The sequence below is a fragment of the Haliotis cracherodii genome, unplaced genomic scaffold (assembly GCF_022045235.1).
Source record: "Haliotis cracherodii isolate W230 unplaced genomic scaffold, xgHalCrac1.p SCAF_5, whole genome shotgun sequence".
NCBI classification, from domain to species: domain Eukaryota; kingdom Metazoa; phylum Mollusca; class Gastropoda; order Lepetellida; family Haliotidae; genus Haliotis; species Haliotis cracherodii.
In genome coordinates this window covers 62424171-62568349 of record NW_027266308.1, presented here as the reverse complement: position 1 = coordinate 62568349, position 144179 = coordinate 62424171, and the positions used below count along the sequence as shown (strand labels likewise).

The 144179-nt window shown below is 40.2% G+C and overlaps 5 protein-coding genes and 1 pseudogene across 7 annotated transcripts; 2 read left to right on the top strand and 4 right to left on the bottom strand.

Annotated features, from left to right (window-relative positions):
- Window positions 1-14214: 14214 nt before the first annotated feature.
- On the bottom strand, window positions 14215-25190 carry LOC139443986 (protein-cysteine N-palmitoyltransferase HHAT-like). The gene is made up of 11 exons (XM_071224886.1): window positions 25114-25190; window positions 24207-24386; window positions 23320-23384; window positions 23100-23210; window positions 22501-22695; window positions 21795-22055; window positions 20326-20648; window positions 19744-19779; window positions 18950-19151; window positions 17048-17192; window positions 14215-14595 (listed from the first exon to the last, which is right to left on the bottom strand). The coding sequence occupies exons 2-11, from the start codon at window positions 24370-24372 to the stop codon at window positions 14486-14488; spliced, it is 1614 nt and encodes a 537-aa protein (XP_071080987.1). The 5' UTR covers window positions 24373-24386; window positions 25114-25190; the 3' UTR covers window positions 14215-14485.
- A 3365-nt stretch (window positions 25191-28555) lies between these two features.
- LOC139442595 (syntaxin-5-like) lies at window positions 28556-40559 on the bottom strand. The gene is made up of 11 exons (XM_071223447.1): window positions 40436-40559; window positions 38355-38628; window positions 37338-37408; window positions 35987-36042; window positions 35531-35643; window positions 35161-35235; window positions 34017-34073; window positions 33484-33571; window positions 32733-32842; window positions 31773-31894; window positions 28556-31292 (listed from the first exon to the last, which is right to left on the bottom strand). Exons 2-11 carry the CDS (start codon window positions 38562-38564, stop codon window positions 31133-31135), a joined length of 1062 nt encoding a protein of 353 aa, XP_071079548.1. The 5' UTR covers window positions 38565-38628; window positions 40436-40559; the 3' UTR covers window positions 28556-31132.
- A 2635-nt stretch (window positions 40560-43194) lies between these two features.
- Window positions 43195-90720, top strand: LOC139441932 (methionine synthase-like). 2 transcript variants are annotated; one of them, XM_071222677.1, is made up of 34 exons: window positions 43195-43310; window positions 43778-43977; window positions 46775-46864; window positions 47388-47457; window positions 51375-51467; window positions 53018-53124; window positions 53426-53485; window positions 53927-54021; window positions 56185-56285; window positions 56766-56827; window positions 57824-57891; window positions 59023-59102; window positions 59878-59990; window positions 61740-61880; window positions 63403-63588; window positions 64299-64478; window positions 65873-65989; window positions 73540-73680; window positions 75060-75149; window positions 75588-75686; window positions 76236-76397; window positions 77044-77147; window positions 78229-78296; window positions 79249-79369; window positions 81004-81085; window positions 81304-81402; window positions 82370-82445; window positions 82807-82962; window positions 83391-83572; window positions 84546-84682; window positions 85810-85876; window positions 86889-86990; window positions 88145-88345; window positions 89645-90720. In XM_071222677.1, the coding sequence occupies exons 1-34, from the start codon at window positions 43283-43285 to the stop codon at window positions 89729-89731; spliced, it is 3765 nt and encodes a 1254-aa protein (XP_071078778.1). In that variant the 5' UTR covers window positions 43195-43282; the 3' UTR covers window positions 89732-90720. The 2 variants fall into 2 exon arrangements, with proteins under 2 accessions (XP_071078778.1, XP_071078779.1); XM_071222678.1 differs by lacking the exons at window positions 43195-43310; window positions 43778-43977; window positions 46775-46864; ... (3 more) ...; window positions 53426-53485; window positions 53927-54021 and adding an exon at window positions 56053-56069.
- Window positions 90721-91940: 1220 nt separating this feature from the next.
- LOC139443814 (tigger transposable element derived 5-like) lies at window positions 91941-92935 on the bottom strand (annotated as a pseudogene).
- A 5226-nt stretch (window positions 92936-98161) lies between these two features.
- LOC139442896 (U4/U6.U5 tri-snRNP-associated protein 1-like) lies at window positions 98162-120060 on the bottom strand. 2 transcript variants are annotated; one of them, XM_071223803.1, is made up of 21 exons: window positions 119756-120060; window positions 118430-118487; window positions 116395-116453; window positions 116053-116200; window positions 115443-115548; window positions 113878-113955; window positions 113253-113349; window positions 112588-112730; window positions 110657-110735; window positions 109409-109482; window positions 109204-109263; window positions 107773-107894; window positions 106540-106781; window positions 105636-105766; window positions 104814-104975; window positions 103848-103955; window positions 103243-103324; window positions 102636-102729; window positions 101411-101639; window positions 100346-100464; window positions 98162-99273 (listed from the first exon to the last, which is right to left on the bottom strand). In XM_071223803.1, the coding sequence occupies exons 1-21, from the start codon at window positions 119934-119936 to the stop codon at window positions 99246-99248; spliced, it is 2400 nt and encodes a 799-aa protein (XP_071079904.1). In that variant the 5' UTR covers window positions 119937-120060; the 3' UTR covers window positions 98162-99245. The 2 variants fall into 2 exon arrangements, with proteins under 2 accessions (XP_071079904.1, XP_071079905.1); XM_071223804.1 differs by having other exon boundaries at window positions 105636-105763.
- Window positions 120061-120173: 113 nt separating this feature from the next.
- Window positions 120174-132217, top strand: LOC139442445 (ankyrin repeat and SOCS box protein 3-like). The gene is made up of 8 exons (XM_071223255.1): window positions 120174-120205; window positions 123696-123806; window positions 124468-124566; window positions 125077-125229; window positions 126051-126308; window positions 127155-127335; window positions 127929-128680; window positions 131158-132217. Exons 2-8 carry the CDS (start codon window positions 123710-123712, stop codon window positions 131361-131363), a joined length of 1746 nt encoding a protein of 581 aa, XP_071079356.1. The 5' UTR covers window positions 120174-120205; window positions 123696-123709; the 3' UTR covers window positions 131364-132217.
- The last annotated feature ends 11962 nt before the right edge of the window (window positions 132218-144179 follow it).

The following is a 144179-nucleotide window of genomic DNA, read 5'->3' as shown; positions in this document are numbered from 1 at the left end:
TTGGCAAGATAATTCATGCCGAAACTTTAATGAGTGAAAACTGCATAATTTTGACCAAGATTTTTTTTCCTTTTTCGCAATCACCTAGTATCAGCACTATTTAATAGTGATTCATAAACACAGCTCATGATATAGTCGGAATCGTACAATCGACACTGCTTTTAGCCGCCGCTTTTAGCAATAGGTTTCAGGTTTCCTATTGAACGCTCAGGAATATTTACATAAAATGGTTTGCATTGCTGACGTGTGAAGAAAGTTAATTTCCAATGTGACGTACCGGGGCACGTGTTATTTTAGGTCTTCCTTTTCGTATGGCTCGATGACTATCATCAATGTGTACAGCTTGCCGTGGGTTCATAGGAGAAAGCTTTCTCTCTGGCCAAGGTGGGCACTTCGTCACAAGAGAGGCGGGTGCTCTCACCAGTCGGCGAGCAACGACGGCTTTCGGTACACTGCCAGACAATATGTGTCTCGTTCTTCCTGCTCCAGATCGCCTCCGTGGTCTAATGGTAGAGCGTCCGCCCGGAGAGCGGAAGTTCCGGGGTTCGATCCCCGACCGCGTCATACCAAAAGACGTTACTAGATAGTACTTGTTGTTACCCTGTCTGGCGCTCGGCATTAAGGGGCTAAAACAAGGACTGGTCGGCTTGGAGTCAGTATGCTGTGTCTGAGTGGGGTATTCATGTTAAACTGCGGCATGGTATCTCAGTGTGCTAGCACTATAAATCGGCATCAGTCCGGACTAGTACAAGCAGCCACACAAACACACACACACGTCGCTATATAAGTGCAATAATCTTGGACGCGACGTTTAACCCCATTTCACCTCACCTCACCTTCCTGGACCTGGGTCGGTTGATACTGTTGTCTCGAGATACCAGTGCCGAACGGCGCTGCCATCGGTTGCAGACATTGCACAGGAGACTTTGTCGCTGACGTAGAGGGCGACAACACTCAAGGCACGGGTACTCTACAGTTCTGCGTTTTAGTGATGTATTCGGGCTTTCTTGTTGTTGTTGTTGCATTAAGAGGTCGCCATCTACCTTAGCAAATACGTCTGACCTGTCCCTCTTTGGGACTCATGTGTGTGAGCTAGTAGGGTACATAAAGTATTGAAATTTTAGTATTGATAAAATTTCTGTTTGCATTGATAAGATTTCTATTTTCGTACATTGATATGATTATATATTTCTGTCTTTGGCTTTTTATATACGTCGTTCGAGTAGCTGTCCATCTCTCAGAAATAGAGTAACTTTGGCCTTCGCTGTTGCATGTCTTGGCTTCAGAAGATCTACGACAGACAGCGGATCTAACTGCAGTTCTTGTTTTAACCGAGCCCGGGCTGGGGCATGGTCCTGACATTCCAGTAACACGTGAGCAATGGATTCAAGTTGATTGCAAGATCGGCATACCTTGTCATAGTGCGTTATGTAATCGAGTCTGGGGCGTGAGATGGCAAGTTCATCTTTCCTTTCATTTGAGTATGAGTTTGGCTTTTGTTGGATCTTGGGTTGAATTTTGTATAGCCATCTGCCGATCTTACTTGCGCCCCACTGGGCTTGCCATCTTTGGGCTATAGAGGCTTTGAGTTTGCTTTTTATCTCTAGGCCGCTTTGTCTAGAGCTAGCTTCACCAGTGTGTCTGCTTTTTCATTTCCATGAATACCTATGTGAGAGGAGATCCAACACAGCTCTTTTTATCAGCGGGATACTAAAAGTGGATTGCAGAATATTATAACGAAACGTGGATACCTAGGCAGATGTCAATTGTCCACAAACGTAGAGTTTTGCCCCATTAAATCAAAATGCATCGCCACCAATGTAATAAACTGAAATTTTGACTACATACCGAGAGTCCTCGTAGAAAAGCGAGTGTCTTGACTGTGTGTTTTCTTTGATGAGAAGGTTTCTCTTCGACCTTAGCGTGTAGGGTTGTGATGTCCTGCGCAGGAAATGACAGTGTTTTGACTACTATTCTTTCATTAATTAACGTGTTGGGCATCCCTAATTAACCTTTACTATTTCATGTTAAACCAACACAGAATGTTATCTGGAAGTGGATATTCGCGAATGTCAAAGGGCTGACACGATACGTGTTAATAACAGTCAAAACACTTCTTAAGTGACTAAACATACTTTGCCTCTATAGAATAGTATTATATCTACCTACATGCCACTTTAGTGTCTCATAATGCGGTAGATAAAGAAAAAACGGTGCTCAATGTGAAGTCCTTTTCCCGCTACATTCTTTATCAGAAGTGATTGGTCTGTGTTCGGTCCGACTTGGACTGGGCTGTCAAAATCAACTTAAGACTCACAGATGTATCTTGAAATGTGTTTACATCTACAGACTAGTATTATATCTACCTATAGACCACTTTATTATGTCACAGTATATCGAATTTAAAGAAAACTGGCTCGTTAAAGTGAAGCACTTTTACTGTATTTTCTCAAGGAAATCTCTGTCACACGTTTGCCCCGACTTGGCCCAGGCTCTCAAAATCAACTTAAGCCTAACAGATATATCTTCAAATGTGTTTCCATCTATAGACTAGAATCATATCTACCCAAATACCACTTTATAGTGTCACAGTACATCGCATTTAAATAAAATACGATGCTCAAAGTGAAGCCCTTTTCCTTCTACATTCTCAACATAGCCTGTATTAGAAGTGTTTGGTTTGTTGGGTCGGGCTTCCCGGGCTGTCACAATCAACGTTAACCTCACAGATGTATTATCAAATATGTTTACATCTATGGACTAGTGTTATATCTACCTATATACCACTTTATAATGCCATAGTACAACGCATTTAAAGAAAACTGGCTCGTTAAAGTGAAGCACTTTTACTGTATTTTCTCAAGAAAATCTCTGTCACAAGTGTTTGCCGCGACTTAGCCCAGGCTATCAAAATCAACTTAAACCTCACAGATATATCTTCAAATGGATTCACATCCATAGACTGTTGTTGTTGTTGTTGTTGCATTAAGTGTTCAAGAGGTCGCCTTCTGCCTTAGCAATTTCGGCTGACCTGTCCCTCTTTTGGACTCCTGTGTGTGAGTAGGGTACACATATCTATTGTGAGTTTGGTATTCACATAATTTCGGTTTTTTGTATTGATATGATTTCTATTTTCGTATATTGACATAATTTCATTTTTATCTTTGGCTGCTCTGTTTATATATGTCGTTCGAGAAGCTGTTCATCTCTCAGAAACAGAGTTAGTTTGGCATTCTTGGCTTTAGGAGATCTACGACAGATAGCGGATCTAACTGCAATTCTTGTTTTAACCGAGCCGGGCTGGGGCGTGGTCTTGACATTCCAGTAACAAGTGAGCAATGGATTCAAGTTGATTGCAAGATCGGCATACCTTCTCATAGTGCGTTATGTAATCGAGTCTGAGGCGTGAGATGGCAAGTTCATCTTTCCTTTCCTTTGAGTATGAGTTTGGCTTTTGTTGGATCTTGGGTTGAATTTTGTATAGCCATCTGCCGATCTTACATGCGTCTCACTGGGCTTGCCATCTTTGGGCTATAGAGACCTTGAGTTTGCTTTTTATCTCTAGTTTACTGATGGGAATAGGCTGTATCTCCGCTTCATCTGGAGCTAGCTTCGCCAGTGTGTCTGCTTGTTCATTTCCATGAATACCTATTTGAGAGGGAACCCAACACAGCTCAACCTGTCCTATAGTTTTGTATATTCGGTATAGAATATTATTGACTGCATTAGGCCTGGAGTTTGTGTTCCTGCCGCTGATGGCTTGAAGTGCACTTAGCGAGTCTGATAGGACGACTGCCTTTGCTTCCGGAAGTTCCGGTATGAGTTTGAGTGCATGATGAATTGCCTCCAATTCAGCAATGAACACTGACTGACCATCAGACAGGCGAACCGAATGTGCTTGGTGTTTGGGGCTGTGGATATGGATCCCGGAACTGGCACTGTTGTTGATAGGATTCTTGAATCCATCAGTATATATATGGGCCCAACTGTCCCAGGTAGTTTGTATTTTAGTGATAGCTACTGATCGTAGTAGGGTTGGGTTTTCTTTTTCAGTGACAAGTCGTTGAAAACACCGGTGACAGAGGTTTTCTTGAGATAATACAGTGGTTTGTGATTGCTCATTAATGTCATCATGTGTGCATTTTGCAATAATATGTAGGTATGCTCGTCGGAAATGGGGTAATTAGCCAATATAACTTTGGCCCGTCTTGGCCCGGACAGACCTTTGGGCAATCCCATGATGAACTCCCTCCAGTGACCATCAGGCAGGCGAACCGAATGTGGTTGTGTTTTCGAGATATGGATATGGATCCCGTAACCAGCAGTGTTCTGTTCACTGAATTGTTTTCACGCACGGATGCATGGACATTAAATGATAAATTACTATTTATATGTTTTCTTTACCACTGAACTGGGCCCAGTCACCCCAGTTAGTTTGAATGTTAGTGATAGCTACTGATCGTAGTACGGTTGGGTTTTCTTGTTTAGTGACTTCTGATGTTAAAGCAGTGACACCTTTGGGAGTTTTTAAAGTCCTCGGAGGGTGTAACCCTTTGTATAGTGACTTTGTGGTGGCTGAATGCCATCATAATTGTGACTTCGGATGCGTTCACGGAGTAATATCACAGATGGCTTTAGTGAGGGATTTTTCCGAGCTTAGGCTCCATCTCGGGTGTTTTTGTTTGCCATAGCTTTCTCACCAAAGGATTTGTCCCCAGAACGATAATATTGCCCGCTCTCTTCTTAGTTTCAATAAAAAAACTTGTCATCGACAGACAGTATGATAATGCTGGTGATGGTACGCAATTAAGCCATCATTAAAAAGAAACAAATATACTACTTTTAAAAACTGTGGTTGGAATAAACGTACTTTCAGGATGTGGTCTTTCATATTCTCTCAGGGAAAACACCTTTCACTAAACACATTGTGTGCACTTTTATAACAGAGAGTGAGACTCACGCATGTCGGAAACCATCAAGATATGTGGCAGATTGTAGTGTGACCCACGGTCACTATTGTTCTCTGTACACAAGTAGTGAGTGACCTTTCAGGTAATCAATACATGTAGGTCATATCGCACATTTCATACGTTAATCAACGGGTACACTTTATGGCAGTGTTTCCATTACTTAACACGGGCTCAAGTCGTCCGAGGCGCTGCAATTAACCGTGAAAAGAACTATGCATTATATTTAGGCACGCAAATAGCTTTGATCTTGGGTTCGAATCCTGGTTCGCACTGAGTTATTATAACCCTGAAAGGGCGCACCTTCCCGAGGCAAGGGAGTTAACTGACGATAAAAGTCCAGTTTTCACCCTTGCCAAACTAGGCTGGATTTATGGCTTGACTAACGAGTCTGTGCATATGTAGCAGGGCGTGGAGTCATCCCACAGATGACATCCTTACCAGCCAGCTTGCTGACGGGGTTAACCTCTATGGTCAAGTGGACAAGGCGTCCGACCTCGGATCAGAAGGTCCGTGGTTCGAATCCCAACACGGGACTCGGAAATTTAATGGCCGCTTCATTGGCGCCCAACGTCCGGCTGAGCACGTTCGTATTAAATTTGAGCAAGATAAGCCTCAGTACCCTACAATGCGGCCCGGACGTGCCTTCTGTTGACGGGGGAGTATGTAGCAGGGCGTGGAGTCATCCCACAGATGACATCCTTTCCTTGTCAGCTTGCTGACGGGGTTAACCGACCTCGGATCAGGAGGTCCGTTGTTCGAATCCCATCACGGACTCGGAAATTGTATGGCCGCTACACATAGTCCAATCAAAATCGCGTAACGAAATCGACATCCGGTTCGTAAACTGCTGTGCAGATTTCGGTCGATTTGCAAAGCATGTGTACCGACAACTTATATTTTCAAAATCTTGTCATGTATATAATCAAGATACTCATGTGATTTGATGCACTTCGCGAAGTAAGCCACGCTTTATAACAATATTGATCTTGATTATCGATCACATTGTCTTCCCTGGGCGCTGCAATTTTGCAAGTGATACGAGAGGTGGAATCTGATTGGTCAATAGGAGGGGACAAATAAAGGCCATAAACTTGTAATAGCCACTGGTGGTTTTGAATTTAGAAATATGTTGGAGATAAAGTCGGGGTATATTCGTGAACCCTGCTCACTTTTTGTCTTGTTTTTATACGTTGGACACCACTGTAGCTTGTTGGCTTCACCTTAGTGGTAACCAGAAGCACTTTGTGCGTTCCTCCCACATCAAGCTAACAAGCTAATATATAACTCAAACACCATTCTCACTCAATACCCATCTCACTCATACATTCACTATACAACAACCGGTGTCATCTGTGGAGGCCACAATGATTCGCGAGTCTTGGCTTCGTTGCTTCCAACAAAGTTTTTGTCGTGCCTGAGAAACGTGTATAAATACATTAAAAGCAATGACACATTGATTTTCAATTAATATCGGTTTATCTCGAATATCAAAACTGCAGCTTCCTCTTGCACCTAATTAACCCAAAGAAACTGAACCCAAATTAACCTCGTGAAAACGGCACCAAATAAACCCAGCAAAAATGGCATGAAATCAAAATAGCAGAAACTGTACCTTATAAAACCACTACAGATAACTCCTTTACACCCGGGTATACAATTACCATATTAGACGTAATAAGCGCCCCACTCTAATAAGCGCACACAGCGATATTTGCTAATATATTGGCTAGTGAACAATCTCAATTAGCACCCCTTCCGATTGATCAATGTACACAAGACTTATGTGTCGTGTATAATACGCACATACTTTTCAATTGTATCATTTCGGGCTGTCGGCGTAAACCACGAAATTTACGATCTTTCAATTCTGTTTTTTTCTCACTAAAATTTAACAAATAAGAGCCCCCTTTTTCTAATTTTGAGAGCGCTCATATACGGTATACATCAATGGCCATACGAAAAGGATCTAATGTATATCTTACCATTCATCATATTTTCAGGAACCAGTATGCTTTGTCCAGACTGATTATTTTCAAACCTGGAACATTTCTGAGTGCTCGAATAATGCTGACTGCCGCTTTTAACAACATTCACTCACAAATAAGAAATAGCATCTGATTGAATAAATTCATTTATTCAGAAAGAAACTAAACAAGCAATCGCATAGACATCACGACTGTCTGGCTCAACAGTCAATAAAGCACAACATATCCTTCACTATACATCTCTACACCCAGGGAGATGGTGCTACCTAAATCCCATGATGTAAGCCATCAAGACCCAATGCTAGTATCTCACAATATATTATTGTGAGATCTTACACATACACACAAATTTCAAGTATTCCTATTGTCAAATTATAATGTATAATAAATATAATTTATTAATAAATTACTTTCTAAAATCAACAAAATTAGTGATTTGTTTATTTGGAATGGCAATATGATATCTCATGATTGTATAATTACCTATACTCTATACTAATGTTTTTCAGACTGATGTTCAGATCTTCAACTTGAAAACAATTGAGTTTCATCAATGAAACAACAAAACACAACAGACTTAATGACATACATTTCACTTGATAATGATAATATCAATAATAATGATGAATTATTTAAGTTGCATAATATCAAAGAAATGATCAATCTCATTAAAATCAGATCTTAGTTCTTTGTTTAGCAGTAACAAGAACTAAGGTCTGGTTTTAATGAGATTGAGAAATGATTTAATTAAAGTAAAACAATCCCAATGGAGAGAAACAGCACCATAACACATGTTACACTACAGATAAGGATAGTGAACATATATCGCATGTAGAGATAATGTCATAAGAGATAAGAGTTCATAAGCAAATCAGAAATGACAAAAACAACACAAACACGACAAGCCTTCCAAACATCTTGTATTGAGGCCAAATTAGGGTGAGGGCAAGGGCAAGAAGAGGTCAATACCAAAGAGTAGGGGGAAGAGAAGAAAGAAAACAAGAGTGTCATGACACTGTAGCTCACCTGGATATGCAGTCAACAGCCACATAATAAAGGTTGCTGTCAGCGTTGCTAATCAAACATTTTCTGCATAAATATTGAGGACCAGAGTATTGTCAAATAAAACAGCAGTAACTAAATTTTGCCAATGTTACTAAATTTGCAAGAATGAACAAAATATTGATAAACATTTTTGCAATACACAACAGTTAATGTACTTTACACAACATAGCAACTCTAAGACCTAACTTCAGTGGAGAATCATGTTTCTAATGCAATGCAATTTTGCTTATCTAATTGTTGCACAAAATACAGTGTTTGTATGTTGAGCCCCACTACCGACTAGTTACATACCAAATTTCATTACATTTGGACCACAAATGACTGAGTAATGGCCATAAATGGCTGACATGGCGACCATATTGGAAATCAGATTTACACATACTACAATAATGACAATAATGCCACAAGACAGTTTTGGACTTATAGACTCGGACGTTATGTAGCACAGGCTGAATTCATCTGGGCTAACATGGAAGCATTATGTTAAAGGAATAAATAATAAATTGAATTTAATCACAGACCTTTTTTTGCATATTACAGTTCTTCTGATAAAACATAAGCTAATGACAAAAGACATTCTAAGCATTGTAACTAATCTGACAGAAGCTCTATCATACTGCTTGTGACTGACGAATAAACATCTTGTTTCAAGGTAATGCAATATTTGTGAATTACCAAACACTTTTGTAATAAAACAACAATTTTACAAAGACAATATTGAATGAGACAGTACTTCCATGCAGTGAAAACACCCCTTGGAATGCCAATATGTGTCATAAAACAGTGCAATAGTGCGTAAGAAGTAGACATAAAACAACAATAAAACAAGGAAATAGTTCACAAAAGTGCGGTCAACAAATAAAACAATCAAGTCTGCACTGACACATCTTCCTGAGGCAAGTGTTTTAACTGACTGTAAAAGTCCAGTTTCCACCCTTGCTGAACTAGGCTGGTATTTCTGGGCTCGATCGTAGTGCCACCAGTGGCTATTACGAGTTAAGTACCTTCTATGTTCTTCATACTGACCAATCAGATTCCATCTCTCATATCGCTTGCATTTGCTTAAAAAAAATGGCGGCACCCAGTCAAGACAATCTGTTGATAATCAAGGTCTAAATTGTAATAAAACGGGTCTAACCCCGCGAAGTGCATCAAATCACGTAAGCACCTAGATTAAAAGAATAAAAGAATATCTGTTGACACCCAGTTGGCGGTACTAAAGCTTTGCAAATCCTGCAGTCGACCTAAATCTGCACGTTGAAATCCATTTTCATTACGAACCAGACGTCTAGTTTTGTTATGCGATTTTTATTGGACTATCCATAGATTCGTTCGTCCAGCCAAAATGTAACTCCATAATTGCAGCCTAGTTCGGCAAGGGTGGAAACTGGACTTTTATAGCCAGTTAACTCCCTTGCCTCAGGAAGTTGTCACTGACATAATACACCTGTGGTTTTATCAACATCCAATGATTCAGTGAATAAAACTGGGCATTTGAGACTCTGGAACATCACAATCTCTATACACAAAGATCTAAAGACATCCAATTACAGGTCACGTCAGAACAGCCTTTTGCAAACTTGACCAATGAAATGACTAACAGGAAGTCAACATTAGCCAATCAGAAATCAGTTTTCTCTAACTTTACGCACTAGTTTCAAACTGGAGACTTCTATTTATGATTACACTTTGAAAAATATTGATTCCAAATTTGAAAACTGTACAAAAGAAAATTATGAAAGTCTAATAGATGGTGGAGATTGTATGGCAGGCTATGGAAAGTCTCTTCCATTTTGAATGTTTATCCCATTGAAGCGAGAGATAGATGATGATTTTTCTGGTACCTGTCGTTCACAATGCCTCTTGTCAACCTTTGGAGGTTGCATGATCAGAAAGCAGCTTCAGACTTTCACTATTGTGATCTCTTAAGCGATGCTCCGATTAGTCAACTGAAAGGTCGTTCTAACACGACCCGTAATGGGATGCTCTCAGGTCATTGTGTAGGGGTAGCAAGCTCAAAGAAAAATATTTTAATGAAATTGCGTAGATCTGATTCTAAATTATTAAACACTCCAATCATACATGTCATAAAAACAGATATGTTTGATATAGGAATAAATGCTGATTGGTTGGTCAAAATTACATTTTTAAAATCATATCAAAGTTACAGGTAATTATAGATGATACTATTATATGCCGGAAGGTAGTAAGATCAATAGATAACAATAAATAACCAAATTTACTGCATATCTCAAATATGGTTGTTGTTTCGACTGGATATATGAGAGCAAATTATAAAGACTACCGTTGAAACCAAAATAGTCCAATGTGAGATTAACAAACCCATAGAAGTCATTGCTTCATAGAAAAGGAATAAACATGTATACAATCAATACAACATAAGTTATGTTATTGTGCACATCAAACAGTCACATGTCGTGCACATCAAATAGTGCATGTCAATTGTGCAGTGATACATGCAGAAGACAAACCATGTTGGAAATTGTATCAGAATTCTGTAAGACACCATGGCCTGATAGTTTCAGATGTTGGAAAAGTGACGAAGACACCAGGCTGCAAGGATGGATGGGGAACAAGATGCACACCATCACATTAGCTCACATTAATACAGTGAATATTTCAAATGTTTCAATCTTCAAAATCAGCAATTGTCTTCAAGCAACTAGTACAATTTTGGCCTCAGTACCACTGTCAGAATAACAATCAGAGAACATTCATCTTTGTTTCAAAAGGAAGAGTTCAGAGTCAACCTCACTATTTATAATATCAGCTACAATAATAAATCAGATCTGTTGTCATGTCTGTTTCTTCCTCACAAAGAAAACATATACGTATATAAAAAAACAGGCATAAAAATACCACAGCAGTGATAAACATGGAGCCGCTATAGAATACATTTGGCACTATTTCATTCAAGGATCCAGGGGCTAAGGACAAAGCGAGGGTAACTTTCCCTAATTCAAATTCTAAGGATCAAAGAGGAAATCGTAAATATGTATTCCTATACTACCTTGAGATCTAGTTTTTATAATATGTGGTGAACAGTCTCTATAATCGCACCAGAAAGTCAATACTATATGCTCAACAACTAATTAACTACATACACTGAGTACTTATTTCATTCATTTTCTTCTAACTTGCTGGGATAATGATTCAAGATCTGGGAAGATGACTTTACACATTAAAACGATAAAATAATCATTTGTTTACGGCATACTGATTTCACACATTTCCTAAAATTAGTAAGAAATACAGTTTTTTCCTTATTATCCACACTCAAGTTTGTCTTATACACTGCGAACTGAGAAAGAAACTTAGCTATGGCAAATGTACATCAACAATGACAGACTGTGAAGTGAGTATTACTGTCACATTACAATAGTGTCAAGTACCGTATTAGACGTAATATGCGCCCCGCTTTAATAAGCGCCCATGGCGATATTTGCTAATATAATGGCACAATGAACAATCCCAATTAGCACCCCTTGCGATTGATCAATGTACAAAAGACTTATTTATTCGTGTATAATATGCACTCATGTGTTATATGCACCCTTAATTATGGGCAATTAAAATCTTGAAAAATATATCTGTCTTACATAAACATTTCAGGCTGTCAGCATGAACCACAAAATTTATGACCTTTCAACTCTGTTTTTTTTCACCAAAATAATATTCTAATAAGAGTCCCCTATTTCTAATTTTGAGAGCGCCTGGGCACTTATTATGTCGAATATGGTATGTCAACAATCATAACTGGAAAAGTAAATATATGTGAGCTGTGATATGTATAGGGCACAAACACTAACACTACATATGTAGATCACTTTTGGCAGGACCCAAAGTCGGAAGCAAAACAAATGAATACTTTTTTGGGGTAAAGCAGAAATATATATTTGTCATGATTTGGCAAGGGCAAATAAATGAAAACTTTATATATATGTAGATCTCTTTTGGCAAGACCAGTGGGAAGCAAAATAACTTGGGGTAAAACATATATTACAAGTCAGTATCAAATGCTCGTATGGTAAAATATTCCACATATCATTGTGTAACTCTGGTTTGTTACGGAGGTGAGCGTTAGAATGAGTATTTGGGTGTGTGAGTGAGTTTTAGAATGAGTGTTTGTGTGAGTGAGTGAGTTAAAATGAGTATTTGGGTGAGTGAGTGTTAGAATGAGTATTTGGGTGAGTGAGTGAGTGTTAGAATGAGTGTTTGGATGAGTGAGTGAGTGAGTGAGTGAGTGTTTCGGTAAGTGAGTGTTTCGGTGAGTGAGTGTTAGAATGAGTATTTGGGTGAGTGAGTGTTAGAATGAGTGTTTTGGTGAGTGAGTGAGTGAGTGTTTCGGTAAGTGAGTGTTTCGGGGAATGAGTGTTAGAATGAGTATTTGGGTGAGTGAGTGGGTGTTAGAATGTGTATTTGGGTGAGTGATAGAATGAGTTTTAGAATGAGTGTTTGGGTGAGTGAGTGAGTGAGTGATAGAATGAGTGTTTGGATGAGTGAGTGAGTGTTAGAATGATCATTTGGGTGAGTGAGTGAGTGTTAAAATGAGTGTTTGGGTGAGTGTGTGAGTGAGTGTTAGAATGAGTATTTGAGTGAGTGAGTGAGTGATAGAATGAGTTTTAGAATGAGTGTTTGGATGAGGGAGGGAGTGTTAGAATGAGTGTTTGGATGAATGATTGAGTGTCAGAATGAGTGTTTGGATGAATGAGTGTTAGAATGAGTGTTGGAGAGAGTATTTGAGTGAGTGAGTAAGTAAGTAAATAATCAAATCTACACCAGAAAATCCAGGGATTGACATGAGCATCGATCCACACAATTAGGATACAATGACATGTAATCAGACAAGTCCAACAAGCACAGGATGCTTGTCCCATGATAGAATTGAAATACAGCGAGTAACAGCTGGACTGCTTCCAGCTTTATAACCCCATTCACAGCTTAATCCTGTACAATGAAACTAAAGCTGTTCCAGGATAGGCAAGTCTCGTATATCAACAAACAAATGCAATCATTATATACATATTTCTAAGTCCAAGTTGTGTGAATACACTATGAGAATATATTACTGGTATATCTGCCCCTCATATTTTGTTTGTTGTTTAACGTCTAATGTAATAATTCTAAAAATCAAATAATTTGGTGTACAAGTTGATGTGGCGTCCCTGTATATATATATATACTACTCAAAAGAAGTTAAGGACTACCTGATTCCTTCCTATTACTATACTTAATCTGGCATGGCATGAGAGAGCAGTACATGTACCGCTACATAACCCTCAGATCATGCTTGGAGAACAACGTTGGCAAGAAATCAGGTCATAATGCTGTTGGCATAAATATTTTGATTGCATAATATACCCTTCAAAATAAAGTTTTGGCAAAAAAATTGACACACAGTACACAAAGACAGCTATGTCCTCATAATGGCAGCAGAAACAATGTCAAATATGACAACAATGGATGCCGTAAAAGAACGACAATATAGGAGGGTTTCACTGATCCGGGTGAAACCAGTGATGGAGCGAGAGTGAGTTTGATTTAATGCCGCTTTTGACAGTATTCCAGTTATATCGGGGCCTGTCAGATTACTGTGAGAGGAAAGTGATGCAGGTCTCGGATACTTACCACTTTGGTGAAACCCACAAGCACAGGAATTAATGAGACTGTGTTTCCTTGCATTAATTCACGATGTATTGTAGGCTAGGTTTTGGCACTTGTATTAATTTGGTAACAGTCATTATTGTCATGACTTGCAGCATACATAGTGTTGTTAATTACAAACTACTGTACAGAGTCTGTGGAGGATATCAGCCTAGAATGTGTTCTTGGATGTCCAGTCATCCAGCCACTAGCCCTTTAAAACATTATTTAGTCAAGGGATCCCGCACTGGTGGTAATTTTAGCTCTGTAGCAACAATAGGAACTTCAAAGACTCAACATTTTGTAACATGGTGAAACACTTAATCATGCTGTCACGGTTCAACTAGAAACTCGAGAACCATGATGCTGTTCTGTGGTTTAGATGCGGATCCAGAATCTTGTTACAGGGAGAGTGCACGTAAGTGACAAAGTCACAGTGTGACTTGACCAAGGGTGCAGTCAACATGCACCCTGCTCCACCCCCCCCGGCCCACCCCACCCCGGGATCCACTACTGTGGATGGTCAGGAAATGGTTTAATGTTGCATATCTCATAAAGCTCAGTAAGGCCTCAAAGTTAAGCTATTCACTGAGAAGCACCTCTCAATAAATACTACAATTCAACAGCATTCTGGAGATGGGTTTTTCTTCCATTCATTAGTTGCTGTCATTTTCTTAATCAAAGCATCTTCCCCACTCCCCAAGTCCCCTTTCTCCCTGCATAAGCCTACATTATGTTCCTGTCCTTTTCTCTCCTCCCAGCGTGTCTGCGGTCCGCATCTGGCTTTTGGCGCTGGCAGACTCATGAGGTGTGCTGCTTGGCCTTGAGTGCGTCCCATCTCTCTATCTCCATGGCGTTCTGGATGTTCACATAGATCACCCCGTACATAATCAGCCGCGTCTCCATGGAGGCTGCAGATGGAGAACCGGTTATCATATGTACAGTGAGACAGGTTTTACAGCATTACCATGAGGTAATATTGTATGTATTGCCTGCTTTAATCTACTCACCATGAGGTAATATTGTACATACTGCCTTCTTTAATCTACTCACCATGTGGTAATATTGTATGTATTGCCTGCTTTAATCTACTCACCATGAGGTAATATTGTTTGTATTGCCTGCTTTAATCTACTCAACATGAGGTAATATTGTACATACTGCCTTCTTTAATCTACTCACCATGAGGTAATATTGTACATACTGCCTTCTTTAATCTACTCACCATGTGGTAATATTGTACATACTGCCTTCTTTAATCTACTCACCATGTGGTAATATTGTACATACTGCCTTCTTTAATCTACTCACCATGTGGTAATATTGTACATACTGCCTTCTTTAATCTACTCACCATGTGGTAATATTGTACATACTGCCTGCTTTAATCTGCTCACCATGTGGTAATATTGTACATACTGCCTGCTTTAATCTGCTCACCATGTGGTACTATTGTACATATTGCCTGCTTTAATCTAGTCACCATGTGGTAATATTGTACATACTGCTTTAATCTAGTCACCATGTGGTAATATTGTACATACTGCTTTAATCTACTCACCATGTGGTACTATTGTATATACTGCCTGCTTTAATCTACTCACTATGTGGTAATATCATACATACTGCCTGCTTTAATCTAGTCACCATGTGGTACTATTGTACATACTGCCTGCTTTAATCTACTCACTATGTGGTAATATCATACATACTGCCTGCTTTAATCTACTCACCATGTGGTAATATTGTATATACTGCCTGCTTTAATCTACTCACCATGTGGTAATATTGTACATACTGCCTGCTTTAATCTACTCACTATGTGGTAATATCATACATACTGCCTGCTTTAATCTACTCACCATGTGGTAATATTGTATATACTGCCCGGTTTATTCTACTCACCATGTAATAATGTTGTATGTATTGCATGCTTTAATTAACTCACCATGTTGAAATATTGCATGTATTGCCAGTTTTAATCCTATCACCATGGGGTAATATTGTACATACTGCTTTAATCTACTCACCATGTGGTAATATTGTACATACTGCCTGCTTTGATCTACTCACCATGTGGTAATATTGTACATACTGCCTGCTTTAATCTATTCACCATGTGGTAATATTGTACGTATTGCCCGATTTAATCTACTCACCATCGGGTAATATTGCACGAATTGCCAGGTTTAATCTACTCACCATGTGGTAATATTGTAAGTATTGCCCAGTTTAATCTACTCACCGTGTCTTGATATTGCACGTATTGCCAGGTTTAATCTACTCACCATGGAGTAATATTGTACGTTTTGCCTGCTTTAATCTACTCACCATGTGGTAATATTGTAATACTGCTTTAATCTACTCACCATGTGGTATTTTGTACATACTCCCTCCTTTAATCTACTCACCATGTGGTAATATTGTACATACTGCCTGCTTTAATCTATTCACCATGTGGTAATAATGTACTTATTACCTAGTTTAATCTACTCACCATCTGGTAATATTGTACGCATTGCCTGCTTTAATCTACTCACCATGTGGTAATATTGTACATACTGCCTGCTTTGATCTATTCACCATGTGGTAATAATGTACTTATTACCTAGTTTAATCTACTCACCATCGGGTAATATTGTACGCATTGCCTGCTTTAATCTACTCACCATGTGGTAATATTGCACATATTGCCAGGTTTAATCTACTCAGCATGTGGTATTTTGTACATACTCCCTCCTTTAATCTACTCACCATGTGGTAATATTGTACGTATTGCCCAGTTCTAATCTACTCACCATGGGGTAATATTGTACATACATCTTGCTTTATTCTACTCATCATGTGGTAATATAGCAAGTATTACCAGGTTTAATCTACTCACCATTGGGTAATATTGTATATACTGCCTGCTTTAATCTACTCACCATGTGGTAATATTGTACATATTGCCCGGTTTAATCTACTCACCATGGGGTAATATTGTACATACATCTTGCTTTAATCTACTCACCATGTGATAATATAGCAAGTATTACCAGGTTTAATCTACTCACCATGGGGTAATATTGTACATACTGCCTGCTTTGATCTACTCACCATGTGGTAATATTGTATGTACTGCCCGGTTTAATCCATTCACCATAGGGTAATATTGTACATACATCCTGCTTTAATCTACTCACCATGTGGTAATTTTGGAAGTATTACCAGGTTTAATCTACCGGTACTCACCATGTGGTAATATTGTACATACTGCCTAGTTTAATCTACTCACCATGTGGTAAAATTGTACGTATTGCCCGGTTTAATCCATTCACCATGGGGTAATATTGTACATACTGCCTGCTTTAATCTACTCACCATGTGTCACAAGTCTCTTGACAAAGATGTCCCCCACTGCTAGGCCGCTGAAGAAGTAAAAGACGGCAAACACCGACATGAGGAAGAGGGGCGTGTAGAGGGCGCAGTGGATCCTCCTCACCATTGCCGGGGACAGGTAGGCATCCTGGGGGTAGGAGGGATCGTCAACATGACACAGGGTGAAGGTACACAGTTCTGCTCCCTACAAACATCCTTCAGTATTTCAATAGACTTCTATTAATTTGGCACCTTTGAATTGAAAGACACAATGATCTGGCTTTCAATCAGAACATGAGAATCAGAATATTACCTCTTGGACAAGTGCGGGCGCCATTGTTGATGGAAACAAGCATCTGAAGCTTTTCACTATGTCTTACTATGTCTCACTATCTCACTATGTCTTACTGCATCTTCCAGAGGCAAGAGAGTTAACTGACTATAAAAGTCCAGTTTCCACCCTTGCCAAACTAGGCTGGTATTATAGAGTTACATTTTGGCTGGACTAACGAGTCTATGCATAGTCCAATCAAAATTGTGCAATGAAATCGAAATCCCGTTCGGAAACTGTAATGCAGATTTTGGTCGATTGCAGGATTTGCAAAGCATGTGCATCGCCAGCTTGTTGTCAACAGATATTTTCCGAATCTTTTCATGTTTTTAATCAAGGTGCTCATGTGATTTGATGCACTTCGTGATGTAAGCCCGTTTTTTCACAATATAGATCTTGATTATCGATCAGATCGTCTTGACTGTGCGCCGCCATTTTGTTTTAAGCAAATGCAAGTGATACGAGAGGTGGACTCTGATTGGTCAAAAGGAGAGGCATAGAAGGGACATAACACGTAATAGTCATTGGTGGCTCTACGATCAAGCTCAGGAATTCCAGCCTAGTTTCGGCAAGGGTGGAAACTGGACTTTAAAAGTCAGTTAACTCTCTTGCCTCAGGAAGATGGTCTTACAGTGTCTTACTATGCAAAATCCCAGTTCGCCCCAATTATGTTTCTAGGTTTGTCAGCACCATACCCGTGCTCGTGGGTTTCACCGAAGTGGTAAATGTCTGAGACATGCAGCACTTCGGGCTTTCCTCCCACATCAAGCTGACACGCCACGATATTACTGGAATACTGTTAATAGCGGCGTTAAACCCAACTCATTTACTATGTCATAAGAGCTCTGAACACAAAAACATACCAGCAGAATCACAGAAACAAGAAGAACTGTTTCCAAAAGACATACGGCAGAGGTTTTTGATGCAACTATGTACTTAAATCATGACCCTCCCCTAATGCTTGTCATATTTTTGGAGGACCCTCCCCATATCCTTGCACATTTTTTTCATGACCTTCCCCGAAAATACAAAATGCAAAAGCACTCTATATCATATTATAAAATGACCATTTTTCATGACCCTACCAAATATGTGTATAATATTTTATGACCCTCCCCTTGAGACTGTCATATTGTTTGGTGACCCTCCATATTCCCTCCGACACCCTACCCCCTATAAGAAATGACCGGTCCCTAATCTAGCACATTTTTTTCGCTTGATTCCATTAACCGAAAAAACATTAGGCCATGCTCACTAAGGGACAACTGTTTCTTGATTTCTTAATTATAGAATGGGCGGGGGTTGTGTTGCATAACTACGCTGAATGTTGTCACTGATTTTGTATTGTTGTCAACCTTTTTTTTGTTAATTTCTACAAAAGCAGTTTGTGCAGATGTTATGGGTCACATTCATTCATAAGATTTGACTTCAAAATTCTTTTGAATTAATGGAGTTTTAAACATAAAAAAAGGTGTGCACACTTTGTATACAGTATGCACATTGGTTTTTGCATTTATACTTCCATAAACACAAAAAATATTGTAGTCAGTTCTTGTCATGATAAGATATGATACCTTTATGCGGGTGTACATGGCAGTTTTCTCGATGTGTCCGCAGATGAGCTCCAGGGAGCAGCCACAGAAGTTGCTCATTGTCCACAGAAGGAGGTACTTCTCCTGGCCGTGCCACACGTAGATGTAGAGGAAGCACATCATGGACGCCAGCAGCCGCATCAGCATCCCGGCTTGGGACCCACCCAGGGGGATGTAGATGTAGCTGCAGATATCAGTTACAGGTTACACTTCCCGAACTTCAAAACTCGGACTTTCAATTCATATGTATGTGGAAGAATTATTCCTTGAGAAAATGCAGAAGGAAATCTGAGTGAACACGATATCACATCACAGCAGTGAGTTGTGATGACATTCAGTCGACCAGGTCAGACATTGTAAACATCCAATCCTCATTTTAGGCAACTCTGATGACAAACATTTGCACTGGGGGGGGGGGGGGGGGGGGGGAACCACAATAACTGTTAAAAAATACAACCTCATTAAAATCAGATCTTAGTTACCAGTAAAGATTAAAGGACATTCCATTATGGGTCACATCAGAACGACCTTTCATCCAAGTTGCTGATTGGCTGATGTCAACTTCTTGTTAATCATTTCATTGGTCGGTCAAAGTTCACAAAAGGTTGTTCTGACATGACCTGTAATGAACTGTCCTTTGTGTAGCGGTTGCAAGCACTAAGATCTCATTCTAATGAGACTGAAAAATATTCATGATGCAATTAAATGACAGGAAAACATATTCTTTGGATATGATATAATTCGTAGCTTCTATAGAGTAATGGTGAAATACTTACTTTCTTAGGAATGTGTATAAACCTCTGTCAAAGTACCTGGAATGAAAGATAGTTCACTGAAGAAAATGTATGAAGAAAATGGTCCGACATAAACCTGAACAGCAGTGATACACAAACCTTTCTCAAATTTTGGGTTGTCAATTGGAGGATGTGCATGAGTGAGTGAATTGGATTTATAGCTGCTTTGGACATTATTTCAGTAATATCGGCATGTCAGCTTAATGTGAGAACAAGGTCACAACTGTCACAGGTTCAAATCCACAAAGACGAGGCCGACAGATCAGCAGATCCTGGCACCCCTAAGGTAAGTAACTCTCCATAATGAATTTCAGTCCCTTAAATCACTGGGCCACCAGTACCAGTAGGAGAAAAATATTATACGACTCCACTTTTGATAGGGATATCTTTATCTTTCCATAAAACAAAAATGATCCTCAAAATATGTCACATGTATGTTTAAATGGAATGACATATCTGATTATCTCTATCAAAAGTTGAGTAGTATATCTATAAAAAAAAATGCGAATCCAATCTAGCACCTATGAGGACATATGTTTTCTGAGTTTGGAATGAGATACTTACTTCCACATGTCGGAGTAGTGGTATATGTGTGATATACACTTCGGCTCCTTGGGTGCATCGATGTCGTCAAGTTTAGCAACTTGTGCTGGCAGGCCGTACAGAACGAGGTAGTTAACCATGAACAGCTGCCCTTCAATGTAGCCAACGCCGAGCAGACACCACAACGACACCTGCTCCATCACCGCCGGCGACCGCAGCAAGGCATCATGGTACAGGAAGTGGTGAGACAGGTCAATGAATGCTGCCCAGAAGAAAACCCGTAGGAAGCTACCCAAGGTCTGGAGTACCCTGTCTGTGTTCCAGCTCGAGGTGGGAGAGGAGATCTGAAAGGGAGGAGTTTTCACTATTTATTCTAAATATGAGCCTACCCCAAATTTTCAATAAAATAACAAGGAACAAAACTGTTCAGATTGAAAGAAATATGGTAGTAATCACATTTGACATTTATTTTGAGGTCTTTTCTGAACAAGAACCAACAATCAGGAGTCTTTATCCTGAACTCTACCAAAATATTTTAGAATCTTGCATTCTGATGTGTCTGCCACAGGTATCAAATATATATCAGACAATGTTCTTGCTGATGGCCGCATTACCACGAAAGGAAATATTTATTCATTGATCAGGTTGGTTTCGAATTAAACTCATAGGTATTGAATCAATCGTGAAAACTGAAAACACACAAAGTTTACCTTCAAAATCAAAGCGTAAATATTTGAGATGCACTGACTGTTTTCAATGCCCAAAGGAATGTTTGCATATTTTCATATAGGAATATTCTATCCACACATGAAATGTTTTTTACTAACGTTTTTTAATTTGTCATCATGACTCTTACTTAGGTTAAATTGACCCTCATCCTTCCATGAATGAGCGATGAAATTGTTTAGGTGTACTAGCAACTTCCGAAGCATGTAACGGATCATTGCAGGTATCATATTGAGAAGGATATGATATGATATTAAAACAGGCTGGTTCTCCTTGCTCTGAGACATCTTTAGATATTCCAAGATAGGATCTTAGATTAATCGTATGGATCCATTTTAAACAGATACCTGTGCTGTATGAAACAAAGACCGGCATATTTTGGGTACTTTTATAGATACATATCTTAAAATTAGCATGCTGACTTTACACTTTAATCAATGATTTGTCTTGTTATCTGACCTCCAAATCCTCTCTCTCTCCCAGCGCATGGGTGGCCCAGTGGTTGCTGTGCAGAGTTACATCCCTTGGGCACGCCAGAAACCTATGATTGTGGGTTCGAATCCTGGTTCGCCCCGGTTATGTTTCTAGGTTTGTCAGCACCATACCCGTGCTCATGGGTTTCACCGAAGTGGTAAACGTCTGAGACCTGCATCATTTCGGGCTTTCCTCCGACACTAAGCTGACACACCGTGAAATAACTGCAATACTGTTAAAAGCAGCGTTAAACTAAACTCACTCACCCACTCCAAATCCTCTTCTCTTACCTGTAGTTTGAATTGGTCGTACGTGAGAAGCGGTCCTGTGAAGAAGATTGGCAGATAGAAAATGTAGAGTAGCAGATCAAGAATAGAGAAGCAGCTATCTTCCTTTGGATTCTGTCGATGAGAGTTACTTGCCCTTGCTTGCACAAATTTGCTGCGTTCCAGACAAAAGCTTGTGTATCGCAGAATGACGAGGGCCAAAACAAAGATGAAGAAGTAGTACCCACTGTCGGTCGGATCCGTTGGAATCGCACATAAACTTTTCTGAAATGTATGAGCAGAGAAAATTCTTATTTTGTGAGAGTGAGTTTAAACCACTAGTAGGGGTATTGTGCTGACAAACCTAAAACTTCATTAGGGTTTATTTGTACCCATGATCATAAGTTGCTGGCATGCCCAAGGGACGCAACTCTGCACAGCAAATTATGGCGCCTTAGACAACTGAATCACCCCTGCAACATCAAAATGATAATTAAATATAGGATTGTGCAAAATAACAATTTCAATATGGCATGACAGCCATGTTAAGCATCACAGGTCCTTTGTTAAAATAGATGTCAAAAATGAAATTCACAAGAAGCACAGAAAGATGGACAGATGGTATGGGCATCACGCCACTAAAAATCCAACTAGTACAAAATCAGTTCAAAATTTAGTATAAAGCTAAACAAATTCCAAGTTGAATGAAACAGCTCAGGACGATACTGACCATCCACGGGGTGAAGCTGCTATAGTTGAGAGTGGACAGCAGCAGGAGACTGACGACCCACACCAGGGGGAAGCTGCCCACCGAGGAGGCCAGGTAGCAGATACAGCCATGTGAGATGAAGAACAGCACCGTCCGGTATCCCAGGAGATACGACACACTCACGAGGGAGTACGTCAGAAACACTGGTTTACGAAGCTGGAAATATACAACAAAGTAACAATGTCATGTAGACTGGGAGATACGACACGCTCACGAGGGAGTACTTCAGAAACACTGGCTTACGAAGCTGGAAATAAAAACAACGTAACAATGTCATGTAGACCAGGAGATACGACACTCTCACTAGGGAGTACGTCAGAAACACTGGCTTACGAAGCTGGAAATAAAAACAAATAACAGACAAGGACAAACAAACAGGACAGCTTGTAAAGCCTCACTTTGGATTTCGGATTCATGAATATGCATATATATCATGTTTCAGCTTTTGATCCCGGCCGGGGATCTTCTTCATGAACACATTCCAGGAATGTAATATATTGGTAAAAAGTAAATATATGTAAAAAGTTAGTTTAACTAACTATTCTACATGAGTTACCTACGTTGCAGAAGTAGGTGTCCACTGTCCGAGCTATGACCACATGACCAATTCCCCACGGCAGAATCTCCCAGAAGTAGCTTGACCAAAAATTCCATTCAAAGTTTGAAATATCCTGTAACAAAACATATCAGTGACTATTTGTTAAATATTAGGAATTCATAAATAATTTGCTTGAACAAAGAATTACATTTATACCAGCGAATAATGATTAAGAAATTAACCTTCTTATAAGGAAGAAACTTCCATCCCTCCACAAAGTCCTCCTTGTTGAGATTAATGAAGAATTCTGAAACATATAGACAAACAGTAGAGATGATGGAGTCCCTTTGATTCGTTATTGAATATCTTGTTGTAAAATCCCATATATCTAAACGCATTGTGTGCACTTAATCCCCACTCTGAATACATTGTGTGCACTTAATCCCCGCTCCGAATACATTGTGTGCACTTAATCCCTGCTCCGAATACATTGTGTGCATTTAATCCCCGCTCCGAATACATTGTGTGCACTTAATCCCCGCTCCGAATACATTGTATGCACTTAATCTCCACTCCGAATACATTGTGTGCACTTAATCCCCGCTCCGAATACATTGTATGCACTTAATCCCCACTCTGAATACATTGTGTGCACTTAATTCCCGCCCCGAATACATTGTGTGCACTTAATCCCCGCTCCGAATACATTGTGTGCACTTAATCCCGCTCCGAATACATTGTGTGCACTTAATCCCCGCTCCGAATACATTGTGTGCATTTAATCCCCGCTCCGAATACATTGTGTGCACTTAATCCCTGCTCTGAATACATTGTGTGCATTTAATTCCCCCCTCTGAATACATTGTGTGCACTTAATCCCACATGCATGTTGTAATAGGTGACAAACGGGATTGGTTGGTCAGACTCACTGACTTGGTTGATGCATTTAATCGTATCCCAATAGCAGAGATTGATACTCACGACGTCAATCACTGGATTGTCTCGGCTTAACTCATTTATTTATTTTTATTGACTGACGTCACACAGCTGGAATACTGTAACCACATTGAATGAATATTGGACGAAGAAATTTGAATATGATACTGTACTATGATTGGTGTGTACTCACTCTGGGACTCCAGGTGCACGATGTAGAAGGTGTAGATGATGCTGCCTACACCGGCCACCCAGTAGAAGATGGACTCGGGGAGAGGTAGGCGGCCATGACACCTCTGATGACTGGGTGACGTTGGGACAGGTCGGAGACAGGAGGCAACAGGCTTCAACCCTTTCATTTCTATCTCCCAGCCTGCAAAACCATCAGTACACAAAGTATCAATAATTAAACCATCTCAAAACTAACACTCATGTGATACAAAAATACAATAAATTATCATCGTCTGGTTATCATAAGTATTCAAATTTTCCAGGTGTGCATTTATTTATTGTCACCAGTGAAAAGACACTGATACTCAGAAACCATTCAAATATTTGATATACCTCCAAATTTGCCAATAACTATGTATGCATAGTTGATAGCCACTGCATACTTAGTTGCGGTAACAGGATCTTAGTCCTGCACCATGACCGAGGAATATATTTATTTTATGGAAAAAAATAATCTAGAAATGCATACAAAAGCAAGTCTAGCCAGCTCAAGCTAGCTCTATAGGGAATTATTTTTTTTATTTTTAGAGTGAAGAAGGATATTGTGTAATATAAGATTTCAGAGACTAAATGTTAGTCTAACGGGATCTCTGTGGTGCTCCATATTAAACGATTTTGACACTGACTTGTCGCTACGCAAAGCTACGGGCCGTCCTATAGTGTTTTTTCTAATAGATGCAAATCTTCAATGCATTTCAAATGCGACAAGTCAGTTTTGAATAGGGAGCATCTCAAAGGTACGGTTAGGGCAGCTCGTGCATGCTGCACTAGAATTTGCTTTCAAATCGATTGGATAAACAATAATTCAAATGCAACCATTTTATCACCAGAGAGTATATTTATGGACCGATATTTGTAAAACAGCTTACATGTGTAACGTGTCCTCAGTCATTTGATATCAACTTCTGGGGTGACATTTCCAAGAACTGGTGGGCGTGGCACATCAGACAGCCGCCAAATATCGGTATGTAAGAATATTCCCGACCCGGAACAATTTGACGAGGTCACATGATACGCTGCTGTTGGGGTCGTGTCACATACACAATTTACTTCCTCAATGTCGCCGCCTGTCAGTGATAACGACCTCATCTCGCGACATCATGTTCACATTACCAAGACATGTGCATGAACGAAAACATAAACATTAAATAAAGGGAAGTAACTCGAACTGATATTGGTTTGATGACCACATTAAAAATTACACGAGTTCTTGACTTTGAGAAAATCAAATCATTGCTTCCCTTTTGGCGAAAAGGGGACCGCCTTCTCATTTTCATGAAAACAGTTTTTGTTTTCTTAATTTGTTAAATAAAGTGATTTCATATTGAGTGCATCCCCACTAGGGCTGGGACGATTCCACATTTACTACCCGGGTACCCACCTCCCTATTACCCGACCCTACCCGGGTACCCACTGTAGATATCTAGAGATAGGTACAGACTTTCCGATTTGGAAAAGTTTGACCGTAGCCCTGGCAAAATGTATTTAGATACACGTGTAAACCAATCTGGTCATGCATACACCATGTGTACACTGAAGTTTACTGCATGAAGTTTTATCTTTATTCAGACATATAAAAGTAAGAAGGAATGGGTGTCTTGTCAGAAAGAAATGGGAACCTTAGTGACTTATAGCGTAACCATAGAGTTTTAGATAATTTTTGTCATTAAACCACTGGTCCGGGTAGTCCTGTGGGTACCCGGGTCCTACTCAGGACCCACCCGACCCGAGTACCCGAGTTACCCGTCCCGGCCCTAATTCCCACCCTTATGCAGGAACTAATTTCTTCATAATTTGTTAAACAAAGCAGAGGCCATATACCTGTATATATGGTATACGGTCTCTGAACGAAGTCATTGATACAGACATAGACACGTTTTTCTCAGCTCTTTGGTGGACAGGGTTTTGTTTCCTCTGTTTGGTGAACAGAGCATTGTTTCCTAAGTTTTGTGAACAGGGCATTGTTTTCTCTGTTCAGTGAACAGGGCATTGTTTCCTCAGTTTGAACAGGGCATTGTTTCCTCAGTTTGGAGGAAAGGGCATTGTTTCCTCAGTTTGGTGAACAGGTCATTGTTTTCTGTCTGGTGAAAGGGCATTGTTCCCTCAGTTGCAGAACAGGGCATTGTTTCCTCTGCTTGGTGATCAGGGCATTGTTTCCTCAGTTTGAACAGGGCATTGTTTCCTCAGTTGGTGAAAAGGCATTGTTTTCTCAGTTCAGTGAACAAGGAAGTGTTTCCTCAGTTTGAACAGGGCATTGTTTCCTCATTTTGGTGAACAGGTCATTGTTTTCTGTCTGGTGAAAGGGCATTGTTCCCTCAGTTGCAGAACAGGGCATTGTTTCCTCTGCTTGGTGATCAGGGCATTGTTTCCTCTGCTTGGTGATCAGGGCATTGTTTCCTCAGTTTGAACAGGGCATTGTTTCCTCAGTTGGTTAAAAGGCATTGTTTCCTATGTTTGGTGAACAGTGCATTGTTTTCTCAGTTCAGTGAACAAGGAAGTGTTTCCTCAGTTTGAACAGGGCATTGTTTCCTCATTTTGGAGGAAAGGACATTGTTTCATCAGTTTGGAGGAAAGGGCATTGTTTCATCAGTTTGGTGAACAGGGCATTGTTTCCTCAGTTTGGTGAACATGGCTTGTTTCCTCAGTTTGAACAGGGCATTGATTCCTCAGTATGGAGGAAAGGGCATTGTTTCCTCAGTTTGGTGAACAGGGCATTGTTTTCTGTCTGGTGAAAGGGCATTGTTTCCTCAGTTGCAGAACAGGGCATTGTTTCCTCAGTTTGGTGAACAGGGCATTGTTTTCTGTCTGGTGAAAGGGCATTGTTTCCTCAGTTGCAGAACAGGGCATTGTTTCCTCTGCTTGGTGATCAGGGCATTGTTTCCTCAGTAGGTGAAAGGGCATTGTTTCCTGTTTGGTGCAGGGCATTGTTTCCTCATTTTGTTGATTAGGGCATTGTTTCCTAAGTTTGGCAAACAGGGCCTTGTTTTCTGTCTGGTGAACAGGGCATTGTTTTCTCTGTTCAGTGAACAGGGCATTGTTTCCTAAGTTTGATGAACAGGGTAGTTTTCTCTATTTGGCATTGCTGTGAAAATATACTGCTCTTGAGTGCTACATATAAGTGAAAAACACAGAAGCATGTCATATTTCAATGACAATTTTATTGGCATGTAACAGCCAAGTCTGACATAAGACAGGCTCCTTCTCTACCCGAGTCAGTTGAATGAGGCCCATAACAACATGTTCCCGCATGTCGTCTGGAGGGCTGTATCTGGGGAAGTCATACAGTATGACCTGTAATACACAAGTGGAATACAATATTCATTGCATCTTACCAAAATTAATCCTTTTTTCACACGGACACATTTGTTTAGATCATACTACTTGATTTAGTCAAATCTGTCCAAAAAATATTCATGATGCCTGATGTTTTTGCAGTATTCCAGCAACATCCCGAGAAATGGGCTTCACATATTGTACTCATGTGGGGAATCAAACCTTGGTCATCTATGTGACAAAGGAATGCTTTAATCACTGGGCTACCCTACCGACCCCTTAAGTGTGATGATGCATCACAGCAACATGCACCAAATCATTTTGGTCTAAGAGTTTCATCATACAGATATTTCTTTACAAGTGAATAACTATAGCTATAGCAAAAATGTTCCTGTCACTTGTGCATGTTGAGTGAGTATGGTTTTACATCGCTTTTAGCAATATTCCAGCAATATAAGGGCAGGGGACACCAGGAATGGGCTTGTATCCATATGTGGAATTGAACCGGGTCTTCAGCGTGATGGGCAAACGCTTAACCCACTGGGCTACCCCAACGCCCCTGTGCATGGTGAGTAATTTACCTCCTGGTACGTGATGTTTTCCTGTGCAGTTAATGTTATCGCTGGCAAATTCAGCTCCAGGATTCACAAAGTCTGTTTGAAAGTAACCTGTCCCTGCAGGTGCCATAATTACAGTTTACCCTAGACACATGTTCAATGTTTGGACTACAAACACAACCAAGGGCAAAACAATCAAAGGAACTCATCTTTCTTTTTTTGTTGTTTTCGCCGCACTCAGCAATATTCCAGCTATGATGGCGGTCTATAAATAAATGAGTCTGGACCAGACAATCCTGTGACTGACATCATGAGCATTGATCCAAGCAAATGGGATACAATGACATGCATCAACCAAGTCAGCGAGCCTGATCACCTGCCTCTCACAACAAACATAGTTGTCTTTTACAACCAGGGTTGCTGAAGACCTATTCTAACATGCATCTTTATGGGTCTGATTGATCTTACAATGACAGAACACTTTGATGCAGGACGCTGGAAATGTCTTTATTTTCATGTCATGAGTTACATGTTTTCACCTGTCTCAACACATGCAATCTGTACAAAGACACCACACAAATATATTTACAGCCATGTTATAAATGGTAAAACATTACAATCACATTTGCCTTGTAATATAACATACAATACATCTTACATCCAGTGTTCTACTCCCTTCTCACAAATACAGCTTAATATACACTTTACAACCAATAATCTAGGACTATTGCATTAATCGGAGTCAGTACCTCTGAGTGGTATTTGTAAGTTGGATATTAAGTAATGGCAAGGCAGCATGGATGACAACCTCCTTATTACAATTGTAGAAACATTCACTTTACGATTGTCCTTAAATCTACATTCAGGGATGAGAATTGATGTTAAAATAAACAAAAAACAAGTGAGAGTTAGCCGAGGGTCAGCGGGACTATACAATTTACGTGTATATGTAATAGCATGTATCAAAGAAGTGACCCTAGACATAACGAAATCCGCGGACAATTCTCATCCCTGTACAGTGAAAAGTCTATACAATTCCCATAATGTCTTGCCGTTACTTAATATACTTCTTGTTCTGTATTTTAAATCAAACACCATATTACACTATAAACATATTACATGATCTTACACCATCCTATTGTACATCTGCCCGAGGCAAGGGAGTTAGCTAACTGTAAAGTGGCTATTACCATTATGTCCCTTATATGTCCCTCATACTGACCAATCAGATTCCACCTCTCATATCACATGCTTTTGCTTTGAACAAAATGCCAGTGCCTAGACAAAACGATCAGATTGATATTTGTGGACACCGAGTTGGTGGTACACATGCTTTACAAATCCTGCAATCGAACCAAAATCTTGCAATTTACGAACCGGATGTCGATTTCGTTACGCGATTTTGACTGGACTATCCATAGACTCGTTAGTCCAGCTAAAATATAACTCCATAATTCCAGCCTAGGTGGGCAAGGGTGGGAACGTGACTGTTACAGTCAGTTAACTCCCTTGCCTTGGGAAGATGCCGGTTGTACAGTGATGTTAGATCATCCTTCAGGATGCATGGAGTCTGATTAACAATGATGTTCCAAGGAAGAAAATAGGTTTCTGGTCTGTGAAAGTAGTACATGCAAGTTCCCCAATTCAAAAATATAAATACAGGTATGTACATATCGTGAAGTACCCAGCAAATATGTACAGCTTTTGATACACTAAGATCCCCATGGTACAAGGAGGTGATTGTGTTGAGACACAGTGTTGAGGTGCAAGGACCAGGGTGTCTTCATAATGCCAGTCCATGCAGAAAGCTTTGGAGAAGAGTAAGTCGGAAGTACTGCAAATGTCACCACAGGTCACCATGCCACCATTGGAGTAAATCTTACATTGTCTGTTTGTATCCTTATCACACACACTCCGGCTCATTTGCGACTTAGCATAACACCACTGCCACAGGCTGATTTGCATATCACGTGACCGGACGTTTCTCTTGTTTGTAACCAAACGCTTATTCTAAACTTAGAACAGACTGGCCTAATGTCTTTTGGTGTGTTTGACATATTGTTTTTCAGAATTATATATATGCTATTACATATACAACAGTGAGGTGCATGACGATTTATCTTTATACATAACAGTTGCGACATCACTAGCTCTCCGTAGGGCTTCGATGACAGCACCAGGAGCCGTACAACCAATGTAAACACACGACAACTACGCAAATGGAAACATCTTTTCACGTTTTAGAATATTTTCTCAATGAAAGTTAATCATTCTATGACATATGTTTATCTAAATGTGTAGACTCATAAAAAATGAAACACATGAAAAACAAATGCAAATATCTTGAAAGGACTGTGTAAGATGTGACCAATCGTCACATCACGCTAGCCTGTGGCAGAGGTACTATGCTGGCCGCTTGAAACTCTGGGTAGGAGTGCGCTTATCACATATATCAATCGATTGAATATAACCCTATATAAGAACAACTTCCAGTACTTGGAAAGTACCTTTGACTTTCAATATAATTATAATAGTATGAGAATGCCAGAGCAAAGTAATTATTTGTTTTACAGAAATCAGCTGAGGACAGGAAGGAAAAAAAGAAAAATATATTTATTTTAAAATAAAAATCAATGACCAAACATGTTACTGCATAGTAGCAGTTACTATACAGGCATGTCTGTAAAACAAATTACCAAATTGGTCTGGCCTCAAATGATCTTTTTTTGGTTAGAGATTATAACCAAACTGTTATCACAGTGCCAACAATTCTTTCTCAAATGAGATATTTGTTTTAATTGCAAAAACATCAAAGTAGAAAAAGATTAATCGTTCCATGTATTTGTCAGAATGTGATCTTGAAACGACAGTTGAACCTGGTGATTCGAATGTCCCATTGTTTACCATGTTATGACCAGCACCTAGGCGAGACAATGATAGAATGAAGAGTTATCTCCCTTCACAACACATATTTTTGAGCTGTCAAGTCTTGAACATGATAGTTTTTTGCTTTGGAGTCAATACATCACTGGGATATGAAATCATGGAGTTGTTTTACCTAAGCCATAAAGACTACAAATATAATGAAGAATACAATTAAAACTGCAAAAATCTTAATCATGAGCCATCGGTTTGAGGTGACGGACTGGAAGTATTTTAATATTTCACTGTGAGCTGCCTCAATGTTCATCTGGGTATCCTCGATATTGGAGTCAATCCTGCAACAAATCATGGACATTAAGTAGTGAAGAAATAAACAAATGACTTATGTGGCATGTTTTGTAATGCTAAAAAAACATGCAGAGCTTGAAAACAGTAGGAAAATGAAACATTTTGTGCAGTTACCATGGTTACTGTCCCCTGAAACTTCATGAAACAATATTACTGGTACATCAACATACCTCATATAGTCAGGAACTAAAAGTGTGATATAAGCGTGTGCAATATTCCAGCTAGATGATTGCGGCCTATACATAATCAAGTCTGGACCAGACAATCCAGTGATTGATAATTTGACACAGTATCACCCAAGTCACAAAGCCTGACCACCCAATTCATTAAGTTGCCTCTATGAACAGCATAGGTTCCGATTCCAACCCAGAATCCCCACGGAGATGTGAGACATAACAATGCAATGTTTCAACTCAAAGCTGACCTTTTACCCATTGCCATGGTATGAAGATCCTGCACTGACTCACCTTGTAACCATTTCCTCTTGTTCCTTGACCATGTGAGCTAGTTGTGTGAATATAGATCCAAGTTCCACTATTGTGGACTCAATGTTCTGCATGGTTTCAGCCCGACTTTGGATGTAGGAATCCTGAAACAGATCAACAAGAATAATGACTTAGAGAGCACAGATGTAGAACATGCAATGCACAATCCTAAGATATACCATTACACACGAACAAGTCCTTCAATATTCACAGGTACCACGTGTGACGTTATGATATGAACCATACAAGCCATGGCGACTCACATGGATAAAACAAGCCATGGTGACCCAGATATGTTATGGTGACTCACAAGGACTATACAAATCATGGTGACTCACATGGACCACACAAGACATGGTGACTCACATGGACCACACAAGTCCTGGAACTCACAAGGACCACACAAGACATGGTAACTCACATGGACCACACAAGACATGGTGACTCACAAGGACCACACAAGTCCTGGTGACTCACAAGGACAACACAAGTCCTGGAACTCACAAGGACCACACAAGACATGGTGACTCACAAGGACCACACAAGACATGGTGACTCACATGGACCACACAAGACATGGTGACTCACAAGGACCACACAAGACATGGTGACTCACAAGGACCACACAAGACATGGTGACTCACATGGACCACACAAGACATGGTGACTCACATGGACCACACAAGACATGGTGACTCACAAGGACCACACAAGACATGGTGACTCACATGGACCACACAAGACATGGTGACTCACATGGACCACACAAGACATGGTGACTCACAAGGACCACACAAGACATGGCGACTCACAAGGACCACACAAGACATGGTGACTCACAAGGACCACACAAGACATGGTGACTCACAAAGAACACACAATTCCTGATAACTCCATGATAACATGGGCTACACTTCATAGTACGAGCCAATCAAGACTCACCTGTTCGTCGATGAGCTGTAGCTGATTCTGATACTGTTGGTTGGACATGCCGTCCATGTTGATGGCCACATCCCCACTGTTGGCCTCATCTTGCAACAACACCGATCCATCTGACACACAAGAAACAAGATCAATAACCTTGAGGAATAAATACCATTGGTACCTAGTGGCTTAAAAGGTGAGGTGAAATGGGGTTTAACGTCGCGTCCAAGATTATGCACGTGTTTGTGCAAGTGCTTGTACTAATCCGTACTGATGCCGATTTTATAGTGCTAGCCCACTAAATACCATGCTGCAGTTGAACATGAATACCTCACTCAGACACAGTATACTGACTCCGAGCTGACCAGTCCTTGTATTAGCCCCTTAAGGCAGAGTAACAACCAGTACCATCTTAAACGCTTTTGGGTATGACACAGGCAGTGATCAAACCCAGGACCTTCCGCTCTCCTGCCAGACGCTCTACCACTAGACCACGAAGCCGTCTCTCGCTTAAAATATGATAGGAGTTAAACTTGGGCCTAATGTATCATCATCCATACAGTGCAAACAATGTAACCATGGCAACTACTGGGTGTTTAAAACAAGTCAACATCTTCACATCTCTCCTGGTTATATGGGATGATGCTGAGCAAACATACTGTTATCAATTGTTACTGTTTTGACCATACTGAATTGTTAAAAGCTTGACCCTTACAACAACTGCCAAGATGACTGTTCCCTGTGTCAAGTGGTGTAGTAAGCTACTTACTGTGTCCATTGAGAGCTGAGGGAGGGAGGGACGAAGACACACCAGACTCTGAAAACTGTTCTCGTCTTGATTTCTGATGTTTCAGATTCTGAAAATAAATAGCAGCCAGAATATTTAAATGTACGCATTTAACACTTCCAGTCACATATATGCTCAATCTATAGAAGATAATAATAGAATTTCAGCAACAGTAAACAACACAACAAACTACTCTATGGATCACACTTTTCAAACTAAACTTGGCGAATGGCACATGTTACATGAAAATAGAAATGTGTGAACTCAATAAATGATTTAATTAAAGTTATTTTCTGAATTATCCAATCAGCGGTACATCATAATATCATATTTACTGAGTGGAAAGTACTTGAAGAGCACTTAAAATAGGCTGTTCCAGAGATGAGCTGTGCTTTTGAAGCTCTTATAAATATATTGTCTAATCTGTACAAGGGCCAAATTGCCTTACATACTGAAACAAACTGTCTGTCAATCAGTGCCACACTGTAATGTAATGTAAAGTAACATATCCCTACCTCTGTTCGTACTTCCAGTACTTGCTTGAAGTCATTGGACATACTTGCAAGTTTGGACTGAAATTAGACATTCAGGTGTAAGGAAAGCCTGGCAGGACACATGAGCCTGAAGAGAGTGTGTCCTAGAGTGTAACAAGCAGCATCAATAATCACGATAATGGACTTACTGACTTGAAACAGTAACAGTTACAACAGATTAGTACTTGCTGGTGAAATGGGGCTTAACGTCGCGTCCAAGATTATTGCACTTATATAGCGACGTGCATGCACGTATGTGTGTGTGTGGCTGCTTGTATTAGTCCGGACTGATGCCGATTTATAGTGCTAGCTCACTGAGATAAATACCATGCGGCTGAACATGAATACCCCACTCAGACACAGTATACTGACACCGAGCGGCCCAATCCTTGTTTTGGCCCCTTAATGCTGAGCGCCAGACAGGGTTACAACAAGTTTCATCTTTTGGTATGATGCGGTCAGGGATCGAACCCCGGACCTTCCACTCCCCGGGCGGACGCTCTACCACTAGACAGTAAATTACAATGTGTTAAAATAATGGATCTGATATCTTCATGGAACATATTGACGAATGAATTTCTTGAAAATACATAGATGTTTTACAGATAGACACATATTCATATTCAATGACTACATATATGTGTTTAGGCATGAATTGTGCGTTTAGCAAAATGAAAGTAACTTGTTCTCTTTATCCTATGCACCTCCACAGATTTATCTAGAATTCCACACTAAGTACCTTGGCAAGCAAAATGGGCAACAATTGTTATTTTGTTCAATACTGAGATATTTAGAAGTTCTTATTTTCTTAAATCCTGAGGTCTTCTAAAACTTATATTAACATTACATTTGATGCAATAATGTAAAACGTAACATTTAAGTCTCTTCTTCATTGGCTCTGTTATCAGTAAAATACAAGTTATCCCAACAAAGCCATAACATTAGGTACAGTACACAGTATAAACATGTAATTTTAACTTCCTAATTTGGTCATTTTTACTGACATTTGCTGCAGACTTGGGGCTGAATATCGGCCTCTGAGCAGGTCAAAATAAATGCCTGACCTTCCTGAGATAAACTAATATATACTGCCATGTCTGACCACACAATCACTACACAAACTGACCTGCAGTGCCACCACCACAGAGTTGGAATGAGATTGTAGATGTTTGCCATTTTGACTTTTCTGAGACCTCACCAGCTGAAACAGAAAACACAATGACAGAATGATACCTCTGCTGAAACCAAACTTTTACCATGTTCACCAGTGAAAAATGCACCATTGAAAACACATGTTCAAGTGAATGTGACAGCTCTACTTCATCAAAACAACAACCCATCAATGTTGAATTTCAAGTTCGTTAGGAAAAAAATGAGTATCAATTATCAAGAGGAGCAGGCTGTTCCCCGACAGGGCCGATAGTGTTGTGCTAGTGTCATTGTTCAGTTGTCACGGGGACCAGCTGTTCCCCATTACTGTGGTTCCCCTCACATACCTCCTGCAGCTGGGCTATCTGCTTGTTGAGGCTGTTGATGTCCTGCTTGATGATGTACGTCAATTCCTGTATCTCCACAGGCTTGTCGTCAAATAACGACTTTCGTTTGGCCACTGTGAAGGAAAACATGTTGTCAACAGGCCTATTACCTGGGTTACCTGACGTAATATAGAGACTATACAGGATAAAAAAACAGATGGGAATAGCTGACTACAAACCTTCAACCATCTCTCACAATGCTGGTCAGACATACTCGCAGTACTGGAAACTTCTCAGAAAATGTAGCCACTGATGCCGACATCATATGCCGACATGTTAAGTAATATAAAAAAGAACGTAGCTACCAGTCTCAGACTAGTTTACTCTATTCCGCATATGTTCTGGGATATTATCCTTATCATCATGAACATTGCTTATACAATCATAAAACAAACAAACATGGAAACATTTACTTACATATTGTCAATTTTTCCAATTTTGCAAATGTGTTTGCCAAATCCCGACCAATTCTCCTGCAGTGACAAAAACAAATTATCATAAACAACTAGTATATAAACATGTAGATGTATCATTGCCCAATAACAACCACCCCACCCCCCACAAATCACCTACTTGTTGCAACAAGAAATAGCAGGAAAAACTAAATTCAGGAAAAATATCAACATGGTGCAGTACAAAATGAGATCAAATTGACACCAATCTCAATCATGATCATATTTCATGTCCTATATTTAACATTGGATCAAAGTAATGTTGCGTGCCATGACTTGTGACTACATTGCTTTGTTTGTTTGTTTGTTTGTTGTTTAACATGTTTAGGGCTGCACTCGGCAATATTCCAGCTATATGACAGAGTCCAGTAAATGGAGTCTGGACCAGACAATCCTGTGGTTGGTACTGTGAGCAACGATCTATGTTGTCGGGTACGAGGACACATGCTCACTGAACCTGATCACCTGTTCCTTTTGGTAGCCTCTCATGAGTGTATTGACCAGCATAGGTTGAGGGGGGTTATATAAGCAATAAGCGCCCAGCTCTAATCAGCACCCACGGCGATATTTGCTATATTGGCTAGTGAACAATCCCAATTAGCACCCCTTCCGATTGATCAATGTACACAAAACTTATTTATTCGCGTATGATATGCACTCGTGTGTTATATGCACCCTTAATTATGGGCAATTAAATTCTGGAAAATATATCTATCACGTATATTATGCACAGATTCTTTTTTTTGCATTATTTCAGGCTGTCAGCATAAATAAACCATGAAATTTACCATCTTTCAACTCTGTTTTTTTTCTCACCAATATTATATTCTAATAAGAGCCCCATATTTCTAATTTTGAGAGCACCCTGGGTGCTTATTACGTCGAATACGGTATCAACAATTCACAAGTTCCTTGTTCCAAAAAGCAATGTCTGGTATACATGATATAAACATCTAAACAAAGTAAAGAAAGACAAGGCGTGGAGTCTGCTAGCGGCTTTTCAGAGGTATCAATACAAACTTCAATATATTATAAAATTACTTTTCAAGACAGTACAAAAGCTAGTAATTTACTTTATATCGTGCATGTACCATCATAGTTAGGATCTAAATTTTATCACAATCATATCAAATCATTGAATTGCTACTGTATTGGTGTGAACATAACTGGGGCAATGAAATGACAAAGAGGGAACACTTGTACCTGAAGACTGAAACACAAAACCATTAAATTCTCCTGAATTTCCAAAATATAAAACTGAGAGTGACTTCATCAGCTACACGAAAACATAACAAACATAATGAAAGACAACCTACTTTGCTATTTGTGTGAACTGACTCCTCTGTCGCAAGTCCCGATTTCTGTGAGACGGACTGATTCCATTTGACTGAAAAAGAAAAAATATATCAGTCAGTGCTTCTTATCGCATTGATTTTGCAGTGAGTGAGTGAGTGAGTGATACTTAGGGCAAAATATCGACCTCTGAGCAGGTCTAGATAAATGCCGGGACGCCATACAGCTCCTGTGGTTTTGGAATCCAGAACCCTTTAATCTTTAACTAGTAACATTGGGGTTTGACAGGGACCCCTTGACTTTTATGCTTGTATCAAACAGTGATCATAACGAAGTAAAGTTATATTCTCGTGGCCTTAACGTTATCCCATGATGGAGTTATCTCCCTTTGTATTCCAAACAATATCACTATGTTGTGTATGTACATAAATTCTAAAAGAGTGAGTGAGTTTGATTTTATGCCGCTTTTAGCAAAATTCCAGCGATAACATGGCGGGGGACACAAGAAATGGGCTTCACACATTGTACCCATGTCAGGAATCGAACCTGGGTCTTCAGCGTCGCGAGCGAACGCTTTAACCACTAGGCTACCAGACTGCCCCATATAAATTCTAAGACATTGATTTAATGATGTGACGTAGGGGGGCAGTTAGTTTTGAGTAACAGTTGAGTGAGGTGTGGTGTGTTCCAGAGGGCTGAACAGATTGTGTCTGTGTGCTATTGCAATGTGTCCGTTTATTTCACTGCAGACTTATCATGCTTATATGTACTATAAATGTACAGATTGTTTCATCCTGTGTTCCCGGTGTAATTCCGACAACTATAACACCATTATGCATATTAGGGCTAGGACGATACACCAACTGTGCAATCCAATACGCATCACGATACCTTCCTCACGATACCTTGCTCATGTTCTGATACATATCGCGATACTTGCATGTGCACTTATCAGTAAATTCACTGATTACAATCACAAAAGTGTGTAGCTGTACCATGAGCAAGGATGATGATACACAACTGCAAAACTGAATACCAACCTGTCTTGACTGCTGCGACTTGACAGCTGACAAAAACTCAGTGGTTCGATCTCGGCATGTCATGTCTGGATCGTGCTGGAATTTTGATGGTGGGCTGGGGGACTGTTGTTTCTCCTGTCCAATGTGGGTGCGAGATGAGTAGCCACTCCGGTCACTCCCTGATTGGTGATTGTCAGATCCGGAGTTGGTGCGGCGGCGCCTTGCTATCATTGAAAATGACTTGACATAACCAAGTCATACAGTAGTGGAGAAAGAAGATGAGTTCCACAGGGACCTGCCAACATAGTAAATAATGACGATGTACATTAAGGGTCACAGGTGGGGCTATTTTCACTACTGCGAGTGTATTGTAATAGTACCCCACACTTTCAATAGTATTGTAATAGTGTTAAAACTACTTTACCAATCAAAAGTACAATACGTTTGGAAAATACCAGCATATTGTGTTTTTCAAAATCATGCTTATCGTCTTGTTAGAAGATTTGACACTAGTGTGAACTCAAAGGGAAATTAAGAAATAAGAAACCTTTTCCTGTGGTTGAAACAGTGAAACTATTTGTGACAGTTTCCTGTATATCATGTATATGATGTGTCTATTAAGCATGCTTTGTGACCATAACAGTGAGTGAGTGAGTTGGGTTTAACATCACATCAAACATATTCTTATGCAATTTTATAAGACATTTTATTGTGTAAAACTACATCTTAATCATGTGTTCGTCGAGGATTATTTAAAAAATGACAATAGGTGAGGTGAGGTGAGGTTTCACGTCACTTTCAAGATTATTGCAATTACTAGTGATGTGCATGTACATGTGTGTGTGTGTGTGTGTGTGTGTGTGTGTGTGTGCGCGTGCGCGTGCGCGTGCTCGTGCGCGTACCAGTCTGGACTAATGCAGATTTTGTAGTGCTCACCCATTGGGGTGCCACAGTTTAAACATGAATACCGCACTCAGACACAGTATACAGATCCACCAGTCTAAGCCAACCAGGCCGTGTTTAAGCCCCTTAATGCCGAGCACCAGCAGGCAGGGTAACAACAAGTACCATCTTTTAACGTCTTTGGGTATGTCATGGCCGGGGATTGAGCCCCTGCCTGACCTTCTACCACTAGACCACAGTGGTCTAATGACATTATCATGATTATAATTATATACACTCACGTGTTTCTGTCTTGTAAATAGCATGTATTGTGGTTACAAGGGTTGTGGCATCACACAGACATTGCAATTACTCAGATGATGGCTTGCTTTCAAGATAAAGTTTGCCTTCATAAGTGAGTGAATGTTTTACAGTTGTTCTTGTGATTAGCGAGAAAACTATGAGTGTTTCTTAAGCATCCATAAACACATAACACAAGGATCTGCTTTGAAGCTATCTCCCTACTTTCAATTGGAGACCTGTTTCCGTCAGAATAACTCGGGCAGGAGAGGTCATGACAGAGAGTCGTCTGCTGCAGAGCTATATATGAGGTAAAACCCTGATGTTCTGAGCTCACTGTTTCGGACCATATGGTAATATTATTATATGAGGATCGCGCTGTACGATCACAAAATCATTATATGCAGCCATTAGAATATCTAATTGTTCACGGATGTAATAATACTCCTCAACCATGACAAATTATATTTATTTATTTTTTAACAACTTAAACAATTATTTCTGTTAAAAAAGTGTACGTGCGTTATACAGTAGATTTTCATAATACTGTTGGATAGATGCCTACGAGAGCTTATTATGAAGGACAGGATCCAGCGAAGTACATTCCCTAATCTTAAGTCTAAGGTATTTAGAGAGTTTAATTCGTGATGTATGGACACTAAGTCGTAAACAAGCCAACAGAAACAATAAAATAGTATACTACATTTCTGATATCCATACCTAAACAACATATAAAACCGTTGTTGAACCTAAGAGCGTGACCAGAATATTCGTTCAAGAGCGAAACCAAGTTTTCTCTTCGCCGAAGAGTTCGGCTTCAAACGTCAAATAGGCATGTCAGAATGGATAGCATACGATCTGTTATCTTTTCTAATTATTGAACGTAGAGTGGGGTTAAATGTGTTACATATTATCCCTACCTTAAAATGTGATCGTGTGTTGTGTAATATCCCTCCTTATTCTGTGATCTGATATTTATCGAGAAAGTTTGTACATCGAAATAACACTATAATCGCCGAGTCCACGAAGCAAACCCTACGTCACTTCCGCAAATCCAATGCGCACTGTGAATTGTATTTGCTTTACAACTAATAATACAAAATTGATGCAAAAACACCGGTCATCTAACAGAATCAATTATTGTGACGAGTTAATCAACTCGCACACACATAAAAGTGTGCATTTTCCCGCTATTATGACACATATGAAATTAATTTGAATATGTTTACACCATAGATGAGGACAGAATGACAACTACTAATATAGAAATAATTATGATTGAGAAGGTGAGATGGGTTTTTAAATGCTTAGAACAGTTAGGTCACAGTGGTTTTACGTCGCTTTGAGCAATATTCCAGCAATATCACGGCGGGGGTTACCAGAAATGGACTTCACACATTGTACCCATGTCGAGAATCAAACCCGAGTCTTCGGCGTGACGAGCGAACGCTTTAACCACTAGGCTACCGACCGTCAAGGCGGCTTTTGTTGCGTCCTCGATTATTCAGTGTAATAATAAATCTTTATCAAAATTTGAATGGAGGTATAACAGGCTGTATACTTCAGTACGGAGTATAATCCTGACAAAGCAAGAATCAATGATGGCGAACCTTAGAACAGCCGATATTGACACCACAATGCTTCGGGTGCAGGCTAAAATGGCACCTCAGCAAAACGTCACCGATTTCTCTGGCAGCGCTTTTGACGAAAATGGTTACTTATTGACGGGCGAAAGCGGCACCTCCATGGGCGGATACAGAGGGGGTCGCGGGGGTGCGCACCCACGCCCAACCCCCTTTTTATTTCGAAAAAAATCTTTATTTCTGTATAAATTACCACCAAAGACAATAAATAGATCTTAATTGTGCACCCCCCACTTGGTTGATGCATGTCATCGTATCCCAATTGTGTGGATCGATGCTCATGATACCAATCACTGGATTGTCTGGTCCAGGCTCGATTATTTACAGACCGCCGTCATATAGCTGGAATACTGCTGAGAGCGGCGTTAAACAACAAGCAAACAAATTACGTGTAATTAATAGCACCGAGTACCGAATACAATAACACCAATCAGTTGAAACAACAATATTAATTGACAGCACAGTACCTCAATTCGGACTCTAAACTGATACCAAAGTTCATGTAACCAATCACCTCTTCTATAACGGGATCTACGCATCTTAAACAGGAAAAAGGAAAGTCTTCTGAAGTCCGGCTAATTTCTCTATAACAGGCTACAGAGGGTCTGGTACCACAAACACGGCTTAAGTCCACAAAGACATCTCAGCGCTAAGGTGATCGTAACTCCCATACTTTAACACTGGCTTACGATAGTCGTAGCACTAAGATCGCTTTGTGGAACGGTGCCCAGGGCACAGTTGTCACATGATACACATAACCCCTATAAGATATAACATATGATTACCCCTATGCTGAGTCCTATGCTTCCTGTGCTCCCATAAATATTTATAGTGAGTGAGTGAGTGAGTGAGTTGGGTTTAACGCCGCTTTTAACAGTATTACAGTTATATCGCGGTGTGTCAGCTTAATGTGGGAGGAAAGCCCGGAGTGATGCAGGTCTAAGACGTTTACCACTTCGGTGAAACCCACGAGCACGGGTGTGGTGCTGACAAACCTAGAAACATAATCGTGGCGAACCGGGATTCAAACCCACAGTCATAGGTTTCTGGCGTGCCCAAGGGACGCAACTCTGCACAGCGAATCGCGGCGCCTCTGAGACGACTGGGCCATCTGTGCCCCCTAAATATCTATAAATATGAATATGAATTGATAAGATGTATACTGCCATGGCGCAGGTTATATTGGAAGTATTTTTCGGGTGATTGTTAGTGGCAGAAAAGACGGCGCTTTCAGATGGCATCATCTCTGCACTGGACCAGTGTGACATTTTAGGAGATACTTTCTCTTGTTGGCTGGGGATTTATGTGTATGGGAGAAATGCATATATTCACGGTCATGTTGCAAAACACCCACGTGAGAGGCGTATGGATCATACGGTCAATGCTCGGTGAAATCCGTGAAGATGCGGGGTAGAATAGATCTTCAGCAACCCATGCTTGTCGTGATCCCAATTGCGTGGATCGATGCTCATGATATCAATCACTGGATTGTCTGGTCCGTACTCGATTATTTACAGACCGCCTTCATATATAGCTGGGATATTGCTGGGTGCGGCGTTAAACAAACAAACAAACAAACAAACAAACAATGCTCGGTGACATGGTCGATAGCGTCTTACGCAGAAGCTTGTATTACGTAATACCCAATTCGTTTTTAATGACTCTATGTTTAGTCGAGTACCCTGTTGAGCTTCCACGTTCGTCAGAGGCCATATATAGGTATACGGTCTCTGCTTTTATTTACGTCCCATGTCCCTTCAATAGAGGGGTAATGTTCAAGTTATCAAATACAACTTAGATATTAAAAAAATGATCAAAAATTTTATTCTATAACTACTCATGAGCTTTGTCGCTTAACATTCGAAAAAAACGTAAAAGGCCTAATCAGGTCTATGATCTCTGGCCTATTTAACCCAAAGTGTTATTTGCGGTGCCTCACGTGTGTTAGTGTATAATATATGTTGTTAAGGAAATAGTTTACGCTTGGGTTATATAAATAGAAATTTCACTCAGCTGAGTTATTTGGGTCCTGCGACTCTGGCGATAACGTTGGAAGAAGAGGTTTGTCTGTCCTCGTTCGGCAGGTCACTGGAAAATTTCACATCATAACCACCAACATTCACGATGCGGCCTGCATTTTCCACTGGGACTGGTAATGCATTTCATGCACTCAACATAACATCATAACATCATAACATCAACAACATGTTGTCATGAATATTCATGCACGCGAGGTCAATGAGACCGCACATGTTTGACAGTTCTAATAATATTATTACACGTGTATTATATTTGTAAAAAAAACATGTTGGAGGAGGACTGGATATATTCGAATGTATTTGCGCCTGTAAAATACATTTGTTATATTTTTAAAAATTAATAACTTTTCTATGGGCTCTTGTTTAAATTGATTTTTTTTCTTCTGTTAACTAGATCTAGCAATCAAAATTTCAGATGACAGGTGTTAGCCAAAACATATATTATCAGAACTAATTGTCTTAATTTTGCAAACAAAATTGTTATTGGCTAGATATATATGTTCATAATTTTTACCAAAACATTATTATAATACTGTTCAGTAAAGTTTGACACAAAGTGAAGGGATATCTTCTGTTACAGATATTGGGGATCAGATCGCGAAAACCCTCCAAGAGCGGATCATGGTGTTTGACGGGGGGATGGGCACCATGATTCAACAGCTTCGTCTGGAGGAGGAAGACTTCAGGGGGGAGGAGTTAGCAAATCACCCAAAGAGTTTGAAGGGGAACAATGACCTTCTGTCCATCACAAAGCCCCAGGCCATCTATCAGATTCATAAGGTTGCTGTCGCTTCCACTACACCTTTGGTGCCAAGTTATTGACATTTTTTTAAATATTTTTTTATTTAATCCAGTATATGATGTTAAGATCTACATATTTTCACGTAAAGTAACATGACACTTAATATTATACTTATTAGCATCTTACTGAGGCAAGGAAGTCAACTGACTGTAAAAGTCCATTTTCCAACCTTGCTGAAGTAGGCTGGAATTCCGGAGTTATAGGTGTAGGTAACATACCTTTGTACAGCAGATTGCGAAGCCCCAGGCCATCTATCGGATGCACAAGGTTGCTGTCACTTCCACTACACCTTCTGTTGCCAAGTTATGGAAACTAAAAAAAATAATGTTGTTTATTCAATTCTGTATATTATGTTACATATTTTTACATAAAGTAGTAACATGACACTCATATTATACTTATTAGGTTTAGGTTACATACCTTTACAGCAGATAGCAAATTATCGTTGGCTAGTCAGGATACAGGCACAATATCATCTGTACAGGTGGTGAAATTAGCAGGCTACGTTTGCCATGCTTATTGAGGTATTCATTAACTTAGCGTGAAGCTAAATCCTTACAGGACATAAGTGGGAATTGCTCATGCTCAAAATAGAGAGACATGTTAACCAGACAGTTTATTTGCCAAATTTTTCCATTTTCTGTCAAACTGTCTCATTGTATTGCCTTTGTGTGCATTTGATTTCTCTGTCTGAAATATAAATCGATTAAAGTCTTCATAAAGTTTTTAAGTAACAGTTTGTTTTTCTGAATACTTGACCTATGTGTATGTTTTGCATGCCGATATGATGTGATTTAACAGTATGTTAGACTTGTGCCCAAATGTAAAAGCATTTTGTAAAATGTTTTGTAAATTTGGCATTTAAAAAACATTCTACTTTGGCCCCAAACTCTTTAACATGCTTACAATCCCAGTATACACGAAGGGGAGATTTCCAGGTTTTTCGTATGTTTGATAGAACCTGGTTATAGTAAAAAATTGTTCCTTTAATTTGGTATTTGGTAGATGCTAGGGTTATTACAGTTTTTGTTTTGAAGATGTTTTTTTTAGAACTGACAGAATTAGAGATTTAATAAAAGTCCTTTCCTCTAATATTCTCAGTCTGCCTTTATAATATTTTCTAATTAATGTGGTTCATTTTATTTTATCCCTTATATCATTTCAGATATATCTGTAAAACATTTTGTTTTGTTCATCAATAAATTCACTTGGAGGGTTTAGAAGAGAAGAAAATATATGTACTAAGGTTGACAGGACCAAGATTTCGACAACAGTAATTCTCCCTATCAGTCTTAAATTTCTTTTCCTCCAATTCCCTAAAATGTGATTAATAATTCCAAATCTCCTTTTTGTATAGATTACCCACAAACTATTCTAGTTAAAATTATTTTTCCCCCCAATATTTCAAAGTCCACTCTGTTCCACTCTAGTTTCAGATCCAGACACAATTTGATGTGACAGTCTGTTATTGAGCCTATCCATATTGCTTTTGTTTTATCAATATTAATTTTTAATCAAGACATTTTATAAAAAGCATTGAGGGTGTCAGCTGTACTCAAACTTTCGTCAGTCTCATCTGGAAATATTTCTCTATCATCAGCATATTGTCCAAGTTAATGTTCCACATAATTCTGTTTGATAATTTTTATCGCATCATTATCACAAATGATTATTCCCAAAATTTCCACAACAAGCAGGAATAAGTAGGGATACATTAGGTCTCCTTGTCTACATCCCCTTTCATGATAGAAGAATGAAGACAGGTGTCCATTTTGTGTGATGCAAGATGAAGCATTATTTATAAGTATGTAAATCCATTTTCTCATATTAGGTCCTAAGCCAAACGTTTCCAGTGTCAACATGGTAAATGTTTTGAAACCGTATCAAAAGCTTTTTCAAAGTCTATAAGTAATAGTAAACCAGGCTTATTTTGTAACTTTGTTTCAAACAAGATATCTTATAGTAGTCGTTTTCACTAATACATCTTTCAGGGATAAAGCCAGTTTGATTTTCATGTATAAGAGTATTAAGTGTGCTTTTAATTCTGTTTGCGTTACATGAACTCAAAACTTTTGTACAATGAATTTAAGAGAGAAATTGGTCATGAGTTTTTTAGTAGTTGTTTGTCTTTAATGCCTATGGGTATACAGGGGTGTGGTGGGCTATTTGTCTAAGGTCTAAGGTGCCGCAGTTTGCTGTGCAAAGTCGTGTCCCTTGGGCACGACAAAAAAACCTATGACTGGTTCAAATCCTTTTTTGCCCTGATAATGTTTGTCACCTGCTGTTATACAGCATTAAACCCAACTCATTCACTCACCTTAAGCCAGGCATGTAGATCGTGCAGTTCAGCACATGCATGATGTTTATGTGGTGAACATGTAAATAGACAATTTGGAAGGGGAAACAATAGTGTTTAGTTTCTTTTTTCATTTAGGTATTAAGCAGATCCTTAAATCAGTTATGAATTATTTTTTTTTATTATCACCTTTGTACATTTTTACTCCTGTCCAAGATGTCCCAAGCGAGAGACTTGTATTCATGTCAGGGGAGATAACTGTGTCAATGCCTTAAGAGTTGATATGCCTTCATAATTGGAGGTTATATGACAAAAATAAAACAAAAACATGCATCTAATAGTGTTAGATTTGAGTCAGTTGATACATAGCTACAAGCCTATGTTATAAAAATGAGGATGTGTTACTAGTTTCCATCAGGTTCTGCTGGTCAGCTGTTACAAATATTCATAAAAATGTTCACCAAAATTATCTGTTTCAGGACTACTTGGAAGCTGGTGCTGACTTTGTAGAAACGAATACATTCAGCGGAACGAGAGTGGCACAGGCAGACTATGGCTTGGAAGAACTGGTAAAGTCACTTGGAGACCTCCAAAGCTTTAGTTGTGTGGTATATGTGTAATGGATTTTGTGTAACCAGTCGATTACTGTGGCAGAAATAATGATTGCACAGGCGCACGGTAAAGGTGGAAGGTGAGGTGAAATGGGGTTTAACGTTGCGTCCAAGATTATTGCACTTATATAGCGACGTGCATGCGTGTGTGTGTGTGTATGGCTGCTTGTACTAGTCCGGACTGATGCCGATTTATAGTGCTAGCTCACTGAGATACCATGCTGCAGTTTAACATGAATACCCCACTCAGACACAGTATACTGACTCTGAGCCGACCAGTCCTTGTTTTAGCCCCTTAATGCCGAGCGCCGGACAGGGTAACAAGTACCATCTTAAAACGTCTTTTGGTATGACGCGGCCGGGGATCAAACTCCGGACCTTCCGCTCTCCGAACTTTAATTTCATTTGGTGAATGAAATTTGTTGCATTATAAATGGAATTATTGTTGTTATGTAATTACATGTATTATTGTTTCCCCCAGGTGTATCGACTGAACTTTGAGTCTGCCAAGCTGGCCCAACGAGCATGTGATGATGTCACAAGAGACACAGGTGGGGTATATTTCTTCAGATGAAATAGAATAAGATGTTCCAACACATGTTTTCCTCTTGAGGCCAAACAGGTTTAGTTTCCACTGATTTTAGTTTGTATGTACATTATTAATATTTGTGTAATAGTGTATGACATGTGTGATACTGTATGATATATGTGTTATAGGTTTGGTTTCTGCTGATGTTTACATTATGTACATTATAATACATGAAAAAATTAATGAACACGTCACTGCAGAGTTATCTCCCTTGATGTGCAAAATATCAAGCTCCTCACAGTGATAGCCTGTTTGCAGAGCTCTCTATACTATCACTGTCACCAATCAAAGCACTCTACTGTGATAAGTGGCCACAACCATGCTTGGAGTTGACTGGCAACCGATGGACCGTTATGTTTATAAACAAGTGATGACTTCTGTGACATCAAATACACTTATCTTAACTAAATACATGTGATACATGTGCGATACTGTATGATACATGTGCCATACTGTATGATACTGTATGATACATGTGTGATTCTGTATGATACATGTGTGATTCTGTATGATATATGTGCAATGCTGTATGACACAAAGAGAATCTCACCCGAGTGTCTTTTGATATCAAATATATCAACACGAGTTGATATAAGTGCCTCGGAGTTTTTCCACTTTTATCAATGTGTGTTGATATATTTGATATCAATTGACATGAGGGTGAGATTTTATTTATCATCCAACATGATTCTTCCAAACTTTTCAGTTTGTAGACAGTAATAAGCAGTGTCTTAAGTGTAAAAAGTACTGCTAACAGCTTCAGTAGCAGAGCCATTAGTGATGTCATTTGATTGTAACGTCATGGTCTGCAATGTAGATATCGCTTGATCTCACATAAGTTTTGGATGATAAATGTGCGATGCTGTATGATACATGTGTGATACTGTATGGTCCTGAATGATACATGTGTGATACTGTATGATACATGTGTGATACTGCATGATATATTTGTGATAGTGTATGATCCTGTATGATACATGTGGCATAGTGTATGATCCTGTATGATACATGTGTGATACTGTATGATACATGTGTGATACTGTATGGTCCTGAATGATACATGTGTGATACTGTATGATACATGTGTGATACTGTATGATGTATGTGTGATAGTGTATGGTCCTGTATGATACATGTGTGATAGTGTATGATCCTGTATGATACATATGGGATACTGTATGATACATGTGTGATACTGCATGATATATTTGTGATAGTGTATGATCCTGTATGATACATGTGTGATAGTGTATGATCCTGTATGATACATGTGTGATAGTGTATGATCCTGTATGGTACATGTGTGATAGTGTATGATCCTGTATGATACAGATGTGATAGTGTATGATCCTGTATGATACATATGTGATAGTGTATGATCCTGTATGATACATATGGGATACTGTATGATACATGTGTGATACTGCATGATATATTTGTGATAGTGTATGATCCTGTATGATACATGTGTGATAGTGTATGATCCTGTATGCTACATGTGTGATAGTGTATGATCCTGTATGATACAGATGTGATAGTGTATGATCCTGTATGATACATATGGGATACTGTATGATACATGTGTGATACTGCATGATATATTTGTGATAGTGTATGATCCTGTATGATACATGTGTGATAGTGTATGATCCTGTATGATACATGTGTGATAGTGTATGATACATGTGTGATAGTGTATGATCCTGTATGATACATGTGTGATAGTGTATGATCCTGTATGATACAGATGTGATAGTGTATGATCCTGTATGATACATATGGGATACTGTATGATACATGTGTGATACTGCATGATATATTTGTGATAGTGTATGATCCTGTATGATACATGTGTGATAGTGTATGATCCTGTATGATACAGATGTGATAGTGTATGATCCTGTATGATACATATGGGATACTGTATGATACATGTGTGATACTGCATGATATATTTGTGATAGTGTATGATCCTGTATGATACATGTGTGATAGTGTATGATACATGTGTGATAGTGTATGATCCTGTATGATACATGTGTGATACTGTATGATCCTGTATGTTACATGTGTGATACTGTATGATACATGTGTTTTGCTGTATGATACATGTGTGATACTGTATGATCCTCTATGATACATGTGTGATGCTGTATGATACATGTGTGATACTGTATGATCCTTTATGATACATATGGGATACTGTATGTTACATGTCTGATACTGTATGATATATGTGTGATAGTGTATAATCCTGTATGATACTTGTTTGATAGTGTATGATCCTGTATGATACATGTGTGATGCTGTATGATGTATGGGTGATGCTGTATGATTTATGTTTTATGATGTATTATACATGTGTGATACTGTATGATATGTTTTATGCTATATGATCCTGTATGTTACATGTGTGATACTGCATGATAGATATGGGATACTGTATGATACATGTGTGATACTGTATGATATATGGGTGATGCTGTATGATTTATGTTTTATGATGTATTATACATGTGTGATACTGTATGATATGTTTTATGCTATATGATCCTGTATGTTACATGTTTAATACTGTATGATACATATGGGATACTGTATGATACATGTGTGATACTGTATGATCCTGTATGTAACATGTGTGATACTGTATGATACATGTGTGATACTGTATGATACATGTGTGATGCTGTATGATATATGGGTGATGCTGTATGATTTATGTTTTATGATGTATTATACATGTGTGATACTGTATGATCCTGTATGTTACATGTGTGATACTGTATGATACATATGGGATACTGTATGATACATGTGTGATAGTGTATGATCCTGTATGATAGTGTATGATCCTGTATGATACATGTGTGATAGTGTATGATACATGTGTGATACTGTATGATCCTGTATGTTACATGTGTGATACTGTATGATCCTGTATGATACATGTGTGATAGTGTATGATCCTGTATGATACATGTGTGATAGTGTATGATACATGTGTGATACTGTATGATCCTGTATGTTACATGTTTAATACTGTATGATACATATGGGATACTGTATGATACATGTGTGATACTGTATGATCCTGTATGATACATGTGTGATAGTGTATGATCCTGTATGATACATGTGTGATAGTGTATGATACATGTGTGGTACTGTATGATCCTGTATGTTACATGTGTGATACTGTATGATACATATGGGATACTGTATGATACATGTGTGATACTGTATGATCCTGTATGTTACATGTGTGATACTGTATGATACATGTATGATGCTGTATGTTACATATGTGATACTGTATGATACATGTGTGATACTGTATGTTACATGTGTGATACGGTATGATACATATGGGATACTGTATGATACATGTGTGATACTGTATGATACATGTGTGATACCGTATGATACATGTGTCATGCTGTATGATATATGGGTGATGCTGTATGATTTATGTTTTATGATGTATTATACATGTGTGATACTGTATGATACATGTGTGATGCTGTATGATATATGGGCGATACTGTATGATATGTTTTATGCTGTATGACCCTGTATGATACATGTGTGATAGTGTATGAACCTGTATGATAATGTATGATCCTGTATGATACATGTGTGATAGTGTATGATACATGTGTGATACGGTATGATACATGTGTGACACTGTATCATATATGTGTGATACTGTATCATATATGAGTGATAGTGTATGATACATGTGTGATACTGTATGATCTTGTATGTTACATGTGTGATACGGTATGATACATGTGTGACACTGTATCATATATATGTGTGATACTGCATGATACTGCATGATACATGTATGATACAAGGCACCTGGTCTTCCTTCAGGTGTACGGAGGTATGTGGCTGGTGCCATGGGCCCCACAAACAGAACACTCTCCATCTCCCCATCGGTGGAGAGGCCAGATTTCAGGAATGTCAGTAAGTAGTCAGCGAGGCAATATCTTCAGGATACAATACCCTCATGCTTGCATGACATTTTGCTTTCAGACCCAAAACGAAAATATCTCATCCTTTAGTTTTAGTTCTCAACACTCTTCTTACTCTTCATAGATTGTAACATTGTTGATGCAAATACCACATTCAAAACATTGGAACTGCGTGTAAATAAGGTTAGTTTGCACTGGAGACCTGTCTGTCATTTTCAAAGACTGAAACAAAAATAAAGCAGAGTTGGACATTTGATACAAAGAGGCCCCATAATATTTTCTCTGTTGATCCCCAAAATCACTCAACAAACCTGCTCTTCTGTTCTCTACAAAGCAAGCAAGCCTTTGTTCATGGTCATAGTTGGGTGCACACGTAGCAACTCAACAAAGCGACTTCAGCGATCTGGCCAGCTCCCAGTTTGCAACAGGTGGTTTATGTTACCCTAACAGGATGTTAGACATAAAATGGTAGTTGCAGACTTTTTGTACGGCCTATATCTTTTTAACTATGCACCCTAGCTTCACCAAACTTTCTACACACATTAACCACAATGAGTACTTGTGCCTTTTGCTAGTTTGAAGATTCTGAACTTTTAATTTTTGCCATTTCCATGGAAACATTAAGAAACTTAAACCTATAGGGTGGGTGTTTTGTACGGCCTATCTTTTTAACTATGCACCCTAGCTTCACCAAACTTGCTACACACATTTACCACAATGAGTACTTGTGCCTTTTTGCTAGTTAGAAGATTCTGAATTTTTTTATTTTTGCTTTTCCATGGAATCATGGTGAAACATAAATTTTGGGTAGAGTTTTTGTACGATCCATGTTTACAGTATTATGTATCCTAGCTTCAGCAAACTTGCTACATTAACCGCTATGATTGTTTTGTATCTTTTATAAGATTCTGAAAGTTTTGACTTTTGCTGTTTTCATGGAAACATGATGGAATTTAGAAATTTTGATGACTGGTTTTGTATAGCTAATATATTTTCAAAAATTGTTTCCACACATGTAGATCATCATAAGTATCTGTGCTTTGTGATAGTTTGAATTTATGAATTCTTTACCTTATCTGTTAAGGCTAGATGGAAATTATCAATTTATTGATTTTCTTATATGATATTGTTCCATTTTTTATGTGTTTTTATATCAACAATTTTTGGTCCTTTTGATAATTCTTCTTATGTAACTCCTCAATCAAATTTTTATTCAAAGGTGTTCATGGTGATCTACTTCCTTGTAGTGAACACCGGTAACATGGGAGATTATGGGGAGGGGGGGGGGGGGGTGGGTCAATTGTCACTGGAACTCAATCTTAGTTTTTAAAACATTGAAGTTAAAATCAGTTAGAAATATGTAATGTTTCATTAATTAACAAACTATTTACTATTTGTTGTTGACCAGCGGGGATAACGGGGGTATGTGAGCTTTGCTCACTTCTTTCTTGTTTTTTTCATGTTACAATCTCTTTAAAAGAAGCAGAACCAGTTTTGTTTTGTGATCCTTCGTTAGCGTTTGACTGCATCTTTTACTTCCAGCCTTCAATGAGCTTGTTGAAGCGTATTCAGAACAAGCACGGGGGCTGCTAGACGGAGGTGCGGACGTGCTGCTGGTTGAAACTATATTCGACACAGCCAATTCCAAGGCAAGGACATTATGAGATACCCTGTGTGTAGATAGAGCCATGGTGAAAATATGTGTATCTACATGTCTTACAAATAGGGTTTGAGCGTTCGCTCTTCACACCAAGGACCCGGGTTCCATTCCCACCAAGGATACAATGTGTGAAGTCCATTTCTGGTGTCCCCCGCCATGATATTGCTGGAATATTTCTAAAGACAGCGTAAAACCGTACCCACCCACTCACTACAAGTGAGTTGTACTTCATGACATGGTTTGAGATATATTGTGTTAACTTACTGCAATGTGCATTTTCTGAATTTCAGGCAGCATTATTTGGTATTGAAGAAATATTTGCAAGTGGCTACAAGAGATGTCCAATATTTGTGAGTAGCTCTTAAAGTACAACTTCTTAGCTACTTGAACTTAATTCAACAGGGGCAGATACACAGTAGTTCTGGTTAGTGAGTAGGCCATTTCAAGAAGGATAAAATGGAGGTTTCCCAATCACAGAAAGAGACAGTCAGTCTATTTTTTTTAATGATGCCAAATAAAATCTTTGGTGATCTGGTGTGGAATTGCAATGGCTCATGCTCATGATGTCAATCAGTGGGTTGTCTGGTCCAGACTTGATTATTTACAGACCACCCTTATATCTCTGTAATATTACTGAGTGCACCAAATTACTCATGTGGGTACTATAGAGTGTTTCAGTGTAATGGTACAGTGTGTGGTTTGATTCTTGACTTGAAGATATCAACCAACAATGACCAGTGTTAAACAAATTATGGTGATGAACATATTGTAAAGATGATGATGTATTGCAGATATCGGGAACTATTGTTGACAAGAGTGGCCGGACTTTGTCTGGACAGACAACTGAGGCCTTTATCATCAGTGTATCTCACTCAGAACCCATGTGGTAGGTCACACATCAATCAGTCTCACACAGCCTTGTATCTCACTCAGAACCCATGTGGTAGGTCAAACATCAATCATTCTCACACAGCCTTGTATCTCACTCAGAACCCATGTGGTAGGTCAAACATCGATCTTTCTCACACAGCCTTGTATCTCACTCCGAACCCATGTGGTAGGTCAAACATCAATCATTCTCACACAGCCTTGTATCTCACTCAGAACCCATGTGGTAGGTCAAACATCAATCATTCTCACACAGCCTTGTATCTCACTCCGAACCCATGTGGTAGGTCAAACATCGATCTTTCTCACACAGCCTTGTATCTCACTCAGAACCCATGTGGTAGGTCAAACATCAATCATTCTCACACAGCCTTGTATCTCACTCAGAACCCATGTGGTAGGTCAAACATCAATCATTCTCACACAGCCTTGCATCTCACTCCGAACCCATGTGGTAGGTCAAACATCAATTATTCTCACACAGCCTTGTATCTCACTCAGAACCCATGTGGTAGGTCAAACATCAATCATTCTCACACAGCCTTGTATCTCGCTCAGAACCCATGTGGTAGGTCAAACATCAATCAGTCTCACACAACCTTGTATCTCGCTCCGAACCCATGTGGTAGGTCAAACATCAATCATTCTCCCACAGCCTTGTATCTCGCTCAGAACCCATGTGGTAGGTCAAACATCAATTATTCTCACACAGCCTTGTATCTCACTCAGAACCCATGTGGTAGGTCAAACATCAATCATTCTCCCACAGCCTTGTATCTCGCTCAGAACCCATGTGGTAGGTCAAACATCAATCATTCTCACACAACCTTGCATCTCGCTCCGAACCCATGTGGTAGGTCAAACATCAATTATTCTCACACAGCCTTGTATCTCACTCAGAACCCATGTGGTAGGTCAAACATCAATCATTCTCACACAGCCTTGTATCTCGCTCAGAACCCATGTGGTAGGTCAAACATCAATCAGTCTCACACAACCTTGTATCTCGCTCCGAACCCATGTGGTAGGTCAAACATCAATCATTCTCCCACAGCCTTGTATCTCGCTCAGAACCCATGTGGTAGGTCAAACATCAATCAGTCTCACACAACCTTGTATCTCGCTCCGAACCCATGTGGTAGGTCAAACATCAATCATTCTCCCACAGCCTTGTATCTCGCTCAGAACCCATGTGGTAGGTCAAACATCAATTATTCTCACACAGCCTTGTATCTCACTCAGAACCCATGTGGTAGGTCAAACATCAATCATTCTCCCACAGCCTTGTATCTCGCTCAGAACCCATGTGGTAGGTCAAACATCAATTATTCTCACACAACCTTGTATCTCGCTCCGAACCCATGTGGTAGGTCAAACATCAATTATTCTCACACAGCCTTGTATCTCACTCAGAACCCATGTGGTAGGTCAAACATCAATCATTCTCCCACAACCTTGTATCTCGCTCAGAACCCATGTGGTAGGTCAAACATCGATCTTTCTCACACAACCTTGTATCTCGCTCAGAACCCATGTGGTAGGTCAAACATCAATCATTCTCCCACAGCCTTGTATCTCGCTCAGAACCCATGTGGTTGGTCAAACATCAATCAGTCTCACACAGCCTTGTATCTCACTCAGAACCCATGTGGTAGGTCAAACATCAATCATTCTCCCACAGCCTTGTATCTCACTCAGAACCCATGTGGTAGGTCAAACATCAATCATTCTCCCACAGCCTTGTATCTCGCTCAGAACCCATGTGGTAGGTCAAACATCAATCAGTCTCACACAGCCTTGTATCTCACTCAGAACCCATGTGTTAGGTCAAACATCAATCATTCTCACACAGCCTTGTATCTCGCTCAGAACCCATGTGGTAGGTCAAACATCAATCAGTCTCACACAGCCTTGTATCTCGCTCAGAACCCATGTGGTAGGTCAAACATCAATGTCTCACACAACCTTGTATCTCACTCCGAACCCATGTGGTAGGTCGAACATCAATGTTTCATACAACCTTGTATCTCACTCAGAACCCATGTGGTTGGTCAAACAATCATTCTCACCCAGCCTACTTTGGTTCAAAGGGTTTTTAAATCCTGTTTCTCTATGTTTTAGGGCAACTGATGCATGTGATGTATGTTACTTGTTTTTTCAGCCTTGGTCTCAACTGTGCTCTTGGTGCGGCAGAAATGCGTCCATTTATTGAGTCTGTCAGCAACAACACAACAGCTTACGTCATCTGTTACCCTAACGCAGGTACATCGCACGTTTTCCAGATTCATGTAGATCTATCTTCTGATATGTCCTGAATACCTGTTGTAGAGTGAATAGCAGAGCAAAATATTTCTTTGTTTCCTCAGTCACTTGCATGAATCTCTGACGTCAATGTACCCGTGCTCGTGGGTTTCACCGAAGTGATACATATCTAAGCTTTCCTCCCACAACAAGCTGACACGCCATGATGTGAATGGAATATTGTTCAAAGTGGAACTAAAACCAACTCACTCACTCTTATGTCAATGATTTTTATATGCCAGTTTAGTTAGCTTCGAAAAGACAACATAAGCTTGTCAACTAGTGTTTCCACACGACCAATATGACAAACTTGTTTGCAGACTCACTTCACAATGTTCACACATCGAACTACTGTTTGTAAAATATATATGTGCAAACTCATCTTTGTCATGGGAAGCCACATTTACTATGATGATGGGTCAACAATTCCTTACTCTGCAGGTCTACCCAACACGTTCGGCGACTACGATGAGACTCCGGAGATGACTGGCAGCCAACTAAAGGTCAGCATGAGACAAACACCATGAACATCAATCTGTGACATGGCATTGTGGGGAGTTTTGTTTCCACTTGGACTGTTGTTTTGCCAGCCCAGTGGGTAAAACCTTGGTTCTTCAGACCGAAGTCTGGGTTCAGTTCCCAATCATCTTCCTGAGGCAGGGGAGTTAACTGACTATGAAAGTCCAGTTTCCACCCTTGCTGCACTAGGCTGGAATTATGGAGTTATATCTTGGCTGGTCCAACCAGTCTATGCATAGTCCAATCAAAATTGCGTAATGAAATCAACATATGGTTTATCAACTGCCATGCAAATTTCTGTCAATTGTAGGATTTGCAAAGCGTGTGTAATGCCAACTCGGTGTCAACAGATATTTTCTAATCTTTTCATGTTTTTTATCAAAGTGCTCACGTGATTCGAAAAACTTGGCTTTGTAAGACCCTGTTTATCACAATATAGATTTTCATTATGGATTAGATCACCTTGACTTGGCGCCGCCATTTTGTTTGAAGCAAATGCAAGTGATATGAGAGGTTGAATATGATTGGTCAATAGGAGAGACATAGAAGGGACATAACTGATAATAGCCACAGGTGGTGCTACAATTAAGCCCAGAAATTCCAGCCTAGTTCGGCAAGGGTGGAAACTGGACTTTTACAGTCCGCTAACTCCCTTGCCTCGGAAAATAGTTTCCAATGTGTGACACCCATGCTTGGCATCCCTCACCATGATATGGCGTGATATCGGAATGCGAAATTGGTGACTCCGAAATCGTTTGTAAAATGTCCAACATCATCATCATGCTATAGCTGGAATCTTGGTGAAATCAATGTTAAATCTTATCCAAATATTTTATGGAATATTGTAGTCAATTATTGGCAATATATTTTTGATTTTTTAGGAAGGTATGAGTAATATAAGTATTCAAATACTTTATTACTTAACTTCTAAAATTATTTCCTGAAAGTCAGTTTGAAAAAGTAACATTTCTGTTTTCCAGGAGTTTGCCAAGGCTGGGATGGTGAACATAGTGGGTGGATGCTGTGGAACCACCCCAGCTCACATCAAGTGAGTCGACACATTAGAGACCCGTGAACATCCGGGGTAGAATAGGCCTTCAGCAACCCATGCTTGTTGTAAGAGGCGACTAACGTGATCGAGTGGCAGGCTTGCTGACTTGGCTGAAGCATGTCCTCGTATTCCAATTGTGTGGAATGATGCTCATGATGTCAGTCACTGGATTATCTGGTCCAGACTTGATTATCTACAGACCGCTGTCATATAGCTGGAATACTGCTGAGTGAGGCGTTAAACAACAAAGAAAGAAAGAAAGACACACTGGAACATACAAGCTTGTATGTAGTTGCCTCATGGTCAAATGATTTCCAACATGCTTAGAATGGATAAGATATATGAGTGAACAACTTCTTTATTATGAAATGGGTTGCGTGGCGTAGTGTAGCGTGGCTTGGCGTGGCGCGCCAAAATTGTTTCTGGAGCATAACTCGTTTGATATTTCTCTACGAAATTTTGCATGTCTATCAGACTCATGCTGAACTGGAACCTTTTGCTATTTATGAATTTTAGAAATTTTTATTTTTTACATTTCCATGGCAACAAGTTGGACTTAGGTTCTATAAGGGTGGTGTTCATTTCCCGAGCGTAACTCAAAAACCGTTGAATACTTTCTTACAAAACTTTGCATGTCTACCAGGCACATACTGAACTGGTGCCTTTTGATATTTAGCACTTTTCGATATATATTTTTTACATTTCCGTGGCAACAAGTTGGACTTAGAAAACAAAAAGGCTAGGGTTCGATTCCCGATGAAATTTTCCACTTGTTGCCTTTTGCCTTTTATGAATTTTAGAAATTTATATTATTGGGCATTATTTCCAGAACTTGACTCATAAACCGTTTAATATTTTCCAATGAAACTGTGTTAAAATGGGCGGGGGATATAGATGACTTCGTCGACTATGCGCTTGTTACAATTAGGAGCTACATTTTGGTGTAGGTTCTAACACTGTTATCAGGCAAGTGATATCTATATATCTTAGCCTTACCTAGTATACCAACTTGTAAATGCCTCGCAAAGAAGTCATTTATACTTTGTTTAAGTAAGCATGTGTTGAAGATTATATCTTCTGTGTGAGGTATTGTATAAGTCCTTGAAGAGTTTGGGTGTTGGGTTTCAGAGCGATTGCTGAAGCTGTGAAGAAGTTTAAGCCGAGGGTCCCCCCCTCCAGTCTCCATGAGGGGTACATGCTGCTCTCAGGTAGAGTTCTTGTTCTTGCCCCTCTTCAAAAATATATTCAACCGCCCTGTGGTCTAGTGGTAGAGCGTCCGCCTGGAGAGCGGAAGGTCCGGGTTCAATCCCCAGCCGTGTCATACCAAAAGATGTTAAATGATGGTACTTGTTGTTACCATCTCGGCATTAAGGGATAAAACAAGGACTGGTCGGCCCGGAGTCAGTATACTGTGTCTGAGGGAGTATTCATGATAAACTGCGGCATGGTATCTCAGTGAGCTAGAACTATAAATCGGCATCAGTCCGGTCGAGTACAAGCAGCCACACACACACGTGCATGCACGTCGCTATATAAGTGCAATAATCTTGGACGCGATGTTAAACCCAATTTCACCTCACCACACCTCAAAAACGTATTCAGTCTATACTTGGCAAGGAGATAATACACAAATCAGGTCGAAAATGACCAGGAATTGCCCTTATACTTTATGTATGTCGGTATAGCCAGCCTTCAAGAAACTGTCCCATCCTGAAACTTCTCAAATGATCAAGCCTGTCATGTTTACGTGTCCGATAACTGTAACTTCCACTTGCTGTCGTTGAGAGCTGTTAAAATCTAGCCATGAAGGGACCTGACAGTTCACTACCACTTCAATCATTTGATCGAGGTTACTTCTTGTTTTGCGGGAGGTGGGTTTCTGGTCTTTGGTTATTTGGGGTTTATTACAAAAAGAAAATAGCAATGATTCTCGATATTAATTTGAAAATTTTGAAGCCAAACATGATGATCATTTCGTTTCAGGTCTTGAGCCATCCCATATCGGCCCCCACACCAACTTTGTGAACATTGGTGAGAGGTGCAATGTCGCTGGGTCAAAGAGGTTCTGTAGGCTGATCAAGAATGGAAACTATGAGGTGAGTCACATGTCTGGAAGAATAGGGGCATAGTTCAGTGTAGGGTGCAACCTGTTTGCTCCTAGTTCAGTGTAGGGTGCAACCTGTTTGCTCATAGTTCAGTGTAAGGTGCAACCTGTTTACTCCTAGTTCAGTGTAGGGTGCAACCTGTTAACTCCTAGATAAGTGTAAGGTGCAACATGTTCACTCCTAGTTCAGTGTAGGGTGCAACCTGTTTACTCCTAGTTCAGGGGAGGGTGCAACCTGTTTGCTTCCAGTTCAGTGTAAGGTGCAACCTGTTAACTCCCAGTTCAGTGTAAGGTGCAACCTGTTTGCTCCTAGTTCAGTGTAAGATGCAACCTGTTTGCTCCTAGTTCAGTGTAAGGTGCAACCTGTTTGCTTCCAGTTCTGTGTAAGGTGCAACTTTGTTTGCTCCTAGTTCAGTGTAAGGTGCAACTTGTTTACTCCTAGTTCAGTGTAAGGTGCAACTTGTTTGCTCCTAGTTCCGTGTAAGGTGCTACCTGTTTGCTCCTAGTTCAGTGTAAGGTGCAACCTGTTTGCTCCTAGTTCAGTGTAAGGTGCAACCTGTTTGCTTCCAGTTCTGTGTAAGGTGCAACTTTGTTTGCTCCTAGTTCAGTGTAAGGTGCAACTTGTTTGCTCCTAGTTCAGTGTAAGGTGCAACCTGTTTACTCCTAGTTCAGTGTAAGGTGCAACCTGTCTACTCCTAGTTCAGTGTAAGGTGCAACCTGTTTACTCCTAGTTCAGTGTAGGGTGCAACCTGTTTACTCCTTTTTTGCTGTAGGGTGCAACCTGTCTACTCCTGAATTGTCATCCTCCAGGCAAATTCAGGTGATATTAAATTATCAGCTATGTGGCTTATTGTCCTTCCGCTAGACCTCTTTGATAATCATGTTGCTGTTGATATAAGAGGAGGTGCTGGCACTTGCAGAGTGCTAACAATGTTTGTGTACCTACCACTTTGTTATGGGTGTGTTGCCAAGCTGCATGTTGAGAATGTGGTTGAGTAACACTGTCTTGCGGCTGACAATGTATGTCTCCCAATCCAGCTATGTTATGTTTTGTGTTGCAGGAAGCACTGCGCGTTGCCAAGCTGCATGTCTTGCGGCTGTGAATGTATGTCTCCCAATCCAGCTATGTTATGTTTTGTGTTGCAGGAAGCACTGCGCGTTGCCAAGCTGCATGTCTTGCGGCTGTGAATGTATGTCTCCCAATCCAGCTATGTTATGTTTTGTGTTGCAGGAAGCACTGAGCGTTGCCAAGCTGCTTGTCTTGCGGCTGACAATGTATGTCTCCCAATCCAGCTATGTTATGTTTTGTGTTGCAGGAAGCACTGAGCGTTGCCAAGCTGCATGTCTTGCGGCTGACAATGTATGTCTCCCAATCCAGCTATGTTATGTTTTGTGTTGCAGGAAGCACTGAGCGTTGCCAAGCTGCATGTCTTGCGGCTGTGAATGTATGTCTCCCAATCCAGCTATGTTATGTTTTGTGTTGCAGGAAGCACTGCGCGTTGCCAAGCTGCTTGTCTTGCGGCTGACAATGTATGTCTCCCAATCCAGCTATGTTATGTTTTGTGTTGCAGGAAGCACTGAGCGTTGCCAAGCTGCATGTCTTGCGGCTGACAATGTATGTCTCCCAATCCAGCTATGTTATGTTTTGTGTTGCAGGAAGCACTGAGCGTTGCCAAGCTGCATGTCTTGCGGCTGTGAATGTATGTCTCCCAATCCAGCTATGTTATGTTTTGTGTTGCAGGAAGCACTGAGCGTTGCCAAGCTTCAGGTGGAGAACGGAGCTCAGATACTGGACATCAACATGGACGAAGGGATGCTGGATGGGGTGGCGGCCATGAAGAAGTTTGTCAATCTCATTTCATCTGAACCTGATATTGCGAAGGTACTGGTCACAGCACTGGGTGGTTGATGATTTGTTTAATCTGTTGATGAGCATCTATCTGTGTTTACATGGATCCCAGAAATACCCCATTTATGATGTTTTTGTGCTGACTGTCGTCACGATATGGCTGCAATATTGCCGATGTGACGTTAAATATTAACTCACTCACTGTGCTGACTGATTTCTGATTTCACAAAATTGGTAAATATCAACAACATATATAAATTTGTGCTTTCCTCCCAGTGTCCCTTGTTATATTATACATGCTATTAGTTGTAGCAGGATCACTCGGGTACATGGGTTTTAAGTCTGCACGTCATGGTATAAAACCTAACTAGGGACACATAAAACCCCATGTACCCGAGTGATCCTGCTACAACAAATTTATCTTACCAACATGCTTTAATATGACATTGTAAAAGAATAAAAACAAATTCAAAATTGACAGAAAACAGCCGTTCAGTTGAGCTGAGGTAAACTTGTGCTATGTCATGTGACTTTCTTTGGCTCGGAAAAAGCGTGCAGGTTTTTTTACGCAGTGGGGTATAAGGGATTTATTCTGCCTCCAATCAGATCTCATCATTCTGACATGGGAGTGTGATAAATGTCTATATGCAGCACTTTTCCACACATCTCTGCTCAAATGCAGTTTATCTGTATTCCCCTATCAGTGAATTGCATGTATTCCAGTATCAGGGTAATCATTCTCAACTCCTTGGGTGCTAGAAGGTTTTTACATCCACTCATAATGAGTACCATATATCGCCGTACATAAAGCAACACCATGTATAAGGCGGACCCCCTTGTACAAGCCTTCAAGATCGATGCTAATTTATATATCCCATCTATAAAGCGAATCGGAATGAAGCACATCACCAGCGCATACACAAACCCTATATATGCAATAAAAACGTGTTTGTCTTCGGCAGAAGAAATTACACTGTGCTTGGTGAACAGAGGCACATTTGAACTAAGTCACTTGCCCAAGGAGACATCTCACATTTTGCCAGAGGGGTTTCGAGTGTATTTACGTATTCATGTTTCCATCATCGGGTTGTCTACCAACAGATTGGTCTTTTGAGAGCACAGGGTGTATGTACTGTACGCTAGGGGTAGTGACAAGACTGTAAAGACCTGTAAACATTGTTGGTCTCAAGGCTGAATAACAACCCGGTCACTAGTGGGATATGATGTCAGTACCTTGTGCTTCCTAGCCTGGTGCTTAAGACCGCTTGCCCCCTCCGCCCCAGTTAAAAGAATTATGTAGTATGGGTGTTATTGTATGCATATCTCACAATACAACACGAATTGTCCAACTTGCTTCATGATATGTATCTTTGCATGGGCAGTGATTATTTTTTCTTTGATTATTTTTTAGAGTAGGCTCATTTATGACACAGGGTGAAAGAAATCAGAAATAAATAAAATAACAAATGTATTGACTAATGAGCTATGATATTGATGACTCCTGTTATGTACACTTCGACAACATTTCTGTACGTTTGGAATGTTGTTGATGCAGGTGCCCCTGTGTATCGACTCATCCAACTTTGCGGTGGTGGAGGCGGGGCTGATGTGCACGCAGGGGAAGTGCATCGTCAACAGCATCAGCCTCAAGGAGGGGGTGGAGGACTTCAAGACAAAGGCCAGGAAGGTCAAGCAGTACGGAGCAGCAGTTGTCGTCATGGCGTTTGATGAACAAGGCCAGGTGGGATATATTAGATACAACTGTTGTTGTCGTGGTGTTTGATGAAGAAGGCCAGGTGGAATATATAAGATACAACTATTGTCATCATGGTGTTTGATGAAGAAGGCCAGGTGGGATATATAGGATACAACTGTTGTCGTCATGGCGTTTGATGAAGAAGGCCAGGTGGGATATATTAGATACAACTGTTGTCATCATGGGATATATAAGCTACAACTGTTTTCACATGGCGTTTGATGAAGAAGGCCAGATGGGATATATTAGATACAACTGTTGTCGTCATGGTGTTTGTTGAAGAAGGCCAGGTTGGATATATAAGATACAACTGTTGTCATCATGGCGTTTGATGAAGAAGGCCAGGTGGGATATATAAGATACAACTGTTGTCGTCATGGCGTTTGATGGGGTGTTTTGCAAGCAGCAAGCATTTTATGGTACAAGAAGTTGTTTTCTAATTATGCATTAAGGACACGGGTTAAGTATTCAGACCCCGGTTGTCTCCTCCTCATTGTTTTATGACTTGGTGCTTACCAATAGTTAGAACATTTTGGAATATTTTATGATAAACAACAGGTTCTCACTTCCTAGTTACCACATCTCTGCTGCGTTGTCTACAGCAGAAAACCGTATTGCCTCATGATAAGGGAAGACCGAAAATAGGAGAAGGATGTACACCATCAACATGGCTGACATGTTCCTCTGTCTTGCAGGCTACTGACTTTCAGAGGAAGGCCGACATCTGCACACGCTCCTACAACATCCTGGTGGACGAAGTGGGCTTCAACCCTAACGACATCATCTTTGATCCCAACATCCTCACCATCGCGACCGGCATTGAAGAGCACAACGAGTACGGCATTGACTTCATAAAGGCCACCCAGATCATCAAGGTCGGTGTACCCATGGAAGTAGGAGATACCGAGTTTTAATTTTATAGAGTTCATTCTGGTTAAAAAGTATATATGTTTGGTTGAATACTTACGAGTGTATTTGATTTTTTTTCAATGTCAATGACAATCGTGATCCAGATTGATGCTTACACTGCCAAATACATGTTGACAAGTGTCCATTTTGGATATATACTACTTAAAAGAAGTTAAGGATTGTCATGGCATGACAGATTAACTATAGCAATGTAAAAGAATAGGGTGGTCCTTAACATTTGAGTGGTATATCTACTGTAAACAGCTTTATTTCTGCGCTGTTAAAATATTGCGAATACCACGCCAAAGACAATACTGCGACGAGATATTTTTGCGAGTTGCCGTGTTGAGATGACCCCTCGCGTACCAAACAATAGACAGCTTCTCTCCGAAGCTAGTTTTTCTGAGTTGGCCGGAAAGTTGACCGGAAGAGATTGCGACCAATTATCAAATACGATAATTGACTCAACTCAGTGTCATGTCATGTGTGGACAAAATTGCAAAGGACACTGACCCAATCAAGCGTAACTTGTAGTTCTGGTTGATGATTTCAACATTTGATGACGTGTTGCAATGAATAAAGTATGTATGTATTATTTACACTTATTTTTGCGTTTTTAATTTTTGCGATTGAGTCTCGTTCGCAAAACTCGCAATAATAAAACGGTCGCAAAAAATTCCCTGTTTACAGTATATATGTTCTCTGTCACTGTGTATGTTATTATATAAGATAGCTATGCGATAAAACACAAAGAATAATGATGGACATAGCGTGGTTTATTTCACAATAAAACTTGGTTCTATCATGACATCATTTCTGGAGATTCGAACATGCGCTAGCAACTAAATTGGAAAACGTTATTTTTGAGAGGGAAGTGTCAAATGAGTTGTTCCCCATAGATGTAGCTGGACAGTGCAGATGAATGCAAAGGCCAAACAATCGCACCCAAAAGTGGGAGAGATATAACAATCGGTATTGGGAGAAAAGGTGCAGATAATTGACGTTAAAATTGTGAGAATACCAAACTTAACACACACACACACACACACACTCCCTATATATAATGGAATTTTAGAGCATTGCCGAGGTCGAATTCCATACAGGGAGTCATCATTATTTAAATATGGGTAAATGTTTTTAAAGCTTGTACGTTTTATTAAAATCTTTAAAAAGTCTGGTTATTTGAGAAAAAAATGAGTGGTCGTTGTTTATTGTACAATAAAACACTGCAGAGAGAATAAACCAATCGTGACTGTGCCCCTAATGATTTATCCTGCCTGCTGTGTGTTATTGTATGATAGATAACAACCACTCGTTTTTTCTTAAATTACACATGGTTGATTGTTTTTTCTATTTTCAGAAAACCCTGCCAGGAGCTCGAGTGAGTGGGGGTGTGTCCAACTTCTCCTTCTCATTCCGAGGCAAAGAGACGATCCGAGAAGCTATGCACAGTGTGTTTCTGTATCATGCTATCAAGGTATGGTTGTTGCCAGTGTTTCTGTATCATGTTATCAAGGTACAGTTGTTGCCAGCGTTTCTGTATCATGCTATCAAGGTACAGTTGTTGCCAGTGTTTCTGTATCATGCTATCAAGGTACAGTTGTTGCCAGTGTTTCTGTATCATGCTATCAAGGTACAGTTGTTGCCAGTGTTTCTGTATCATGCTATCAAGGTACAGTTGTTACCAGTGTTTCTGTATCATGTTATCAAGGTACAGTTGTTGCCAGCGTTTCTGTATCATGCTATCAAGGTACAGTTGTTGCCAGTGTTTCTGTATCATGCTATCAAGGTACAGTTGTTGCCAGTGTTTCTGTATCATGCTATCAAGGTACAGTTGTTACCAGTGTTTCTGTATCATGTTATCAAGGTACAGTTGTTACCAGTGTTTCTGTATCATGCTATCAAGGAACAGTTGTTACCAGTGTTTCTGTATCATGCTATCAAGGAACAGTTGTTACCAGTGTTTCTGTATCATGCTATGAAGGTACAGTTGTTGCCAGTGTTTCTGTATCATGCTATCAAGGTACAGTTGTTACCAGTGTTTCTGTATCATGCTATCAAGGAACAGTTGTTACCAGTGTTTCTGTATCATGCTATGAAGGTACAGTTGTTACCAGTGTTTCTGTATCATGTTATCAAGGTACAGTTGTTACCAGTGTTTCTGTATCATGCTATCAAGGAACAGTTGTTACCAGTGTTTCTGTATCATGCTATGAAGGTACAGTTGTTGCCAGTGTTTCTGTATCATGCTATCAAGGTACAGTTGTTGCCAGTGTTTCTGTATCATGCTATCAAGGTACAGTTGTTACCAGTGTTTCTGTATCATGCTATCAATGTACAGTTGTTGCCAGTGTTTCTGTATCATGCTATGCTATCAAGGTACAGTTGTTACCAGTGTTTCTGTATCATGCTATCAATGTACAGTTGTTGCCAGTATTTCAGTATCATGCTATCAAGGTACGGTTGTTGCCAGTGTTTCTGTATCATGCTATCAAGGTACAGTTGTTACCAGTGTTTCTGTATCATGCTATCAAGGTACGGTTGTTGCCAGTGTTTCTGTATCATGCTATCAAGGTACAGTTGTTACCAGTGTTTCTGTATCATGTTATCAAGGTACAGTTGTTGCCAGTGTTTCTGTATCATGCTATGCTATCAAGGTACAGTTGTTACCAGTGTTTCTGTATCATGCTATCAATGTACAGTTGTTGCCAGTATTTCTGTATCATGCTATCAAGGTACGGTTGTTGCCAGTGTTTCTGTATCATGCTATCAAGGTACAGTTGTTGCCAGTGTTTCTGTATCATGCTATCAAGGTACAGTTGTTGCCAGTGTTTCTGTATCAAGCTATCAAGGAACAGTTGTTACCAGTGTTTCTGTATCATGCTATCAAGGTACGGTTGTTGCCAGTGTTTCTGTATCATGTTATCAAGGTACAGTTGTTGCCAGTGTTTCTGTATCATGCTATGAAGGTACGGTTGTTACCAGTGTTTCTGTATCATGCTATCAAGGTACGGTTGTTGCCAGTGTTTCTGTATCATGCTATCAAGGTACAGTTGTTGCCAGTGTTTCTGTATCATGCTATCAAGGTACAGTTGTTGCCAGTGTTTCTGTATCATGCTATCAAGGTACAGTTGTTGCCAGTGTTTCTGTATCATGCTATCAAGGTACGGTTGTTGTCAGTGTTTCTGTATCATGCTATCAAGGTACAGTTGTTGCCAGTGTTTCTGTATCATGCTATCAAGGTACAGTTGTTACCAGTGTTTCTGTATCATGCTATCAATGTACAGTTGTTGCCAGTGTTTCTGTATCATGCTATGAAGGTACGGTTGTTACCAGTGTTTCTGTATCATGCTATCAAGGTACAGTTGTTACCAGTGTTTCTGTATCATGCTATCAAGGTACAGTTGTTGCCAGTGTTTCTGTATCATGCTATCAAGGTACAGTTGTTACCAGTGTTTCTGTATCATGCTATCAAGGTACGGTTGTTGCCAGTGTTTCTGTATCATGCTATCAATGTACAGTTGTTGCCAGTGTTTCTGTATCATGCTATGAAGGTACGGTTGTTACCAGTGTTTCTGTATCATGCTATCAAGGTACAGTTGTTACCAGTGTTTCTGTATCATGCTATCAAGGTACAGTTGTTGCCAGTGTTTCTGTATCATGCTATCAAGGTACAGTTGTTACCAGTGTTTCTGTATCATGCTATCAAGGTACGGTTGTTGCCAGTGTTTCTGTATCATGCTATCAAGGTACGGTTGTTGCCAGTGTTTCTGTATCATGCTATCAATGTACAGTTGTTGCCAGTGTTTCTGTATCATGCTATGAAGGTACGGTTGTTACCAGTGTTTCTGTATCATGCTATCAAGGTACAGTTGTTACCAGTGTTTCTGTATCATGCTATCAAGGTACAGTTGTTGACAGTGTTTCTGTATCATGCTATCAAGGAACAGTTGTTACCAGTGTTTCTGTATCATGCTATGAAGGTACAGTTGTTGCCAGTGTTTCTGTATCATGCTATCAAGGTACAGTTGTTACCAGTGTTTCTGTATCATGCTATGAAGGTACAGTTGTTGCCAGTGTTTCTGTATCATGCTATGAAGGTACAGTTGTTGCCAGTGTTTCTGTATCATGCTATGAAGGTACAGTTGTTACCAGTGTTTCTGTATCATGCTATCAAGGTACAGTTGTTACCAGTGTTTCTGTATCATGCTATGAAGGTACAGTTGTTGCCAGTGTTTCTGTATCATGCTATCAAGGTACAGTTGTTGCCAGTGTTTCTGTATCATGCTATCAAGGTACGGTTGTTGCCAGTGTTTCTGTATCATGTTATCAAGGTACAGTTGTTGCCAGTGTTTCTGTATCATGCTATGAAGGTACAGTTGTTACCAGTGTTTCTGTATCATGCTATCAAGGTACAGTTGTTACCAGTGTTTCTGTATCATGCTATCAAGGTACGGTTGTTGCCAGTGTTTCTGTATCATGCTATCAATGTACAGTTGTTACCAGTGTTTCTGTATCATGCTATCAAGGTACAGTTGTTACCAGTGTTTCTGTATCATGCTATCAAGGTACAGTTGTTGCCAGTGTTTCTGTATCATGCTATCAAGGTACAGTTGTTACCAGTGTTTCTGTATCAAGCTATCAAGGTACAGTTGTTGCCAGTGTTTCTGTATCATGCTATCAAGGTACGGTTGTTACCAGTGTTTCTGTATCATGCTATCAAGGTACAGTTGTTGCCAGTGTTTCTGTATCATGCTATCAAGGTACAGTTGTTGCCAGCGTTTCTGTATCATGCTATCAAGGTACAGTTGTTACCAGTGTTTCTGTATCAAGCTATCAAGGTACAGTTGTTGCCAGTGTTTCTGTATCATGCTATCAAGGTACAGTTGTTACCAGTGTTTCTGTATCATGCTATCAAGGTACAGTTGTTGCCAGTGTTTCTGTATCATGCTATCAAGGTACATTTGTTACCAGTGTTTCTGTATCAAGCTATCAAGGTACAGTTGTTGCCAGTGTTTCTGTATCATGCTATGAAGGTACAGTTGTTGCCAGTGTTTCTGTATCATGATATCAAGGTACGGTTGTTGCCAGTGTTTCTGTATCATGCTATCAAGGTACAGTTGTTGCCAGTGTTTCTGTATCATGCTATCAAGGTACATTTGTTACCAGTGTTTCTGTATCATGCTATGAAGGTACAGTTGTTGCCAGTGTTTCTGTATCATGCTATCAAGGTACAGTTGTTGCCAGTGTTTCTGTATCATGCTATGAAGGTACAGTTGTTGCCAGTGTTTCTGTATCATGATATCAAGGTACGGTTGTTGCCAGTGTTTCTGTATCATGTTATCAAGGTACAGTTGTTGCCAGTGTTTCTGTATCATGCTATGAAGGTACAGTTGTTACCAGTGTTTCTGTATCATGCTATCAAGGTACAGTTGTTACCAGTGTTTCTGTATCATGCTATCAAGGTACGGTTGTTGTCAGTGTTTCTGTATCATGCTATCAAGGTACGGTTGTTGCCAGTGTTTCTGTATCATGATATCAAGGTACAGTTGTTACCAGTGTTTCTGTATCATGCTATCAAGGTACAGTTGTTGCCAGTGTTTCTGTATCATGCTATCAAGGTACGGTTGTTGCCAGTGTTTCTGTATCATGCTATCAAGGTACTTTTGTTGCCAGTGTTTCTGTATCATGCTATCAAGGTACAGTTGTTACCAGTGTTTCTGTATCATGCTATCAAGGTACAGTTGTTGCCAGTGTTTCTGTATCATGCTATCAAGGTACAGTTGTTACCAGTGTTTCTGTATCATGCTATCAAGGTACGGTTGTTACCAGTGTTTCTGTATCATGCTATCAAGGTACTTTTGTTGCCAGTGTTTCTGTATCATGTTATCAAGGTACAGTTGTTGCCAGTGTTTCTGTATCATGCTATCAAGGTACAGTTGTTGCCAGTGTGACTGACTATGCCATCGTGCCTCATTGGCCTGCAGTGTTGCTCATGTTTTCCGTCACTGGTTGTGCCTGATCCAGACACAGTTATTTTACAGGAAACCGTCATATGGCTGGAATATGTGTGTCTGCAGGGTTAAGCACTCACTTTGTCAGACGCAGCTGTGCTGAGATTCAGTAAAGTTGTGAGGAACTCATACTAAGAGATTCAAAGTATACCATTTCAGATTGTCCACAGTTTGAAAACGTCTAAACATATAAAACAAGAACATAAATAACAAAATAATTAATCTTCTTTGACTATGTAGGAATATTAAAAGTACCATCTCTTTTTCTTTGACGACATTTTCGGTTAGTTATTTCAACATGGACTTTGCCTGTGTTTATTATGATGATTATCGTCCACCACCACGAAGTGGGGCAGTGGATATAGGAACGGAGTTCATCCGTCCTGCTTTCCTTCTGTCTGTCCTTCATTCTTTCCCTCTGTTCATCCCCTTCTCAAAGAGGACACAAGTTTTCTTGGAAACAACTGACTTTCCCATCTTTGTCCGTATAATGTATAGTTTTAGTCAACGAGAACGATATGTATTTTTCCATATTGTTAGGAATGCACGTTAAACCACCTTCGGTCTTTGAGATAGCTTGCATGATGAGATGTGAATCGTATCCTCTAAGGTTATGAAACACAACGGGGATGGGTATTAATGGACTATGGTCGAAGCAAACATCGAGTGGCTACTGAATATCGTCATTACCCCACTGTATGTGATGACGGGTAAGGCACATAATATAACTAAGATAATAAATAGTGGTATCGAATTCGGGGTTTATATCCCGTCAAAACGAAAAAGTGTGATAGTCTCTCCCCTGCCAGAAAACCCGGGTCATATGTTATCTAGACGTCCGGCCGTAAAAATTGTTGGTTTAAATTTGGTTACTGAATTCAATGATATTAAACAGAACTTGAGTGCAATACCTAATATTTCTAAGCTTATTATTGAAGTCTTGTGCGGAGATGCACCGGAAGATGCCTTCGAAATAATACCAGGTCTATCGATTAAATGGCTCAAGAAACAAGAGCGTCGACGTTGCAGTATTATTCATATTGGAGCATCACCCGTTGCAACCCTTGAGGGGGTTCAAATTATTCAAAGTGGTAGTATTTCTCTTACTAAGATATTCATGCCGTATAATATTCTTTTGATAAGGTTGATGTATACTCTCAAAACATTTTAGCAAGACCAATTAAAGACTATTATATGACCGTAATATACACTATGAGTTTATATCCAGCGCTTGATGAGGCATTTGAAAAGATGGATACTGTTGATGGATTTCGATTACATGAAATAAGCGACATAAAACATCGAATAGAGAAGGATACGGAGTTGAGACTTGGATTGTATAAAAAGTATCGCAGAGCCGTGAATGCCCTGGACGGAGTTGACACCGCGCTTGTGACAGCTGGCATGGGACTCGGTGTAGCCGGTGTTGGTTTATTATGGAAATAGCGGCTGGAGTCTCGGGACAGGCAGGAATAATGATAAAATTCATTTCTCGTAGGTTGAAAAAGAAAGCATAAAAACACGATAATATTCGGATAATTGCCGAAGCAAAGTTAAATAGCATTGAGGATCATATTTCGACAGCAATGGTCGATTGTAAGATATCCGAGGATGAGTTTCGTTTAGTGCTGTCGGAACTCACCAAATGCAACGCAGTGAAGCAGGAGATTCGATCCAATTCTCGTAAGACCAGTGGTATTAGCGAAGACGAGAAAAAAAAGTTCATAGAACAGGGGAGACAACAAGCGCGTCAATTATTCCGTGCCAAAACCAAAGAACTGGTTGGAGATTAAAAATAGGTTGCTAGATCACATTTAGAAGAATGCTTACGTAAATATATAATAATGGAAAATTACAAACCAACAAAGGAAGAACTCGAAAAAGCTATTGAAACATTTATGCTCAGGGACAAAATTATCAAATGGAGAGAATAACCACAAGGTATATATTATATGAGTGATATCAAACCAACCAAATACGGTCATCAATTGTTTCTTTCCAATTACCAAGATGAGTATATAGTCTGGTCTCCTAGTAAAATGAACGAAGAACTTAGTAAAAATGTTGAATATCACTTCATTAAAAATAATGGTATACGTATTAGTAAAAATAATAGAGAATATTTTCATTACAATTCAGTTTAATCTCATCATCGTTTTTGTACTAATGGAAGCATTGATTGACTCCAGGTGGTGGTGAGCTAGAGTCAATTTAGTTTAATCTTATGACTATCGTTGAATCGCATAGTCATTTTTGCATAAACAGTTCCCCCTGTAGTGGTGGTATAGGTATATAAATCCAGCTCCAGTGGAAGTGAGCCAGAATCACCATTACCTATACTACTACATGAATGAAAGTTTGCAAGCTTACCTAAGAAATACTTGACAAGACTGTTTGATAATTGGTGCCGTAAATTATGTTTTACAGAGTTATTGCCCTTGCCGCATGCTTTACAACTTAGTGCATGGTGTTTGCAATGAGGACAAGTTTACTCAGAAACTACTCATGTTGCATGAATGAAAGTTTGTTTGATTATCGAAGAGATACAGATACTTGTCAAGACTGTTACTAAGATTTGGTGCCAGAAATTATTTTTTACAGTGTTTTTTATTTTGAGCATACACAGTTGCATCCATGTTATTTTACAAAGTGTACAGTGTTATTGTGCAGTTAACTTATCTAAGAGATACATATCAAGACTGAGTTCAAGAATTGCTGCCATAGATTATTTTTTCCCTTGAAGGGTCTTTTTGTGTGTATTTATTTCACATGTCATCATTTTTCTGATGACATAAAGCGACCCAAGTGCTTATCTCTTCTTAAGACTTGATTGGACTCTTTTTTATAGTTTATATTCACTACTATATGAACAAACAATACTCTAATGTGCCCCATGGTGGGGATAGTGACTACACTGTTTTCTTGTTAATGATATTATTAGGTGTTTGATGAATGGCGTATAGAGGTCGGTATGTATGACAGTTGCTCTGACAATGACTCTCCTCTCTTCCAGGCTGGGATGGACATGGGCATCGTCAACGCCGGCTGTCTACCTGTGTATGACGACATCGACAAGACACTTCTGGAACTTTGTGAAAACCTTCTGTGGAACAAAGACCCAGAGGGCACAGAGAAACTTCTGGTGTTTGCTGAGGTGAGATCCTGAGGGGCGGTAGGGTAGCCAAAGACTAGTCACGCCGAAGACCCGGGTTCGATTCCCGACACGGGTACAATGTGTGAAGCCCATTTCTGGTGTCCCCCGCCGTGATATTGCTGGAATATTGCTAAAAGCGGCGTAAAACCATACTCACTCACTCACGCACTCCTGAGGGTGAAGTGATTCAGAAATATGCTTGAAGTGTTGAAAGTAACAGAAATTTATCCAATATTCAAAACTGAGTGCCCCTGACAGGCATATTGGGAAAAAACCCGTTGAGTTGAGGCGTGTCGGTATGAGAATAATGACTTGTCTTCATTCACATGAAGAAGGAGTACCCTATTTTGTTGAGTATAGTGCACACCCAAAGTATGATGCTCATCCCCCCCCTCTGGGGAATTTAGTATTTTGAAAAAAAATATTTTTTAGAATATTATGCGCAGAAACAAATTACACTGTACCCCTTCAGTGAATTCAAGTAAACAAACTGCTGATAGGGAACTTGGTCAGTACAAATTTGAAATTTGATATAAAAAATCACCAGACAGGTTGATTTACCTTTAAAATTGTATTTTTTGTTCTGCTAGGCATTGATTTACACAAAGAGATTAAGATTACCTAGTTTATTTTTTCATAACCTAAACCAGGGTACGGTCGAGTAGCCTAGTGGTTAAAGCGTTCGCTCGTCACACCGAAGACCCGGGTTAGATTCAGGACATGGATACAATGTGTGAAGCCCATTTCTGGTGTCCCCCGCCGTGATATTGCTGGAATATTGCGAAAAGCAGCGTAAAACCATACTCACTCACTCACTCATAACCTAAACCGGAAGCAGCAATGAGCTGTACACACGTCTTTCTAGGAATCCACCCGTGATTCGGTTAAAACTTAGCCAATGATATAACCTTAAAGAAGTTTGATGCAGCTGTGCCTTTTTGGGAAAAAGTTCACACATTACTCAAGCTTATACTCTGAAATGTAGTGTTTCTCTTAATAAAGAAGTTGACATCCATAAATTATCTTCACTAATAACTTGTCTGCCGCCTTATTGTATATTTGTTGTCAGTGTAAATGCCTTATTGTATGTTTGTTGTCAGTGTAAAGGCCTTATTGTATATTTGTTGTCAGTGTAAAGGCCTTATTGTATATTTGTTGTCAGTGTAAAGGCCTTATTGTATATTTGTTGTCAGTGTAAAGGCCTTATTGTATATTTGTTGTCAGTGTAAAGGCCTTATTGTATATTTGTTGTCAGTCTAAAGGCCTTATTGTATACTTGTTGTCAGTTTAAAGGCCTTATTGTATATTTGTTGTCAGTCTAAAGGCCCTATTGTATATTTGTTGTCAGTCTAAAGGCCCTATTGAATATTTGTTGTCAGTCTATGGGTGCTGGCGCCAAGAAGATTGTCGTGAGTGATGAATGGAGAAGCCTGTCTGTGGAGGAGAGACTGAAGCACTCCCTCGTCAAGGTGGGTGCCACACTGCAGACAACCTGTGGCTAGACAGTTCATGTTGTGTTTGCTGATAGTGTTACATAGTGACATAGAGGGACCTATGACAATGGAACACACTGGATATAGGGGTTATCATAGTGATGGGATGTTATATCATTGGGATATATTGACAATGTGGCTTTTGTCAACAATGGGACATTTTGCCATGGTGACAAGTTGACAGTGTGACTTGTCAACAAACTTACATATCAACAATTTGACATTTTGTCATTGACAATGATGTAAATAATCAACTCATTACATGATAACAACATTTAGATGACACACATATCAACCATGTAGCCCTCCTGCGATACCCATTCTAAACACCTTGTACAACCATGGGAAGCATGTCGCATACATGATACTACCCACGATGCACTGTGACCCATGTGACCTGCTCCTCCTCCACAGGGCATCGACAAGTACGTTGTGGAGGACACGGAGGAGGCTCGGTGCAACAAGGACCTATATCCCCGGCCACTCAACGTCATCGAGAGACCCCTGATGGATGTACGTGCCTGAACTGTGACAGCACTGCTGCATGTCTTTTTTCTATTTTGAAAGTTAACATCAAATTACCTTTTGTTATTGAAACAAAGATATCAACAGTACTTAATTCATGTTGTTACCTGGAATCTACTTTGACCTGCTCAGAGGCCGATATTTGGCCCCAAGTCTGCAGTAAATATCAGTAATTCCCAAACTGGAATCAAATAATTCCCAAATTATGTTAAAATGATAACTAATATTAACGTATTTGAGAATCCCAATTAGCCCCCCTTCCGATTTATCAATGTACAAAAGACTTATTTATTCGTGTATAATATGCACTCGTGTGTTATATGCACCCTTAATTATGGGCAATTAAATTCTGGAAAAATGTATCTGTGGTAAATAAACAGGTCAGACTGTCAGCATAAACTACAAAATTTATCTTTCAACTAAGAGCGCCCTATTTCTAATTTTGAGAGCGCCCTGGGCGCTTATTATATCGAATACGGTATGGCTTTCAGTGGTGACTTGTGTTTCTTGTTTTGTAGTGCATGTGTATGTTTGCAGGGTATGAGTGTGGTGGGGGACCTGTTTGGAGCTGGGAAAATGTTCTTACCTCAGGTCATCAAGTCGGCCCGAGTGATGAAGAAAGCCGTAGCTCACTTGATTCCTTTCATGGAGGAGGAGAGAGCGGCGAATCAGCAGAACTCAGGAGGGGGCGATGATTTAGTGAGTAGTGGATTCAGCGACAGTTGTTGTTGACCCACTTGTGTTTCTGTTCAGTGTTTGAAAAGCCTTGTATTGAGAAAGGGGCCCTGTGACAGTGTTTGAAAGATGGCATTTCCTGAGTTCCCACTTAAAGGGCCAGTATGTCGTCCATTGTTTGCAAACAATAGCCAATAACCCCCTGGCTTATTCCACGAGAGACATTTCTGCTCCTGTGACCACACAGCCGGAGTAGCCTCATCAGCAGGTCAAGTACCGCTTCATTCAGGGGAAAACCCCGTCCTTGTTTCTGCAACATGACTGGCTTCGTATGACCGAGGCATTTATATATTCGAATCTAGGCTTTGATAAACACTGGCTTCTAATCCATTTCAAGCTGGCAATTAGTATTTTGTAACTCATTCATAAGAAAGACACACAAGCTTTCTCTTCAATTTGCCTCTGATAAAAATATGACTGAAGCCCGTTCATTCTGTGCAGCTCCTTGGTAGCCGAGTCCACTGTGAGGAGCTCTAGTGTACTCGTAGAGAATTGAATCGTGCATGAACTAAAGGTGTGATGTCACACGAGGATATTTTTTCAAGCATGATTTAAAAAGACCCAGAACCGAGAGTACTTGCCCTTTAATATAACATACCTTTTGTTGTAGGCAAGTGCATATGTCGGGACGGTTGTGCTGGCCACTGTGAAGGGGGACGTGCACGACATTGGGAAGAACATTGTTGGCGTTGTGCTTGGCTGCAACAATTACAAGTAGGTCCACCCATCGTGCTCGTGATGACTTTGATCAAAATATTCCTTTTTCAAATTGACTCAACGTATTTGCCATTTTTTTCTGAAATGAAAGTGAAATATTGTTCCATTTAAAGAAATATAAAATCTTGAGTATTACATTTGGGACATTGTCCTGAAGCAGGGATGAACCATGTTGCCAACTTTTGTAACTTATCCCTCCACTCCAGTGTGCAATATTCCTTCTTGCTTTGATCATATACCAGTGTAGAACAACAGGGTTTTACCTAACGCACAGTGTGCGTCCAGTACGCACAAGTGAAGAGAATTGATGTTAGAAATATAATACACTGCATCCCGAGGGGAACTCAGTAACTTGATACTACCCTCATATTGCTTGACGATGGGCCATTATCACGCCCGTTGTTAGGTGACGTCATAGGATAGGGATAGGTGATGTCATGTTCAATAGTGATGTCATCTTGTTTGTTCTATGACGTTTCCATATTTGTAAAAGGTGGTCAGTGACATTCGTGTTGATTGCAGTAAATGTTTCAAAACCGATATTGTTGTTTCTTCTTATTTGATGACAAATTCCATCCATTTTAGCTATAATTACGGTAATGTTATTTTCAGGGCATTTTCATTTGCAGAAGCCCTCGGTCTTTTCAACTGCCCTCCTTTGTTGGGCAGTTCGTGGAAGACCTCGGGCTTCTGCAAATGATAATGCCCTGAAAAATAGCGTTACCCTTATATTAAAATTAATTGTTGAGGGTCACCTGGACCCCCACTTCTGTATGTCAAGGTCAAACCCTGGAACAATGTAAAGTAATCACCAGAACACACCCTCCGAGCTTTTTCTTCATTGCCTGTGGTGAACGGGCATGTTTTGCTCCATTCACCATTTATGATTGGGTAAATCTTTGGTTTAATTTGATCGTATCATCCCTAGCGTCTATAATTAGGGTCCCTGGCCGTTATTTATCAATCAAAAGGAATAGTGCATTCTGTTGTGTCATGATAAGTATATAAATTAGGGGAATACTCTGATTTCCTATTACAGCCATCATATTGATATAACAGCCATTTCTTCTTCTTTCAGAGTGATCGACCTGGGTGTGATGACCCCTTGTGAGAAGATTCTAGAGACAGCCATTCAGGAGAAAGCAGGTGAAATTACTTTGTAGTTTGATCCTAATTCCTAGAATAAACACCCAATGTAAATAAGATCAAGATTTCTTCAAAATGTGATACCTCCCTGAATTTGACCATCGCTTTACTTTGTTTTCTAAACAATGTGTTCACTATCATGTCAGGGACTTAATACTTAATATAAGCCCCATGAAGATCCGGGTTAGAACTGGTCTTCACCAACCCATGCTTGTTGTAAGAGGCAGGTTCAGGTGGTGAGGCTTGCTGACTTGCTTGATGCAGACAGCCTACGGGGTCTAATGGTAGAGCGTCCGCCCGGAGAGTGGAAGGTCCGGGGTTCGATCCCCAGGCGCGTCATACCTAAAGATGTTAAAAGATGGTACTTGTTGTTACCCTGTCTGGCGCTCGGCATTAAGGGGCTAAAACAAGGACTGGTCGGCTCGGAGTCAGTATACTGTGTCTGAGTGGGGTATTCATGTTAAACTGCGGCATGGTATCTCAGTGAGCTAGCACTACAAATCGGCATCAGTCCGGACTAGTACCTAAGCAGCCACACAAACACATACACGTGCATGCACATTGCTATATAAGTGGAATAATCTTGGACAGGACGTTAAACCCCATTTCACCACACCTCACCTTGGTTGTTGCGTGTCATAGTTTCCCAAATGTTTATATCGATGATCATGTTGCAATCACTGGATTGACTGGTTTGATTATTTACAGGCCGCCGTCATATAGCTGCAATATTGCTGAGTGCTGCGTTAAACAACAAACAATCAATCATCATACTTATTAAATCTCTTATGTTTCCTGCAGCAAATTTCCTGTCATATGATTGGCTAACATTGATTATGAAGTAAGTTTTAAACAAGTAGGAATTTCAATGATTCAGTAGTTTTGACACAAATAGGACGAACGTGATATCCTTGTCTTTTGGTTTTAAGTGTTGAAATATTCTCGACTCCAGATATAGTGGGGCTGTCTGGTTTGATCACGCCATCACTGGAGGAAATGATTCATGTTGCCAAGGAGATGGACCGCATTGGGATGAAACTTCCTCTTCTGATTGGTGGCGCTACCACATCCAAGTGGGTTCTCTGTTCAAGTGATAACATTGCAGTGTAATGTTTTGTGTCGAGTGACACATTGACTGTTTCAATCTCATTAAAATCAGATCTTAGTTTTCGCTCCGCTAAACAAAGATCTGAGGACATCCCAGTACAGGTCACGTCAGAACGACCTTTCACGAATTTTGACCGACCAATGAAATGACAAGACAAGAAATCGACATTAGCCAATCAGAAGGCAGCTCTCTCGAGCTTTACGACACTAGTTTCAAACTGGCGACTACGCTTCGAAACATATTTTGACGTATTCTCGATTAAAAAAAATTAAAACTGATAACATTCTGGAATGGCTTATATATGGCCTAGATTGTATGGATATAATCATAAAACCCGTAACTGTCGTTCGGAATACCCAATGTTAAATATTTTGTGGTTGCATGAATAGAAAACAGTCACTTGCATGATCTGGTAAGCGACGCTCTGATTGGTTGGATGAAAGGTCTCTCTGACGTGACCCTTAATGGGATGTCCTCAGATCTTTGTTTAGCGATAACGAGAACTAAGATTTGATTTTAATGAGATTGTGACTGTTTCTGACATGTGTTGTAATGCATAGTCCAACTGGTCAACATACATATTTCTTTCATGCATAACATGATGTACAAAGAGGCGGACATAAAACAACACAAAACAATATTATTGCACCACCAATTAATACAACAATTAATAATAGTAGTGTTTAAAGTCATACATGGAAAGAGATTATGTTAATGCAACAGATACCATTAAAAATTATATCTCGACAGGGCTGTATTTGTAGACTTTGATGGAGCTGATAATTATTCCATAAATTCGTCATAAGTAGGATTAACAAAATATTTAGATTGCAGATAGTTTGTCCTTAGTTGTGAATAGGCATCGCATTCAAGCAGAAAATGGTTCTCGTTTTCTCTGTAACTTTGTCCAAAATGTAAGCCTCAGGCACATCGTCAGTTTTCTTGATCAGTATTGCGATGTCATCCAATTTCAATCATAAGATTTTGACAGGAGCATCTGAACTTTGTGAGAGCTTGTCTAAAAATGATCATATCAATTCGATTAAGGTAGGATTCAACATTGAAAACTGACTTGAAAGTAGAATAAACAAATAGTATTGCAATAGAACATGGTAGAATGCCATCTTTGCATGTTGGAATCTTTCACACATTACTTAATTCAGAGAAACAGACCTACGTTACCAACATGTAGCCTGACTGGTTCTGTATGATGATGAGTTTGTGTTAGTATTTGAAATGATATTAAAATGCAACAAGACAATTGGGCGGGTGACCCATAAATGTTGCATGCCCATCTTCAAAGTTACCTGCCTGCATTCAGACATTTTGAATATTGAAAATAAGAGACAAATCACGTCTTGATTCAGTTGAAATAATGCAAACAATTACTTGAGGCTCTACGAGGAGTTATAATATAACAAAAAATGTAAGTAGACTTAAAATTATCTGCCAGACAGTCGGGCAGGTGGAGAAAATTTCATGCAGCCTGACAGAAGCTACAGGCAGACGGGCAGGCAGTTATTTCGGACACTGGTTTGTGTCTTCCAAGGCTGCTTATTCTAATTATGTTTTCACTAATAATATATTGATTTCTTTCAGACAACACACAGCTGTAAAGATTGCCCCTCGCTACAAGCAGCCCACCATCCACGTGTTGGATGCCTCCAAGAGTGTGGTGGTGGTAGGTGTCTGTACAATAACGTCATACTCTTGTATCGGAGATCATTGTTCGTAATCTGTTGGTGTTTCATGACTGAACAACACGGCAGTGACGTACCCAGGTAGTTGAGGCGTTTGTCACGTTGGAGATTTAGTTCTGTTTCTGAAGTTTGGCAAGTATTGTCACAGATTGGGATGTTGTTGGTGGAGACTTTACATGAACATATCTGTGTGTTTCAGTGCTCAGCACTGATGGATGAGACAGCATTTGAAGAATATACTGAAGACATCAGTGAGGAGTACGAGGAGATCCGAACAGAGCACTATGACTCTCTGAAGGTAGGAAGTCATCCGAAAAAAGGGCACTATGACTCTCTGAAGGTGGGAAGTCATTCGAACAGAGCACTATGACTCTCTGAAGGTAGGAAGTCATCCGAACAGAGCACTATGACTCTCTGAAGGTAGGAGGACATATCCGAACAGAGCACTATGACTCTCTGAAGGTGGGAAGTCATCCGAACAGAGCACTATGACTCTCTGAAGGTGTGAAGTCATTCGAACAGAGCACTATGACTCTCTGAAGGTGGGAAGTCATTTGAACAGAGCACTATGACTCTCTGAAGGTGGGAAGTTACCGAACAGAGCACTATGACTCTCTGAAGGTAGGAAGTCATCCGAACAGAGCACTATGACTCTCTGAAGGTGGGAAGTCATCCGAACAGAGCACTATGACTCTCTAAAGGTGGGAAGTCATTCGAACAGAGCACTATGACTCTCCAAAGGTGGGAAGTCATCCGAACAGAGCACTATGACTCTCTGAAGGTGTGAAGTCATTCGAACAGAGCACTATGACTCTCTGAAGGTGGGAAGTCATCCGAACAGAGCACTATGACTCTCTGAAGGTGTGAAGTCATTCGAACAGAGCACTATGACTCTCTGAAGGTGGGAAGTCATTTGAACAAAGCACTATGACTCTCTGAAGGTGGGAAGTTACCGAACAGAGCACTATGTCTCTCTGAAGGTAGGAAGTCATCCGAACAGAGCACTATGACTCTCTGAAGGTGGGAAGTCATCCGAACAGAGCACTATGACTCTCTGAAGGTAGGAAGTCATTTGAACAGAGCACTATGACTCTCTGAAGGTGGGAAGTCATCCGAACGGAGCACTATGACACTCTGAAGGTAGAAAGTCATTCGAACAGAGCACTATGACTCTCTGAAGGTAGGATGCCATGCCAGTGATGAATCTTATGTTTAGACAAGAGTTCATTATTCTCCTTCCTGACTTGTGGTTGGTCTATTGCCAGGAGAGGAGGTTCCTGAAGCTGAGCACGGCCCAGGACAAGGGCATGAACATGGACTGGGTGGCAGACACTAAACCAAGTAAGTCACGGCACCTCTGTAGTGTGGATAGAGAAGTTGGAAACAGCTAAGAATCATGATTTATAAGAATAGAATAGATGTATTAAAGTGAGGCTCATAGAGTCCTCTTGTTTCTCTTTCAAGGGTACAGTCAGCCTTCTAGAAACTGTCCCATCCCAAAACTTCTTGAATGATCATGTCTGTCGTGTTTGTAAACAATTAGGGGAAGTAACTCTATCTTCCACTCACTTGCTGCTACTGACAGCACTCAACAATTTACTAGCATCTCAATTATTAGCTGCAGCTGACAATCACTACAAATAAACTTACAGCAATCTCTACTGCCACATAGTTCCTTCAATTCTATTTGAATGTATTTCAGTTCAGCCAACCTTCTTTGGAGTAAAGAAGTTTGAAGACTATGACTTGTCGCGGTTGCTGCCCTACATCGACTGGAAGCCCTTCTTTGATGTCTGGCAGCTACGAGGCAAATACCCCAACAGAGGATACCCCAAGATCTTCAATGATAAGGACGTTGGTAAGAATATGGCCCTGTTGAAGTCAGACTGTAATCACTAGATTTACTTTACAGAAGGGTGGGGGAGGATAGCCTGGTCACCACACCAACGGCATGGCTTTGATTCCCTACATGGATAATGAGGGTTTTATGTGGATCACCAATATGCTTCTTGTGCAAACAAATGTAGAGAATTGGTGCAGACAATAATATACTGTGTCCCAAGATACAGTCTGGTAACGTGATATGCAAAATAGCCCGTGGCAGTGGTGTAATGTTGTGTCATTATTGTGCCATCATTGTGCCATCATTGTGCCATCATTGTTCCATCATTGTGCCATCATTGTGCCAAAGTGTGCCTTCATAATGTGAACCAAACTACTAATTTTCCACTTTCAACATGTTCACAGCTTGGGCTGATGGATGCAGTTTCTGTGTTTGTGTTCCAGGTGGGGAAGCCAAGAAGGTGTTCGATGAGGCACAGACGATGTTGGAGAAGATTGTGAAGGAGAAGAAGCTCAAAGCCAGGGGAGTGATTGCTTTCTACAGAGCCAACAGTGTCCGGGACGACATTGAGGTGTATGATGACAATGGAGAGAAGATAGAGACGCTGTATGGACTGAGACAACAGGTGACACAATATGGCTGGAACTTACTGCTATAAAGTATAACTTTTTGACCCTGTATCAGTGTAGAATCTAATTGTGACCTATTGTTCCCTGTTGAGATTCTGGGAAAGAATAAACTGATGATGTAGTGGGAGTATTAGTCACAGGAGTGTCAAAATAATACAGGCAAACCTTTCTCACCATTTAGAAACCTATTAAGCAGAAAAACCTCTTATGTAGACCAATTTTGGTCAGTCCCCACGGTGTTCTTTGGCCAAAAACTCAGAATTCTGTGGTCAGTTATTGTCTATTTTGCATCCAATATTTTATGATTGTACACACAATTCTGCAAACTTTTAAGCTTTAGTTTTCTTGAATTTCATAGTTTTGCACCTGTTTGACATATGGCAGGCATTTCTGTGATAAACTTGTCCATGTCTTGAATAAGTAAGAATAAGATTTATTGATGAAGAGCTTCTTTATTACAATTAAGAGTGTCTTTGGGTGTAGGTACCAACACCATTATCAAGCAAGTGCTTGTAGATAATGGTGTTTGTACCTACACCAAAACCTCACTCCTATTTGTAATAAAGAAGTTGTTCATCCATAAATCTTATCCTTACTTAGTACTCCAACTTCTAAATGCCTTATTGAAGTAAATCACTTGTGTAAACATACATATCATTTATAAATTGTTTTTTACTTAAATGTTTACACATTTAAAACCATCTTTCAACTCACATATTAAGATTCACCAGTATATTTGACAAATTCTGTAGCAGGCAAATACAAAATTCTGAGGCTATCCGGGATTTGAAACAACCAACAAAGTGAACTTTAAAAAAACAAACATCATGTTTAAAATGATGAAAGATGATGTGAGAGATTATAACATGTAATCTTGTCGTCTTTGGTGTCATTGATAACCTCATTGTAACAAATAATGAAATACATGTATATTGATATGTTTCTGATATATTAATGTTTGATAATCAGGCCGAGAAAGAGCCCCAGGCGACAGACCCTTACCTGTGTCTTTCTGACTTTGTGGCTCCCAAGACAAGCGGCGTGGAGGACTACATCGGCCTGTTTGCTGTGTCAACAGGCTTCGGCACAACTGAGATGTGTCAGCAGTAGGTGTTACCGTAGCCTTTATTAATAACCATATTTAATCACTGTTCAACATAAATCAGTACCTTTTTGTGCTTATGCAGTTATTAGGTTATAGTTAAAACACAACTCTGAGGTTTTGGTTGAAAATGTAAAACAGCAAGCGAGGAAAAAGCCTAAGGGCTTTTTTACAACTTTGGAACCGTCTAAATGCAAGAAATACCATCAATGAAAAATGAAAGAATAAAAAACGTTGGGATAACAAAAGGAAAACTTCATGCACCATGCACACAACTGAAGTTATAATATGTAACATTGAACACCCTTTTATCTCCTGCCCTGGTTGTTCTGTTGAAACACAGTGGGCTCCAATACTAAACGTGATATGTGAGGTTGCAGGTTCGAATCACGTCATGGAATTTTCATGTGAAAAACGTTTGTGACTTTTAACCAATCAAAAATTATAAATAGATGCATATTAATAGGTTGTTTATACAATTTAAGTTTAAAACCTTCAAACAGGCCTTACAATTCAAAAGTAAGACCTCAGCAGGACTCGCTTGAAAGCACTTGTGGTACCTCTCACAAGGTTACTTTGGGAAAGGCAAAAGTGAGGGAGGCTTATGATAGATTTAATTCTATGCATTGAAAACATAGAGTTCTGACTGCCTGAGGTTTTTGAGCCTGGTATTTCATGTCTTAGAATGAGCTTGACAGTACAGCCTTTGTGTTCTCATCCTGGTAAAAGTGAATTAATAAATAGCAACTGATTCTGTGGCATTGGCTAAACAAGCCTTTTTTTTGCTTTCATGTTTCCATTCCCTTACAATAGAATTGGCGGGGCTTGTGTTGCTTTGTTGTGATGACTGATGTCAGTGATTTTATATCATTGTCTGCAGTTTTGCGTTAATTATTAAATAAGCAGTCTGTCAAGTTATCATTGATGACATATTTAATCATAAGAATTGACTTCAATATGTTTTTGTGTTTCTGGAGTTATATCTATAAAATGACTTTGTTGTAATTCCAAACACAGATTTACACATTATGCACAAGTTTTTAAGTTTATTATTCCATTAACGCCAAAAGAAGTCAGTTCTTAATTGAATTTGAAGCACAGCTACATCGTGTCATTGTTTGTGATCTCCAGGTTCACGGCGCAGTATGATGACTACAGCATCATCATGGCAAAGGCACTTGCAGACAGACTGGCAGAGGTCAGATCATTTTTCATATAAATTGAATCCCAGTTTTTTTAGTTCTGAAATATGATTGAATCCCAGTTTTTGAAGTTCTGAAACATGATTGAATCCCAGTTTTTGAAGTTCTGAAATATGATTGAATCTCAGTTTTTGAAGTTCAGAAACATGATTGAATCTCAGTTTTTGAAGTTTAAATCCCTGTTTTTGAAGTTCTGAAACATGATTGAATTCCAGTTTTTGAAGTTCTGATATATGATTGAATCCCAGTTTTTGAAGTTCTGAAATATGATTGAATCCCAGTTTTGAAGTTCTGAAATATGATTGAATCCCAGTTTTTGAAGTTCTGAAATATGATTTGTTGTAACATCATCCACTGTTCATTGTTGTTGAAATGACAATGGGTTAAATGATGTATAACCTACTAGAAAATCTGTATGATGAATTTCCTCACTCAAGTTCTGGACTCTTTAGGTTTTATTTATTTATTATTCACCTGGCGCAGAGCTCACTCCATTCTTTATAATCCCGAGGCTCACATTCGGTAAACCTACACTTATCCCTGGATCCATTCGCAATCTCAAATTACCACCCTTGATTTTCATTAGCCAATTTGATTTGCTACGCTGCCAGTCAATCATTCTAACAGACCAATCAGAATGCGAGTTACGAACCAGCGTCAATGTTGGGTTGGTGATATCGACAACATAGCAGTCAGTCACATTGATAATGATAAAGTCAGTGCAGAACTGACATGCAAAAAAAGCCTTCAAAATACTTTTTGATGGAAAGCTATGACTTCATGTCACCCCCCTTACCCACTTCCTTTTTTCTTTATCTCAATGTTTGATTGGTCAGTGAAATGTTAAGGAAAATCAAGGGCAGGTAATTTGAGATAAAGAGAACCACGAGAATGGATCCAGGGGTTTGGGTAGGTTTACTGAAGTAGGAGCCATGGAGATACAGAGGATGAGCAGTGCTGACTCAACATGACTGAGAATGAATCCTGAGTTTGATACCTCTGTTTCAGGCCTACGCGGAGGAGATGCATGAGCGTGTACGGAAGGAGTTCTGGGGCTACTGTACTGACGAGAGCATGAGTGCTCAAGATCTTCATAAAATCAAATATCAGGTATACTGACTTTCAGCTTTTGAACATGAACATATTGATGTACCAGGCCTGGTTTGTTGTACTGGACTCAAGCTGATAGTGTTCTCTAGATTATGATGTGTACAATGTCCCTTTTCTTTGAAGTCATTTGTCATGTTAATATCAATGCCCCTCAGGGATGCATGGTCAAGTTGTATGTGTCTCATACACATATGGACAACGATTATGGTCTAGCAGATAGAGCACTTGCCCGGAGAGTGGAAGGAATTTAGCAAGGACTGGTCAACTGTCAATCTCATTAAAATCAGATCTTAGTTCTTGCTATCGCTAAACAAAGATCTGAGGACATCCAATTAGGGGTCACGTCAGAACGACCAATCAAAGCTCCACTTACCAGATCATGAAAGTGACAGTCGGAATGTGTTTTCTAATCATGCAACCTCGAAAAAATTAACACGGCGTATTCCAAAAGACGTTTACGGCCCATACGACTGAATCTAACTGAAATTATCGTCTATCTCTCGCTTCCGTGGGATAAACATTTGAACGTAGGAGGCGTTGCACAGAACGTGGGAAGCACTGTCATACAATCACAACCATATATTAGACATTCCAGAATGTTCGTTTGTTCAATTTTCAAAATTTTAATCGAGAACTGTGTCAACATATTTTTCAAGAGTAGTCTGAAAAGGAAGTCGCCATGCTGAAACGAGAGCCGTAAAGTTTGAGAAAGCTGCTTTTTAATTGGCTGATGTCGACTTCTTGTTAGTTGTTTCAGTGGTTGGTTAAAGTTCGCGAAAGGTTGTTCTGAATTGACCCGTAATGGGATGTCCTCAGATCTTTGTGTAGTGAGTACATAGATGTGATTTTAATGAGATTGGGTCAACTGTATACTGTGTTTTTTACAATTTATTTCAATCAGTTTGATCAGCATTATAAGAAGCTGTGAAGCCATTTTGTAATCACGTGACAACAAACCTTGTAAGGTCATCTGACATAAAAAAAGTTCCATTGACTGGTGGCAGTCGTGTTAATAAGGTACGAGTGACACCTGTCACTTTCATAAGGAGCTAAACAGATTTCACAACAGATTGCCAACAAGGAGTGATTAGCCAACGCCATAAGCTGCAACTCCATGGATATTAACACCAACTCTATTTGCACCTGATTTCCAGGGTATTCGGCCCGCTCCAGGCTACCCGAGCCAGCCTGACCACACAGAGAAGCAGACAATGTGGCGGCTGCTGGACGCGGATTCCGTGGGCATCAAGCTGACCGAGTCGCTAGCCATGGACCCGGCGGCCTCGGTGTCTGGCCTGTACTTCGCCAACCCATGCTCCTCCTACTTCGCTGTGGGCAAGGTGGACAAAGAACAGGTAAGCCGCAGAATACTACTCAGTTCGGATTCATCTGAAATGGATGAGAGTGACAGCAGTTGGTGGAGTGACAGGGGAGTGACGGCAGTTGGAGGAGTGATGGCAGTTGGGGTTGGGGGAGTGACGGCAGTTGGGGGAGTGACGGCAGTTGGAGTGATGGCAGTTGGACTGATGGCAGGTAGGGGAGTGATGGCAGGTGGGGGAGTGACGGCAGGTGGGGGAGTGACGGCAGTTGGAGTGATGGCAGTTGGGGGAGTGATGGCAGGTGGGGGAGTGACGGCAGTTGGGGGAGTGATGGCAGGTGGAGGAGTGATGGCAGTTGGGGGAGTGATGGCAGGTGGGGGAGTGACGGCAGTTGGGGGAGTGATGGCAGTTGGGGGAGTGATGGCAGTTGGGGTTGGGGGAGTAATGGCAGTTGGGGGAGTGATGACAGTTGGGGGAGTGATGGCAGTTGGGGTTGGGGGAGTGATGGCAGTTGGGGGAGTGACGGCAGTTGGAGTGATGGCAGTTGGAGTGATGGCAGGTAGGGGAGTGATGGCAGGTGGGGGAGTGACGGCAGGTGGGGGAGTGACGGCAGGTGGGGGAGTGACGGCAGTTGGGAGAGTGATGGCAGTTGGGGAGTGACGGCAGTTGGGGGAGTGATGGCAGTTGGGGAGTGACGGCAGCTGGAGTGATGGCAGTTGGGGGAGTGATGGCAGTTGGGGGAGTGACGGCAGTTGGGGGAGTGATGGCAGTTGGGGGAGTGACGGCAGTTGGAGTGACAGCAGTTGGAGTGATGGCAGGTGGGGAGTGACGGCAGTTGGGGGAGTGACGGCAGTTGGGGGAGTGATGGCAAGTGGGGGAGTGATGGCAAGTGGGGGAGTGACGGCAGATGGGGGAGTGACGGCAGGTGGGGGAGTGACGGCAGGTGGGGGAGTGACGGCAGTTGGAGTGACGACAGTTGGGGGAGTGACGGCAGTTGGGGGAGTGACGGCAGTTGGGGGAGTTACGGGAGGTGGGGGATTGATGGCAGGTGGGGGAGTGACGGCAGTTGGAGTGACGGCAGTTGGAGTGATGGCAGTTGGGGGAGTGACGGCAGTTGGGGGAGTGACGGCAGTTGGGGGAGTTACGGGAGGTGGGGGATTGATGGCAGGTGGGGAAAGTGACGGCAGTTGGAGTGACGGCAGTTGGAGTGATGGCAGTTGGGGGAGTGATGGCAGTTGGGGGAGTGACGGCAGTTATTGGAGTGACGGCAGTATGTAAACAGTGGTGTCATGGTTCATGTGATGCTGACAATGTCTGTGATGTTTCTTCCTCCAGGTGCAAGACTACGCTGAGAGGAAGAAGACGGATGTGAGAGAAGTGGAGAGATGGCTGGCTCCAGTGCTGGCCTATGAACCAGAATAAACGGGGATTATACAAATAATTTTGTTAAATGAAAGTGATGAGGGTACATCTACCATTAGCATCACAGGTGAACTCTGTCGACTGCAATATTCCAGGAGTAGTAGGGACCACACTTTTCTACATGTCATATTGCCTTTGATCACAACACACAGGGAACATGGACATCGTTGCCTTTGATCACAACACACAGGGAACATGGACATCGTTGACTTTAATCACGACACACAGGGAACATGGACATCGTTGACTTTGATCACAACACACAGGGAACATGGACATCGTTGACTTTGATCAGAACACACAGGGAACATGGACATCGTTGACTTTGATCACAACACACAGGGAACATGGACATCGTTGACTTTAATCACGACACACAGGGAACATGGACATCGTTGACTTTGATCACAACACACAGGGAACATGGACATCGTTGACTTTGATCAGAATACACAGGGAACATGGACATCGTTGACTTTGATCACAACACACAGGGAACATGGACATCGTTGCCTTTAATCACAACACACAGGGAACATGGACATCGTTGACTTTGATCACAACACACAGGGAACATGGACATCGTTGCCTTTAATCACAACACACAGGGAACATGGACATCGTTGACTTTGATCACAAAACACTGGGGACACATCGTTAGAAATTGGCACTAGTCCTGTAGTCCTTATCAAACTGCCCAATAGTTAAGGTATCATAAGGACTAGTAGAAATTTGCCATTTTTAATGGTTTTGCTATATGTTATCATTTTAAGGACAAGTGGACTAATATTGTTAGTTTCTACCTCTGGGACATAGACATGTAGTATGTACATTGAAATACTATTTTGTGCTTATTCAAGATTCAAAATAGGCGTTCTGATAAATGGAATTGGGTGCATCTAGTATAGCTTATGTTGCAGTGTGTAAGTCCATCGATATGGCAATGTCATTTGTTTTACAGTGATCCCTCGATATACCGCTGTCTTCGGGGTCCATTCTGGGAAAGAGCGCTGTACAGATATTCTTTGCTGATGTTCACATTACGTAATGATGGTAGTGAATGGAACAGTGGCGCATTTATTTCACAGTGGCATGGGACATGTAGATCTATGTAACACTGATCGTGGACGATGATACAAAATGCATGAGTAAAAAAATAAAAATAATTTGTGTAAATTAATCAAAGTAGAGTGTATTATTTTACGACTGGATGTTATACATGTAGAATCTAAATAAGTTTTGTTATATTGGGAAGAAAATTAGTCCGATCGCTTTGTAACGAAACTAATGTGCGACCAAGGCTGTGATTGGTTAATAAATAATGACGTGTCAAAGTTATGAAAAACCCGGACACAGCCGGTTCCCTGAATGCACTTTATGTACAATGTACATGGATGTGTGTAACTACACGGTTATTTGAGCAATTTATAAAAAATTTAAAAAACACAAACATAGATTTGAGTGGATGAGAGATATATTTTGTTCTATTATCAATGATAATTATGCACAGGGAAAATGTTGCGTTGAAACACTCATACCATGCAACCGGTGTGTGTACATGAGGTAATGAACGCATTTTTATTTACTAAAAAAAGTCACTGATTTTCATTTGTTTCTGACTGTCTCTGTTCTCAGCTGTGACAGTATGCAGTGAACTTGCATTACGTGAAGTTTTCGTATCTGTCACTTTTTTCTAAGTGCCGCAATAAAAGCTCGGCCCCATTAATGGCATCTCGAACGGAGGGTGCCATTGGCTGTACACTGTTTTCACAGTCACTGTTTTCATCCTCTTCATCATCGATGATTTCGATGGGCATAGCTGCGGCAACCAACTCTTGGTCGTTTAGAAGTTCGGCAATCGACAGGTCGTCGTCGCACGTGTTGCACACCGTGGCCGTCTTTGGGGATACATCGATGCTGTTCTCTTTAGCATAGTCGTGGAACTTTCGTACAGCATCGGTGACATCTTCTTCTTGAAACCCCGGGAAATCTTCATCAACCCCAAGTCCCTTCATCAAGCAGTTGTTGATGGTGGCTGGGGTCACCTTCATCCAGCCTTTGTCTGTGTGACCATCTTCAGGAACGCAACGGGGTCCAATCCTCTTTCCACCAACGCACTCACTCCGATAATGTGCCTTGTATGCTTTTATTATCCCTTGGTCGAGCAGTTGAATAAGGGAGGTTGTGTTTTTCAGCAATATGAATGCCTTTATGAGTCCATCAGCCACTGCAAAGTACTTGCTGAGGGATGGGCGGGGCAGTTATCCAATAGGAGGATGGCTTTCTCCTCCAAGTTCCGTGATTGGAGATGGTCACAGACAGCTGGAACAAACTTGCGAAAAAAACAATTAAAAAAAATCTTGGCTGTCATCCACGCATTTGCAGAGGCGCTGTAGTGTGCGGGCAGTGTTTCTGTTTAAGTGATGAAAGCACCTGGTATTCTGGGCACTGCCGATCACCAAAGGCTTCAACTTGTGAGTCCCAGGCTTGTTGCACGTGAGCAAAACTGTCACCCGTTGCTTGGCGGACTTGAATCCAGTCTGCTTGTCTTCCTTGGTGCCTAGGGTCTTGTCTGGCAACAGCTTGTAGTACAGACCGGTCTCTTCACAGTTGTAGATCTGCTGTAAATCTGTTGTCAATCGTTGTACCCCTCGGACTCAATCACCTCTCTTAGGATGGCGGGAAACGTGTTAGCAGCGTCGTCATCAGCCGATCTCTGCTCCCCGGTCACTGTAAACAACTTAATACCATGTCGTTTTTGGAATCTCCACAACCAGCCTGCGCTGGCCTTGAATGTGTCGCCAGGTCCATGAATATCTAGGGACAGGTTCTGAGCTTGCATTTTCACTATCTCTCCAACTGAACCACGCAAACAGCGCTGCATCCAGTGTAGAGTCAGTTGCCCCTTTATTTCGCTTCTTCTGCAATCCCCCGATCTCCTGGGTCTCAAATGCAAGATCTTGAAGTTTGTTTTCTTCTTTTAGCCATTCACATATGGTCCCTGCTGGAATCCCAGTTGAACGGCTGACGCTAGCTTGTGATTCACCCTCTCTCACCCCCCTCACACGTGTAATTCGACTTGGAATTAAATCTCATCAGTTTATTTGTAAATTTATTTGCTTTAACACGCTTTTAAGGGGAAATTCTTAATGCATTTTTGGAAGCCAAGGTTTACCCCGCGGTGCATACGGAGTAGCGGTACATCGAGGAGTGTTAAGTCGAGGGATCACTGTATTTCTTTGGAAATGTTGGTATTTATCTTAGTATTGGTTTTATTGTCATTGTTGCTTATTTATAGTTGTTGAAGAAATACCTGTGTATACTGTTTATTCTGGGCTATCGGTTGTTGTGTTAGCAGATAAACATTGTGCTTTTGAGTATTATGGAAGCAGTATGATACGGAAGCAGTATGTTACGGAAGCAGTATGTTATGGAAGCAGTATGATACGGAAGCAGTATGTTACGGAAGCAGTATGTTATGGAAGCAGTATGTTACGGGAGCAGTATGTTACAGAAGCTGTATGTTATGGAAGCTGTATGTTATGGAAGCAGTATGTTATGGAAGCACTATGTTATGGAAGCAGTATGTTATGGTAGCAATTTTTTTATGGAAGCAGTAAAGTAATGGAAGCAGTTAATTGTGGAAGCAGTTTGTCACTCTAGCAGTTATGGAAGCAGTTTGATATGAAAGTATATTACAGAAGCAGTATGTTATGAAAAGGGTTTTGTATGAAAGCCGTAGTGTTTTGAGGAAAAAACAACACTAGTCTATGGGGATTGTTTAGGTGCTGGAGTGGGTATTACCATTTATTTCCTGCAGTGTATATCCTGGGCTGATATGGAATAATGACATTCCAATCTCCTTCAAGAATATGTTGTTATGGTTGTAGGGCTACATGGATTAAAAACAAATATGACTCTTTCAAAATGGTAAGGGTATTTATTGTCTCCTGTCTATTGTGTAATAAAACATAAAATCTGATTATTTAAATCTATGTTTACTAGTTGTATATCATGACAGATTCAGGAAAATGCATGTTCAGAATCACCAGATTAAGTTTAGTATATGAAGAGTTGTGACGGGATGTTCAGTAGTGTATGTTATTGTACACTTGGGAAGGGCATGTCCATCTTATATCCTTTGTTTATATGCCGACCTTGAAAAAGTGAAAAACGGAAAGAAAAAATATTTTTGAAGAAACGTTTTGTTCTTCGAAAATTCTGAGTGTGTAACTACATCATGGCCATTTTTACCCACCTCCCGACCAGTATTCTTCACAGAGACATCCATAAACCAAGAAATACAAAAATCTAATTTTTTCTGAAAATAACTGGTAAAATTACAGGAAGATATATTGATTTTAATTTGAAAGATCACAGCAATCAATGCTTATCATTAAGTTCATGTCATGTAGGTTTTGTAGCAAGTATTGGTGCAACATATTGCTGCTTGGCCGTCTTGGTAGTTCAAGGTATACAGTATAAGTTGTAGCAGGGTTACAAGGGGTACATGGGGTTTTATGCGTCCCGCGTTAGGTTTTATGTCACCCATAAAACCCCATGTACCAACATGTTTTAATATGACATTGTAAAAGAAATTGATAGAAAACCGCTGGTCAGTTGAGTGGAGGTTAACTTGTGCTGTGTCACAAGACTTGCACTGACTTGGAAAAAGTGTGCACCTTTTTGCTTTGAAGCGTGATGTAAGGGATTTATTCTGCCTCTCAGAAATCCACGTACAGCCTGACTTGCTTGTTGCGGGGTACAAGAGATTCATTCACCCGCTGAGAAATTTATTTCATTCCGAGGTGGGATAGATAGTATGTTAGCAAGATAACTTTGACCAATCAGATATCCTTGACCAATCAGATCTCCTCATTCCGACATGGAGGTATGATAATGGATTATATCACATGTTACAGAAATCAAGTCCTGACAACATTGTATAACACTGTAGCATGGCTTTGGGCACTTGTCCTGTGAGAAATCTGTTTATTGTCTGGAGTATGTGTGTATCAAGATATAACTACTTAAAACAAGGTATTAACTACTCAGCTTGTGATAGGGATTTAGACATTTCATACTGTCTACATATGTTCCTCACCCATTCTTTCGCTGTTTTGGAGCATCATGGGGAAAATGTAATATCCCTATCAAAAGTTGAGTTGTATAGAAGACACAAAGGTACTGCAAAACAGATCAGAATGCTTGGCTTTGCCTCAAGTTGATTTTAGCTCAGTGTCAGTAGATTTACATCAGGCTAATGTAGTCACCATATCTATGACTTGTCACTTCATCATTCTCATTGGGGGTTCTCGTCAACCATCAATGTGCAGTGTTTTCCATTTGCATAATTAATTTACACTTAGTATTTTTATGTCACAATGACTGATTTGTGTATTATTCTTCATTTCAACTTGGATGCTGATATGGAGTACATCATCACCTTGTACTCGTGTAAATATTTGTCATATTGTAATATTCAGTGAATGTTTTCAGCTGACCTCAATCAGAGGTTTTACTCTGTGTAATAGTAGCTTCAAACATTGTTGCGTTGTGTTCAGACTCGGCCAAAGATAACACCATTTCCCCACGGGGTTGAATCTGTTACCTGTTCTGTTCCAGCTCTTTCTATTCCTACATCTTCTTGTGATCTGACAGGACATTTTCTGTGCCACTCGTGAAGAATATTGCCACTGGATCAGACAAACATATAGTTGAGGAATTTATAGTTTTGTGTGTGTGTGATAGAGTGAGTGAGTGAGTGAGTGAGAGGGGAGGTAGGTTTATACAGTTTTAAAGGAAAGCAATTCTCAAGCATCGTCTAGTGTTTCTGTTTCTATATTATCCTATGGTAGTCTAAGTATGGATGTGGAAGACAATAATTTTTCACACACACACCCCACTTTTTCAATATTATTATTTCACATATATGTACTGTGCAAACTTTCAAATTATTAACCCGAAAAACATGAGGCAATACCTAAGGAATCAACCATGAATACTGAATCTAACCACTGGAGATCTGTAAGCTCCGAGTTGTGCAGCATGAAATCTACCTCAAAATATCACTGTGTGTGTATGAATTCCATTACTGGTGAGAGTGGGAGATTTCTGAATGTTAAGGGCCTGCCTGTAATGTGTTACTGATATTTGTGAAATGCTTTGTTTTGAGTCATACTATGAGTGAGATTGCTTTGGGAGCTGTCCTGAACCATATGTCGTGAGAGCTAATGGCTATACTATTTTGTCACTCTTACAGGCAAATCAGTGCTTTTAGGACAGCAGGTTTAAAAAGTGTACTAATCATGGAATGAACTCTGACCAACACTCGACTGCCCAATCGTAATGTTGAGATAATGTTGAGATAATGTTGAGATAAGAATGGCAGTGTTTCTTACTTTTATTCTATTATTTGACCAGTGTGTGACATTGAGACGGATATTCCCCGCAGGCTCAGCAACTCTGGACGGAATCTGTTGTACAGATATTAAAACAAATCTGTAATGTCATTCTATTGTTGAGCGCTATATTATTTTTAGGGAATGGAGAGTTGCATGTGTTCTCTGCCGCTGCTGCACGTGCTCCGTCACGTGCTGATCTTTACACTGCATGTTTTATGACTCTTTAGAATGTTTGTCAAAGTGTAAGAGTAGAGATGTGTTTGAAGTAGGGGAATATCCTCATAACTCTTCATTCCTTTAAAATAATGGGCCTCTGCTCTATTATTTTAAAGGTATATGGAGAATTACTCGGACATTTCCCTCTACATAATGTATTGCATTTTATTATCTAATTCACAGTATATTTTACACAATAAATACTTGTTTTTCACGGCATTGTGTTCGTTATTATTATACCAACCTCGGTTTACAGTTGATGTGCTCCTCCATCACCCTTGTGTTCACTGCCAAGGCAAGGCAGCCTCTTTTTATTATTGAGGTTCTTTATTCAAGTGTATTGTAGGCCATACACCCATGATACAAACGGAAAATGTACAGTGTAAGTTGGAGGATCACATTTATGTATTTAACAATGATTCTAAGATACATGGCTTTAACTTTAAATAAAGATAGACTTTGTACAGTTGCTCAATGGACAGATGACACTAAAATGTTAAACTTTTGCCTTGTTGCAATTTCATATTTTCTTGGTATAAATTCTGCCCTCAGAATCTGGTAACATGTTATTATTGGAATAAAATGGTACTCATCTTCAACATAATTGTATTTACAAGCTTTGCAAACTTGTTCCACTTTTAGTTCCATTATGTGTCGACCAGATTCGATCTGAAGACGATGGGAACTACACCGTAATCTAGCCAGAGCATGTTGACATTTCTCTTGTGGTAACATAGTAAGATATTTCAAGGCCAAATCTTTGCTTATACAACGAATAGTTATATGATTTTAAGCTTTCTGTAAGAGTTGCATGCCAGTCTTGTTCATAGGAAGATTTTAATCTACATAGAAATTCATTTATAAACATGGGGATATTTTTTTGATTATCCCCGGCCGCGTTGTGGAAGGGGGATATAGGAATGGGTGCTGTCCGTCCGTCCAAATGTTCCGTTTCATTTCCGGAGCAGAACTGAAAAACTGAGAGATATCTTTGCCAAATTTGGCACATAGATAGGTCTAGTGGTGAACTGGTGCCTTTTGATAGTTCGGGATTTTTAAGAATTATTTTTCGAGTTTCCATGGCAACAACTATGACTTAGGCTGAAAATGGTAGTAGTGCTCCTTTCCTGAGCAGATCTTAAACACTGTACAATATTTCTTGCCTTGCACACAACCGACATGTCATACTGGCAGGGAATTTGAGTATTTCATGATTGTTGAGGTGGCCGTGAATATATTGTTCAAAATGTACACCTGTTTCTTTGAGGAAGGAGAATGTCACCTGCGTTATTGTTGATTATGTGTTTGTTGAGTAACACCGCACTCACCAATATTATATGAGGGCAGCCTGTGACAATCGATTCTTGACCAGACAAACAAAAAGCACCCTCAGTCTGGCAATTTTAGGGTAGAAGTTTACACTGGCAAATATGCACTGGATTAAATTCATGAGAGAATTTAAAAGCATGGTCAAAACAAGATCAAACTCTTAAGATATGGCAAATAAAAGGAACATATATGTTAAGCACCGCAACTTACTACACAAGTATGAATTTATTTACATTTTGCGCAAAAGTGGCTGAGTGATGGCCATAATAGGTATTTGAATATGGCTGTCATGGTGACCACATTGAAAATCCGATTTGAACCTCTTGAAAAAATTAGCACATTTCAGCTTCATTGGTCCAGTGGTTTCTGAGATAATGCTTATAATGCACGCCAGACAACCCGACCATGAGAAAAGGCTCACTTGACTATCAGCCAGATGCGCTAAAAATAACTTTCAGACGTTGTTTTGTACAAGAATTTATTTACATTAATTTACTGGTGATGTAGTAATGTTTCATGATATTCTTACAATGACATCTATTCAGTGACACACATATTACTCTCATACATCTGAAGACATAACAATCACTTCATAAATAATGTCTTTACTAACTTCAAGTCATTTTCACAATACCGTATTCGACGTAATAAAAGCCCCGCTCTAATAAGCGCCCATGGCGATATTTGCTAATATATTGGCTAGTGAACAATCCCAATTAGCACCACTTTCGATTGTTAAATGTAAACAAGACTTATTTATTTGTGTATAATACGTGTGTTATATGCATCCTTAATTATGGGAAATTAAAATCTGGAAAAACATATCTGTCGGATATTTACATTTCAGGCTGTCAGCATAAACCACAAATTTTTCGATCTTTCACTTGTTTTTCACTAAAATAATATTCTAATAAGAGCCCCCTATTTCTAATTTTGAGAGCGCCCTGGGCGCTTATTATGTGGAGTACGGCAGTTAAACCCTGATGATCAACATTACTCCATTTTCATTTTCAAAGTTGACAAAGAAATGCATTATTTTTTAAAGTTATGTAATGTTTAGTGACTGATAGGTATTTCAGAAGAGTGAGTGAGTATGGCCTTACACTGCTTTTAGCAATATTCCAGAACTATGTGTGGTGGGAAACACCAGATATGGGCCTCAAACATGCTACCCATGATGGAAATCCATTTACCATTATGCTCCCCACCCCTATTTCAGAAGAAAAACATTACATTCAGATTGATGTAGATAAATGTGGGTCAAGTGGCTCATCACCTGGGAAAATGATAGACTGAAAAGACATGTACAATATATTTCTCGGACATTCAGTGCCGGTTTGGTTTTTTTTTGTAACGTGGCCCAACTGGCAATCTGAGTCACTACTACTTGAGATGTAATTCCATGAATTATTTACAAAGAGGCTTGTCTGGTCCAGTGATCTTTATCTGCATGAAATGTACATGAAGTCTCTTGGTTCTCTGGTTCCTTGAACTTCATCAGAACACAAGAGCTCCAGCTGCCCCAACAGAAGCCATCTCCGACTCCATAACAGCTCATCTTGTCATTACGGCTTTGCAATGCTTGTTGTGTTTCTGGAAAAAACAAAAGGGATAACTATTAAAAGAAAATGTTAAATGGAGAATCGAGAATGATAATTAAAGTATCAATGATCCAACAATGCAAAAGAAATGTTAAGTGTAGTACATCAAACTGCAGGTCACTTCCTACTGGGTCATGAACAAATATAAGGGAACTTAAAAACAAAAACATTTGTTGATGTGTTTATAAATATCATATCAACAAAGCATAGAGTGAAATCTTGGTACCTTTTGAGTTCACTACTTCAACAATGTGTTTCTACTTTACTGTACACACCAAAACCTTGATCCCCCTTAACAACCATAACTGTTGCCTTTTATATCCATAATGATCACCCCTTTATAACCATAACCACTTCATTATAACATGACCCTTTGTAATCATAACTGCTTCCTTTTATATCCATGATCACCCCTTTATAACCATAACCACTTCATAATATAATGACCCTTTGTAAACATGACACCTGCCCCTTTATGATCATAATTGCTTCCTTTTATATCCATGATAATCACCCCTTTATAACCATAACCACTTCATTATAACATGACCCTTTGTAAACAGGATAACTGCTTCTTTATAACCATACCTGAACCACTTTACAACCACAACAGCTCCCTCTTATAATCATAATCGCAACTTTATAACATGTCTCTTTAAAACCATAACTGCTCCCTTTTATAAAAATAATTGCTCCTGAATCATATAATTTAGATAAGAAAACATTAAGTAGGATGGGAATGGCTGCCACTTTGTAATATTGAATACAACATCTTTATTTGTTCATAAATCATAAACCACGGATTGAGGCAAATGGAAGCAAACATTTAATCTCAGAGTGCAGGAAAAGCCGTTTTAGTGGTGAGGAGTTTTTCAGAGCCACGTTAGGTTCAGCTTCAGCCACTTGACTTAGCATCCTCCACCATTTAGCTGTAGGCCAGTTTATCGTGAGAAGGGCCAGTAACTTTTATAAGGAGCAAGCCCTGCTGGCTAAATACAAATTTGTTGTTTAATTTGTGCCGACAGGGGGAGATTTTTGTCCTGCAGTGATGCCAAGCTACTTACGCTGTGAATCCCTTGTTGCCACTGAGCACCACAAACGGGGACTTCTCGGCTTTCTGTTTCTCCTGCAGCAGGGACAGGGTGTTGAGGGGCGTGTCGGTGGAGCTCATCATCTTCATCAGCTGTGAAAAACAAGGAACATTTCCGTACTCCACACATGTCAATAAGACACAATCACCAGCATTCATTTCACTTCCATATATACATAAAGATGCTAGTTACCTTGCTATGATACATGAATATGACAATTTCAAACAAACCAAATCATCTACAGACCAGCCATCTACATTGTATTCAAGAAGGGATTGACAAGAGGAACAAAGTAGAGATACCGTAATAGAAGCAGAAGTGTTTCTCGGACCTGAAGAGGATTTTATGTTCTGGCGGTAAATTTTTCATGATTGAAGTAGAACCACAGGCTCTTGGGTGTGATATTCACTATTATACCACTAGGGTGCTCTATGTCACTGTTTCACTACATCCATTGTGTCGTTATTCTTCTAAGACCCAAAGACGCACAATGCGCTGAGGTCGGACGATTCGATTCGGATGAGAGGCGAATGAGTCTCAGTTTGCGGTTTCTCATCACTGAATTAAGCGCAACCTCTTCATGGCCCTATGTAAGTTAGCCTAACCATTAGACAGAATATTTTGTCTTGTGATCCAGATTAAATCTACACTGGTTTTGAATTCAAGTTACATGATCTAGTAATGTTAAGCTTTGTATAAATCAGGATGGTTAGTGAGTGAGGTTGGTTTACGCTGCTTTGAACAGTGTTTAAGTTATATCACTGAAGTGATGCAGGTCTAAATGTTTGCCACTTTGGTGAAACACACGAGCACGGACTGATGTTGCCTAACCTAGAAACAGAATCACGTGAATCCAGGATTTGAATCCTTGATCACATAGGCTTCTGGCAAGCCTAAGGTATGCAACTCTGCATGTGATGTCTAGTGAGTTTCTAGAGAGGACAGAGCATCATGATTCTAACTGGCAGAGTTTTTTGGCTGTAATATCTCTGATTTGTATCCATGGTAACAGTATCCTCTAATCAGCAAGACACTGACCTGTTCTTCCTCCAGCTTCTTCATCCTCTTCTCCTGCTTCTTCTTCCCGGACCCCTTCCCGTGGAAGCGATGCGACAGCTGCCTGAAGGCTTCCTTGGGGTTGAGACACCGTCCAGACTCGTCCACATACTCCAGCTTCACATCAGGTTTATAGCCGTCCTTGTCACGGAAATCGGAGATCACACCACCGCCGTAACGGTCCCTCTTGCGATACTTCTCATCAAGATCACTAACAATGTGGAAAAGGAATTCAATATCAGTGAAAAAGTAATATCAACCATCATCGTAACTGCACGTCTCTGTGTTTGTGTGAACACTGCAGAAACAATACTGATTAAATATAGACAATTTTGAAGTGACCAGTAATTGAAAGTCCTCAGACCTTTGTTTGGTTGTTTTACGCCGCACTCAGAATATTCCAGCTATATGACAGCTGTCTGTAAATAATCGAGTCTTGACCAGAAAATTCAGTGATTGATATCACGAGCATCGATCCACGCAATTGGGATCAATGACATGCATCAACCAAGTCAGCAAGCCTGACCACCCGATCCCGTTAGTCGCCTAACGACAAGCAAAGTCGCCTTTTATGGCAGCATGGGTTGCTGAAGACCTATTCTACCCCGGAATCTTCACAGGTCCCTCAGATCTTTGTTTAGCGTAAGCAAGAACTGAGAACTGATTTTAATGAGATTGGAAATAAACACAGACCAAATGACATTCAATTATTTTCAGCATTAAAATAATTTGACTTCAGGAAGTTAGAACCACAAGTGTTCCAGCAGGTATTTATCTAGGATTCCAAAGTAATTTGGGATTGATTTATGCATCTTAAAACTGGGATTATTTTAAAGTTCCTTTTTACTTAAATCCTGTGGCCTTTTAACATTGTATATAACATCACATTCAATAGTTTACCACTAAGCATGAAAGCCTATTCTTCTTCATTCGCCCTGATATCAGTGAAACACAAGTCAACCAAATTAGTCATCACGTTAGACATAACTATATCAACATGATTTTGGAACGTTTTAATTCCAATTTTGAAATATTTACTGACATTTGCTGCAGAGTTGGGGAAAAACCCGGACCCATGAGTAGGTCTAAATAAATCACTGACCAGTAATCTGTGTTGCAAACATACTCCGCTACCATATTTGCTCTTGAAAAGGCCAGGAATTTCTCCCCCCCCTACACACTGATACAGCTATATCCCCATACTTACTCGTATCTCTTGTCTTCAATGGAGTAGTACATGGCTCCCAGGTTGCTGTGCTCCGGGGCACTCACATTCTTAATGATCTCCTTCTCCAGGTAACCTGTCCACAGAGCCACACAATGTACACCCAGCAGGGCCTCTCAATAGAGTTGGGGCTTACATCACTTTGAACAGTATTTCTGTTCTGTTACATTGTGTCACCTTAGTGTCGGGGGTAAACTTAAGTGATGCAGGACTTCAACATTTTTCACTTTCACAAGCAGGGCACGGTATTGACAAACCATGGATCTGGGTAAATCTAGTCTTCAAACCCACATCATTCAGCAGGCAATAAAACTTAGAAACTAAGAGGGTGGTTCTTTTGAAAACAACGAAAACATTGACAGGTCCTATGAAACAAGTACAAAATGGATAATAATTACTTTAAAAACACCAGCAATAGTTACAGTTACTCTAAAATACATAAATGCTGCTGTTAACACTGGACAATGACAACATTGCCTTTCAAATATTTTATTTCAAGTTATCATTATTTCTTGGTCAACAGAATTTGTAAACCAATTTTTCTAAAAACTGTGGGCTTGAATAACAATAACACAATAAACATGCACACCTTTCTTCATGGCCAGGGCCAGGGCTGCTCCGACTCCATCAGTCACGATAGGCTCCTCTTCCAGCACTGCCTGTTCTTCTCCCTGTTAATAAACAGGATCAACGAATCATTGCAAGTCTTATGACACCGGCATACAACAGTAAAATCAGTTACTAAGTGATTTCATTTGTTTGTTGTTTAACGCCACACACAAACAATATTCAAGCTATAAATAATCAAGTCTGGACTAGAGTGAGTGAGTGAGTGAGTATGTTTTTACGCCGCTTTTAGCAATATTCCAGCAATATCACGGCGGGGGACACCAGAAATGGGCTTCACACATTGTACCCATGTCGGGAATCGAACCCGGGTCTTCGGCGTGACGAGCGAACGCTTTAACCACTAGGCTACCCGACCGCCCCAGTCTGGACTAGAAAATTCAGTGATCAATATTACAAGCAACCTTCTCCATCAAGTTGCCTCTTACAACCAGCATAGGCTGATGGTAACCTAGTCTATCCCAGAATCCCCAAGAGGAAGTAACTAAATGTGAGGATCTTTATCATTTATCATATACAAGATTCTGAACGTGTCAGACTTATTCTGATCCTGTTTCTCTGACTTACCGTAATATCCACTGGCTGTGTGTCGATGTCGACCTCATTCCAGCCACTGGCAGCCTCCTCGATCTCCTCCTGGCGACGCTTCTGCTCCATCAGTTCAAGTTCAACATCCTAAAACACATTACATCAAAGATAGCTTAGTCAAATTCCAATCAGACAGCCGAAAAACTATCACAAGCTTTCATAATGAATGACACAATGGATGACCATGACCTTCTGTATCATCCAATCACAGTGGAGGACCTTAACCTTCTGTATCATCCAATCACAATGGAGGACCATGACCTTCTATGTCATCCAATCTCAATGGAGGGCCATGACCTTCTATGTCATCCAATCTCAATGGAGGGCCATGACCTTCTATGTCATCCAATCACAATGGAGGACCATGACCTTCTGTGTCATCCAATCACAATGGAGGACCATGACCTTCTATGTCATCCAATCACAATGGAGGACCATGACCTTCTATGTCATCCAATCACAATGGAGGACCATGACCTTCTGTGTTATCCAATCACAATAGATGACCATGACCTTCTGTGTTATCCAATTACAATGGGTGACCATGACTTCTGTGTCATCCAATCACAATGGAGGTATATCACAGTCTGCGACTTTAGCCACTTCTACAAAGCCAGAGTATAGTAAATTTCAGATCAGTCTAATAAGCGTAGCTAATAACAGACCATGTGACAACACTAACATGTGGAAAAAATGATGAGAGTCAAGTTCAGGCCCGAAGACACAAATGTGTTTGGCACTTATTGTAGTTGAGAAAAACAACCAATAGATCTGTTTAGGTTCTAGCAAAACCAATTCCCCAAAGGACTGTTTGTAATAAATAAAAAAAATAAACCAATTTGTTCTTAGCAATAAGGATAAGCAGCTTTTCTTGTGATGTTAAACAAGAGTGAAAAGCAAAGACAGGCCAGCCTAGAACCGAGTGAGATAACATATTAAACTTACCATGATTTCCTCTCTGTCCTCCTCCCGGTTCCCAGACAAACCGTAGGTCGGTATTTCTCCCAGGTTACGACAAAACTCGGATATGGAATTCAGCACAATCTGTGATCCCTGGGCATTCTCGTCTGTTTCTTGATTCTTTAGCGACATGACTCTCTCCACAACCTGAAACAAACCCCATTCCTTTACTGCCATCCATTGTGTGAGTGGGTTACTGCTTCTTACAGTGGTACAAATAAATAGCCTTGCTTCTAAGGCACTGCTGCATCATCAGGAAGTCTGTTTCGTCTTTATTTAAAAAAACTGAAGTTTCTATGGAATGATAAGAAAACATTGTATCTCTCATAGGTTCAATTCAAGGCACCAGTAGCGTGAATTGTGGTTACTGTTATCAGTTCACACACTCGGCAAAATTATTATACACAATGTTGAATGAAATCTTGCATAAAAATAATATAATAGATTACAAACACAATGAGGCAAAGTGATCATGCAAACATGTACACACTGGCTATTGAAGCACAGTTAGAGCACAATAGAGTGCCTGAAGAGTTACCATGGTGACCACCACCAGCCGCTTCAAAATTCATGAAGAGGCAAATTTGTCAGGATTTTTCAGATCAAGGGATACATTTATGTAGGGAGGAATTTTCATGAAATCATCAACTGCAATTCCCAGAATTCTTATCCAAAAAATGCCTTTTCGTAAGCATGCTCAAGTCAGTAAAGAGATTTAACAGTCACAATGAGAAATATTTTAGAGAAAGTATAAGACATGACAAAGGGCAGTAAGCAATTCCCCCAAATGAGACATTATCACAGTACCTGTTCTGAGACACGGGGTGCCTTCTTGAGTTTCAATTTCCTGGCCTTACTGAGAGCTGAGTGCAGCTCATTCTCCACTTCATCATCATCCACGGGCACACCAGTCAGGTCCTCATCTGGGCCCATATCTGCTAAAATACTCCATATATACACCAGTCATATATATACCAGAACAAATATCCTCCAGCTTCTATCATATCAATATCTGACATGAGGACAATCATATCATCACCTGATTAGGGCCAAAACGTAGCCCTGAAACACTGTTTCCAATAAAGAAGTTGTCATTGTCATGCTTACTTCCAACTTCTAAATGCCAATTGGGATTGAGTGGACAGACTCGCTGACTTGTTCGATGCATGTCATCGATCCCAATTGCGTGGATTGATGCTCATGATATCAATCATTGGATTGTCTGGTCCAGACTCGATTATTTACAGACCACTGTCATATAGCTGGAATATTGCTGAGTATGTCATTCACACAAAGTTCAGTCAATTTTCTCTTATTTTTTTAAATAATTCGGGACTAAGTTGCTACAAATAAATATTTAACCTCGAAGCAAAGCGAAATGTTATTTATTGCACTGAAAATAGACACGGGGAAACCCTGATGGTAACAGACAAGCTGACTTCGTTTGAAAACTACACTGATATGAATATCGCCAACAACAAAGATTGATAAGATACTTTATATGCTGGTCCAAAGGGACTGGCAGTCACATGAATTACCAGTCCAAGCCTGATCTTTCCATTAAACAGGAACACTGTCAACAGTATGGCAGATGATGGGGAATATACAATAGAACAGATCCAGCCTTTATGAAAAGTTGGTTGGTTTCTAATGGTCCAGTAGACTGATAGTGTTACAGAAGAGGCACAACATTGTGAACACAATAACTGACCTTCCATATCTTCCTCGGCCTTGATTCTGACAGCACTCAGTACACTTGCATCAAGCGTAATTCGACTACTAGGCGCAGCTTCGGTCTCTGTCTTCACTTCAGGTTCAGTCTTGATGCCGTGACCGTAGTCTATCACATTCGGGTCCCCATGACCATAATCAATGACCTCTGGTGCCTGACCGCCTCCCTCGTCCTGCTCCATGTCCTCAGGGGGCGCCACCACATGACCCCGGCCTCGAGACCTGCAACAAAGGGAAGGTTGGAACTGAGACGCTGCACTACAATTATCATCCCTTTCCATGAACACCATGTCATGACTTTGACCTTTTTGTTGCTTTTTCATTTTGATTCAATGCCCATCTTAAGTTTCACATAAAAGACTCGAAAACAACACACATATGTATCAAATGTATCATAGATGGACTACCTTCGAGTCTAACGCTGATATTGTAATTTGTGCTGTGTATGAAATTGAGTTATCGAGGATGGTTTTGAGCTTCTTTTAGTAACGTACGAGGACAGAAATGCCAACCCGAAATGAAATTTTAGAGTAATCAGTGGAATCAAAAAGACAAATGTCATGCAAAAATGAGAAATGTCAACAGTACTTGTGTCTCTTTGTCTGTAAAGATGGGTCGATAAAATGTGTACAGTGTTTAACCAACCAATCATAGATCTTGAATTACTGAGTAAAGGATATTTCAACATCATTTGAATTGAAAGCATGGCTCTGATTGGTCAGAAGAGTTTCTGTACAATATTAGTTGCCAACCGATCTCAAGAGGTATATTGTGCGTTGATCCCGTGTGTGATCCTACACACTGACATAAAAACTCGGAGCAGACGATGCAAATGAACCTAGCGACTGCCCTTTACCCAGTGCATTCAGATAAATAACTGTTCATTTCAACTCAACGATACTTATTCGAGATATGGAAGTTATCTCCGATGTGTTCTGACCGATTTCCAAGTGGGCTACATGGAAAATAAATTGCCCGCTCCTTAACCAATCAGAAGCAAAGATTTTAATTTAAGGTGAGATAATGCTTCATGTCACCTGTGCATATTTAATGAATAGATAAATAATTTGTTAAAAATATGACAAAAATCGTAATCTGCTGGAGGGCAAGCGTAAAGCATAATTTAGCTCAAAATCTTAACAATTATGCCCAAACTCTAATGGTTGACATCTCCAAGTAATGGCTTTAGATGGCACATAACCAAAGTGCTCACCTTGACCCGTAGTCTTCTCTTTTGACCTGGTCCTCGGCCATAGTGAGCAGGTCATCCGCCTTCAGGGATGTTTTCTTCCTGATCTTCCTCACCTTCTTCTTGACCTTCTTGAACTTGGCAGCCTGAACATAGATTGAAGGTCACTGTTATTACAGGACTTTGTCTTCCACAACAACATACACCTTGATGATGTCATGCATCCACACTGTTGGGGCAATCAGTCAATAATGCCATAACTGCCCAAGTCTAGTCTAGAAGTACAACTTTTGGAGGGAATTTTGCAAGACAGAATGTTGCTTAACGCCACAGTCAGCATAATTCCAGCTATATCACAGTGGCTTGTGAATAGCCAAATCTACGTCAGACAAACCAGTGACCAAAACAATGAGCACCAATCCAAACCATCAGGTCACAATGACACACAATCAACCAAGTCACCAAGCCTAACCACCTGGTTGGATCTTACAACTATTACCGATACATGGGAAAGTGGGGACCTAATTTCCAAAGTGATCTGCACAAAAAATTCCTTAATATAACAAAAAATATATATCATCACTCCTAAAGGGCTCAACATAATATCCAAAAACGAAAATATGCCTTAGATCGTACCTTCCGCTATTGACTTCAATTCAACTAACTTTCATAAATCTTTGTCAAAATCAGAAGTTAACACATAGTAATATAACGATGAGTTTAGCATGTTTAGCAATACGTTCTGAATGAAATGACCATAATAACACATGTTTTGATTGGCTGGTTCAATTACAGTTTTTACGGTCTCATATCCCTGTGGCCATTAGCTTGTCATGCCGTCGTAGAAACAAAAGCAAACGAAACAACAAAGTTTATTGAATTTTACCCTGAAACTATGGAAAACTGTTTCCCCTGAAACTATGGAAAACTGTTTCCCCTGAAACTATGGAAAACTGTTTCCCCTGACACTATGGAAAACTGATGGTCTGAACCTGGCTGCAGATGATGAAGAGGCCAGGAAAGCCACTGATAAGGATGGGTCCATTCAAGAATCAGAGGAATCTGGTGACAGTACTGCAGTCACTGAAATTCTCTTAGTTTTATGTCTTTATTTCAAAAATATTTACATGTCCTGCTTTCATCCCCAATTCTTAGAAAGATAAAGGTCATTGGGCCAGAGTTTTCCAGTTTCTGAAATGAACACTGTCAAACCTCACAGGACTCCCATCCAGACACAGGATGAGAGTCATAGGAGCTGGCTCAAGCTCATCATGATAGCCACGATACAACGATTATTGCATACCTTTGTCAAAAACAAATGTAATTCAGGGCTGAAAGTTTTCTGCTGAAGACAAGCAAGACTTTCTTACCACAGGAATAAAATGTTTTATATTTCCGAGCTTCATATGCAGCATGGAACTACTGTTATAAGAAAGTTGTGCATTTGATACTTACTGCTTCCTCTGCGGTGTAGTATTCACTGGCCAAAGTAAGAGCTGGCATCGATAATGTTTGCTGAAAGAGAAAGAAGGATGATTACCACCTATGCTCCGTTGCTAAATATGGTTAATGGTAATAAGCCAAATTACCACATCTGGGCTCTTCAAACAGTATTATTACAATAGACTTTTCATAAGCCATGATGAAAGTTACTACTTACCCCTTGCTGTCTGAGCTCAGTACGTATCCTCTCCATTTCTCGATCTTCATCTGCATCATACTTGCCACCCGAACCTGCCACCATGCAACAGAGTGAGTAAGTTGGGATAAAGACTTTGTGTGAGTGAGTATGGTTTTACACCACTCTTAGCTCTATTCCAGCAATATCATGGCAGGGGACACGAGAAATGAGCTTCACACATTGTACCTGCGCGGGGAATTGAACCCAGGCCTACAACATGATGAGCCGATGCGTAAACCTCTTGGCTATCCCACCGTACCCAACACGGTTGTGAATAGTATTTCAGCTATATCATGGGTATGGTGCTGACAAACAGAACAATAGTCAGGGTGAATCTGGGATTCCAACCCATTATCATGGGATCCTGGCACATCTAAGGGACATAACTGTGCATCCCACATCAGAACTATCATCATGATCTTCATAGTACCATGAAGAACGTAGAAATACTTCAGTAGTTTATATTTTCTTGCTAGATATTTCTTATAACATTTCAAACAATACCCCAGTGACTAGGTTGTTTGTGTTGATATCATATGATGAGACATGAGATCTGCTGATATGTGCAAAGGTATAGTGAGTGAGTGAGTGAGTTTAGTTTAATGCAGTATTGCAGTTATATCACTGCGTGTCAGCTAAATGTGGGAGGAAAGCCCGAAGTGATGCAGGTCTCAGATGTTTACCCTTTTTGTGAAACCCATGAGCACAGGTACTGTGCTGAGAAACCTAGAAACATAATCAGGGCGAACCAGGATATGAACCCAAAATAGCAGGTTTCTGAAGAGCCAAAGGGACACAACTCTGCACACTGAATTGCAGCGCCTTAAATGACTATCACTGTAATTCAGTGAGTGATAATGGTTTTATGCCGCTTTTAGCAATATTCCAGCAATATCACGGCGGGAACACCAGAAATGGGCTTCACACATTGTACCCATGTCGGGAATTGAACCCGGGTCTTCGGCGTGACGAGCGAATGCTTTAACCACTAGGCTACCCGACCGTCCCCTGTAATTCAGACCTTGACATTAATTCACCTGACAGATACAACCCATAGTTCCTCATAGTTTGTAAGATATTGTCTGTATAACTTTACTAAACAATTGGCACGAAAAGTACTCATGATTTGTTCAGAATGCATAGGCTCCAATCCAAGCCAGAGAAATGAAAAGAGGAAAGAAATAACTAAATATCAATACAAGACTATTTATACCGAACTACACGTACCCAGCGTGAAGGACTTCTTGACCTTTTGATTTCCATCAATATCTTCATCGTACTTGTCAAGGATGTTATTGGGCTTCAGCTGTAACACAAGTTATCACAGTAACAGCAGCACCCACTCATGACAATAACATTATGTAGCATGTTTCCTACATTGGTATATCATGTCCAGTGGAATCCCACTTAGGCTAAAATGAATAATAGTCTTGGTTCACAATCACCGCCCGCATCATCAGAAAGTCAGCCGCACAGTTCCCTTTATTTCCATTTTCAAAAGAAATATCAACAAATCCTGATACTTGAAAACATTGCGATCCAACAAAGCATTCAGTTACTTCCCTTTACAAGCGCATTTCATGTTATGGTAATGTAGGCAATAGGAGTTTGTATGCTTGTTTATGTAGGGGGGTCTTTCCCAGGTTGATGGTACACAACTGTTTATTTGGTTACTCACAAGTTTGAACAAGAAAAAAACCAAAAAAAACACTGCCCGTCCTCACTATATTTTCATAAGTCATTGCCTGAGAACCACTTCTTTTATTTTTTTATACATTATCTGGAACCAACATACCTGAAACCTCAGCTACCAGGTGATATTTACGTGAAAAGGAATAAATACTAAATAAAATGCTTCTTTTATCTGGAAATGCAGTTTCTGGAACTGGACACTGATTGTCATTACCAGCAGTGCAAAATACACACTATTGCCTCAGACTAACCTCACAGCGACCCCGCTTGACACTGATTGTTTGCAATTCATCAACATTAAAGGAGTGAGTATCATGTGATCACCGAGTTATTGATAAGTTATGTCTTGATCACTAGTTTGGCAGTTATTGTCATTTGACATTGAGGTGAGACTATGCATTTAACAAAAAGAGTTTTTATGCTTCAGTAGAATTTGGGTAGGGGAGGTAACTCTGGTCAGTTTCACGGCATGTCAGCTTAATGTGGGAGGAAAGCCAAAGTGATGCAGGTCTCGGACGTTTACCACTTCGGTGAAACCCACGAGCACGGTATTGTGCTGACAAACCTAGAAACATAATTGGGACGAACCGGGATTCAAACCCACAATCATGGGTTTTTGGCGTGCCCAAGGGACGCAACTCTGCACAGCGAATCACGGCGCCTTAGACTACTGGGCCAACCGTGCCCCTTCTCCGGAATACACTTGAGAAAACTCACGTGTCTGGTTAAGCAATGTTTGACTGTACATGGTTATTTCCAACAGAAAATCCCTGACATAATCTGCTCTCTTTGGGTTGTCAAGCATAGTATACAGAAAAAAATGAGAAGAAACTTGGCCTTGCAATACAATTCACTAAACATGCAACATGAGTGTATTTAGGTACTTCCTAAGCAAAAGCAGAAATATCTATCAAGTAGTGTTGTTTCATGTGGTAACTCGTGTTGTGAAGGCGTCTGTGGTCACATGATGTCAAAAGTGATGGACTGCGACTGTTACATCACTACACATAATGTCAACAGTGGTTGCCATGGTTACGGCTATGAAATCAAATTTATGTGTGGATATTTCATAACTAGCTTCAACCATATGGAGGATAAACATACAAGTGCCTTGTGGACGTGTTTGTTGAACATTCAAGTGACTCGGTGCAAGTGTGGGTTGAACATACAAGTGACTCGGTGCAAGTGTGGGTTGAACATACAAGTGACTCGGTGCAAGTGTGGGTTGAACATTCAAGTGACTCGGTGCAAGTGTGGGTTGAACATACAAGTGACTCGGTGCAAGTGTGGGTTGAACATTCAAGTGACTCGGTGCAAGTGTGGGTTGAACATACAAGTGACTCGGTGCAAGTGTGGGTTGAACATACAAGTGACTCGGTGCAAGTGTGGGTTGAACATACAAGTGACTCGGTGCAAGTGTGGGTTGAACATACAAGTGACTCGGTGCAAGTGTGGGTTGAACATACCATGCCATACTCGTCATACTCGGGCTCGTCATACGGCTTGTACTCGGGCTTCTTCTTCTTGTTGTCTACATTCTTCTCAGCAACCTCGTCATCCACCATGTTCACATTGATCAACACATCATCCTCATCCTGATCTAGAATACCTAGGTAGGAGCAAAAAAAAGGAATGTAATCATTGGTAGATTAGGCTAAAAAAATAATAGTCTTGGTTCTCGGGCACCAACCGCATCATCATAAAGTCTGCCGCATGTTTTGTTTTTATATCCATTTAAAAAAAAAATCCTTATGCTTAAACACAATGCACACTAAAAAATTGAAAATGGAAACAAAATCGAAACGTGCAATGAACTTTATGATGATGTGGGCAGTGCCTGAGAACCAAGACTTATATTTTTTTTAGCCTTAACTAAGATAGTCATAATAAATTATACTGTAACCAAATGCGATTTAGTACACTGAAAACCTGATTGACAAAAGTTGTAAGAAACAAGACAGGTATCCGTAAACATAATAAAAGATGAATGAATAAAAAATACAAGTTTACAAACACTAATAAAGAAGAAAAGAGACTTGACTCAAGCTGGTTCACCTGAAATATTGCTGTCGCAGGGTAATGTACTGTGGGTATTTGAAGCAGCTTGTACCATGGTGCCTGATCTGCTTACCTTTATCCTTGAGTGTCAGAATAACGCCACGACCATCAGTGAATTTATCCATCTGATGTTGGACTGTCAGCCCCTGCAGGTCCCGGGCTGTGTAATCCTACAATGGGAAAACCATCATTGATAATGGGAACAAACCAGACTTTAACTGTCATTTCCAGTAGATTTTAGTGTTAATATAGGGGCTTCATTCTCTGAACTACGAGACAGAAATACATTCTTGAAGACTCAAGACTTAATATGGTTTATTTGTTTAACACCAAACTCAGCAATATTCCGGCCATATGACAGTGGTCTGTAAATAATCGTGTCTGGACCAGACAACCAGTAATTGACATCATCGGCATGGGTCTACGCAATTGGGATATGATGACATGTATCAACCACCTCAGCAGCCTGACCACCTGACCCTGTAAGTCACCTCTAAAGACAAGCATAGTCGCCTTGGGTCAGATTTAATATGGTTGTCTGTTATGTAAACATTGCCGTTTGATAACACAATCAGCTTGCTATCTTATGACAAACCATCATTCTGTCATGCTGTACAAATCTATCTTGGACTACCAGTACAGACTTGAGACTTTTCACCAAAGACCCTGGATACTACTTGAAGAGAAACTGTTCCTACCTTCTTCTTGTCCTTGAACTCCTGATCCATGAGGTCACTGATGCCGAACTCCTCGTCCATCTCCTCCAGAAGCTTGGCCTGGATGCACAATAACATGGGGAATGTCAGCATTATCAACAAAGTTTTTTTCCCCATGCTTTGAGCCATAATCAGTCAATATCATAAACTGATATGAGCCTCACACATTTAACATGCCTCTCACATATGTAACATGCCCTCACACATGTAACATGCCCCTCACACATGTAACACGACCCTCAAACATGTAACACGCCTCTCACTCCTGTAACATGCCCCTCACATGTAACATGCCCCTCACACATGTAATATCATGCCCCTCACACAAGTAATATCATGCCCCTCACACATTCTCTGGACTCATGTAACATGCCCATCACTCATGTTACATGAACCTCACACGTGTAACACACCTCTCACACATGCAACATGCCTCACACATGTAACAAGCCCCTCACACATGTAACATGCTCTTCACACATGTAACATGCCCCTCTCACATGTAACATGCCTCACACATGTAACACGACCCTCACAAATGTAACATGCCCCCCACACATGTAACATGCCTCTGACACATGTAACATGCCTCTGACACATGTAACATGCCCCTCACACATGTAACATGCCTCTCACACATGTAACATGCCCCTCACACATGTAACATGCCCCTCACACATGTAACATGCTCTTCACACATGTAACATGCCCCTCTCACATGTAACATGCCTCACACATGTAACACGACCCTCTCACATGTAACATGACTCTTACACATGTAACATGCCTTTCACACGTGCAACATGCCCCTCACACATGTAACATGCCCCTCACAAATGTAACATGCCCCCCACACATGTAACATGCTTGTCACACATGTAACATGCCCCTCATACATGTAACACGCCCCTCACACATGTAACATGCCCCTCATACATGTAACACGCCCCTCACACATGTAACATGCCTCTCACACATGTAACATGCCCTCACACATGTAACACGCCCCTAACACATGTAACATGCCTCTCACACATGTAACATGCCCCTCACACATGTAACACGCCCCTCACACATGTAACACGCCCCTCACACATGTAACATGCCCCTCTCACATGTAACATGCCCCTCTCACATGTAACATGCCTCTCACACATGTAACATGCCCCTCACACATGTAACATGCCCCTCACACATGTAACATTCCTCTCACACATGTAACATGCCCCCCACACATGTAACATGCCCCCCACACATGTAACATGTTAACAAGATCAAGGATATACAGCCTCTACTGCACTTGATGTCATAAACTGTATCATGCTCTGCAGTTAGGTAACAGTGGTGATTATTATCACCATGACATTGTTTTGATGTGTACAATCACGCATTATATGGCGAGTAAAAAGTCACGATGCATCCCCCACTCCTAATGATGACACCAACAGAAGGTACTGTTTATCAGTAGCACTGTAAATATGTGAACAAGTTTAACTGAGTGACTGACTGTATTGATAATAGATTTATTTCATGATGAAGTTACACACCCTCTTTTCGGCCAACACTTTCTCCTTTTCCATTTTCCTGGACCGCTTGACCCACTTAGACATATCATTGGAGTCAGAATCACTGTCAGCAAGTGTCTTCACTTTGCTGAAAAAATCACAAAACAGTATATTTTGAAATAATGACAGTAAAACACGACCATGTTGACACATCAGAACAATATGTTACTCGTATCAATACTGTCAGAAACTGGCACTTGTCCTATAGTCTGAACCTAATTCCTCAGTGACTGAAGCATTCATATTACCAATAGGCCAAGCAGAAGGTTTTCGTCCACATAGGATAAGTACTAATGAGTCAATGAGAATGTATTCTTACTGCTGAAAAGCATACTTTCTAAAAACAGTTACCAATAACTTCATTACAATACCATACTCTGGAACCGACAAAAAATTGTTTGTTTGTTGTTTAACACTGCACCAAGACAATTCAGTGACATGAGCATTGATCTTTGCAATTCGGATTGATGACATGCATCAACCAAGTCAGTGATCCTGACCCCTCGATCCTGTCAGTTGCCTCTTACGACAAGCATGGGTCGCTGAAGACCAATTCTAACTCGGATCTTCACAGGGTCTCTAGGAAAATTACCGAAGCTTCTTGTTCATGAGTCGTTTCTGCTTTAGGACTGCCATTTTCTCCCGAAGAGCTTCTGTCTTCTTCTGCTCCCCCCAGTTGACAGGTGGAGCATGAACATCTTCCTTCTCCTTCGGCTTGTCACCATCCTCGCCACCTGCCGCTGGGAAACAAACCACATAATACAATAATTGTCACCGACTTCAGATCTGGTGGGTTAAAATTTATAGTCTACGTTTACATGTTTTACTGTTACCCATACTTGAAGGATGGAGTGCAATTATTTCTATACAGTTTACATCAGGTTGCAATGGTTTTTGAAACTGATTCTACACTGATCAACATAAACTGACATACCATTACTACTGGATCCTGGAACATCCAAGGGCTTTAACCCAAGCTTTGCCCGAATGCGACTGAAACAGAAAACATGAATCTAACATCCTGGAATTCATATAAAACACTGTAAAATATAATGTGCATATGATTTTATCACATATGCACAGTATCTGATTTAATCATATGCACAGGGGATCATCCTGATCACAGCTTAATGTTGGTGTTCCCTCCTGGTCTTCTATCTATGTGTATATATATTCAGAAGTCATTGAGGCTACCCGTTATTTTCCTTTGTAAAATCTGGAAAGGGAACATGTATTGCCCCAGATTGTTCTTGTTCTTGTTGTTTTATGCCATTCTCCGCAATATTCAAGACAATGGTCTGTAAAAAATTTAGCTTGGACTAGATAATCTAGTGATTGATACCATGAGCATCGATCCAAGCAATTGGGATTTGATGATATGAAAATAGCAAACAACCAAACCACCAAACCTGATGATCCATTCAGTATGTTTAGCCACCTCTTTCAGCAAGTATAGATTGCTGGGGACGTCTATTCTTACCTAGAACACCACCCTCAAACCCCCATGGGTCTATTGCTAGGGACCTCTATTCTTACATAGAACACCACTCTCCAACCCCCATGGGTCTATTGCTGGGGACCTCTATCCTTACATAGAACACCACCCTCCCACCCCCATGGGTCTATTGCTGGGGACCTCTATTCTTACATAGAACACCACTCTCCCACCCCCATGGGTCTATTGCTAGGGACCTCTATTCTTACATAGAACACCACTCTCCCACCCCCATGGGTCTATTGCTAGGGACCTCTATTCTTACATAGAACACCACTCTCCCACCCCCATGGGTCTATTGCTAGGGACCTCTATTCTTACATAGAACACCACCCTCCCACCCCCATGGGTCTATTGCTAGGGACCTCTATTCTTAAATAGAACACCACTCTCCCACCCCCATGGGTCTATTGCTAGGGACCTCTATTCTTACATAGAACACCACTCTCCCACCTCCAAGGGTCTATTGCTGGGGACCTCTATTCTTACATAGAACACCATTCTTACCTAGAACACCACCCTCCCACCACCATGGGTCTATTGCTGGGGACCTCTTTTCTTACCTAGAACACCACCCTCCCACCCTTCCATCCCCATGGATCTATTGCTGGGGACCTCTTTTCTTACCTAGAACACCACCCTCCCACCCTTCCATCCCCATGGATCTATTGCTGGGGACCTCTTTTCTTACCTAGAACACCACCCTCCCACCCTTCCATCCCCATGGATCTATTGCTGGGGACCTCTTTTCTTAACTAGAACACCACTCGCCCATCCCCATGGGTCTATTGCTAAGGACCTCTATTCTTACATAGAACACCACCACCCCCACCCCCATGGGTCTATTGCTAGGGACCTCTATTCTTACCTAGAACACCACCACCCCCACCCCCATGGGTCTATTGCTAGGGACCTCTATTCTTACCTAGAACACCACCCTCCCACCACCATGGGTCTATTGCCGGGGACCTCTATTCTAACCTAGAACACCACCCTCCCACCCTTCCATCCCCATGGGTCTATTGCTGGAGACCTCTTTTCTTACCTAGAACACCACCCTCCCACCCTTCCATCCCCATGGGTCTATTGCTGGGGACCTCTTTTCTTACCTAGAACACCACCCTCCCACCCCATGGGTCTATTGCTGGGGACCTCTATTCTTACATAGAACACCATCCTCCCATCCCCATGGATCTATTGCTGGGGACCTCTTTTCTTACCTAGAACACCACCGTCCCACCCCATGGGTCTATTGCTGGGGACCTCTATTCTTACCTAAAGCACCACCCTCCCTCCCTTCCATCCCCATGGGTCTATTGCTGGGGACCTCTTTTCTTACCTAGAACACCACCCTCCCACCCCCATGGGTCTATTGCTGGGGACCTCTATTTTTACCTAGAACACCATTCTTACCTAGAACACCACCCTCCCACCCCCATGGGTCTATTGCATGAGAGTAACACATAAAACTTACTTTGTTTCCTCAATACTGAGTGATGTTTCCCCACCACCAGAAACTGGTACTTCATGAACTGAAATGAAGCGAATAACAGATATTATAGTTGTATTCTGCCATCATGCACACAAAAGTATGGCTTCATAAACCAAGTTACTCAAATGATTCCAAAGGAGTAAGTTGGGTTCAACACCACTTTGAACAGTATTACAATCACATCAAAAGGGTCTGCAAACATTAAAGGCTAGACCAGACAAAAACAGTGGTTGATGAGCAACGTCCTATGGAGTACTGAAGACCATGATGACAATCATAAACGTAATGTGTTTGTTCTTTGGTTTTTTGTTTGTTTGTTTAACGCTGCACTCGGCAATATTCCAGCTATATGACGGCGGTCTGTAAATAACTGAGTCTGGACCAGACAATCCAGTGATTGATATCATGAGCATCGATCCACGCAATTGGGAGCGATGACATGCATGAACCAAGTTAGCAAGCCTGACCACCTGATCCCGTTAGTCGCCTCTTACGACAAGCATAGTCGCCTCTTACGACAAGCAGAGTCGCCTTTTATGCAAGTATGGGTTACTTAAGACCTAATTCTACCCCGGATCTTCACGGGTCTTGTCCTTTGGTAAACTGGTAATAACTAAAACATGTGCATGTTATATAAGTGCAATAATCTTGAATGTGACATTAACCCAATTTCACCTCACCTATTAGTTTTTGTCCTTTGGTAAACTAGTAATAACGAATAGGTAAGCTGAAATTGGGTTAAACGTCACATTCAAGATTATTGCGCTTACATAGAATGCACATGTAAGTGTGGCTGCATGTAATAGTCCAGATTAATGCTGATTTTATGGTGCAAGCCCACTGAGATACCATGCCGCATGTTAACATCAATACCCCACTCAGACACAGCACCAGCGTCACAGGCCTAGATATTTTAGGGGAGTTGGAAAACAATGAACTGGTGCTACAGATTAAAAACAGCCTACATACAATTATATTTCACTTACTCCTTTGGAGAGAATAAACCTGTCTAACAAGAGACTTATCTAGACCTCCTCAGAGGACGATCTTCAGCCCCAAGCGTGCAGCAAATGTCATCAAAAATTCCCAAATTAAAGGCCTCCCAATAATAACTAATTTTATGCCTTTGTGGAGATAACTTGTTTTTCACTGATAACAAGAGCAATCAATATGAAGAGGCTTAACGCTTTAATAGTTTCATATTATTGCACTGAATACAATCTCAAAATACAATGCTAAAATACCTTTGAATTTAAGACAATAACTTCAAAATAATACCCTCGGTCGGTAGAGTGTTAGGATATATACCTTCTGGAACAACTTGTTCAGCGCCGCGTGGTCTATCCTGCGGTTCCTCCTTTCCTCGTCTTTCTTCTCTGTCCTTTCGTCTGCTGCGCCTTTCCTTCGATCGTGACCGAGATCGACGCTTACGTTTATGCTTGTGTTCCCTTTCCTTATCCCTTTCCTTGTGTTTTTTCGACGACCCCATGATTAAGGTGTCTTTTAGGATTTAGACGTTGATGACAAACACCTACAATAACTCAGAAGTGTTAATGAAACCTTTACACCATACGATTGTTTACTGCGACAATTGCACGTCCACTAAAACCGGAAGTAGCAGATTCGAAGTGAATGTTAATTTCAGCCAATCGCTTTTAACATAACAGTAAGTGCGGTACCGTTGTTTTCAAGGGAGGTTATCCACAATATAGGTGCTTCTGTGGCTTGTAATTTCATCCATCGGGATATAAAGAGAAGGTATATATGCGAGCTTATCTTAAGGTGGCCGGAGAGGTACGAATATGGAGTAACGTGTCATCAACAAAATGATCGGGTTTCTTGCAATTATGTGTAATGGACATTGCCATGAACTTGATGTTTGAATAGTTTTCACGAAAAGTTCGCTTGATTGTTTTCTAGGATCCCTTGTGCCGTTTACAGGAAGCGAATATAATATTTTTAGCAATGCTCGAATGTAGACCAAAACAGCTCCATTCCAAACCAACCTTACCTGGTAATAATTCAAAGATTCCTTGAGATTGAATCATCAATTTTACAAATAAGTGCTTTCAAGTGGATTCAGACATGTCATTGTCAGATGTTGTTTTTGTATGGTGCAGACTTGAAACGTCACAGAGTCAAAACGGCCCCAAACTGCCTGTCGAAAATGGCACTAAATTGGCTAAATCTGCACTGTATATATTAATTTGTATTTGTAAGGAAACAAACATTATTTTACCATTTGCAAGACATTATTGCTGATTTCTCAACATTCAAACCATACTTTTCTATTAATTCATTCAGCATTCCCCGATTCATGATCAGTCATTAATGATTAATTCATCTGATCCATTTATGTTTGTTCCATCTGGGTAGAGGTCCTGCCGGGGCCACAGGTGGCCTAGTCATCAAATTCACTGTGCAGAGTTGCATCCCTTGGGCATGCCAGTGATTGTGAGTCGAATCCCAGTTTGCCCCGATTATGTTTCTGGGTTTGTCAGCACCATACCCATACTCGTGGGTTTCACCAAAGTGGTAAACATCTGAGACCTGCATCACTTTGTTCTTTCCTCCCACATTAAGCTGACACATCGTGATATTACTGGAATACTGTTCAAAGCGGTGTTAAACCCAACCCACTAACTTATTCAAACATCTTCAAGATGTATGCCGACAGTAGGGCCATCAGCTTCCAACTTATTGGATAAGCATTATGAGCACGAATACAGCATTAGAAATTGACACTAGTCCTGTTGTCGTTGCCAAACTGCCCAATAGTTAAGGTATCATAAGGACTAGTAGCAGTAGAAATTGCCTTTTTTAAAGGTTTTACTCTATGTTATTGTAATAAAGACTAGTGGACTAAAAATGTTAGTTTCTACTGCTTTTTTAATAGAAACCCTGCTTAATGTTAATTGATCTACTTAATTGTTAAGTAAACACAAAGTAATTACCTCAAAATACAAATCTCAAGGCTCTCTTTGGTGGTGTGATTACAATATTGTGAAAATATGAAAATATTGACTAATCACTTTCTATTATGTGTGGAATTCCTCCGTTATCCTTTACATAAAATATCTACCCATGAATATAATTCTCATATATTACATTCTTACCATACTTACCTTCTGTATACTTTTTATCTTCCCGAGTCAAGGCATTAACTGACTTGAAGAGTCCTGTTCAACCCTTGTCAAACTAGACTGGAATTTCGTGGCTTGATTGTACCACCACCAGTGGCTGTTACGAGCTATGTCCCTTCTATGATCTCCTATTGTCCAATCAGATTCCACCTCTCATCACCTGCATTTACCAGCCAAGACAATCTGATCAATATAAATAAGCAAGATCTTTATTGTATAAAAATGGGTCTTACCTCAAAGTGAATCAATTTACTTGAGCATCTTGATTAAAAAAATTGAAATGATTTGGAAAATATCTGTTGACACCCAGTTGACGTACATGTGCTGTGCAAATCCTGCAGTTGACTGAAATTTGCAGTTGCCATGTTGTTAATGAAGCAGGTGTCAATTTCATTATGTGGTTTTGAGTGGACTCTTCATAGACTCAGTGTTCCCATTTACCGGCAATTACCAGTTTTTTACCGGTAAAATAAGGCTTGGACCGGCAATTCAGGTGACTGCCAGTCCCTCTAGACCGGCAAATAAAGTACCTTAATAATCTTTGTTGTTGAACAAAACATTGGCAATATTCATATGAGTACATTTTTCCAAAAAATTCAGCTTGTCTGTTACCATCAGGGTTTCCCCTTGTCTATTTATTTGCAAGGAAATAAAATTTTGCTTTGCTTAGAGGTTAAATATCTATTTGAAGTGACTTTGTCTCAAAATATTAAAAAAAAGGAAAAAAATTGTGACTGAAGTTAGTGTGAATGATGTAAAGATCTAATTAAGTTACTTCAGAGATGACATCTTTGCACTGAATATGATGTTGAAAGAATTTAAACGAGGTAATTTTCATACGTTTTTATTATTTGTTGAAAGTTGGGACTGGCAAAAATAAGGGGGGGCTGGTAATTATTAGAGCTGCATGTCCACTAGAACTGGCAGTTTCAAAAGCCAGCAGGAACACTGATAGACTCGTTAGTCCAGCCAGTTAGGCATAATTCCAGTACCGAACAGGACTTATTGTCAGTTACCTCCCTTGCCTCGGGAAGTTTTTATTAAAATCTTTATAGTATAACAATAGCACAGACTGTTACCTGTTGAAAACAGGACTGTATCTACATACAGTTTTTGTCAGTTTGAGAGTCCAAGTCCATTTTGTCACAAAATGCTTTTTCATGTTTCAAAACAACCGAAAATGAGGGTCCTGATAGACTATACAACATAAAATTTGACTCAAATGGGAGACGATGTAGATCAACTCAAATTACTGGAGTATGTTTACTCATCACTGATGGACCATCTGATCCGGGATAGAATAGGTCTTCAGCAACCCATGCTTGCTGTAAAAAGTGATTACGTTTGTCGTACGAGGCGACTAACGACATCGGGTAGTCAGGCTCGCTGACTTGGATGATGCATGTCATCGAATCCCAATTGCATGGATCGATGCTCATGAGATCAGTCGCTTGATTGTCTGGTGCAGACTCGATTATTTACAGACCGCCGCCATATAGGTGGAATATTGCTGATTGTGGCGTAAAACAACAAACAAACAAACAAACAAACAAACCCTCTGATCCAATGAAAGGCCCACATTTTGCAGTCAAGTGGGGCATGGGTCCACACCTTGCAAACAAGTTAAACAACATAAGATTAACATGATGATGAATTCAAATATTTGAGAGATAATTAGTATGATTTGTATGATTAGTGATGTTTAGTATGATTAGTAATGATTAGTAATGATTGAATAGTAACTAATAGTCTGTCATGCAGACGCTGACACAAGTATATCAAACCTAGCCTATGAAAGTCTATAATAGTGGACAAGTCTAGATTACTGCAGTGTCTGAAAATGAAGATAGTCTCTGGGTTCCTTTTAATGATATTATTATAACTATAATTTAACAACTGTTGTTATCTGTGATGGTAAAATATGTTCAATTCAGAGGTTAGATGTGAGTCTAAGGAACTACATGAACTAATACAATATGATCAAGATGTGTTGAGTATCTTTGTGTATGACAGTATTGTGTTATAACAAAATGACTATATTTAATAAGAATCATTTTATTCAATTTTACATGTTTAGTGTATTTATGTGTCATGTTTTTGTGTAGAATGCGTGTGAGCAATGAACTTCAGTGAGGCTTACACTCACACCTGCTCCACGGTGGGGGCCGCAGCCAGGGCAGGAGACCTCATGGCACTTCAACAACTGGTCTGGAATGGTAGGAAGAGTCTAGACTAGCCACTTCAGTTAATTATACAGCATTATATGGTTGTGTAGTATAATACATGAGTTTAATTTATCCATAGTTTAGGTCAGACATTTTACTTTTTGTTGTTAGTTTATGGTGTCACCAACCCTTAGAATATGGAAGATATTTTTCCATTTTTTTTATATTTTTCCATTTTTTATTAACATAATTAATACCAAGCTGGCACATTAGTGAAAAACATAAATCACAAATTGTTTCCATGTCTGACCTAGACATGTGGTAGAAGGTCTGTGACCCGTAAATATTTGCTCAAAGCTTGAGGAAGTTGAGATGCAGCCTAAACAAATACTTCAAGCAGTGGCTGGCTTTCTTCCCATGTAAATGCTATAAAAATGTTAATGTTTTAAACGTTCCTGTTGTATTTAACAAAAAGGTTAACATTTGGACAGTTTGTGCACAATTCTGTTACAATCTTTCCATTGCTTACCATGCTTACTGCTTCAATAGACTAATGAATGAGTGCCAAACCTTTGGTAATAATAATATTTGTTGATTGGTTGCTGTTGGCATAGGAGGGTATCAAGAATAAATTATGAATTTTCGATTTGAAGAAAACTGTTTTTACATGTTGTAGGTAAACATGGTAATTTATTTCAATGTTTGTGTGTAGGTGGGCCTGTTGATGTGCGTGACAACCGTGGGTGGCGTCCAATCCATGAGGCCGCATCCCATGGCCACCCCGGCTGCCTTGAGTTTCTACTGAGACAAGGTTGTAGCATTCACAGCTTTGAATTTATCATGCATTTCTTAATATTGCTAATTTTGTTATCTTTAACTGCCATTTTGGCTTGTGTGAACTAAAGATTCTAGTGTGCCAAGTTGACTGTTATCAGTATCTTGTAAACTTGGAATGGGTCAAATGATCTGATTAAAACTTTAGCATCGTTTAAGCATGTGAATTGCTATCTGATTTAAGATGAGGCTTTTTTTAGAGCCTTGTTGAAAACATCAATTTTTACAATCTTTTAACCATGCATAAATATCTGGTTGAGTGTGTTGATACACAGTTAATCAAAGTTTGATTCCACAAAAGTTTGACTACTTCTTCAATGTTTTCATGAAAAGGTGGATGTCAGCTTATTAAATCTTAAGTTCAAATTGTTTAAAATTTAACCTTTTGCTAACACCAAAAAAATCAGATGAGCTAGTCTTGCAACTCTTGGTAATTCTTTTTACTGACTTATGTTCTTCTTTTTACGGAATTATTTTTTCACTTTAGATGAGACTGATCCAGACTGGGTGTCATTTGCTGAGGAGACTGCTCTGTTGCTAGCAGCACGCCACTGCCACCTGGACTGTGTCCGAGTGCTGCTGTCTTTCCAGGCTGACCCCAACATCGCTACTAATGAGGGCTTCACCCCACTGTGGGAAGGTTATTAACCATATGGACTGTTTCTTCCTGCTTTTATAGAATTTCCATGTCAGTTTTAAATAAGCAATATTTGTATAATGAATGACTCCTTTAGACCCAGCAACAGAAAGTGGGACATTGTTTTGTGCCATGTGCTCACAGATTTCAGGGCTGAATATCCCCCAATGCCTAGTGCTTGTTTTTAATAGCTGACTTAGAATCAGGTGTGACTGATTGTATGTCATGGTAGCCCCATGTGTTATGCTATCATTTGATATCAACTACAGGAGTGACTGGCCCAGTCTTGCTTATTTTGTTATTATTACATATGTCTTGCGTGTGTGATGATACAGCTGGAATATTGCAAAGTGTGGAATATTAACAATCAGTCAGTCACGTAAGTTAAGTGGAGGTTTATTACCCCCTGCCATGAATTGGAACGGGGATATAGGAATGGGTTCTGTCCGTCTGCCGTTCCATCTATTTATCCGTCCGTCCGTCCATCCGTCTTTCTCAAAAAACCATGAGAGATATCTTAACCAAACTTGGCACATTGATAGGTCTAGTTGTGAACCGGTGCCTTTTGATAGTTTGGGATTTTTGAAAAATTTATTTCTGGAGTTTACATGGCAACGACTTTGTCTTAGACTGAAAATGATGGCAGTGCTTCTTTCCGAAGCAGATCTTGAAAACCGTACTATATTTCTTTACCAAACTTGGCACATGAATAGATCTAGTGGTATATGAGTATTTCATGCTTTTTAGATATAATAATGATGATATCTTTTTTGTCCTTAGAAAATCTCTGCAGGATAGAAAAAAGTCTCTTTTTGATATTCCAGCAACCAAAATGGAATGTTATGAGTGCTGTAGATTGTTGATACGTAGAGGAGCTGACACTAACACCAAGATGTACACCAACTACACCCCGATCCACCTGGCTGTAGAGAAGGGACTGGACAACCTCGTCGACTATCTCCTCAATCACGGGGCCAAGCTGGATGTCCTTGCTGACCACCATCTCACACCCATATTCCTGGCAGCTCAGTTTGGTCGCACTGGTAGTCTCCGATGCCTCCTCAAGGCAGCCAAGAGCAAAGGTATGGATATAATCAAAGCCTGAAGTACACATCAGGGATATAACTCTCAACTAGCCCGAGTCAATTTATCTAATTACGAATTAAAAGACGAGTACAATAAAACACTGCAGGCAGAATAAACCATGAGTGGTTATTGGTACTTCAAGTGAGTGAGTGAGTGAGTTGGGTTTAACGTCGCTTTTAACAGTATTCCAGTTATATCGCGGCATGTCAGCTTAATGTGGGAGGAAAGCCCGAAGTGATGCAGGTCTCAGGCGTTTACCACTTCGGTGAAACCCACGAGCACAGGTATGGTGCTGACAAACCTAGAAACATAATCGGGGCGAACCGGGATTCAAACCCACAATCATAGGTTTCTGGAATGCCCAAGGAACGCAACTCTGCACAGTGAATCGCGGCGTCTTAGACAACTGGGCCACCAGTGCCCCCAGGTACTTCAAGATTATATGCAAATGTTCCTATTACGTTTCACAGCAATACATCATTGAATAACGTGACACAGGCAGCAGACCGGCCTGTTTCAACTTTGATATGTGTATGGGACCAGGGTGCAGGGGACCTAATTGCTCAGTGATGGAAGGTCATTGTATTTTCTTCAAGTCCAGATCATGCTGATTCAGAGATAATTCTAGGGGAAGGGGCCTTGTGCTTTTAGCTGCTATATTTGAAAAAAGGCCCACATTTTCAAAGACAATGGGGCATTTTAACATTGTGCTGTATGGGCAAGTGTGGGTGTACCTCTGGAATATTTGAAATTTTCAGATGAAGGGCCCATGTCTGAGAATTCCTGGAGCGATCCCTGCTGATTGTAAGGTGAATGTTGACGTAGTGTGGATTGTGTTGTAGGCCTGCTGGACTTGGTGAATGAAGGTGCGGAAGACAACGCCTCCCCGTTGCTGATCGCGGCACAGGAGGGGCATGAGGAGTGTGTGCAGCTGCTGCTGGAGGCGGGGGCCAACGCCAACATGTCCGTCCGAGACATCAACGCTGTACCCCTTCAGTATGCTGTGTATAAAGGACACATTGGGTAACATAACACATGATGCACGTCAGTAGGATTTAAAGAAATATCGAACTTGTAACCATTAGATCTTGTTTGATGTGATTTGAATCTAGATGTGTGGTGTTTGAAATGAATATCTATATACCAACATAAAATTTGTTTTTGAGAGGATTTGATCACTTTTGAAAGCAGTAGTAAAAATCACTTGAAGCCCACCTAAGGGACTGGGCATTTATTTTAGGGAAGGGGGGAGGGCAGCAAGAATAGTGGGGGGTGGGGTGGTCATGACATTATGACACCGCAAAAGATGGGGGTCAGCCAGCTAAATGTATGGATGGCATGAAAAAAAGAAATTTTTCAAGTAAAATGTTTTAAGTTTGTACGCTATTTAGGGACTGGACATTTAATATAGGGAAGGGGAGCCATGGAAAATTGTTACATGCTCTTTTACTATTATTGGAGGGAGGGGGGTGAAAAGTGTTAGATAAGGGGAGGGGGATCTGCAGAATATGACCAATCTCACTGCACCCCCGCCCCCCTCCCTCTATTATAATTTACCAGTCCCTAGACATCCTTTGATGAAAGTTTTCTCTTCATGATCATACACCATGTTTCAGCTGTGTGAAGCGGTTGCTGCCGGTGACGCAGCTGCATGTGTTCCGAGAGACGTACTCCGACATGCACCCTCTCCTCCTTGCTCTCAAGTTGAGTAATACCCTCATCCTGGAGACACTCCTCACCTCGGGGTTTGATCCGTCTCTGTCCCTCTCCCTGGATGCAGACCAACTTACCGAGCTGTCGCCATTGGCAACAGACATAGCATCCGCCACACATGGATCCGTTCTGTGTCACGTGAAGGATGACTGGCCACTAGACGGGGTCAGCTTGTTGTTAAAAGCAGGACTGAGTCCTAATTCACAAACTAAAAAAGACCTGCCTCCATTACTAGTCATGTTGTGGAACAAGAACTTCCAGTTCTACAGACTTCTTCTGGAACACGGCGCCAACCCCAACATTTACCATGATAATATTGTAGGCAATATTGCAATGCTGTTGGCCTTGCGGAATGATATCCACAAGGCGGAGACGGACAAGTGTTCATATGAGTGCCCCACCCACCTGCAGTACCTGTGGCCACTACTTGTTGCAGGGGGTGAAGCTGTGTCTCTGTTTGCCTCCCCCTCTGTAGACAGTGACATGGAGACGGGGGACCGCATCAGCCTTCTCCATCTACTCAAGACACAGGACAGGAAGAGTTCCCTGCCTATTGTCGGCTTCCTGCTCTTCTTCTGCCATTTTGTGGACATTTCCAGTGATGTGTGTGATTTGTTTGATCCTGAAGATGCCAAAACGTTGCAGAGGATATCAGGTAGATAGATTGTGATGTTAGCAGGGTAGTGTAGATGTAAGTGTAGCAGGGCGTGGAGTCATCCCACAGATGGCATCCTTGCCTTGTCAGCTTGCTGACGGGGTTAACCTCTTTGGTCATGTGGACATGGCGTCTGACCTCGGATCAGAAGGTCCGTGGTTCGAATCCCATTTTATGGCCGCTACATTTGCGCCCAACGCGGGGCTGGTACGTTCATATTAAATTTTAGCAAAATAAGCCTCAGTACCCTACTATGTGGCCTGTGACGTGCCTTCTGTTGACGGGGGAGTATGTAGCAGGGGACGTGGAGTCATCCCACAGATGACATCCTTACCTTGTCAGATTGCTGACGGGGTTAACCTCTTTTACCCTGGGGGAAGTTTTACTCTAGAGAATAGTATCCTACCTTAGTGCCACACTGGTATGGGTTCAAATTCACTAGGGAGAGTCATCCTGACACTAGAGAATTTCATCCCCGGGATAAAATATAGGGTAGGATAATTTTCACTCATACATAAACACTACTGATACATTGTGCTACTCTCTGTAGGGCTGGGACAAGTACAAATTTACTACCTGGGTACCCGACCCCCTATTACCCGACTCGACCAGAGTACCGGCTGTAGGTTACAAGTTAATAGTCAGAAGAAAACGTGACTTGTTGTAAAACCATGGACTTTAACTGTATCACGTGACTACCCACAGGTCTTATCACCCATCCGACCCGACTACCCGACTACCCGAGTTAACTGTCCCAGCTCTACTACTCTGAACAGTTACATTACTATTTATAAAGAGTTGTATAGAGCAAATAATGTCTTTATTCAAATTCAAATTCTGAAGGGGCGGTCGGGTAGCCTAGTGGTTAAAGCGTTCGCTCCGAAGACCTGGGTTCGATTCCCAACATGGGTACAATGTGTGAAGCCCATTTCTGGTGTCCCCCTCTGTGATATTGCTGGAATATTGCTAAAAGCAGTGTAAAAACCATACTCATTCACTCAAATTGTGAAAGTTTCTAGAGTAATCATGGTAGGTTAATAGTGACACAGAGATGCCAGCCATGGCACAAGAGTTATGATTTTGAGCCTAAAAATGATGCTATTTTGATTATGTACCCTGAAATTATGATATTTTTCATGAACTAGTTACATGCATAAAAAAACACAGACAGCAAATTGTATTCTACAGCAGGACCATGCTGACCAATGAGAGCCATGCTTTCAATTCTCATAGTATTAAAATATCCATTACACAGTGATAGGAGGTCTCTTATTCGTTGTTATGTTAAAACACACTCAAGCGATTTTATCGATTGATTTTTGCATGATTTGATCGATCTTTGTGGGTGCAGACAGAACTATTTGCATGTACACCGATATTACTTCAGAACTTGAAACACCACATTGCCTGTCTGAAAAACAGCTAATCAGTATGAATGTTTGGAGTTTTGACCACATCTCGTCACACACTTCGGAGATTTTCAAAGGTGACGGCCATTCTAAAAAAGTTAACGTTACTCTTTTTCATATGAAGTTATTCTTGTCGACCTCACTGATTACGCCAAAGCTTCAGTTAGGGTTGGCGTCACTGATGACAGATGTTTCCTTGTCAATGTCAACCCACATTGAATCATGTTGAATTGGAGGTCTCATTTCCAATCTGTATGCATGGTATAGATCCATTCCTGGCTTCTCATAAATGTCTACAATCTGCATTAATCTGGGCTTTAACATGGTTAGGTGGACATTCTGTGACAAGCGCACTCACTCACTCACTCACTCACTCACTCACTCACTCACTCTTTCACTCACTCACTCACTCACTCACTCACTCACTCACTCACTCACTCACTCACTCACTCACTTGATTAGGAGAGCAATCTCATTAAAATCAGATCTTAGTGCTCACTACAACTAAACCAAAATCAAGGTCCAAATGTCTTTTCTAATCATGGAACCTTGAAATGGTTAACATGGGCTATTCCAAAGGGCAGTTAAGAGCTGAACGACTGATTTCGTCATTGTCATCATCTATCTTCCTTCAGTTGTATAAACTTTGAAATGGAAGAGACTTTTTCCATAGCATACTGCTATACAATCTGGGCCATCTACTAGGCTTTTCAGAATTTTCTTTTGTACAGTTTACAAATTTTGAATCAAGAACTTGGTCCAAATATTTTTCAAAGTATAGTCTGGAATGTAAATCTAGTGCTGTAAGCATTGATAAAGCTGCTTTTTGATTGGCTAATGTCAACTTCCTGTGACAGTGTTCGTCATTTCATTAGTCAGTCATAGGTTGTTCTCGTGACCTGTAATGGGATATCCTCAGATCTTTGTGTAGCGGTCTTGAGCACTAAGATCTGATTTGAATAAGATTGAATTATATATGATGATTGATATTTTGATTTCATGAAGGGTCTCTGTATCTCAATGATGTTTTTTTATGGACAAATACAAAGATTCCTGTTTCTGTTCCAGCTTCCACAAAAAGCCTTGCTCACATTTGTCGTCGGAAAATAGTTCTAGAATTGGCCTCGTGCGGGAAATTCAACAAGAAAACCCTTGAGTCCATTCCACTGCCCTCCACAATCAAGGAATACCTTCGCTTCACAGAGTTCGGATCTCTGGGACACTTTGTGCTAGATCTACAGTCAAATCAACTTAGCAATGAAACTTTTCAATAGTAGTGAGGTCACTTGATAGAAATTGCACTAAAAAGTTACTGTGTTATTTTGTTATAAGTAAAAGAGGCAATATTCAAAATATGAAAACAAAACCCAGGAAACTTTCAAGTTTGGACAGCAAGGGAGGAAAGTGCTGATTCGGAGTATTGCTGCCCAGAATGCCATGTTACTTCTACATGTTCTTGCAATTGTGTCACATTTGTTTCATCGCCCTCTGCTCATCCTCATCCTTGACACATAAGTTGTATGAAGAGTTATTTGATTGGTATCCTGCTCCTTGATATTACTCCTCCCCAGAACAGTCAGTCTAGTGGCTGATCCCAGGAAAATGTGGCTGACCATAGGGCATTTAGCTGATCCCATGACAATTGGCTGATCCCCGGACAATCGGCTGATCCCCGGACAATCCGCTGATCCCTAGGACAATTGACTGATCCCCCGGACAATCGGCTCATCCCAGGACAATCGGCTCATCCCAGGACAATCGGCTGATCCCTGGACAATTGGCTGATCCCAGGATAATTGGCTGATCCCCCTGGACAATCGGCTCCTCCCAGGACAATCGGCTGATCCTCCAGGACAGTTGACTGCTCCACACGTGTCAGACCACTCGGGAAGGTCAGCCAAGGATACTAGAAAATAACGAATACACATGGAAGCGACCCAACATAGTTTACAATACATTGGATAAAGTATTTCACCATTTTGACCAGACAAACATGGGAACATTAAGATATTGTATTCAATCTCTTGAAATCTATACTGCCGATGGCAGCCTTCACTGAGTTCTTATTTAAACAAATATAGGATTAGATCTTATTTATATACAGAGGGAAAACACTTAATATCCAGGATATCATCCATGTTAACATCCAGGATATCATCCATGTTAACATCACATGATATCATCCATGTTAGCATCACATGATATCATCCATGTTAACATCACATGATATCCATGTTAGCATCACAGGGTATCATACATGTAAACGTCACATGATATCCATGTTAGCATCAATGATATCATCCATGTTAACATCACATGATATCATTCATGTTAACATCTATGATATCCATGTTAACATCCCATGATATCATCTATTTTAACATCACATGATATCATCCATGTTAACCTCCAGGATATCATCCATGTTAACATCCATGATATCCATTTTAATATTGCATGATATTCATGTTAATATTGCATGATATCATTCATATTATGACTACTTGCCAACAATGACATTGCACTTTGTTAGAATTATTACCAGTTTTGTTGTGTCATTTCCAACTGACCCCATGAAATGTTAATCATGTCAAATGAGTTAATAACATCGCTTCAACATATTGTATATTTTTTTTAAGATACGTATGAAATTCAGAATGTTTTGTATGTTTATAAAGTTACAAGTTGATCTACGTCATGTATACTACTAGACATTTGAGGGATATTCTGAGTGTAAGATGGGGGATACATCTTGTTGAATGTTAGGAGATGTCGGCATATGAATAGGATGTAGTTGGGCCCTGGAACTGACGCCTGTTTAGCTTCTTTTCAAATGTGTTTGTTTGTTTAACATCACTCTCAGTAATATTCCAACTATGACAGCAGTCTGTAAATGATCGAGTATGGACCAGACTATCCAGTGATTGATATTATGAGCTTCGATACATGGAGTTGGGATACGATGACATGCATCAACAAAGTAGGTGAGCCGGACCGCCCGATCCCGTTGGTCGCCTCTTACAACAAGCATTCTTGCCTTTTACAGCAAGCAGAAGACCTATTCTAACCCAGATCTTCACGGGAAACAAAAGTATACATGGAGCATGCATTCTAAGTTTTAGAAGATTTCCGCAATATCGCAATAGGCAATACACAACGGGTGTAAGTGTCGAGACACTGAATGCAGAGCTCCAGATAAGCTTTTGGTGTTGTGGGTATTTTACCCATGCATTTTAAAATTATTGGGTATCAGTAATTCTATCTGGGTATTCAAATTTCTGTTACCCACTAGTTTTAACACATGTGGGTATTTAAGTTAAATATTTAAAAACACTATTCATCTAGTCCCTGCAAACTGGTGTCGTGTGGGTTCGAGAGCTTTATAGGACTCAAAAATACCATGATACTTCCACAAGAAAGTGTGATGGCATATGATCATGATGTAACTGTCTTCGTGGAGTTTGGCAAGGTTGACAGAATGCCCGTTTATAATTTCAAAATATGTTGCTGATTTGCTAATCGAATACACAGGGTTATTTCACAATATTTTGATGATACGCACAAGTTTTATTTTTGTAATGTATCCTTAATGTTCGTTGCGTATTTGATACGCTTGGATTTTATTTTACTGCGTATTTCTGCATTTCTGATGCGTATTTTACACAGATACACAGCTTATCTGGAGCTCTGTGAATGGTAAGAAGTTAATTTTTGTTATGTACAAGCTTTGTTTCTCACCCAAAACAACAACAATCTGTATCCTAAGTTCACTCAAATGCGTGAGTCTGAACAATACTACTCAACTCTCATGAAATCAGACTAAGCATCTTGCCCAGATCTCATCCTCGTACAACACATCCCCAAACAAACACCCAGGTGTCTCCCTGCCTGGTCACACAGAATATCCCTATCAAATGTTGAGTAGTATCTATCAGAGTCCAAGGTGTGCGAGTGGTTTACTGTGTCATTAGTTGCTCTGCTTATCATCAAAGTAAACAAGTGGGCAACCTACAATGGTGTAATTATGCCATTATGACTGTGAGGTCATTGTGACTGTGAGGTCATTGTGACTGTGAGGTCATTATGAAGCATTATGCATGGGTGAGATTCACATTCAGTCAGCCAATGTTTGTTTTCTTCTGTAACTTTGGCATCCCACATGCTTTGATAAGTCATCTGAAGCCTTTCAGCATCACCAGCTAAAACATGAGATCAGAGAATCAATGATAGTGTGTACTTGTGGTGCCAGCGATACAAATTGGCACTAGTCCTATAGTGCTTGCCAAACTGCCCAATAGTTATGGTATCATAACTAGAAGAAATTTGCCCTTTTTAAGGGTTTTGCTATATGTCATCATTATAAGGACTAGTGGACTAAAAAATGTTAGTTTCTAACCCTGGCTGTGCTAGCCTCCACATGGTGCATGCTCAAAGTGCTACAGTTAAACAATAACAAAATAGAAACGTAAAGTTGTACCGGTATGTGGCACAGTGCCCTCGAACAGCTTCTCCACCTACATACCTGCCTCATGCAAGTCATATGCTTTATGAAAAAGATGTTTTTTGAGCTGTGATTTGAAAGAATCTTAAGTTTAAGAAAGTCTGATGTGATCAGGAAGATTATTCCACAGACGAGGGCCGATCATGATGATTACAAGATAATATTGCTTCATAAAATTGCTGCATCCAATTTAGATCATTTAGATCATTGTTTCAACCAGTGCCTGAAGCATGCATGGATCTGTATTTTTTTTAGGTGTACAACCACAACTCAATGGCATGTTTATGATGGTTTGTGTAGGTCTGGCCCACCTTCCACAAAGCGATCGTAGCGATAATGTGATCGTAACTCCCATACTTAAACATAGACTTAAGATCATCGTAGTGCTAAGGTGATCACAACTCCTATACTTTAACATAGACCTGCGATGATCGTAGTGCTGAGGTGATCATAACTCCCATACTTAAACCTACACTTACCGTAATCGTAGTGCTAAAGTGATCGTAAGTCCCATACTTTAACATAGACTTAAAATCATCGTAGCGCTAAAGTGATCATAAGTCCCATACTTAAAAAAGACTTAAAATCATCATAGCGCTAAAGTGATCGTAAGTCCCATACTTTAACATAGACTTAACATCATCGTAGCACTAAAGTGATCGCAACTCCCATACTTTAACATAGACCTACGATGATCGTAGTGTTAAGATGATCATAACTCCCATACTTTAACATAGGCTTTCCATCATCGTAGGGCTAAGGTGATTATGATTCCCATACTTTAACATAGACTTACGATCATTATAGCACTAAGGTGATCATAACACCCTTACTTTAACATACATTTACTATCATTGAGTGCTAAGATGACTTTGTGGAAGGGGCCCTGGTCTGGCCCTGGACTGGCCCTGGACTCACGCAACACAGCGGAAGCTGGGCAAGGGAGATAATCAGGCTGCCCATTTCCCGTCCTTGCAGTGTCTGACCAGTGTCCTATGACCAGCTTTAACTTTTACTCATTGTACAGAGGTGGGCATTTTGACAATGATGAGGACTTATGGCTAAACCAGAGCAAAATCATTTTGCAACAACATTTAAAACATATCAAGTAGGAAGTTAGAAAATCATACAAAATTAAGGACCAAATGTTTTAGCTGTAATTTTGGTATATCCTATTTGCCAGATTTCTGTTTTCCCAGATTGAGTCAATCATTTTGAAGTGATCACACAAAATAGACAAAAAGACTGAATCAGTGTATAAATTCCCAAAATTTTCATTAAGACAACCGGACTAACAACTTTGCAAATTTACCAGATCAGATAAAATGTTGCCAGTCCAGAATTTTCTCGAATAACAAACAAAAGTGAATACAGGGTAAACATAAGAACAATACTGTTTAATGTCAGTTCTTAGAAAATAGCAATAAACTGGTGGATTGTCAACTTGGTAACATTAACTTTCGACCATAAGGCGTGCAACTTTTCAAAAATGACCGTCCGTCAGCAAAATAGACCATCTCAGGAGTCGGGAAGGGGGGTATTTTAAACCCTGACTGAATAAGTTAAACTGGAAATATAAGTAGCAGCACAAAAGTAAATATCAGAGGTAACATGGATCATGATAGCAACATGACATAGGCATACTTAATAGCATGTGGGTAATTGTGAAAAGTCTCTGGGACACGTGGGTAATTGTGAAAAGTCTCTGGGACATGTGGGTAATTGTGAAATGTCTCTGGATCATGTGGGTAATTGTGAAAAGTCTCTGGGTCATGTGGGTAGTTGTGAAAAGTCTCTGGGACATGTGGGTAATTGTGAAAAGTCTCTGGGTCATGTGGGTAATTGTGAAATGTGTCTGGGTCATGTGGGTAATTGTGAAAAGTCTCTGGGTCATGTGGGTAGTTGTGAAAAGTCTCTGGGACATGTGGGTAATTGTGAAAAGTCTCTGGGTCATGTGGGTAATTGTGAAAAGTCTCTGGGACATGTGGATAATTGTGAGAAGTCTCTGGGACATGTGGGTAGTTGGGAAAAGTCTCTGGGACATGTGGGTAACTGTGAAAAGTCTCTGGGACATGAGGGTTAATTGTGAAAAGTCTCTGGGTCATTGAATGGAAAGTACATGCATTTCTATTTTTTATACAATTGTTTATGACTTGTCATATTTGGTGTCGTAGTACTTAAAGTTACCAGTATGTTGTATTATATATTATGTGACAGTTCTATTGTTGCAGAAAACATGTACATGATCCCTTTGTGTATTGTATTATCCATGAAGTTGTATTGAGGATTGTATTGGCTGTCTCTTGGAACAGAAGCTGTATCATATGAGCTTGTAATTATTGGGCCAGGACAACAAGGAGCTTTAACTAGTCGCCTTGTTACCAAGACATTTGGGGAAATTAACTATTCGACTAGTGCCAGGATAATTAGGAACTTGGACTAGTCCCCTCATTACGAAGACAGTTGGGGAAATTAACTAGTCGACTAGTGCCAGGACAGTAAGGAACTTTTACTAGTACCCTCGTTACCAAAACAGTTGGGGAAATTAACTAGTCGACTAGTGCAAGGACAACTCGGAACTTGAACTAGTCCCCTTGTTACCAAGACAGTTGGGGAAATTAACTAGTCGATTAACTAACTGACATGAAGACATAGATCTATGATGATCCTGCTATGACTGATATGATTTTGTGGGTCAGATAACACTCACACTGACTTCTGGGCTCATCTTTTTATTTAAGGATGGGATCTTGATTGGGAATTATTAAAGTCTTTGGATATAAGACATCTGTTTCAGTTGGTAATGTCACACTAAAGTAACTCATCAGATGAGCTGAATGCAATGTATGCAAAAAGAAACCTGGTTTCGTAGAAAATCTGTTGTTTATCATTTTGATTTTTTACTCATAGTCAGTGTGTATGAGGGGTGGGTGGGTGAATACCAAACAGTCATATATAATTTTGCCTGTCAATATTTGCTTTGATCCGCTGATGATGGATTGGTCGACTCTTCGTCCTTTCCCTGTTGTACATACTCACATTTCTTGTAAAGTTGACTTTGAAAAAGGTATAGTTACAGTGATGCATTGATTGATTGAACGGAACTTGAATAACTCAACAGTTAAGGACAGTGTAATCAACACTTTGCTCATTATCAGCTTAGCACTCTGGTCTAATATCAGCCCTCTGGTCCAATATCAACGCTCTGGTCCAATATCAGCCCTCTGGTGCAATATTGGCACTCTGGTCTAATATCAGCCCTCTGGTTCAATATCAACACTCTGGTCCAATATCAGCCCTCTGGTGCAATATTGGCACTCTGGTTTCATATTGGCACTGGTCCAATATCAGCCCTCTGGTGCAATATCAACACTCTGGTCCAATATCAGCCCTGTTGTGCAATATTGGCACTCTGGTATGATATCAGCACTCTGGTCCAATATCAGCCCTCTGGTGCAATATTGGCACTCTGGTCTAATATCAGCCCTCTGGTCTAATATCAGCTCTCTGGTCCAATATTGGCACTCTGGTTTCATACTGGCACTGGTCCAATATTGGCACTGAATTAGAGATAACTCACTATATCATCATCCATGGACCCTACCACTAGAACTTCTACAACACATTTATTATTTCCAGATTCTCTTATCACAAATTGTCAAATGATGGTCGCATTATCGATGACTTAATATCTCTCTTCAAGAATGTATTTCAGCTGAATGAAAGACAGACACTAAGAATGACGTGTACCACTTTCTGGATTCATGTGACACCTCAAGGAGATGTTTCTTCTTGGTTGTCATGCTTCAGGATGGTTTAACCCTACAGTTCTATTCCTTATAGATAACAGTGCTTCTGTCCTGTGGCAGTCAAGATGGCAAGCAGCCCACTCAGACTAATTCATTACCATATTGCAAGTAACAGGTGGTTCCTTGGGAATGAAATTCCGAATGAACTCAAGAGACAGTTTTCACCTGGAGGTATAGACAATGCTTCAAAATTTTCTTAATTGTGATATACCGCCATGTACATAATTATCTACCATGAATGAGACAGATTTGTTGTATCTGTATTATCAGCCCCCTGAAACAGTCTGCTTAAAAGTTTTGTTGGAATTTGACCTCTGCTGCGGAGCCGCTTCCAGAGAATGTTCTTATGTCTACCACAAAAGAAGCTTATTGATATTTAGAGATTTTCCCTCCACAGCCATGGGGAATTCTTTTGGCACATGTCATGAAGGTCAAAGGTCAAGGTCATGGCATTAAAAAAATCCACAAAAACGTTTGTGGTTACACTTTGGCTAAAGGTCTTCATGCATTTATTATTAAACTTGGTATATACCTGGATTGGGTACTGCTTTGAAAAGGTTTTGGTGACGATGAGTCAATGGTCTAGGTCTGCATGTAGGTTGTTTCATGCAGAATCGTTACATCATTGTCAAATTCTGCAGCATGGTTACTTCTAAAATGTTCAGTTTCCATCTTTACCGAAATAGGCTTGAATTTTGTGGCTTGATCGTAGCGTCTCCAGTGCTATTGCGAGTTATTTCCCTTCTAAGCGCCCAATCGCGACGATCTGATCAATGATCAAAATGTTTATTGTAATAAAACGGGTTGAGCAAGTTGATTCCTTATGTTGACAAAACTATCATTCTGATGACTCCCAGTTGACTGTACACATGCTTTGTAAATCCTGCAACAGACTGAAATCTATACGGCAGTCGCCAGTTTTTTACGAACCGGATGTTCTACAGACATGGCATTGGATATTTACATGTCTTAGGAAATCCGAAAATGGCAATTGTTAATGTCAAAGGTCAAGGTCACCTTTGAGGTAATTGGCAAAAGGATTTAAATGCTTTTTTTACCTTGAATACAGTCCAAAGATTATTGACATTTGTGGATATGCAGACATGAATTTGGTACTTGCAGTCAGAAGGTCTACGTCACCAGATAGAAGAATCTTACTCAAAAGTTTGTGGTTACACTTCCCGAAGTCAATCACTGGATTGTATGGTCCAGACTCGATATGACCGCAGTCATATAGCTGGAATATTGCAGAGTACGGCCTTAAACAACTAACAAACAAAATATTGGGGAAAGGTGCCGACTTTTCCAAGTGGTGTTCAACAAACATTTCAGTTAGTTAATGCACAGTCAGAGATAAAAGAAACATTTTAAGTTTGTATATACATTATCAAGGATGAGGACTTGCTTTGAAATGGTTTTGTACAAAGGTCAAGGTCAGGTTTTTGTAAGGTATGGTTATGTCGTCAGTTTCTGAGGCATTGGTACCCATTCAGCCACGAAACAATATTTGTGTGTATATTTACAAATCCTAAAACATGAAGTGTTGCTGCCATGTCTATCAAAGTTTAAGGTCATCTTTGATGTTACTGTGAAACATGGTTCTACCATTCAACGTCCCCCATGGGGATTTCAGGTTAGAATAGGTCACTAGCAACTAAAAGGATCGGGGAATTCGGGCTGAGTGGCTTGGTTGATAACAAGTCACCATACGCCTTCCGACGCAGATCATTGATCTTAACATCAGCCGGAGTTGAGACTTGATTATTTACAGGCCACTGTCATTTAGCTGGAATATTGCTGAGTGTTGCAGCAACAAACAAACATTCATTGCCTGTTAATGTTGCACTTGGATTTGTTCAATGCTGAGACAAGGTAATTGTTGGATCTTAGATCCAAGGTCAGCGTCTGGAAGTATTGGTTTTGGACCTAGCACATGGTGGTGTTTTTTTAGACATTAGGAGCTTTGAAGAAGAAATGGTGAAGGGGTTGATTCTCTTTGTGCAAGTACTTGCAAACACCTGTAGTTCAAGCCTGCAGTCACAAAAGTCTGTGTTACTTGGTTTCAGTATTATTCTAATGCTTGTTTTATCAAATCAGAAAACCACATTCTCATCTAATAAACCTATCCTGATGTGATTAATAAAATGCATTATTGATATAATTCTTTAACATTGTTTTGTCAAATGGAGTGGGAAGTCCGATTATGGGGAGGTTCCCAATAGGGCAATGTTATTTACAATGTCATTCTACATTGATGTTGCTCTCTCATTCAAATAGGGGCGGTGGGGTAGTCTAGTGGTTAAAGGGTTCGCTTGTCACGCCGAAGGCCCCGGTTCATTTTTCACATTTACAATGTGTGGTGTCCCCTGCCGTGATATTGCTTGAATATTGCTAAACGCGGGATAAAACCACACTGGCTCACTCACTCACTCAAATATGAGATAGCATTATATTTTTTGAACCGTCATATAGCTGGAATATTGCTGAGTGCGACGTTAAACAAGTAAACAAAATATTTTTTTAAAATCAGTCAGTTCATATTTGTAACATGGTACGAGAATGACAGTAAAGTGTCTAATATTTACAGTGGTTTACACTAAAAGTTGAAATATACTCACCGACAAAAGAAACGCAAATACCATACATGTTGGTTAATATATGAAGAATTACTCAAGAGATAATACATTGGGTTGACTCCCAGACGAACATACTAGTATGTTGAGTGAATCGACACCCATGAACATCTTAGATCCATGAGTCGAGATGCACGATGTGTCTCCTACAGGATTAGGGTGAAAAGTTTGGAAATCAACTAGCAGCATATCATGATCACAATAAAGACACTCTGTGGTAACACTTGACTGATTGTTAGTTTTGTCATTAAGTGGTACACACTGGAAACATCGCTTCTAAACGCACATACTTCTCTGTGTGTTTCTGTGGTTCTTTTGGCGGTGAGTATATCATGAATGTTCTGATGGTTGAGTTCATCACCATGAGTATTACTGTTCTATTACATCAACGACATCATAAGACACTTATTATCAAACTGGGATGGTTGCATTTGGGAAATCAAGGCAAAATGAATAGAAGCCTGTGTCACACCATGTAATATATATGGTGCATATCAAGCTGTCGTAACTAAACAATCAATTTTTTATGTTCAATGAAATACATTCTAGCCTGTGATTTGTTTCTTCACTGTCAAACTCGCAATGAGATATTGAATAAATATTACATATATCATTACGGATGTTAAGATTATTTTTATTTCATCATGTTTTGTTCTATTTTGAACCTCAAGTTTTAGATACCATTATTGTTAATCTAGGGGCACGACTGGGCCACGGTGCCACAATTAGCTGTCCAGAGTTGTGTCCCTTGGGCATGCTAGAAACCGACGACTGTGGGTTCGAATCCCAGTCCACCCTGGTTGTTCGCTCGCTAAGCTTTCATTCTACACCGCACGTCACGTGAAGATCCCGGTTAGAATAGGTCTTCAGCAAACCATGCTTGCGGCAAAAGGCGACTATGCTTGTCGTAAGAGGCGACTAACGGGATCGGGTGGTCAGGATCGCTGACGTGGTTGATGCATGTCATCGTGTCCCAATTGCGTGGATCGATGCTCATGATATCAATCAATGGATTGTCTGATCCAGACGCGATTATTTACAGACTGCCGTCATATAGCTGGAATGTTCTTGAGTGCGGCGTTATACAACAATCAACACCAACTCTAGTAGGGCTGGGACGGGTGAATCGGGTACTCGGGTCGGGTGAGTACTGAGAAGGACCCGGGTACCCACAGAACTACCCGGATCCGTGGTTGGTCGTGTGATATATGTTTAATGACAAAAAATGATCTTGAACTCTATGATTACACTACAAGTCACAAATCTTCGCATTCTTTTCTGACCATGTTCCCAGACTTTTACATGTTTGAATAAAGATAAATTTTCAACTTCAGTGTATGCATGACCAGATAGATTTATACGTGTATCTAAATACATTTTGTCCAGGGCTACAGTCAAACTATTCCCAATCGGACATAATGTACCTATCTTTTGAGACCTACGGTGGGTACCCGGGTAGGGTAGGGTAATAGAGGGGTGGGTACCCGGGTAGTAGATCTGGACTCGTCCCAGCCCTAAACTCTAGATAGATCAGTTATAGCTTTGGAAGAACTGTTCCTGTCATTTGCCACACACAGTCGGTTAAATGCAGACTTTGTAGCTCCATCTTTCAGGAAGATGATGATGTTTAAGTGTTGTAGGCCATTCAGCACTCAGTTATAAACAGATAAAGGTTTGGAACCAGCTGAAACTATTACAGGAAGCAGAAAATTTTCGTTCTTCATCTTATGTCTTTGCAAAGAAGGATTTGATGCAAATACTTGTAGATGTGTCCAAAATGTTAGTGCTTTTTGTTGTCGTAAGAACTGTATCGTGAAGACTTCAGAAACACAATTTCTTGCAGATATATTCAGAAGAACGTAACGCAAAATGGCTGATACAAATATAATGTTTTTGAATGTTAATACTGAAGACAGGCACATATAAACAGTTTCTATTTATTTTTGCAGTAAAGAAGTGACAGTTATGTCACGATTATAAGTAATTTCAGTCATTTAAATACTCAATATTTAAATACGCTATATTTTGATAAGCTTGTTTTCACATATGCCCGACTTGACAAGCCTGTCATAGATACCCTGAACAAAACGATGAAAAGAAAACCTATATGCAAGTGTGTAATAGTTTAGCAAGTCTATTGTCTTCAGCTACGTCAAACAAACTCCTTGCTTTAAGATAGATTTCTTGTATTATTTTCATATGAGAGACTCGAGTTAAGTCTACGTCCTGGCGTTTAAACAGGCACATGTAGCTGACCCATATGACGCAACCATCGGCTATGTAACGTATGTAACGCTATTCTCACGATTTGCCAGTACCTGACAATATAAACAACGTTAAATCCTTGAAGAGTTCATAGAAGATTAGCATAGTTTAGACAGAGACCATATACCGATATGGTCTCTGGTTTAGACTTGAAGTTTCCTGTCTCAAATGTTTGATTTTGTGATTTGAAAGTATTTTTTCACTTGAAAAATGGTTAGTGTTTATAAATAGAGAATACTACACTCAATCTCGTTAGATACCATTTCACGAAACGACTGGACTTTCTATGGTATCTGATACGTTAAATATGTATTTAAGTGTAAATACAAAACAACTTTCGTTCGTTATCAGAACAAACTGAATGTGTGTAAATGTCTCTCGCTTCATGAGATTACTTCAGTTCTGCCTTGTAGTTGTGAAATAGAATGACGTCTCATGATTTTTTATGAATGAAAAAGGTAGTTCCGATGTGACAGGTCACGGCTATCCAATCAAAACGAATAAAACGAGGTCAACCTTGTACGACACACGTTTGACGTGAATTAGTATCTTACCACCTGCATCTTCACCACGTGCGTAATATGACTAGCATTATCAGTATTGATAGTTGTAACCTTGAAGGAGTAAGGACCGCTGACTTCTATGATACTTATAAATTGTTATTTTATGATAGAATATTCCCTAAACATGGAATACTAGACTTCATGGGGGTCTTCAGTTAAACAGGCTTTGGTTGACTTATGAAATGTCAGGGTATTTTTAATTATGCAATTGTCCACAGAAAATATATATTTTACCATCAGTGTGTATTGAAGAAAACACAAATGATAACACTGTTGAAATCATTTTATATTATGACGTGTCAAACGTCTCAGACGTTTA

Bases quoted from the DNA above. Each gene is read 5' to 3' on its own strand.
- LOC139443986 (XM_071224886.1), bottom strand. From the start codon at position 24,372: ATGAAAGGGTTGAAGCCTGTTGCCTCCTGTCTCCGACCTGTCCCAACG. The intron at 23,385-24,206 runs GTGAGTACACAC...TATATGTTTCAG, and splicing joins CGTGCACCTGGAGTCCCAGA to AATTCTTCATTAATCTCAAC. The intron at 22,056-22,500 runs GTCAGTATCGTC...CATACATTTCAG, and splicing joins GCAGCTTCACCCCGTGGATG to AAAAGTTTATGTGCGATTCC.
- LOC139442595 (XM_071223447.1), bottom strand. From the start codon at position 38,564: ATGATAGCAAGGCGCCGCCGCACCAACTCCGGATCTGACAATCACCAA. The intron at 35,644-35,986 runs GTAAGTAAATGT...TTTCCTTCACAG, and splicing joins ATTGGAAAAATTGACAATAT to TGGCCAAACGAAAGTCGTTA. The intron at 33,572-34,016 runs GTAGGGATATGT...ATTTATTTTCAG, and splicing joins TACTGGAAGTACGAACAGAG to AATCTGAAACATCAGAAATC.
- LOC139441932 (XM_071222677.1), top strand. From the start codon at position 43,283: ATGCGGCCTGCATTTTCCACTGGGACTG. The intron at 56,828-57,823 runs GTCAGCATGAGA...TCTGTTTTCCAG, and splicing joins TGACTGGCAGCCAACTAAAG to GAGTTTGCCAAGGCTGGGAT. The intron at 73,681-75,059 runs GTGAGATCCTGA...ATTTGTTGTCAG, and splicing joins AACTTCTGGTGTTTGCTGAG to TCTATGGGTGCTGGCGCCAA.
- LOC139442896 (XM_071223803.1), bottom strand. From the start codon at position 119,936: ATGGGGTCGTCGAAAAAACACAAGGAAAGGGATAAGGAAAGGGAACAC. The intron at 113,350-113,877 runs GTAGGAACAGTT...TTCCCATTGTAG, and splicing joins AGTTCAAGGACAAGAAGAAG to GATTACACAGCCCGGGACCT. The intron at 103,325-103,847 runs GTAAGTCAGAGA...GTTTATTAACAG, and splicing joins CACAGCCAGTGGATATTACG to GGAGAAGAACAGGCAGTGCT.
- LOC139442445 (XM_071223255.1), top strand. From the start codon at position 123,710: ATGAACTTCAGTGAGGCTTACACTCACACCTGCTCCACGGTGGGGGCC. The intron at 123,807-124,467 runs GTAGGAAGAGTC...GTTTGTGTGTAG, and splicing joins TCAACAACTGGTCTGGAATG to GTGGGCCTGTTGATGTGCGT. The intron at 126,309-127,154 runs GTATGGATATAA...ATTGTGTTGTAG, and splicing joins CAAGGCAGCCAAGAGCAAAG to GCCTGCTGGACTTGGTGAAT.